The sequence below is a fragment of the Leptidea sinapis genome, chromosome 9 (genome assembly GCF_905404315.1).
Source record: "Leptidea sinapis chromosome 9, ilLepSina1.1, whole genome shotgun sequence".
In the NCBI taxonomy this organism is placed as follows: domain Eukaryota; kingdom Metazoa; phylum Arthropoda; class Insecta; order Lepidoptera; family Pieridae; genus Leptidea; species Leptidea sinapis.
Window position 1 is genome coordinate 358,477 of NC_066273.1, and position 123,157 is coordinate 481,633.

The window sequence follows — 123,157 nt, forward strand, 5'->3', positions numbered from 1 at the left end:
ATTTTACATACATGCGAAAAAGGATTTCGCTTAAATGTGTTAGAGCAATTAGAAATAATAAAACACAAAAACAACATGTTTACATTGTTGAATGAACAAACAAATTTAGTCCCATCACCTTTGTTACGTGTCTCTTCGGGGGGTAATACGTCACAACAGCCGACCAATCACAGCGCGTCATTTCATGGGACGAGGGTATAAAAGAGCGGCTGCCGGCTCATTTGATTCGGAGTTCGATTCAGGCAGGCAACGCGAGCACACGTGCTGCGTTATCTGTCCTCCTTCGAATATTTTTATTACCTGCGTTATCGCACTATCTGCTCAGGCCACCTGGGCTAGCTATTGTTATCGCGCGCTATTGTTCGGGACTCTTTGAGTCTCGCACCTGTTACGTTCCTTCGCGGAACGTAGCTTAGTGATTATAAGTGTTAATTACCCGGTTTTACGATCGTGTTAGTTAGCACCTGTGCTGTGTTTCGCGATTCTGCACGCTAATCGTGTGTGTTGTGAGTGTTGCAGTTCGTGCCGTGTGTGTCTTCTCCGTGGGGGCCTGCACAGCGTACATCGGGGTTCCGGCCCAGCCAGTCTACATCCAGCAAAGCTAAGTCTTAGGCTTAATTATTATTATTAATTTCTTTTAATTTTGCATACTTTATTAATATTAATAGTATTTTATTAATGTGCAAGTGCACAACTAAACTATAGTTGTCCACTTTATTATTACATTCCCCCTCTGCCTGACTCGGGCAGCGGGGGTTGTCACCCGATTAACTTATTAATAACAACCATGGCTTCACCAATGGTTGCCGACGAGGGCCTTCTAAGCGCCCTGCTAGATAAATTATTTACGGAGAAGATCGCTCCGTTAATCAAGGAATCTATAGATGAGTCAGTGGATGCCGCTATTAAAGCGAAATCCAAAAAATATAAATCATCATCCGATGTTTCGAGTTCCGACGGGGAATCCGAAATGGATATAGGTAATGCGTCCGACGCAAGTTCCGTGGCCTCGGTCAAACCGAGGAAAGTGATCACCCGATCAGCCCGTCCGCCTGTCCTTCAGGCGTACTTTGACGCGCAGGCGACCCCTAAGGTCCCCGTGGTCAGTCCTGACCGCACGGTAGCCCCTCAAGCTTCCAGTGCTTCACCGGCCCGGCCGGAATCCGCTCTACCGTCGAGAGCGGAGAGTGTCGCGTCGGATGCTGACGGCTTCATCACCGTCAGTCGCAAGAAGAAGCGCGGTCGTGAATCGCCTTCTCTTGATGGCACACCCGCGAAGAAAGCCGCGGCCACGACTGGCTCCGCTCCCGCGTCCGCGCTCGCGCCCGCTAAAGCCCGCGTACCGCCTCCGACCAAGCGCCCGCCTCCTATTTTTATAGGGGACCGAGGCCGATGGTTATCCATCAAAAACAGGATCCCGAAGACGCTCTCCTTCCAGGCGAGGGCGTACCAATCACTAATCAAACTGGAGACCAGAGAGGTAGCGGACCACCGCGCCCTGACATCTCTTCTTAGAGAGCTAAGTGTGGGTTTCCACACGTACGCCCTGCCTGAGGAGAAGCGCCTGAGGGTCGTTATTAGAAACGTCCCCAAAGAGTTAGACGAGGCCGACATTCTGTCGGACCTCAAAGAGCAGGGTTACCCTGCACACGAGGTGCACCGTATGCGCGGAACCAACAATAAACAACCATTTAACATGGTTCTCGTAGTCCTCGACCTCACGCAAGAGGGAAAGGAAATTTTCAACATCAAATCGGTTTGTTCCCTTCAGGGCATCCGTACCGAAGCTCCTCGCAACCGCGGGGGGCCCGGTCAGTGTCACAGATGCCAATTATACGGGCACTCGGCACGAAATTGCGAACACACCCCGAGGTGTGTGAAGTGCCTCGGGAAACACGGCACGCCAGAGTGCCCTCGACCAGCGCAATGCGCGGAGCCCCCGGCCTGCGTCTTGTGCGGGGAGAAGGGGCACCCCGCGAGCTATCGCGGGTGTCCCAAGGCACCCAAACACAAGCGTCACCCAGGGCGCCGCCAGCCGCAAGGCAGAGCAGAGAAGGTGGAGTTCACTCCAACCTTCAAACCTGCGCCGCCTCCGAAGGTAAACGCCTGGGCGAGGTCTCCTTCGGCTGCCAACGCTGCCACAGAGGCCACTCTCGCGGCCCCCGCGCCCCTCCGGCCTCCGCTAGCGTCCCGCCCGGCGGCGTCGGTCCCGCGACCGAGGCCACCGGCGCCCGCGTCCGCGGCAACAGGTAGCAAAGGCGGCAGCACCTTTGCGTTCATGTTCGAACTGTCAGAGATGTTCGACATTGACGAAATAACAGCCCTGGCCAGCAGGCTCGATGCTGTCCGGGAAGACCCGCCGTCGCTCCTCCAAGTTATGGCAGACAACGGCAAAATATTCCGTGCCCTCACCGATATAGGGCTAAAGTATAAAAACAACATTCGCGATGCCTAATTACGTAAGCGGACGGGTTAAACCACATACGCTCCGTATAGCGTATTTTAACGCCCAAGGCCTTAAGCCTCAACTAGACTTGGTGAAGGAGTTCGCTCACGAACATCAATTAGACCTATTCTTAGTGCAAGAGACATTTTTAAAACCACGTATACGCGATCCGCGTATCGCTAATTATAACTTAGTTAGGAATGATCGCACCACCCGTATGGGCGGCACCCTCATTTATTTTAAAAGGTCTCTACACTGTATACCTATAGATCCTCCGGTCCTCACTAACATCGAGGCCTCTGCCATCCGGGTCAGTATGGCGAATCACCAGCCGATCACTGTTATGTCAGCTTATCTTCCGCCGTCGAAACAAATATTAGACACAGATATAGAAGCATTACTCGGCCACGGGGCCGCAGTCATAGTGGGCGGCGATCTTAACGCCAAACACTCCAGCTGGAACAGTAGAGCCACAAATAGAAACGGAATTTTATTAGACTCTCTCACAGACACGCGGAACTTCTCAGTAATAGCACCCGACGAACCAACACCTTATCCGGATAACGTCGCACACCGACCCGACATTCTAGACGTTGCGTTAATGTAACGCTCAATGTAAATTCAATCGAGGTTTTTCACGAATTAGAGTCAGACCACCGGCCCGTCGTCCTAAATCTAAGCCCACCGGTTAACTTTCAACCACCGACGAAAACAGTGATCGACTGGCAACGGCTGGAAAAGGATCTCGAGTCTATCAAGTCCGACGACCTTGACCGTATACCGGACGTCATCGACTCGGTCGACACGGCTCACAGTGCTATCTCTCATGTGACGTCACATATACAGAATAGGATCAAGGCCTGCTCCAGGCAGGTTCCGACGATGCAACCGCATCGCCTAAGCCTGCCTCCAGAGGTCAGGAACTTACTCACACAGAAGCACAGAGCCACTAGACTTTACGACAGGTATCCGTCGGTCGAGAATAGGCGCCACGTCCGCTACCTACAGCGGGTGGTACGGGAACGTATCGCGGAACTCCGCGGCGAACGTTGGGACCGCTTGCTCGGCAACCTTAAGCCATCACATGTGGCTTTCTGGAAGCTGCCTCGCGCGTTCAAACAGGAGCCGCCCACTGTCATGCCTCCTTTGGACAGACCGGGACTGCAGCCGGCGCTCGATGACGATGAGAAGGCTGAATACCTCGCCGATAGTCTCGAGAGTCAGTGCTCTCCAAATGCAGCAGCCGACCCGACATACGTTGACGAAGTTGAACGTCGCTCCGCTCTGAGCCCTTCAGGCGAGGTAATAAAACCCACCTCTTACGAAGAGGTGAAGCAAATCATTAAGGAGCTTCACTCCAAGAAGGCCCCGGGGCCCGACACTATAAACAATAGGGTTCTTAAAATCCTACCCTCGACCCTTATTACTTTATTGGTTACCATTTTTAATATTCTATTGTCTAATAGCGCGTTCCCCGAACAATGGAAGGATTCCATTGTTATCGGTATCCCAAAACCCAATAAACCTAAAGCTAATACGAGTAGCTATAGGCCTATTAGTTTAATTAACTCGATCGGGAAACTTTACGAAAGATTAATTCTCGCGCGTCTTAATCATTACATCGCGGAGCTTAACCTGATACCCGACATACAGTTCGGATTCAGAACCGCTCACTCGTGTCCCCAGCAGGCTCACCGACTCACCGAGTACATTCTCATACGGCGTCAATTTCACGCTACCACGGCAGCCGTGTTCTTCGATGTCGCGAAGGCCTTCGACAAGGTATGGCACAACGGCTTAGTATTCAAGCTGTATCAACTGGGAGTGCCAGACAGGCTCGTGCGCATCATTCGAGCCTACCTTACCGATCGCTCCTTCCGATATCGAGTAGAGGGCACCCTATCCTCACCCAGACCCATCAGGTCTGGCGTGCCACAGGGCTCGGTCCTCTCTCCCACTCTTTTCTCGCTCTTCACGAGCGACATTCCCAAGTTTCCGAGTGTCCAGCTCGCTCAGTACGCTGACGACACGGCACTCTACTTCGGCTCCAACCGCTCAACCTTGAGCAAGAACATTAAAGTGCTTCAAGCCGCCGTCGATGAACTAGGCAACTGGTTCAGAAAATGGCGGATTGAAGTGAACCCCACCAAAAGTGCAGCGGTACTCTTCGGTAACGCGAATAGCATCCGCGCTAAAAAACAACCGACTGACGTTATTAAACTGTATGAAACACCCATACCGTGGGTGAAGGATTACAAATACTTAGGAGTCACGTTCAACAGCAATATGAACTTCAAGAAACATATTGATACGGTATGCAATAGAGCCCGATTTGTCCTCAGTCGCCTTTATCCACTTGTGTGTGGGCGAATCAAACTTCCGCTCAAACACAAAGTGACGCTGTACAAAACCATCGTACGGCCCATACTGTCATACGCAAGCGTCGTTTTCGCGCACACCCGACCGAGCTACTTACGTCGTTTGCAAGTAGTTCAAAATAAATTCACGCGCATGGCAACCGGAGCCCCGTGGTTCATCCGAAACGTTGACCTTCACCGCGACCTAGAGCTTCCGACAATAGCTCAACACTTTAAAGAGATCTCGCGACGCTTCTTTGACAAGGCGCCTAACCATCCCAACATCTTGGTTAGGAAGGCATGCGGGTACACCCCCCTTCACCATAGTCTCAACCCAATAAGACGTCCCAGACATGTAACGGTAGACCCGGATGACGACATCACCATCGCGAACGCGACACCCACACAAACACCGACACAGACACGCACACACCGCCTTCGCAGGCGTAGGCGCGGTCAACCACCGCAAACCACTGGCACTCGTCACTCGGACGATGGCCAGCGGCCCGCACCCTAGATACACCACACATTGTTTTGATACCCGACGAGACGTTAGTCCTCGTCCTGTAATCGCTTCACTACACTCACTCACACACGGACTGACTGACGGACTGACATACACCACTTACACAATCACAAACACACTCCACAAACAGACACAAACACAAACATACATGCACACAAACATTTACACTACGTACATACATACAAACACACATACTTGCAATCATAAACACATACATACACACTTACATACATTACACAAAACATCACCACACTCGCCGGCGAGTGTGCTCTTATCACCTTTTCATCTTTCATCTTCATTTCATCTTCATTTTCATTCTCTCTCCTTCCCACAAGCACACAGCCGGTCTGAGGTTCGAGTCTCCTTAGGAGACGCCCCGCGACTGTTGTTGCGTAGTCTTTGCGGCCTCCACGGCCCACGTCCTACTTCGCTGTGAAAGCCAGAGCTGCTAACAGCACAGAGGAGGTTTTAGTCGGTATGGGGTGTCCGCTTACGCGGACACTCGAGTCCGACATATTACGCCCCGTTCCGGGGCGTAAATACGTAACAGTATTTCCTCCTCTCAAAAAAAAAAAAAAAAATCATTTGATTCAGTCTCTTGCCAGATTTTGGCGAGACAACACGTCCTGAGGATGCCTTGTGTAGAGGCGAAACACGTGTCGAATTGTTTTAAAAACAAATATTGGCGGAATTAACACCGACGTTTTTCCAGAGAAATTAAGTTAGGAACACATTGATCGATAGCGGAACACTTAGCACTGATAGAGGAACACACACAAATTTTAAATGCTTTAAGAATTTTGTTTGAATTTTCTCTAATTCTTGAATATGGACTTTGTAATGAGGATTCCAAATAACCGAGCCGAATTCAAGTATAGAACGAACAAATGCATTAAATAGAAGAATGTTTTGTTTAATACTTAATGGTAATATCTAATAAAAAATAAATTCTTACGTCATGTCCTTTTTTATAGAAAAAATTCATGTTGACTTTTGCAGACTTCATCATTTGATGCTCTATTGTTGCTTCATAATTGTTGCTTCTATGCTTCATAAGGAAATTATCTCAGTCTTCGCTATAATACGTGGGTAACACTGAAAATGTTTAGAACTAGCCAGTTAGAAACATAGCTAATGAAAACTTTTTTGAATTTCAATTTTAAGAACTCTTTTGAACCTAATATAGTGTATTGCATTCATTTGTCATTTGTTTTTATGAATTGGCGGCAAATCTAAAATCTTGTTAGACGTGGAAATGAATCTAACACGAAAAAATTTTCGGTCAATGATTTATTATGTCTTTCGTTGTGGGCTTACTCACTAACAAAGCTATGATAGGCTGCGATTAGCATTTCATATGAAGCCCCATCTCGTGCCACTATTTACAATTGGTTTAACGAGTTTAAGCGTGGACGTAGCAATCTAAATGATGATCCCCGTGAGGGACGTCCTTTAACAGCGACTACTGAAGAATAGAAAATTGGTATGAGTCAAGTTCAAAAAATATTACACGAACATTTAGGCGTCAGGAAGCTTTGTAACTGATGGATTCCCCATACATTAACCCACGACCAGAAACACCTTCGCATTTACTGGTTTCGCTAAATGTTAGATAAGTTCAACGGCGGTGACTCAAATGCTGTATTTGATCATCACCGGTGATGAAAACTGGATCTATTGCTACGAACCCGAAACCAAAGACAATCAGCTCAGTGGGTGTTTCCTTTCGAGGATCGTCCAACTAAGGGAAAGAAAGGAAGAAGTCAAGGAAAAAAGATGATGGCCTCATGCTTTGGTCGGAAAGGTCAGTTCGCGACAGTTGTGCTAGAAGATGGAAGGACAGTTACTGCAGACTGGTATGTCAATTGCTGTTTGCCTGTTGTCTTGAAAAGAAATCGACAGCAGCGCCCTCGAAGCGGGATCCTCCTTCACGACGACAATGCTTCAGCGCCCTATGCAAAACGGACTGTTGAATATTTGACTATGGCAGGTGTCGAGATAATGAGTCATCCGCTATACAGTCCTGACCTGGCGCCCTGCGACTTTCATTTATTTTCACAAGAACTAAAGATAAAATTCGATGTATTCGCTTTACGAGCCCTGAAAATGCGGTGAAAGCGTACGAAAATGCCATAGCCTTGCTTTCCTCAGTGGTTCAATCGAATGCGACGATGTGTCTCTCTAGGAATAGAGATTTCTTCAAAAACAATAAAAGTATTGGCAATTTTATTTACATTAAGCCGTTTTTCATTTTCTAAACATTTTCAGTGTTACCTAGGTATAAGGATTGAGGAATAATTTGAGGTTGACATTTCTCATTTGTTAAAATAAAACAAACTTATAGATCTTAACAATTAAATACATAGATTTTTTTGCATAGATATGTAAAAAGGATTTTTGCTGCAATCTCCCTTTATGAGACAGAGAAGCCTATCATTGGGACAACTTGACAAAAATTTACTGACTAAATACCATTTCAAAAGTTACTTAATTACAAACCAATATTTTAAGCATATTGTATCAAGTCAAACATAATCTTACTAATACAACATAAAGTTAACTTTTACCAAACGTCCACATAAAGTGCCAAATATTCTTGAATAGTGAAGTTAATATGAAAGAAAATTCTATAACTTATACAAAATTACCTCAATTATTCGACATTATTTTCAATATATAATGCACAAACTTATTAAACACGAGACTAACGTTGATAATAGTTGAGTAAAGTGAAATTATCTCTACTTACAACTATGCTATTACGCCACAGTTTGTTCTACAGTCCGTATGTTTATTTTCCAAGGATTATTTTTATTGATGAACACAACAGCTAACCCCAAAACATTAGGTAAATACAAAAGTTTATGTAGGATAGTCTGTTCTATTTGTTAAAAGTCCACATTACTAATAATAAAAGCTTGTTGTTTTTGTTTATAGAGTGGCATAAAACGAATGTCTGACTATTGACTATTTATTCGTTCGATCACTATTTACATGAAACCCATAAAGTAAAAGTAACGAGTTTGGATCATTACTATGCTTCTTATATTTTTTTGACTCATAATTTCAGTTTTCCTTCCGCGTCCTTGTGTATCTAGGAACCGTCTGTGCGACGACATTCAACCTTCTGGCGTAGCATTCAGATTTGAAAATTTGTAAATTACTAATTGTGATATTTAATATGTATCTTATTGTACAATATAATAAATAAATAATAATAATAATAGAAATAATTATGTGTAATATGAACTTGTCAAAGAACATAATATTGTAACGAGTAGTTCTTATCCGTATATAAATATATTAATAACTGCATTAGTAAGCCTGAGATTCTTTGGAAGCATATTAAATATCACGCAAATATTAAGCCCCATAGGGATATCTATCTATCTTACCACCACAACTGAAAGACCCTAATGTTTTAAATACATTCATACAAAAATTTTTGGATACACCAGGATATGGCACAGTTCCTTCTTCTACGTGTAGTTTTTTTGAATTGAATACATATGATAGTTCCTATCAATTTGAATTTCGTCTTGTCAGCGACAGTGAAGTTTCAAAAGTATTGCAATCGTTTAAATCTCAAGCTTTCGGCATTGATGACATCTCTTTGGACATGATTAAGCTAACTACTGCCGTTACTTTACCTACAATAATTACTCATATAATAAATTCCTTTCTTAGCACTGCCACTTTTGCAGATATATGGAAAAATGCTTTAGTCAGACCTTTGTCAAAAGTAGACAATCTAGATGTTCTAAAAGATCTTCGACCTATAAACATATTGCCATGTCTTTCCAAGATCCTGGAGAAGATAGTTTATAATCAGGTCACATCATACTTCAAAGGGCATGGATTATTACCAGATCTACAGTCTGGCTTGAGGAAGAAAAGAGGTACGTTAACGGCTCTTTCTGATATTGTGGAAAATATTCTGAGTGGTCAAGATTCTGGGAAAAGCACAATACTGGTTTTGCTTGATTACTCCCGTGCGTTCGATTCTCTCAACATCCAGCTGCTTCTAGCCAAATTAACTTATTATGGTTTTACGCCACAAAGTGTGAAATGGTTTGCCAGCTATTTGTACCGTTGTTATAACCGTACACATACCGTTGCTGTGGCATATGAAAATGGCTCAATCGAACTTTCAAGCTGTTGTGCTGTCACTCGCGGAGTGCCTCAGGGCTCGATCCTAGGTCCTTTGTTATTTATATTGTACACATCCGACGTCATTACGACCATTGAACACTGTAACTTCCACATGTATGCAGACGATATACAGCTCTATGTCTTTTTTGACCTTTCAAATACCCTCCATGCTATTTCCAACCTAAATTCAGACCTTTCTCGAATATTAAAATGGTCCTCATGTAACTCTTTGGTGCTCAATGCCACTAAAACTAAATATATGGTCTTAGGTATACCGAAACGTATCAATAAAGTCCTAAATTACAATTTTTATATCATAATAAATAATGTGGTGATTGAACGGGTTCCAGTAGCTCGAAACCTGGGTATTCTCTTTGATGACAACCTCAGGTTTGAGAAACATATCAATGCCATAATATCCAATTGTTTTAATAGAATTAAGGTTTTGTACTCGATTAGACCATATATTACTGAAACATTGCGTCTTAAACTTTGTGAGACTCTGATACTCTCGAAGTTAAACGATAGTGAAAATGTTTACGGACCCAGACTTCTGGGCCGCTTGAGGGATGCAGTACAGCGGGTTCAAAACGCTTGCGCGAGGTATTGTTGAGACATTCCTCTACGAAGTCACATAACTCCGTATCTGATCAAAAATAAAGTTTTAATGATGGAGCATACAAGACGCCTGCATTTCGCAGCTTTACTTTTCAATGTTGTCACCTCTAAGGCTCCTGCATATTTATATAAAAAATTTAACTGGTTGAGCAACACGAATACCTTGTACCACACCAGAGCGGCTCTATACGGTCTTCTATATTTTAATCGGCATCATACTGAGGCCTTCAAAGGTAGTTTTAGTTATAATGCAACTAAGTGCTGGAACAATATACCACCACCTTACAAAGCCTATTATATATATTTATAATTTAATAGTTTTTCTTTCTATAAAATAACTCATTGTTATAAGGTTGGCCGTAAAGCTAAAGAAAACATTTTATTCAACTTCGACAATTGACGCTAATACGAAAACAATCGATTTATAATTTTCTATCGTTTTAATATTATAAAAATGATATTTTCACATATTAAACAAGGCAGTGTATCGAAAATGTAAATATATCCATCTTTATATAAGAAAAATATAATGTCTTTAAAGAGCTTTTTTCGAAGATGTCGTAACGAAAATACAAGAAGGAATGTTGAAATTCTAGAATCCCTTCAAAAGCATTTAAATCAACAATGACCCAGAGAAATGTTACCTGAAGGCTAACAATAGAATGTTTCAAATTATTTCGAGTAAGAGCTCCCACAACAATAACTTGTCTCAAACAGTCACACCCTACCCTGAAATGTTTATAAATGATCTAACAGTTTCATATGTGGTCATAATACTTTAATATAAACTACTTACTGCTATTTTACGTGTTTTTATTTCATAGTTAAGTATAATTTGAGACTTTATTAACATTAATAGTAAGTTTATGTGTAACACACGTTTGGACAAATACAGCTTGTATTTCACAGAAAAGTTGCTAGAGACTAGACTGATGTGGAGCGGCCATGACATGACGTATCGGGAAGTTCCCATACCAAGTGAGTACTTAATATTAACACCGGAACAAGAGGACGAGAAGACCCCGATTATAGGGCAATCATAAACAAAGATCTGCCAACACCCCAAATAGATCCGCAGACGACGCAGGATAGAATGTCTAGGCAAAGAGTTTTAAGTATTCATAAAATTGTTGAATTTATTCACATACCTATTTTAAAATGTTACATACTCGCAGCGTTGTTAACGAGTCACTCATGACTCGTTAACAACAGTGTGTTTTAATTGAAGTGACTAAACGTATAAGAATGTATGTAATATAGATATTCGACTCCCACTTTCTAAGCGTGGCAACATATGACGCCAAGCTTCATAATGACAAATACTATCTTTTTTTTTTTTATAGAATAGGAAGAAAAACGAGCGTACGGGTCACCTGGTGTTAAGTGATCACCGCCGCCCACACTCTCCTGCAACACCAGAGGAATTGCAAGAGCGTTGCCGGCCTTTAAGGTGTACGCGCTTTTCTTGAAGGTGCCCATGTCGTATCGTCCCGGAAACACCGCATAAGGAAGCTCATTCCACAGCTTCGTGGTACGAGGAAGAAAGCTCCTTGAAAACCGCACTGTGGAGGACCGCCACACATCCAGATGGTGGGGATGATATCGTAACTTGTGGCGTGTCGTGCGAAGGTGAAATTCGGCGGCAGGAATCAGGTTGAACAGCTCTTCGGAACACTCCCCGTGATAAATGCGGTAGAAGACACACAATGAAGCGACGTCTCTACGCAACGCCAAGTGATCCAGCCGTTCACAGAGTACTGGGTCCCCGACAATTCGAGCTGCTCTGCGTTGCACGCGGTCAAATGGATCGAGCTGATACTGGGGTGCGCCAGACCAGAGATGACAGCAATACTCCATGTGAGGCCGGACCTGCGCTTTGTAGAGCGCTAGAATGTGGGCCGGCTTGAAGTATTGCCGTGCTCTATTTATGACGCCCAGTTTCTTTGAAGCCAGTTTGGCTTTGCCCTCCAGATGGCCATGGAATTGGCAATTGCTCGAGATTTCGAGACCCAGTATTCCGATACTAGGCGAGGCTTTAAGGGAAGTGTTCTCGAAGAGCGGTGATACGGCAAATGGGGTTTTTTTAGAGGTAAACGCGCAAACTTGAGTCTTCTGGGGGTTAAATTGGATAAGGTTCAACTTAACCCATTCCGCGACCTTCTCGAGAGAGGACTCGATAGAAGACACAAGTTTCTCCCGGCACTGGTCGTCGTTTTCCCGAGAGAGACCTGCATGGCCCGTGTATACGGCATCACCAGTGCTGACTATCTCGACTCCTGTCAACCTCATTCCCCGTGAAAACGTGCTTATGTCATGAAAAATGTAAATTTTAGGCAAACTCTAATGTAAAAATACAGATACTACACGCGTTTTAATCCTTTAAAAAGTGTTTTTTTTCATTAGGATTTATTCTGTTATCTTAGAGTCGAAAGGATTGTGTTATGTAAATTTATATGTTGCCAACTGTTTACTTCTCTTTTATGCATTATGACTGATGAGGCACTCGGGTTTGTAATATATGGCGATCGTATGTTATAAAGAAAATAACAACAACATAAAGGTAATCATTTACGTCACGTTTCACTCACTTATGGCGGAATTAAGAAGCCGAAAAGCGGACGAACCTGTTGGTGCTTGCGCTTATGTAACGAGATGGATGCGCGGTGCGGTGATGTCCACACTTAATTGATTTATGGGAAAAAATTGTTCAAAATTCAACAAATTAAAAGAATTTAAAATTACATCACAATAAATTTAAATTGGCCATTAGCCATAGGGCGCGGTCGATCCATTTCCAATATGTGTGATCAAATTAGAATTATCTGTTGTTTTATTTTATCATTAATTAAACTATTTTTTTTTATCAAAATTAATAGGCATTCACAGTACTAGGTTGGACTTTTTCATTATTTTATTATATAATATTATGTTGTGATAAATATTTATAATTTATTACTCAGCACCGCGACGTGAAGCGTCAAACAGGAGCTACTGAAAATCAGTGCTGTGACCAATTGTCACAGGTAACATCCCTTTTAACACACACCTGCTTGACCACCTTGGGAAATATATTTATTTATTGTAAAATATTTTCTAGGTTAGTTTTAATTATAATATTTCTATTTTTTTCTTATTTTTGTAGCAGCGTAATGTTTCTTGTGTGTGTCAAATAAAAGATATTATTATAAATTTATAATGTTTTATTAATCATACAAATGATCTAGTTGATTATAATATTTAATATTGGAACAAAACTTACCAATCTGTCTAAAACCGAATTAATTGTATTGAACTGAAGTTGAGCAAGCTGTTGCCATGTTTGCTTCAGTATTGAGTCGTTATTACAATCAAGACATTTCAATTTAATTCAAATATTTTCTCAAGTTATCTTTGTTTATAATTGCAATCATGAATGAAGTGATTTATCCTGACCCCTATACTCTAACCCCAGTGGTGAGTGACCCTGCCTACTGAGCTAGAGGTCCCGGGTTCGAATCCCGGTAGATGCAAAAATTTATATGATGAATATGAATGTTTGTTTCCGAGTCATTGATATTTATAAGTATTTATGTATGTATATTGTATTAAATATATTGTTATCTTGTGCCTGTAGTACAGGCGATGCATAGTTTGGGGCACAAAAGGTAGTGTTACAAAATTTGAAAGAGTGTCAAGATGCCACCAGTTGCCGTAATTAAAAAGCTATTGTTCTTAGGTAGTGCGATATCTAGTTGGAGCGCAGCGGAGACCAATCCTTAATCTACGGGTATTTGATATACGTTCGGTTATAAAATTGGAAGTGTATATACTTAATAAAATATTATATATACAGTAATATTCCGTTGTATGTTGAATTTTATTTTAAATGAAGACCAAGTAGTATCAAATTTCTGTCACGTAAACATGAAATATTTAACTACTTAAAATTAAGTATTCCACCCATTATATAATATTATGACTTTGCAAGACTTCCTTTATTCTGTAAATGATTATGCAAATTATTTCAATTCGTGTGTCGCATGTCTCAGGGGTAAATTCAATGTTCTATCGACACAATTGAATGTGGGTCACATTAATCCACTTTATGTCATTTTACTACAGACATAATAATCAAGAAGGTTGAAATTTGCTTGAACATACGCATCCTATGTAACTGTTATAATTTTATTAGAGACTTACAGTCCACCAAATGTCATACAATCTTTTTGTTGCAAATAAAAACTGTTTTCATGATTTTAAAAGAATTATCAGCAAAGTGAGTCATGTGGGTCAATAACGTGACCATTTATTTTGCCAGTGGGACATTTGCAGAATTAAATAATAAAAAAAAAACATTTTAGTGTTTTACAACTTTTTTATTACAGAAGGTACAATAATAAAATATAATCAAAGCACTAAACACAAAATAGTTATTTAGGCATGCACGGCCCCGTAGTGGCGTTACTTCTAAGTCTTTCTTTCTAAATTTTTTTCACAATACCGGGTTAAAATGACAGATTGCCAGAAAGCAGGACTGTCCGGCTCAAAACGGGAAGTATGGTCATATTAGTAATGAATCAATTCTGTCCATGGTATATAATCCGATGTCTATACATTAAATTATAGGTGTATTTTACACAAAGTTGGAACTGTGGCTTTTTAAGGGTCCCGTACTCCAAGGGAAACCATTGGGAACCTCGTCACTAAGACTCCACTGTCCGTCTGTCTGTCTGTCAGCGAACTGTATAATAAATAATCAAAGGTGTCCGTTTGGCTGCGCACTCGGATGCGTTATGACTTTGGTGTCTAGGTGCTCTCAGAAATTGAATTCATTGATTGTGTTGGGATGCTTTGTGAACATCATCATCATAATTCCCTAAAGAAAACTCAACAACAAAAAATAAATAGATTGTAGACAGTAATTATTTAGATTATTATGTTTGTCACAAGTTTTGTATTAAGTTTATCAACAAATCACCACTAATGTATCTTAGATAGCATTAACATTTAGGGCTGTTGATTGATGTCCAACTTAACATAATAATTTATTCATTTACGACGAAATCAGTTAACTTGAGTGGTGTCCTACTGAAACACGAATGTTTGTGAGTAAAATAGTTCAATAAATATAAATAAAGGTAGGTACTACAAATTGATCATTGTGGGATATAGTTGTTCCATCTTAAATTTCTTTTCAATTTATTGCAGGCCAGTTTTCTTCAGGCTATCGAGCTTTAAGTCGTATAATGACGTCTTAAGGTGTTGTGATATCAACACTCCAAAAGTCTAATTAAAACTCGTAATGTAAAGTTACATCTGCTTTATTTTATTATTTGTTCTCCTGTAAAACTATATGTTTTCAATTCATTAACTTTAAATTAAATTAAATGTATTGATCAATGGATCAGCCTAGCTACCTAACGCGGCAATGTTACCAGTATTCTTGGTACGCTTCCACGTAATGATAGCTTAATTTCATGTTATCATAGTAAGTGTAAATCCAATTATAAGCATTGTTTTATTTTGAATATAATATAATGTATGTGTAATATGTATATGTATAATAATATATAATGTAATAATCTTCATTTGCGAAAACTGCCATCAAATTTTGTAACAGATAAAATAGATATGTACATTTAACAGATTAGGTATAATTCTATGAATAAAAGTAAAAATAACAATACAAGTAGAAAAAAACAATTAAAACATGGATTATTTTAGATTGATTATAAACGAGGCAGCAGCGCGATTCTCAAATAGGATAGTTTTCAGCAAACGTTAGGACGTATATATTCCTAACACTGTTAGGTATTATTAATCACATCCTAATTTTTTTTTCCGTGCAAGATATTGTGGCAGTAATGTGTAAAAAAATATTATAATATCTAAACATTTTTCGTATCCTATTTACAACAAAAGTCAAAATTTAATAAATTTATAAATGTTAAATGAAAAGTTAGACTTATCACATATAATTTAATATTTATAATATATATATAACCTATCATATATAATAGTTTGGAAATATTAAGTTTATTTTTCCTTCCGTAACTATCTACAAAGTCATCTGTAATGCACAATTTACTAAGGCACTGATAATATCCCCTTGAAAAGTATGAAGCGAAACTGTCTTAAGAAGATATTTTAGAGCTGACTAATCGGAGTTTCATGTAAAAAATTGTAACGGAGTACCGACATTAAGCTGTAATTCTAAAAAAAGAGATCTTTCAATCGGACCCAGATAAGGCGGGGACTCATACTCTCGCATGCATTCTGACATTCGCTTTGAAAAAAGTATACCGATGCCTTTACTGCCATGTACTATACTGGCAACACCCGACCATATTTCTGCGAACGGGCCACGCGTCAGCATGTCCTTCCTCTTACGTTTTGTCTCAGTCACACACATCTAATTTTCTTTCATTTACTAACTCATAAGCTTCATCCAGTTTCTCATTCATTCCTCCTCTAACATTTAACATCGCAAAACGACATTCTGATGCTCACTTTCCATCCCGGCGAAAACAATTTAATCTTATGTTTCGGCGTGACATATGGCAAATATTATCGCCGCCTACACCTGTTAGGTTGCTGCCCCCAGAATACGAGATGCGGCCTCGTCCTGTAGTTACAGGAGGAGGAGGGGAATCTCCGACTCCGCCGGCCCCTGGGGTAGTTACAGTATTTTTTCCTACAGTAACGTTCCCGTCGGTAATTGTTTATTACTTGGACGTAATGGAAAAAATAATTATGATAATCAGATTAAAAAAAAATTGTTTAAATTAAAGTTCTGAGACTGAGTACATTGTCATTAACTTTTATATTACCTACTGAAAGAAAGACTGGTCATTTAAACTCCGTAGAAAACGCATATTGACGTACAATAAACAAATAGACTCCGAGTCATATTCAAAGTATATTGTATACGCTCATTAGAAGTAGCAACACTACGTCAAGAGGCAAGAACATTTTGCTTTAACAATTGAAATGTAATAATTTAACTAAATGATTAAGAATGTCAAGTTAGTCACACAGTTTTATTAATTTGAAGGGGCAGTTAATGAAATACGGCACTCCATCCTTTTTAAGTTTGGATATGCTATTATTTAGACAGTTTTTGGCTGAACACATTTTTTATGGAAAAGGAGGACAAACAAGCGTACGGGACACCTGGTGTTAAGTGATCACCGTCACCCACATTCTCTTGCAACACCAGAGGAATCCAGGAGCGTTGCCGGCCTTTAAGGTGTACGCGCTTATTTTGAAGGTACCCATGTTCTATCGGTCCGGAAAAACCGCACAAGGAAGCTCATTCCAGCTTTGCAGTACGTGGAAGAACACTCCATGAAAACCGCACTTTGGAGGACCGCCACACACCCAGATGGTGGGGATGATATTAATTTGTGGTGGAATTCGGCGGCAGAAATCAGGTGAAAAAGCTCTATGGAACATTCCTCCATTGGCACTTTGCACTTTGTCATTGCGTGGCGTTATATTCAAAGCGCGGTCGAAACACTATGGAACTATACTCCCCCTAGCTTTCGCGTAGGCAGAGTTTTGCTTCAGATAATTTTAAAGTGTGATTGTGTGTGATGTAAATGGGCACAGTACTTGTAAACTATTGTTTTACGATACAAAAAAGCGCCGCTACTGTATCCATCCGGATAGTAAACTGTGCAAAGAGGCCTTCTACTGGCAAAATAATATTCAGACCTAAATTTTCATCTCTGACTCTCATAGCGTCTTACGTCAAAAATTAAGTAAAATATGTTAACTTAAGTGCTAGTTCCGCTAAGATTTATCTGTCTACATGCAAAAAGCACCTAAGTCCCGCCGGCATGGCTTAGTGTTAGAGGTTAACCTCCAAGCAATAATCGGCAAACGCAAAAAAAAACGCTGAAACCCGGACCGAATGATAAAAGGCATAAAAGGCATTTATTTTCTCAAAATTGATTCCTTTAGAATTCTTTTTGATGTCATTTCTTATACTACTAGATACTACTACCGCTTCGGAAACAAATGGCGCTCTGAGAGAGAAGAAGCGGCGCAAGAAACTCTCCCAGCATTCTTTTTTTTGCGCTCTTTTCAATAAAAATATACAATATTGTACAGTCATTTCTAATAATAATAAGCTCTAGATCGCTTCTACACGAGTCATCCTCAGGAATATAACACATAGCATAGACAATAATGAATTTCTACAAAATAATGCTTAATTCAAAAAATTGCCATATATTACAGTATCATCCACACAGTAAAATGCTTGATGCAGCTAAACAGTTTAGTAGTAGTGATAAAAATTGACTATTCAAAAGTATTTTTAAGAATCTATACATATATATAGAGAGCCTTTTTATTCCTTCGGTTATACTACGAAAACTACTGAATCAATCGGAATAATACTTATACCGTTAGATGCACCGTGTTTCGGACAAGGTTTTAGTGCTTGATCTGGCAAATTTTGGTTAATGTATTTTCAGTTCTATTTTGTTATTTCAGTGGCATCTTAAATACGATGGAAAAGTTATCTGATAAACAATCTCTCTACCATGTATATCATAGGTCTATGAAAACTTTTTTAGTTGTTGGTAATTTTATCGGATTGATTCCTGTGTTCGGACTTTTTGAAAAGGACTCTTATACTTTAAGGTACATTTAAAAATAGATAAGCTAGTCTCTATTCAGGCTCTTTGTGTAAGCATCGTAAAAATATGGAATACCAATACCTCATAAAAATATGATTAAACCCTGTGTTTGGGAAATAAAACTGCAAATTAAGACGGGTTTAGAATAATTTAAAATTTTTCATATAATTAGATTTCAGTGTAAAATTTTTGGTAGTCATTGAAAATTAAATATTATGTTTTTCAGGTTTAAGCTAATCTCATGGAGAACATTGGTTAGTTTAATTATCTGCATTATGCAATTCTTTATAACAGCAATTTGTTTATCCAGCGTCATAAGAAATTCGTTTTCGCTTCCAAGTTTAGGTATTACCATTTTTTGTTTTAAAAGATAATTAGTCTTTATTTTTTACAACATTTACAATTATTATTATTATTTTAATAATTTAAAATTAAACATCCATTTAATGTTTATGATGTTTAATTACCATTTCAGGGTTCTTTGCATTCTATGTGACGACATTGATCAATAGTATATTTTTTCTCTTACTGGCAAGAAAATGGCAATCGTTTAACGAAGCTGTGTTGAATTCTCGTTTGGACGAATATGCAGATGACAGATTAAAGTTTAAGTGTACTGTTGTTACATACATCGTACTAAGTCTTTCATTGGGTATGTATATATAATATGACGATGTAAGTTTGGTTACATGGTGGTGACCCTCGCGCTTCTCCATTGTTGTGAGCGTTTAACACGACAGCAGGCCTGTCTCACTCCCCGTTCGGGTATCGAAATCGTGAGTACGCGCGGCGGTCTCTACAGAGTAGGCCAGTTTGCCAACCAAAAATTGCGATTACATACCTATTTGTATTATAGAAAAACTAAGCTATTTTTATAAGATGACCTTATAAATAGGTACAGGTTTTGTAAAATACGACAACCCTTATGTCGTCAGAAGAGGTAACAGTCACACGATAGAGGGAGAGGCATCTTCTTAGTGAATTAAAATGTAGGTTTAATAGGGCTGTGCAATCTGAATTACATCTTATTGTATAGCCGCAAGAGTCCCTATTACTTTAATTGATTTTATTTATTCTTAGATACACTTGCTATCATTATAATTAGCAACAAACGTTACAATCGTAATGGTAGGTACATTTCAGAAAGCCTTATTTTAATGTGATAAGAAAGTGGTAATTCCAGTATGCGCATGCGCCACAACTCGATAGTTCTTTCCTGACTACCTCCTCGGCGCTCGCCCGCACTCGCACCGAATTATCCTCGTGCTCGCTTCTTGGCTCAACGTTCATGACTGCAATATATATTATATGTATGTTTCCATTTCAGCCGGAAGACGTCCACTGCTGAATAAAGGCCTCACCCAACGATTGCCATGACCCGATGATCGGTCCTGCGCTGACCTCATCCAACTTACTCCGGCGATCAAAACCAGGTCCATCTTGTTGGGCCTAACAACACTACGTCTTCCGTTAAGTGGTCGGCATTCGAGGACATTACTGCCTCAACGGCCATCTGTCCATCGAGCTATGTGCCCTGCCCACTGCCACATCAGTTTCGCAACCATTTGAGCTATGCCGATGACTTTGGTTCTCCTACGACGCATCTCCTCATTTCAGATTCGATCTCGCAGGGAAACTCCGAGCATAGCCCTCTCCATTGCACCCTGAGCGACAATAATTTAACTCATAATCATATATATGTATGTATATTTCAAAATTGAAAGAAAAACAAAAAAAAACAGGTAAAACCGATGCCCCTCACCACGGTACGCATGGTTCAATTCTCACCCGCTACATAATAACATAATTAATATGTTTTCAAATTGCTATTTATGTATACGTTTATTGGAAGCTTTATTAGGTCGGTGTTACAAATGAGTAATCACATATTAAAACGTAATAATTAACTGAAATAAATTGTTCAATAAAATGTCTCATTTGGCAATTGTTAACATAAATTATTCGTCATTAATTTATAATTTATTTCAGTGGCATATTTATTATCTGCTATCGATGGTATTTTAGTAACAATAGATTGCACAAAGGAAGTTGAAGTTATGTTTAAATCCATAATTCAGAGAAATTTTTCTTGGATTTTTGATGTGGGTGTGGATTATAACTTATATCTTGGTATAACGTTGCAGGTAATATTTTGAGGATATTAAAATATTACGAGTAACAAATAAAACTTTTATTAATTATTATTATTACACAAACTATCCTATTACCTATTCAAGTATTCCAATTAGCATAAATCTGATACTCTACGAATATTCGATCACTATTAACCATCTACATAAAAAAAATATGAAGCCCTTTTATCCCTAGCCCATAATGCAATTGGACCAGTAATACTATTCAGATAAGCGATGGAAATCCTGTAAGTCAACGCTGAAAGGTTTTTATAAAAAATTATCCTGGAAGGTAATCTCTCAAAATAGAGAACACTTATAGTACAAGAGCTAGCAACGTCAGGAAAACAAGCATTTCAGGTAGGCCAGTTTTTAGATATCCTATCTCTCTCACTCTTCCGGACGTCATATGGACTATCTGGCTGGCGGTAGTGGTTGCGTTCATCAGTGCGCATCCTACCTGCACACGTAAAATATCGATTTTTTAAATCATTTTAAGAAGTTTTTTTTTAATTATTTTTATTGAACTTTCTACAACGTAAATCTAATATTGCCAGACATTTTTATTGCTGTTTAAACTGTTCCAGACGCTAATTTCGAATAAAAAAAAAATTTACAAAATAATTCAGTATGGCTGTTTTTTTTTATAATATTATTTAAATATCTTTTTAAACTTAAAATTAATTTGCCAAACAATAATTCGGTTGTTAAACCTTCAGCCAGACCGATTTAAAAGTGGAAAGTGATGTGGTATCATTTTACTTGGTCTAAAAATACTCGTAGTTGTCGAATAAATTACAGAGAAAGAATTAAAAATTATTGAATAAATGTGTGGATTAATGTAGTATCAAAATAATTATTTATTGTTGAACAAAATTAAGATAATAATCAATCTCAAGTATGAAAATAAACTAATATTATATTTTTTAATTGATAATTGTATCACAAAAAACGGAGACATCTTGATAATCATAATCATCATCATCTTCATCACTGCTGTCATTTTCATTGTCATCATCGTCTTTTGGGTTGTCATCGTCTTGTAATAAGTTATTATCTGTAAAAGAATGAAAAATTTTATAATCTTTCGGCAAAGAAATTTATTTGTATTTTATTTTTAATTTTTACCTTCAATAATAATGTCGGCAACAAATGATGGCAATTGCTCTCCAACAAATCAGACTAAATCATATTTATCGTCATTAATGGTCCAGCCGGAAGCTTGAGGTGATAGAGATGTCGGGTGTTTTAAATGAGCATTTTCCAAAACTTTGTAACGTAACGAACTCGCAGTAAATGCTGATACAATTCACTTTTGCATGGTGGTAGGCTTGCTGGATCAAAGTTACATAATTTTTTTTTCAAAATTATCTGATTTTTAGACCGATAAGTGTTTGAAAACAGATTGAACCGAACTTCATTGACGTTCCAAGACTCACGAGCTCCGTAAATATGACAAATTAACTTTTTTAAGATCTTAAATGTCTCATTCAGCAATTCTTCATCGTCTGTTATAATATTTTGACAGGTTAATTGATACTCTTCTGATTGCTCTAACAGTTTAAAAGTTCGAAGTTTACCTTTCCGAAAAAGAGCTGGTGTGTAGTAGCATCCTGTGAGTGCATGAAAGCACGGTAAAGCTTTTCGATAAAGAATTCCCTAGAATTTCGTGTACACGATTGAAGCTTATAAATCGCTCATCCCCACACCCAAATTAATCCAGATTTTTAGTGATGCATTCAAATGATCCATGTTACCAAGAAGTATTATTAAAATATCTGTGTCTGAGCAGCGTATCACAACTTCGCCATCGACATTTATTTGGCAAATGTGGTATATTATTCGAGAATCGGCCTCTTCGTGTTCTTCGCAAGACAGTGAGTCTTCAACAGTTTTAATAACTTTATTTTTTCAACCCGGTATGATATTATATATATGTATATTTATAACACTTGTTGAAGTTCAGATAAATTATTTTATTTCCAATAATCGGAGCCAGGTCAATAAAAAAATTAACAGGGCCTTCTTTAAAATATATATTTTTAAGTTGAGCTACAAAATTATGTGGACGAATTTGATTGGGCCCGATTGTAACTTGGCTAATTATTTCATCTCGACGTGAACGCTCAAAATCTTTGATTGACGGTATAAAATACTGATCGAAGACAATATCGACACGGTCAGATTTAAATCGAAGTATCATACTCAAAAATTTTTTAGATAAAACATCAAAGGTTACAGGTACTTCTTTCATTAAGAAACCATCTAAAATAACTGAATTAAAAAACGAAGGTGGCTTATCGACGTTATCACCGATTTTCTTCTCAATCAGTTTAAGTAATTGAGATTTGTCAGTTTTACAAATACTGCCATCTGCGTGGCACATTGATGTTGGCACTGGTGTCAATGGAAAAGTTAAAACTTTTTCGATATCAACTTTATTAGTTAACGAGATCCCTAACATTCTCCCAAATAAATGCAACGCACATCCTCAGCTCGACAACTTTATTTCCAAGAGTTTATTTTTTTTTGAGCCTCGGCGAAGTTAAATATTTTGTTGTTTTTTATCGGTTTGTCAAATCTACATTCATCTACAGCACATTCAGTAATGGACTGTTTCCTTAACTCATCACCATTTCCTTATTTTGAAAACAATTTTTTTTTAATTCGAAATTAGCGTCTGGAACAGTTTAAACAGCAATAAAAATGTCTGGCAATATTAGATTTACGTTGTAGAAAGTTCAATAAAAATAATTAAAAAAAAAACTTCTTAAAATGATTTAAAAAATCGATATTTTACCTGTGCAGGTAGGATGCGCACTGATGAACGCAACCACTACCGCTAGCCAGATAGTCCATATGACGTCCGGAAGAGTGAAAGAGATAGGATATCTAAAAACTGACCTACCTGAAATTCTCTCTCAAAAACGTTGCTAGCTCTTAGACGATTAAGAGGCAGACCATATATGCAGGTCCGAGTGCCTTCAAAAAATTAAATATTAAACCAGACTATTTCTTTAATAGTTTGATAATGTGAATATCCAAATATTTTTTTCGTAAAATATAGTGGAATTTATTTTCAAAACTATGTCTCAGTGATGATCAGGCAAAAACCATTAGGTTGTTATGAAACTTTCACATTCTAAAAGATAATTTGATTGCCAATATTTTAGTTTATCTACACGCCCATGCTTCAAATCCTCTATTTAAGATTCTAAAATAGTTAGCTTATTGCGAACATTAAAACACCCAATGTCCTAATAACCATTACATCATCCAAACGAGTGTTGTAATGAATACAGTACAACATTATATCATCCGTTTTCATAATAACACTCCTTTGGATGATATTATGGTTACTAGGACTGGCTTTTTTAATGTTAGCAGTAAGCTAAATGTTTCACATTCTTTTATAGAGGACTCATACTATGTAGTTATTAGTTTATAAGTCTTGTATGCAACTGTTGATAATTAGGTACACACTCGGCTTCGCCTCTCGTGTATAACCCACGTTCGTGTTTTAATACCCCTTATTATATAATTTAATACCAACAGTTGCATAAATAAATAATATGGCTTTTATTGTATTAGATAAATCATGATGGATTATTACTTCAATAAAAATCGTACGCTTGGGCAAATCACACAGCAAATTCATAAGAGTATCAGTGTTCGAGGTAACGTAGTATGTCCTCTTAGAACAAAATGTTGTCGAAAGAGTAGCACTAGCCACTAAACATTACTTTATTTATTATTGATACTTTTTTGTTGCAGATTTTAAATCTTATTTGTACAATTAACTGGGGCTACTCTTATATACTAATTATGTGTGTCAGTTTATTCTTATCGTCAATATTTAAAAAAATAAATGAAAAGCTCGTCTCTGTGCAAGGACAGGTAATATTACAACATTCTTTTACAATCGCATAAGCCTCATAAAGTTAGATATGATCTCTATTATAACTAAAAACATTTTTTGTAAATTCTTAATGTACGTTTATTCGATGCTTTCTAAGGTCGATAACGCCTTAACGATAGGCCACAGCGATCACAGACCTCCAGGTGACCTGGATGTTTGCTAATTTGTCCTAAAAAAAATTAACAACAACGTCCAGGTTCAATAAAGCTAAAGATAGCCTTTATTGCTAGATATAAAATGTAGTAGCATGTTTTATTATATTTCCTCTATACTATATATATTCCAGCGCTCTCTCTCCCGCGCATCTCTACTCCAAACTGGCCCAGCAACCTTTTTTAATATTATCTTCCCACCTTAGTATCTGTCTGCCTCTCTTTCTATTAGTATCTCTGGTACCCCAAAGACCAAAACCCCCTAAGATCAATTTTCATTCAAAGTTTCAATAACACATAGAAAATTTTCAAACCTTGTAACGCGAATAAATATAGTATCGAGTACCGAGTACTCTGCTTACATATCGCTCTATGTCTCACAATTCGTACTATACTATATTACATTTTCAGTATATGCCTGCAGCGTTCTGGAAAAGTATACGTGAGGATTACAATAATGCGACGCATTTGGTGCGATTGTTTGACGGACATATTAATACAATTACATTTACTGCATTTACAAGTAACTTGTTTATCATGTGCTTGAGGGTGTACAATATCTTGGCGTGAGCTAATTCTTTTTACAAAATATGCTTATATAGTGTTTTTTTTTTGTTGAGGTAGCAACTTCGCTTATATTATCAATGTCTCTTTAGATCTGAGTACCATTAGATCAACTTGCTTTTGAGAACGTAACGAACATAATGAATAATTTGATATTATATCATAGATTTCTTTGGGCATCTTTCTATTAAATAACTTAAATATTGCATGTAGAAATGGATTTCGTTTAGGTAAATTTAGATATGTGTAAAAAGATCTGCTGAGTTTTATTTAATATTGAAGACTTTTTTTAATATGATGTGACTATGCTTTGATAATAAAGAGATATTGTCCTGATCAATTATGAAAATATAAATTTATGCGTTGAATGATTTTAGGTATGGATTACATTTTACTGAACCTATTGATGAATGTTCCAATAATATTACTGGGTTAGTATGATTTTATTGTTCGCTCTCATATTTTTTTTTATGGAATAGGAGGACAAACGAGCGTACGGGTCACCTGTTGTTAAGTGATCACCGCCGCCCACAATCTCTTGCAAGACCAGAGGAATCACAGGAGCGTTTCCGACCTTTACGGAAGGTGTACGCGCTTTTTTTACCACGTCGTATCGTCCCGGAAACACCGCACAAGGAAGTTCATTCCACAGCTTTGTAGTAGTTGGAAGAAAGCTCCTTGAAAACCGCACTTTGGAGGAACACCACACATCCAGATGATGGGGATGATATCCTAACTTGTGGCATGTCGTGCGAAGGAGGAATCATCGCATCAGGTTAAACAGCTCTTCGGAACACTCCCCGTGATAAATGCGGTAGAAGACACACAGTAAAGCGACGTCTCTACGCAACGCCAAGTGATCCAGCCGTTCACAGAGCACTGGGTCCCCGACAATTCGAGCTGCTCTACGTTGCACGCGGTCAAATGGATCGAGCTGATACTGGGGTGTGCGAGACCAGAGATGACAGCAATACTCCATGTGTGGCCGGACATGCGCTTTGTAGAGCGATAGTATGTGGGCCGGCTTGAAGTATTGCCGTACTCTATTAATGACACCCAGTTTCTTTGAAGCCAATTTGGCTTTGCCCTCCAGATGACCACGAAATAGGCAATCGCTCGAGATTTCGAGACCCAGTATTCCGATACTAGGCGAGGCTTTGAGGGAAGTGTTGTCGAAGAGCGGTGATACGACAAATGGGGTTTTTTTAGTGGTAAATGCGCAAACTTGAGTCTTCTGGGGGTTACATTGGACAAGGTTCAATTTTCCCCATTCCGCGACCTTCTCAAGAGAGGACTCGATAGAAGACACAAGTTTCTCCCGGCACTGGTCGACGATTTCCCGAGAGAGACCTGCATGGCCAGTGTATACGGCATCACCAGTGCTGTCGTCTGCACAGCAATGAATGTTGGACGTGTCCAACATATCATTGATATGCAGAAGAAACAGCGTGGGAGACAGCACACAGCCTTGGGGCACTCCAGCATTCACGGGCTTCGGGTTCGAGCAATATCCGTCGACAACGACCTGTATGCTGCGCCCAGTGAGGAAGCTGGAGGTCCACATGCACAAGCTCTCGGGAAGCCCAAATGATGGAAGTTTTGAGAGGAGCGCCTTGTGCCATACACGATCAAAGGCCTTCGCTATATCCAGGCTAACTGCCAGGCCTTCCCCCTTGCTTTCAATATCCGCAGCCCATCTATGTGTTAGGTATACCAGAAGATCACCTGCCGACCGACCATGGCGAAACCCGTATTGTCGGTCGTTGATCAACTGGTGACCATCTAGGTATACCAAGAGCTGACGGCTAATTATGCTCTCCATGATTTTGGAGAGCAGGGAGGTAATAGCAATAGGCCTGTAGTTTGTCGGATCTGAACTGTCTCCTTTTTTTTTTGGATCGGATGGACAAGGGCTGACTTCCATGAGTCAGGGACTACGCCTTTGGAAAAAGAGTGCCGGAATAAACGCGTTAGCACCGGCGTCAACTCAGAGGCACACGTTCTAAGCACGATTGGAGAAATGCAATCCGGCCCGCTCGACTTCCTGACGTCCAACGAAAACAGACCTCGCCTAACAATTTTCTGTCTGAACTGTACTTCAGGCATAGAGCTCTGACACCGCGGGATGGTCGGCGGTGTTTTTCCGTTGTCGTCAAGAGTCGAGTTGGAGGCGAAAAGAGCGCACAAGAGATCGGCCTTCTCTTTTGCCGTATGGGCCAGGGTGTCATTCCTCGTGTGCAACGGCGGCATGGACGGCTGGCTGAAGTTACCAAGAGCAGCTTTCGACAACGACCAGAACTTGCGTGTTCCGGTCGGATAACTGGAAAGCTGCTCGCCGATTTTGACGACGTGTTTTGTGATTTTGCACGGGCGATTTGCCGCTTAAAAAATCTGGAGGCACGGTTGTATTTCCTCTTAAGAACTATGCAGTTCGGATCCTTTGTGCCCAGCACTGTAACCCAAGTTCAATACGCCGGTTTTTTGCAGTCAGATGCTGCTTTAACTGACGCATCGAACCAGGGCTGTGATGTGCCACCGATCGGTACTACAGAGCTTGGTATAAAAATATCCATGCCCTGCAGTATCACATCGGCTACTGCAACGGCGCAGGCACTAGGATGATCCGAAGGGAAACAAACCCTGCCCCAAGGGTAGGATGCAAAAAAGGAACGCATCCTATCCCAATCTGCTGACTTGTAGTGCTAAACGCGGCGGGTCGCTGGTGGTCTGCGACGTTGGCGTCGGATAGGCACTACACTCCTGACCAGGCAATGGTCGGACGTTCCGAGAGGGGCGTCGACAAAGACCTGGTAACCATCGGAATGTGTAGTCAGCAGAAGATCCAATAAGGACGGCATGTGGCTATCCACATCCGGAAGCCGCGTTGGCGACTCAACCAACTGGGACAGACCATACGCCAATGCAAAATTATGCACAGATCGCCCTGCGTAGTCTGTGGTACGTGATCCAAGCCATTCGGCATTCTGCCCGTTGAAATCACCCAAGACTACGATTTCAGCGGAGGGGATCTTTGCAAGCATGTCGTCAATTGCCGCTTGAACGCAGCCCATGAGATGATCGGTTTCTGCTTTACCACTATGGGACCTGTAGACACACGCATAGATGCGGACGCGGTCCTCTAAATCTACGCGGAGCCAGAGAGTGGACAGGTCCCTACCCTCAAAATTGCCGAGACGGCGACAGCAGATATCCTCCCTAAGGTACACACTTACCCCGGCATGAGGCAAAAAATTGTGCTCAATTTTGTACCCGGGGTACGTTAAATATGACGTATCGCTAGGTCGAAATATCTGCGTCTCCGTAAGGAAACACAAGTCCGGCTGCGCCGTCTCAAGGTGGTGGTGGACGGCGTTTAAATTGGAGTGAATTCCCCTGATATTGCAAAAGTCCACGTTGAGTTTGGAGCGGGGTGCCGTGGTGTTACTGCCTCGTCTGTCCTTGGTCATGCGCGGTTCTGTGTCTTCCCCCAGAATACGAAGGGCAACCCGAGCTAGAGTGCTCGGGAAGGGATTCTCCGACTCTGGTAGAGCCGTTACCCTCCTGGGGTAAAATCTTTTTAAGATCCGCTGTCATATTCGGGTGGAGGGGGGGGGGGGAATGGCCACCTGTCCTCGACACTAACCTATGCGAATCATAGCGGCACTAGGCCGCTACTTTACGCCGGTATTCTGTGCGAGTGTGGTAATTAACCCGGACGAGTCTGGCCCGATTGTGCTGACGTCAAAAGACGGCAGCGTGACTCTCCCACTTCTTAAAAGCCCTTAGGCGCCTCTTACGACACCCATGGGCCTGGGACTCCCCTATTCTTTTTACGCCCCGGGAAAAGTACAGGGCATATTCAAAAAGTGGACTGGATATTACATAAAAAATGTTTAATAGTTTGGATGTATATCTATACTTTTTTTTTAAATATATGTCAACTATGTAATATAATTTAAATGGAATTAAAACGTAATAAAATAATCAATAACAGTTGGATTTTATTACTTTCTCAAAATACAATAATACAGTGTATCCATAAAATACATTGGTACAACTTTAAAATTTTTTATAAATTCATTTGGAACTCCTTCGAATTTATAATTTCCCGCAATTTCACATATTTTTGTCTAGGTTAATATAAACTCACAAAAACTAAATGGACTGTTAAAAAAAACAGAATTGCAGTGATTGCCTTGCACAAGGCGGGTATAGAGCCGTCGGTCATTTAATTTTTTTTATTATTTACTGAAAGAAGACTTTATTACAAATCCTCTGTCGGAGTCTATAAAAGATCGGGACGGTTAGAACTAAAAGGACTGCAGAATTCGCCAAAATCATACAAGGGGACTAAAAATTTTAAAGTGAGAAATAAAAATTCCCACTTGGCCAATTTCGCAGACTTGTTAATAAACTGATTTAAAGATTTATATATAACTGTGTAAATGATACAAATTAAATTTGTATCCAAAATTTATGAACGCTGCGGGAATCGCTCTTACCAATTTTGCCAACCGTTCGAGAGACGCATTGATTGTAAATCTTGGTATCTATGCCTTGTTCAACTCTCAGGTTGTCGAACGAAAAAATATTTTTGGTTAAAAATTTAATTTGAATAATTAATCCCAGAAGTGAGTGTTATCACCTTTTAATAACAAATTGGATAAACTATGCATAATTGTATAATTTTTTTATTTTAGAACATCCCACGAATATGAACAGGTGATATCGTATGTTACATCACTCATATTCTTGATAGTTTTGAGCCTGCTGGTGGCATTGCTAGCGTCAAATGTGCACTCCGAGCCATTGTTAGCTGCACCAATATTGTATTCTGTTCCTTCACCAGCTTATTGCATAGAGGTTTGTATAACCAGTGGAAGTATTCTTTCCACAGAAGCAGCCGACTTTATTTAGTGACAACAGGGACGCGACGCCTTTCTCCGGGGTCTAACACTAGTTTTTAGGTTTAGTGTACGTTAATACGCTATGAACATAGCATTGCATAGCGACGGAATGTATTCTCAATCAAAATTTAAAATAAATATTTAAATTACTTTGTATGTCGACGTTCTAGTGACCATAGCCTATTTATTTATTTATTAGCATCGCTAACATAATAATGACTAACTAATTACACTACATATTATTCAAAATAAACCTAAATGTAAGTGTTATTGTACTCACAGGCAACGACCACATGCAAATATTACATACCTAAACATATATTTTAATTGTAAAACAAAGTATCTTTTTTTTATGAAAATAAGGGACAAGACGAGCAGGACGTTTAGCTGATGGTAATTGATACGCCTTGCCCATTACAATGCAGTGCCGCTCAAGATTCTTGAAAATCCCAAAAATTCTGAGCGACACTATAGTTGCGCTCGTCGCCTTGAGATATAAGATGTTAAGTCTCATTTGCCCAGTAATTTCACTAGCTACGGCGCCCTTCAGACTAAGTAATATTTACACATTACTGTTTCACGGCAGAAATAGGCGCCGTTGTGGTACCCATAGTCTTGCCGGCTTCCTTTGCAAAGGAGCCTCCCACTGGTATATAATGGACTATAAAGCAAAGTGAAAATAATTTAAAATGAACAAGACTTATTTTACTAACTAAAGAACTAAAATAATACATAATTTTATTGATCGGCAAATTAAATTCCTGTCTACATATCAATTTTCGAAGTTTATTCCGAAGCGCAAAGAAATTATCATTTAAAATGTCTATACTTCGATCTATTTTCGGAAGGCTATTGTAAGTGAGAACGATTCTATAAGAGTACGCAAGTGACCTAGGTTAGACTTTGCAGTATAAGTTAAAAAAAATCGCATGTGAATATTCTCGGGAGTCTCAGGGGAGCGGATAATTGAAGAGAGAATATCGGGGCAGTGAATTCCATCGTTTACAATTTTATACACAACGATAGAATCCAATATGGAATATATCTTACAAGACAGTGTGTGTATCTTAAAATATCGCAAGCGTTCGAAATAGTTTCCTTATGTATTGCATAGATTGGATTGAGAAAGGGCCAATATAAATAGTTCTTGGATTTTTTCATAATATATAATTGTATATTTGTTGGTGTCTGTATAATAATATGTCTATTATTTTAGGTTCAGCGATTCATCGATCAAATCCACGGTGAAACGGTAGCACTTACTGGAATGAATATGTTTCCTATCACCAGAACACTAGTCATATCTGTGAGTATTAAAATTTTAATCAATATTATATATAACGGTAATGAGTAGTCACTATAAATAATATATACCTTTCCGAAACATACTGCATCTTTTGGTTTAGATCACAAGATGTATCCATAATGATTAATATATTATTATGTATTACTCCGATCGGTTCATTACATATTAGTTTTTGCAGAATAACCAAACGAAAAAACGTCTCTGTATTAATTAGTAAATAGTAGAATGTATGTCGTAGTAATTATATCGTTTCTTACAACTAAGAAGCACTATAACAAGCTAAATGTCAAAGTGTACGCTTATAGCTCCAAAGAAGCTTCACAAGTCAGAAAATTGAATGTTTTTATCATCCTAGCTCCTCGATCTTACATTCTTATATGAGTTGGTGAATGGCGTCATTGATAGTACCTATTTATTACCTCAATTAAATATTCGTTCCCCACTGAAGACAATAAGGCCGTCGTCTTTTATGCCATTCGTAGAAAAAAGCACACGCTCACGTCAAAGACGCTATTCTCCAATTAATAGATTGATGTTGAGTTATAATGCTATATATAAATTATCACATAAGAAATGTATTGGTGTCATAATAACTACTGTTAATAAAGAAAAGGATAAAGAAAAAGAAAAAGAGAAAGAAAAAGAAAAAGAAAAAGAAAAAGAAAAAGAAAAAGAAAAAGAAAAAGAAAAAGAAAAAGAAAAAGAAAAAGAAAAAGAAAAAGAAAAAGAAAAAGAAAAAGAAAAAGAAAAAGAAAAAGAAAAAGAAAAAGAAAAAGAAAAAGAAAAAGAAAAAGAAAAAGAAAAAGAAAAAGAAAAAGAAAAAGAAAAAGAAAAAGAAAAAGAAAAAGAAAAAGAAAAAGAAAAAGAAAAAGAAAAAGAAAAAGAAAAAGAAAAAGAAAAAGAAAAAGAAAAAGAAAAAGAAAAAGAAAAAGAAAAAGAAAAAGAAAAAGAAAAAGAAAAAGGAAAAGGAAAAGGAAAAGGAAAAGCAAAAGAAAAAGAAAAAGAAAAAGAAAAAGAAAAAGAAAAAGAAAAAGAAAAAGAAAAAGAAAAAGAAAAAGAAAAAGAAAAAGAAAAAGAAAAAGAAAAAGAAAAAGAAAAAGAAAAAGAAAAAGAAAAAGAAAAAGAAAAAGAAAAAGAAAAAGAAAAAGAAAAAGAAAAAGAAAAAGAAAAAGAAAAAGAAAAAGAAAAAGAAAAAGAAAAAGAAAAAGAAAAAGAAAAAGAAAAAGAAAAAGAAAAAGAAAAAGAAAAAGAAAAAGAAAAAGAAAAAGAAAAAGAAAAAGAAAAAGAAAAAGAAAAAGAAAAAGAAAAAGAAAAAGAAAAAGAAAAAGAAAAAGAAAAAGAAAAAGAAAAAGAAAAAGAAAAAGAAAAAGAAAAAGAAAAAGAAAAAGAAAAAGAAAAAGAAAAAGAAAAAGAAAAAGAAAAAGAAAAAGAAAAAGAAAAAGAAAAAGAAAAAGAAAAAGAAAAAGAAAAAGAAAAAGAAAAAGAAAAAGAAAAAGAAAAAGAAAAAGAAAAAGAAAAAGAAAAAGAAAAAGAAAAAGAAAAAGAAAAAGAAAAAGAAAAAGAAAAAGAAAAAGAAAAAGAAAAAGAAAAAGAAAAAGAAAAAGAAAAAGAAAAAGAAAAAGAAAAAGAAAAAGAAAAAGAAAAAGAAAAAGAAAAAGAAAAAGAAAAAGAAAAAGAAAAAGAAAAAGAAAAAGAAAAAGATAAAAAAGTTGATATTGATATATTTTCAGACCATATTTCGTCATTTAAACGGAATTTATTTCATTTATATTCATGATTTTTTTTTTTTGTAAATTATAGGCAAAAAGTATATTTTATTCAAATAATTAATAAATACTGATAAGTTTAAGTCTGTTTTATATAATTGTGAAATGATGCATGTTTTAATTATTATATAATATTATTGATCTCTTATTCATTTACGTTTAATTCAATTTGTAATATTCCGATAATGTTTACATTTATTTTAATTAAATATGTTTGTGTCTATGTTTTTGAAATGTGTGTATCACCTATAATTAAGTCAACACTTAGAATTTATTATTCATTGTAATAATGTTATTATACTTTTGTTAGTGTTTGTCTTGTTGGTGTTAAATAAATAAATAAAAAATAAATAAATCTTACATCAGTCCTCGTTTGGGTCTTATCAAGGAGTCACAAACTTTCTGTGAAAATGGAGTAAAGACTTCAATCAAAGTTTATCAAAGGACTGTTATAAAAATGACCCTTCTTACAAATCATGTTGGACTTTCCAGTAAGACTACTCATCACAACGCATGAACTATCCAAGCTGGGCTGGAAGTCAACATTCCGGACTATAAAAGAGCTGAAGACTGTTCCCCATCTAGCCCAAATCTAAGCCCCTTGGACTACAATTTTTTTTTCTATTTAATAATATATTATGACCTGCTCTAAATGACATGTCGATATCCATTTCCTGATATCTCTAGAATAAGCAGGGACTAAATATCCCATGGAAACAGTGGGTATATCCAAGACTCAAGTTTGCGCGCTTACCACAAAAAAAACCCCATTTGTCGTATCACCGCTCTTCACTAACTCCATGCCGGCCCATATTCTAACACTGTACAAAGCGCAGGTCTGGCCACATATTATTAGGAGTATTGCTGTCATCTCTGGTGTGGCGCACCTCAGTATCAGCTATCATACCATATGACCGCGTGCTGCAGCTCAAATTTTCGGAGTTCCAGTTGCCTGTGAACGGCTGGATCACTTGGCGTTGCGTAGAGACGTCACTTCATTGTGTTGATTCCTGCCGCCGAATTCCACCTTTGCATGATAAGTCATAAAATTGGACATCATCCTCACCGGTTTTTAATGGTCTTCCTTTTGGGGTGTTCCCAGGACTTTTTGCTACACCTTATTGAAACTGAAATATTCTTTTATGAAGACTATATGTTGTTATATGAATTTATGTATAATATATGTAGGAGTAACAATATTTTTTTGTATTGTAGGTTGCCGGGACTATAGCGACGTACGAACTCGTGCTTTTGCAGTTTAACGTCGATGTTCATAATAATACAACAGAGATCGTAAATAATTAATGTTGAAACAAGTGAGTTACTTCATGTAGCTTCAGTTATATTTCCAATAAATATTGGTCACTTGATTAGTTTTAGTAAAAACTCCTTAGATAAGTCCAAAACCAATCAACCTTTTAGAGTGGGACCTTGCAATGTAACAAATAATCTCAACCAGATGAACACTAATAATTTTATAGAAGAATTTTATCTAGATAATAATTGCAACAGCAAGATCATCACCGTTGGACTATCAAGGCATCAAGTTCAGTTAACGTAATATTCACTGAACTGTCACAGAAACAAATGAAAGTCTTACAGCATGAATTTTGAATTAATGGAGGATGACTTGTATAGAATAGTCCCCTAACCTGAACTAGGTACGTACTAAACGCACTGAAATAAACTCTTGCAATTAGGGCAGGTATTAACAAATACCTACAGTAGAAACCACAAATTTACAAAGACAAACATTATTTAAATACCACAGAGTAGGGATGGTTACTTACGTATAATATATGTCGCAGGGAAATGATAAAATCAGTGAGTCTCGGAACCTGTTAAAATAACAACACGGTTTTATCATTTCTCGAATCAAATCTAGTGATTTGACCAAATGCCAGAGTTGGTTCCTTGAAATAACAAAAAGTATTTTCTTTGGTATCTATAAGGTTTATTTGGACTTAGACATAATTTGGTAAGGATTTAGTATCGTGTCGCAGGTGGACGGGGGTGAGAGGGGACGGGAGAGGGAGGGAGATGTCCCATGAAAAGGTAACGCACCAGTCTCTTGAAAATCAAATTAATATAACCTAACCTCAAAACAGATAAAAGTTTCTGTGAAGGCCAAGTAGAAGCCCCGCTTCGCGGGGCCCTTATTATTGAACAAAAAACACGAATGGTTTGCCACCTAACCTGTCCGAGTCGGGGTTTGACTCAAGTCTTATGCTCGCTTCGCTCGCTTTTACAACCTTAGTTCTTCTAGTCGCGTCACTCATTGTCATTTCACGGATCCAACCCAGGCATTTGATCAAATCACTAGGTTTGTTTAGAGGAATGATAAAATCGTATTGTTCTTTAATCATTCTCCGTGATTTGATCAAATCATTTAGGGAATTGACCAAATCTCTGATATTATCATTTCCCTGCGACATACATACTAATAATAAAAGATTGTCTCATCTATAAATGTTAGTTGAGTTTAAATAAGTGACCACTTAGTCAGTCCTCCTCACACTATTAGTAATACGACGTTTACTGAAATACTAGTATATTAATCCATACATATCGTGGTTGCTCTAGTTTGTGAACAAACATAAAGTAAATTGGATAACTTTTGATGAAGAAGACATGAAACATATATTCAAATTGTGATAGCGAACATAAGCGATCTACGCTTGCTAAGATGGATATCGTAAAACTAAACCCACTCCGTAAATGTATTACAGCTACTTTAAGTGTAATCACAAGTTCAAAACTATGTTCGGATATTTTTAAAACGATAAATAATTGCTCCCTTATCACAGTTGGTAAAATACTTGTTAAAGAAAATCATTAAAAATATACTACATAATAAAATAAAGGCGAATGTATAATCAGACAGAAAATGAATTTTATATTAATATAGTAATATTTATAATATAGTTTCAAGTAATACGGTTTAATTTAAAAATATTATATTATAATATGATTTATAGTCATCATGAAGAAGCCAAAAAGGTTATGTCAAAAAGGTTTTACTAAAAGTTTGATTCCATTTAAATCAAAATCAGCTCTAATGATGGATTCAATTAGTAAGTAAAAAAGCCTAAAAAGAGAAAACATTATTTTGTATTTGCATACATTATATTAAACATTAGCAAAGGCATTAGCATTATTCCGGCAAGGATTAATCCACTTATTGTAAATTAAGACAACAAATTCGACATATACTTAGACACTGCATAAGAAATAGGACATGTCAATAACATATTGACACAGAAAATAATTTGCCAACAACAGACCTACGAAAGCTTAACCTTATAGTCGATGTATTGCCCTTTGTCGAAAGCTGATAATTAACTTATTAAATAGTAGATACAAGCTCTGTAATAAATATACTATAATGATGACCACGTCCAAATAATATAATACCTAAACAGAATAACTACCACTCAAAGAAAATTTGTGATTAAGCCAATTTATATGGCTGCTACGATAAATATGAAAAATGAGCTTACGTGCCTCTCCATAGCTAAATATCAAAAGGTTACATATTGTCTGTTTCTCTATTATTGTGTAACGTTCCTTGGCTTCCACACAAACGCTATTGCATTTTATACCTAGTGTAAATATTGCAAGTTATTTATTATTTAATTGATATTAAGCAACTATTGTTATGAATATTGGTGATATAAGACGCTAGAGTCATATAATTAAGACGCTTTTGAGTAATGAAATATTTTTAAAAGACTGCTAATAATTCAAAAAGCAGCTTTTGTTGTATATAAAATTCAAGCAAGAACTCAATTTAAAAATAGTTAGTAAATAATAATTGATTACATAAAGTAACGGTCAAAACAAGTACAAACTAACGGATAAGTAAATATATTTTAAGCTTTGAATTTCTTATTAATCGTATTATTCTGTACTCCGGGCAACCTGTGCGCAAAATTTCATGATAACCGGTTGATTAGTTACGATGCGAAAGCGTAGTAATCAAACAAACTCACTTTTGCATTCATAATATTAGTAAGAGTTTTTTTTTATGTTTCCTAAAATTTTCAAAGGTTGGCGGGAAATTTAAAAATGTACAATACTTACACGTATATTGTAACTACGCAGTTAAACTTTATTTCATTAGATCATTAATTATACGTCTAGATAGACTGTGACAGCCGTGAAAACGTCGAAAAAAATTGAGGGTGACAGTTAACCTCTATTTTGAAAGTTCGAAATTGACATAGAAATCACGAATGTACAACGTAGCTTGTCATGCACACTAAAGTAATAAATCTGGCCTGTTTTCATCGGTTGTATAGCAGCAAGCTAGTATATCTAGACGAATAAACTATTTTGGTCTATTTCATTCTAATGTTCATAATATTATGTCACATTACGTAGATACAAGTTTAGGTAAACTATAATCTCAAAAACGGTGTTTTTGTGTAGAAATTGGTCAAGTTTATGTAACATCGTAAGTTATAACGGCTTATGAAACAAAAATGAATAAATAGGCTATAAAGCCAGATTTCCACCGCGAAAGGGTAATTAGTGGAAAATGGTTTGGCCGAAAAGGATAATGAGAGAGAGAAATGCGTGAAGCAAGCTGAACGGAAAATGAGAAATGAAAAATGAACAGTTAATTTCAACAGATAGCGAGTTCAGTTGGTAACTTTGGTTTTGTTTGGTATTCGAGATGTTGTCGAGTGACACGGAATCAAGATAAGACAGTGATCAAGTTCCTACCTATATAGAAAAATAACCTAACGCGCCTTTATCTATTATAAAAAATTGAAAAAAAATAGAAACTTCAATCTTTTATCGCCTATTGACATAGACTATGGTCCGTTTTAAACTAGTTGCCGAGACCTTGTCTTAGTGAACTCGTTAGAACCACTTTTTACTCGTTCGGTCGCCCCTTCTCACCTCTTTCTCTGTGGAAACGCTGCTAGAACTGTGCGAGTTAATTTCAACTCTTTCGGCTCGCTGAGTCCTTTCCGTTCGACTATTTATTGGTGGAAACACAAGTATCATTTTCACTCTTGCAACATGAACGGAGTCCTTATTAGGTCCGCTCCGCTCGCGGTGGAAAAGCGGCTTTAGTTTTAGTAGCCTCACCAGATATTGCGTGTTACGCCTTGAATACTAATCAAGATTGGGTTATTATTTATTTTTATTTCCGCACACTGGACGCACGCTGAGGTTTCGTGGTATTTGCTTCTGTTGAATACAATATATCTTCTTTATCCACGACATAATTGTGCGTATTTTATAACTACTAGTCCGGAACTTATTATTATAATGGAAGAAGGCTTTCTACAGTATAGTAAATTATAAAGAGGACAATGATGCATGATTCTTGTATGGTTCTGCGCAGGCCACCTAAAATTGTATAATCTATAATAATATTATAAAGCTGCAGTGTTTGTTTGTTTGTTTGTTTGAACGCGCTAATCTCTGGTACTACTGATCCGATTTGAATGATTCTTTCAGTGTTGGGTAGTCCATTTATCGAGGAAGGCTATAGGCTATGTTTTTTTTTTCAAAATTAGGGATCCGTAATAAAATTGCTATTTAGTAACACAAGGTGTAAAATAGAAAACCTATTTTTGCGTGCGCTGCAAAAACTATTGACAATAGAACAAAATGATGTATAGGCTATAAAATAGGCTGTATTATAGCCTATACATCATTATAGGATTTTATTACTTATAAAACTATCGCGTGAATTATACTTTATATGGCAAAACAACGTTTGCCGGGTCAGCTAGTATTATTTTAAGTACGCTTAGTTGTTATTTATATGATTAAAAAATTGGGTTGGGAGTTTTTTATCAGTTCTTCTCCCCATATCAAAGGCCCTTTACAAACCGATGTACGATGAAGTGAGCTACATTGTACGTAAGTGTTGTTGCAATATGTTATGTTATTGTCACTCCCTCTGGTAAATTAATTTATTTCTATTCTATTCCTTGATCTGTCTTGCCACCGATCGATGGATTCATGTTCATAGAGATTTTGTTCACGACCTGTTCTAGAGATTTCTTAGTGTGCGTCCACACTGAATGCGCGGTGACGGGGCCCTAAGGCGGGCGCGGCGAGCGAGGCGTGCTGTGTCCACAGTGGGACGCAATCTCTCGTAGCGGTTTATAGTATTTTTACTTGACAGTCCGATTTTGAGATGGGAAGTGTGGAACATTAAAGATGATGTACACGAAATAAATCAAAACAGAGAACAATGTGGTGATTTTTATAATGTGCATGAAGAATTGAGGTTATACCCTAAAAATTACTGTCCTGTGGATGTTTACTTTGCCATATAGGTGGGTTAGATTAATTTGCACGTATAAACAATTCAGTGTTTACCGCCATTTAACAAAAAAACAATATGCAGCCGCGCACACGCCGAGCGGTAAGACCGAACAGGTTTGTTTTCCCCGCCATCCGCGTGCTAGGTCGCTCGCTGACTAGGCTCGTAGTGCGGCCATAACGCGCGAATAGGAACGTTTGAAACCTCCGCACGGTAACTCGCTCGAACCTGTCGCGCTAGGCTTCCTACTTAGGCTTCCTAGGCCTTAGTCACTTCAGTAAGGACGCAAAGGCGCGTTTTATATGTTTAATATTTCGCGCCCGTCGTCGCATTCGCGCTAGGCTCGCAGTATGGACGCACACTTAAGCTACTCGATGTTAGCGTGTTGTTAAGAGAGCGTGAGCCAGTATACAAGTCTTTTAAAATCGAAAGTTGACTTCCAGCCACGCTTGGGTGTTTCGTGCCTCGTGACCAGTTGCAGTCTTGCTGGAATGTCTTAGCTTTTCTTTTAAAAAGCGTATTCTAAGCTAATAGGTTTGACGAAATGATTTAATACAGTCTCTTTGTTCGGTTAGGACATATTCTTCACGCATGAAGCTTTGTGACTCCTTGTTAAGACACAATGACTGACGCAAAATAATGACCCCGTTGCACTCCTCTGACCACTTGTGATTTTGCTTGTTGTAATTATTTACGTGTGTATGTAGAAATAAATTAAAAAATTATAATATACATCTACAAAAAACTACTACAACAATTACTAAAATAATGTCAAATTTAACATAAAAACTTCAATTTTATATTATGCAGTGGTCGCTGTCGTGTGACGGCAATACACACTTCTGAGAACCCAAACACTAAAAGCCATGAGATGTCGCATGCAGACCAACAGTAAAGACCCGTTAGAATATTTCTTACAACAGTTGTATTTTTAAAAATAAAACAGATCTAATAAATACTACAGTGTTTGCTTTTCCATTCTAATTCTCCTTAGTGTAATTTTTCTTAAAACTGTTCCGTCTGTGAAAATGAAAAAAGTTTATTTACCTTTTATGTGGTTGGCGCACTCTATTAACTATTCTCTGTTCGTTTTCTGCGTTCTTTTTAATGAAATATACAATATTGTTCTGTCATTGCTAGTGCTATAAAATAATCTAAATCTAGTCCCAGGCTGTCACTTAGATATTCAGCTGTGGAGTAGTAGGATTTACCATTATTTAATAAAGCCTTTAAATTTATTTAATTATAATGTCTGAACAGTGGGATGGGACTTTATTATAAAAGTGTATACATTTAATCTTACGAAACCTACTAGAATTAGTTACAAGCTATCCCTTATTTCTAGTTTTATAATAATAAAAATCACTATTAATAGCAAAAGGGTGACGATTTTTGTGAAGTACATACAACTATCTGTGAAGTAAGAAGTACAACTAAAAAACTACGTTTAAAAAAAACACTTCAAAAACTAAAAAGTATAAAAAAACTTAATAAATATTAAGTTTAATACACCTCTTCTGCAAACCTTTCACATTTAATATTAATAGAATATTATCATTTGTATGGGGACCTATTGATGGATTTCAAGTCATAAAAAGATATTTAATTTCTCAAAATTGATTCCTTTAGAATTCTTTTTGATGTCTTTTCTACTAGATAATGCTTCGAAAACAAATGGCGCTCTGAGACAGAATAAGCGGCACAAGAAACTCTCATAATGTGAGTCATAATGAGTTATTTGGTGAGATAAACTCTAAAAGGTTACGTTACTCTTAAAGGTTCGCGTTACCATGATCATTTTGAAATGCTTGTATCTACTGTCAGTGAATACAAGTCTCTTCACTGTGAGGCTTATTATGGAGACGTCAGTCTCATTACGTTTCTGTGCATTTTTCCTGTCGCATTGAATGACAAACAGTCTTATAATTAGTTAGTCTTGAGTCAGTTTCTGAATTTCAGTTCTGTCAAATTTGAAAATGCTCTGTTTACTCTCATATAACTTGCAGTTAGGTACCAACTTAACTTTGTAGGGATAATTCGATTATGCACAGTGTGTTATAGTGCGGTTTAAGGCCCTAAGAACGATGTAATAAGGCTCACCTTACGAGCAAGTGTGAAGTGTTGAAAAATATTATTATCATACGATAAATGATTTCACAGTTCGTAGAATACTACGAATATTTACATAAGTTGAATCTATGGTAAATGTAAATTCCGTTAAAAACTACGTCAAAACAAGCAATAAAGAAAACAAGAAGGAGAAAGAAATTAACTGTATTCGACAACCAAAGAGTTCCAATTTCAAATGTTGCAGGTTAATTACTTATAAAATATTTTAAGGATGGCCATAAGTTCCACAGACACACAGCGCTGTGTCTTTACTAAAATTTAACTGTACAACGTTCGAATAGCCTACAGGCAGCTCATTCACCGTCGCCCTAGGCTCCAGATACTTGGCCTCACCTTTACAATGTAATGTACTGTAGCATAGTATTAACTATGCTTTTAGTGCACAGCCGAACAACCTTATTTCATTTGTAATAATAAAATTGCTATGCCGTAGAATTCTGTGATTGTCACTTTACCAAAATCAAAGCTGGCTGTGTTGATCATATTTTAATAAAATTATGGTCTCTCGATAATAAATCCGACGATCTGGTCATGTTCAAATCGTTGCACCTTTGCTCTTCTACCTTGGCTAGATCGTGGGTACTACAACGGCGCCTATTTCTGCCGTGAAGCAATAATGTGTAAGCATTACTGTGTTTCGGTCTGAAGGGCGCCGTCGCTAGTTAAATTACTGGACAAATGAGACTTAACATCTTATGTGTCAAGGTGACGAGCGCAATTGTAGTGCCGCTTATAATTTGTATGTTTTTCAAGAATGCTGAACGGCACTGCATTGTAATAGGCAGGTCGTATACCATCAACTGAACGTCCTGCTCGTCTCGTTCTTAACTTTAATAAAAAAAAAATTAAATAAATATAAATTAATATTTCACATAATCTGCACACCCTTATTTTCATTGGATATATTTTAATGTATTCTTGAGTTAAACCTTTCCACTACAATATAGGATCCCTTTCAGAACTATTATATTATTTGTTTAAAGTATTAAAACGCCAGTATTTTATCAGTCCAAGTTTAGGATACAAACTTCATGTACATTGTCACTTACGTTGTTATATTGCTATCTAAAGTACTTCAAAGTTCTCACATATTCGTAGAGTACAACAGTGATTAATTTAATACGTAAAGTTCACTCCTGAACTGTTGTTCCATACATCTTGTTATATACAATTTGTACAGACATGTGGATTTATATACCCATTTATTATTCATTTTTTCTTTAGGATACGACAACCTTAGTAACAGTTATTGCTATCGGCAACGAGTTGAGGAAGACAGGCTAAGAGATGGGAGGATGATGTTAAGAAAATAGCGGGTTCAACATGGACTCGCACTGCAAAAATGAGAAAAGACTGGAGAGCTTTAGAGGAGGCCTTTGTCGGAAGACAAGTTGTAACCGAACTACCGTTTGCCGATAAGCAATAGATATTAAAATTGTTAGAATATTAGTTAAACTCTAGTTAATAGTCAAAATGTGTTTTTAGATAGTAGTCATAAGTAAATTAATTTTAGGCACACGAAACTACTCTGTGTAAAACTTGTAAACAACAATAAAGGCTTTTTATTTTTATTGTATGTATTAGCCCTTGATGCACAGTACATGGAGATGGGTGTGGTTCATTTTTATAGTAAGTGCCATAATCTCGGTAGTTACAAATATTTATATGATGAATATAGTTGTTTCTTTCTGAGTCATGGGTGTTGCGTATTTATGTATATTTGAGTAAGTATACTGTATTAAATATATCGTTGTCATGTACACATAGAAAAAGCTATGCCTAGATTGAAGATAATTTGTGTAAAAGTGTCCGAATATAAAAAAAAAATCTTGTCTAAAAAAAGTCTAGCAACAATAAGTCTTCGTCTGCGTGATTGCCATTCGATGACTTTACTGCCCCAACGGCCAATCTGTCCGTCGAACTATGTGCCCTGCCCACTGCCACTTGAGTTTTATTTACTTCATGTATAAGAATTGTAAATATAAGAGTATATATAAGTATTGTTTTATTTTCATTACAAATGTGGAGAAAATATAACCAGTTCATGTTGTTCTCGAAAGCCTATCTATCATTCATTCGTTGCGTATATTTGTTGAAGGATTTATGTCTCTACGTTTACAAGTTATGTTATAGAAACACGTAATATTTTGATGAATGTGAACCACATATCAACCCGGTAAATTAATTCACTGTACATTTGACCTCCTATTAATAATTAATAATTTTATTTTAGATTTCTTGATAATACATAAAAATAAAAAGAAACTGAATTACACCATGATTTTGCTTCAATTTTATGAATCTAATAACCAAATACTAATTTGTTGTTTATTTTTTTCCAGTTGAAATATTATAATATTTGTTAAATATTGTTAATAAACTCACATAAGCTAAAAAAAAGACCTCAGGGTAAAGGAACTTCTAACGCGTTTTCGCTTAGTTAAGTAAGTGATCCTCAAAGCCGAATCAAAACATATTTCTTTAATCATATTAGTTCCTGTATTAGGTCGTAATTACTAAATTTAATTAAATCGAGAACAACTCGCAGAATAGTAATTACTAGGCTGGAGTCTGTTATTAGCAATATTAATTAGTCTTATAAATATATTTTGAATTTTAGTAAGGCATCTTATGGGCCAAATGATTTTTTTATATTATATTAAACCGGTATTTACTGGGCGTCGATTCCAGTAGATGAAGCCACAACCTGAGAGTTGACAAAGACATTCCAAGATTTACGAACCATACGTCACTAGAACGGTTGCCTCAGTTGGAAGACTGCCCGGACGGAACCCGACAGGTTGCGTGTTTGAGACCCGCATCGTTCATAAATTTCCTATAAAATTAAATAATTTAAAATTTAAAATGAAACCACGATTCAAGTGAAACTTATTTTTACCAAATAACATACTAATAAGCATAATAGTTGAAAGAAAAAAAAATTAAGTGTGTAACCTTTACGCGCGATTGAAGTAAAACTTTATAATAATTAACTTTAGGAATAATTAACAGATACATAAATATATTAAAATATATATATTTTAAACGAAGCCGTGTTACCAACTATGGTTATGGTTTGTAAAGTGGCTTTGATCCAGTTCATTTCAACCCTGTTACACTGCGACCAATGTGATCTATTGTGATAGCCACTGTTAAACTATAGCTCACTGCAAACATTGATTCTTTTCATGAATCTTATTATGTCTTTTGCAGTGAGCTGACGTATCTTAAATGGTTGAAGGATTGGACTTCCCAAAGAGATGCTACGTTTATGCATTAAAGGACCACATTCAGAGAGAATGTGTAGCAGGGTTTCATCTGCACTATTACAGAATCTACACGCTCTCAGTAAGGATTGCTCAAATAGCCGCAGCGAGTTTGAGAGCCAATTAGTCCGCATATGGGTCATTACTCTATGCATGCTGGCCCTCGCCTCCTTTTGTAGCTATAGGTTTAGGGGAGGCAGGTTCAGAAGTGCATTTAGGGCTGCTCCCGGCGTGTACGTCATGGCTCCTGTTGTTATCGCGCATGCAGTTCTTTGAAGGCTTCCTAATTTGGCAATAACGGTCTTTTGGGCAATTTTTCTGCACCAGACCACAGAGCCATATGATATAAGTGGTCTTACAATGGCTGTGTACAGCCAAAGGGCCATGTTGGGCTTTAGACCCCATTTTCGGCCGACAAGACGACTACAACTACTTAAGGAAATTTTTGCCTTTTGCACAATACCGTCCACTTGACTATTCCAGGTAAGTTTCTGGTCTAAAGTAAGTCCCAGATATTTTACCTTGTCGGAAAACGGTATAGATCTATTATTCAGTCGCGGAGATATGAGGCCTTCCAACTTCCGCTTCCTTGTGAAAGGAACCAGGACAGTTTTGTCAGCATTAACCGCCAGTTCATTTTCTAGGCACCATTTGGATATTATGTTAAGCGCTTTTTGTATAAGGTACGAGATGGTACTTTGGCTGTCGCCTCGAATCATTATCACTAGATCATCAGCATAACCTTGAGTGTCAATTCGAAGTTCTTCCATCTTATAGAGAAGCCCATCAATGACAAGGGTCCATAGTAGAGGCGAAATGACGCCTCCTTGTGGACATCCTTTTGTGGTCATTACATCAAGAGAGACACCATGTAGCCTCAATCTAACAATCCTACTTGAGAGCATCGACTCAACCCATTTGACCGTGGTAGAGTCGGCCAGTTTATCGGCTAAAGCCTTAACTAAGGCCTTTATGGGTGTTTTATCAAAAGCTCCTTCAATGTCTAGGAAGGCGCAAAGCGCAATTTGTTTGTCCTCAAGTGCCCTTTCTACCCTGTCTACGAGTTGTAATAGGGCGGTTTCAGTAGATCTACCTCTACAATAGGCATGTTGAGTACGGTGGATGGGGTTATTAGGTAAAACCTTATCTTTGATGTACCTGTCTATCACCTTCTCCATACCTTTCAATAAGGATGAGGTAGGGCTGATTGGTCTGAAGGATTTTGGAATTGAGTAGTCCTTTCTGCCAGCCTTTGGAATAAACAGTACCTTGACCCTAGTCCACTGTTCTGGGATGTGTCCACATGCAAAACTCGCTGTGTAGATCCTGAGTAAATGTGGAAGGAGAATGTCAATTCCTTTCTGCAGCAAGATAGGAAGGATGCCATCCTACCCACTTGCTTTATAGGGTTGGAACGATTTAATTGCCCATTTCACCTGTGCCGGTCTTATTACTTTGGCGGACATACACCAGTCCTCCCTACGAGTTCTATATGGTGTACTCGCCTTAAGTTCTTCAACCTCAAGATTGAGCGCTCCGGGGAAATGGGTTGAGACTAGAAGTTCCAAGATTTCCTTCTCATCGGATGTGAAAGTCCCATCTGGTCTTTTCAGAAGTCCCAGTTGGTTCGGGCGTGTTTTCGAGAGCATTTTATGAAGTCTTGCACCTTGAGTCGTACTCATGACGTCCTCACATAGCTTCCTCCATGATGCTCTGCGGGCCCTTCTTATTTCTTTATTGTATTCCGTCAAGGCTTTTGTGTAAACTGACCAGTTTTTGGTGTTTTTAGCCTTGTTGAATAATATTCGGGTTTTCTTTCTAAGGTTTTCAAGCTTAGAGTTCCACCACGGTACTTCTCGATTCGAGGTCTTTGTTTCTAGTGGACAGCTCGTTTCATAGGCATCTATAATACCTTGCGTCAGAGCCGACACGGCTAGATCAAGGCTCTCTACGGACTTGATACTCTTCGGAATTGATTCTAGGTTCCGCCTTAGGTTTACCTGGTAGGTGTCCCAGGTAGTCCGTCTCGGATTCCTAAAGGTTATGGTTCGGCAGTCAAGAGTGGCTGCTAAAGAAAAAGTTATATGTATGTATATGTATATGTATGTATATGTATATTTATGTGTTTGTGGTCGGACATGGAGTTTTCATTACTTACCTGCCAGTTTAGGATATGTCTGGCAAGATTTTCCGTAGCGAAGGTTATGTCCAAAACTTCCTGCCTTGCTCTGGTTACAAAGGTAGGAGTACAACCTATGTTAAGAAGATCAAGATGGTTAGAGTTAAGGAAATCATTTAGAATCTCACCTCTATTATTGATGTTAGTGCTCCCTCATGCGGAGTGGTGAGCGTTGGCATCGCACCCAACCAGTAGTTCGGCCTTGTGTTTCCGCGCATATTCCACCACAGGCCTGATGATGTTGGTAGGGTCACTGTGTTCTCCGATGATTACTCTAGACCCAGTCCACCCTTTGAAATTTACATAAGCCGCCACTGAGTCGTCACACACACAGGCGTAAAATAAGGTCTTACCAGCAGTATTTAGTCCTAGGATGGAAGTGCCAGCAACCCAAGGTTCTTGAATGATGGCAAGGTCTGCTGTTCCTTCTCCAAGACAGCGCTCCATTATTGCAGTGACAGCTACAGCATGGTGGAGGTTAGCTTGAAGAATCCTCGCCGGTTGACCCTTTGGTGCCATTTTTAGGGCTTTTTGTCTTTTGCAGGTCTAATCGTCCTTTTGTGCGGTTTTTCACCGCGAGGACGTCCGGCCTGCGATTTGCCCTTAGTTGGACCTTTAGTTATAGGTCCAGCTCTGACAGAGGAAACCGAGGCTCCAATTCCAGTTGTACTTGGAGCCTCTGTCAGTGCTGGAATAGATATAGTTGTGGTACCAACTCTGGAGGTGCCCGGAGCGTTCTGTACCCCTACCTGGGCCAGAGCCGACCCTTGTGGGACTGTTGGGTCCGTAGAGGTTGCAAGAGTGTTGGTAGTTCCACTCTTAAATTTGAAGCTGACCCTCTTGAATCCAATGATCGCTTTGGACTCCACAGCTTTCAGGGCTTAAGCAGACGGGTCGTCAACGTTGAAGGTCGTAACTCAACCTCCTGTCTCGACCCTGTCATATAGCACCTTCCAGAGCTCTGTGTTGAGTCCTTCGTTCTGTACCCGCAGTAGGGAGAGCGCTTCATCTACGCTAGATGCTTCGCTCTCCGGAATAAAACTTGTGGCCGTTTGAGGTTTTGGCAGTTCTTTCTCGTCCATAATGGAGAGCTGCGCCTCGGGCCACGGTTTTAAATTGGGAACTTCTCCCACTAGCCAGTCTTGACTTTTTTGATTAGCGCACGTGATCAAAATCCAGCCTGGCCTGTGTGAGAAGCCCAGAAACTTAGGTCCCGTGCCCTTTGTGGTCATTTTAGAAATGGCCAGGATTAGGGCTCAGTGGACAAGTTTCATATGTTCCTCACTCATAGCGTCCGAATTACGGATCCCTAATCGTGTGGAACCTACTGTGTCCTTATAGCTGGGTTAAATGACACCAGCTTGCTTGGTTTGAGGAATCAACCTACTCGTTTTGCGAGGTTGCAACTTGGGAGAGTCTTCTTCAGAGCGTGCGCGCTTTAGCGTTTTCAGCTCAGGGGTAGGCCTCTCCTTTAGGATTTGGTCCCAAGGCTTCCTGCATAGGGCGAGGGCCTCTTCGGCTCCTACCCCAGTGATCAGCTTCTTGTACCTCTTCCTAGCGGCACCTCCCAAGCGGTTTCGAACCCTCTTGGGAGCCTCATCAGTCTGGGCCGTCGGTTGGGGCAATTCGGAAGCGCTTGATGCACTTTCCTCTACCACTAGTCTCGGCTCCTCGACATTCGAGTGTGACGCGGGTGGAGAGGACAGCAAAGCCCTCTCCAAAGCGTCTACTATTCCATCCTGGGAATATTCTTCCCAGGAGCAGACTAATGGGTTTAAGTTTTTTTGTTTGTTTTGGTCCACATAAGTCCCACGAGTAGCTAGGGAAAGGAAAGTCACGGACAGCAGAGCCCCGCATGCCGACCGAAGGGCTGGGTACTACTCCGATTCGCCCCGGTGCCGGAGAGACACCGTTTAAGACTGAGCAACCCCTCAGCCACGCATCCATCGGCACGGTATGTATGACAACTTGGATTGGGTTTTTGAGAGATTCTTAGTCATCAGCCAGCAACAGACCATATTTCTACAGAAAGTCACTAACAGATACCCAGGATGCACCGGCCAGTAGTCTTCATTCCGGGAGAATAGAACATTCCACCTCGGACTGAAGGCCCTTTAGCACACGTGGAGGTAATCTCTCGTAGCACCCCAAGTGTTACCAACTAAGCACACACGTATTACTGAAGACCTAGGAGTTGGAAATAAAGTTGGAATTTTCTCTACCTAAAATAAAAAAATGCCTGTATTAATATTTACTAATATTATTTTATAAAGTGAGATTTTATATATTTTACTAAGAATGCTATAACGTAATGTTTTGATATTATTATTCATCAGAAAATAAATACTTAGTTTACAGGTCAAGATGAAAGAATAAAATGTTCATGGGATATCGCCATTTTATTTGACAGATTATTATATTCCATTTATAATTTAATACTACTATTCGCACATTTTAAAATTATCACTCATTAAATAAAATAAGCAACTTTGTTCCAATAATTGATAATAAGAAATTGAAGGTTAATGTTATTGAATATTAACAAATACTTATGGCTGTATAGGCTCGAACCGTTTACCTGTCCTAATAATGGGGGAAGAAACCAAAAACAAATTAGCGAATGTCGAAAATGTTTCTGAAAACTTATATATGAATGCAATAGTAGTAATAAATAAACTAATTATACATCTGGAGATTTAAAAAAAATATTTCTGAACAATTTGATATATTTTTTAAAACCATTAAATTGTAATGACTTAAAAAATATTTCAATTGACTTAACGTTACTGTAACTGACTTAACTTTAATAGTAATAATATAACATTACCACATAAACGTCTTTTATCAATTCTTTTGGGATCACTTTGTAAAATCATATATTATACATTGCCCCACAAAGATTTACTTACTCGACTTAGCAGAGTAGTAGGTCTATTAACTTTATGTTTGTTCCTGGTATCAACATCAAAGGGCTCACCCATATTACAAAGTTCCCTACATCAAAAGGTGTAATACAATACACATAGTGTTTACATTTCAGTTATCTTACATATTATTTGTATTGTATTTGTAGCCTTAGACTAAGGATTTATCACGGGCAGTTTTATCGAATAGCTGTTTCACCTGATTCCTGCCGCCGAATTCCACATTTGCCAAGCAACAAATTAGGATATCATCCCCACCATAAGCTTTCTTCCACGTACGTACAAAGATGTGAAATGAGCTTGCTTGGGAGGTGTTTCCGGGACGATACAACATTGGAATCTTCAAAAAAAGATAAAAAGCACCTTCCATAAAGGCCGGCAACGCTCCTGTGATTCATATGTTGTTGCAAGAGAATATGGGCGGCCGCGGCGGTGATCACTTACAGCCAGGTGACCCGCACGCTCATTCGTCCATCTTTTCCATTTTGATAGAGTTTTTGAATGGATTTTCTGATAATTGATTATAATCAAAGCACAACTCATTAAATGTGAAATTTCTGGATCACTTAACCTTACAAATATTTAGTAGAGCTATTGATTAAACCCTAAAGCCTCTTTTACATTAATATTGATTATTAATAAAATATAAATATCATTCATATTGATTATTATTAAAATATTGATTTACATTAATGAATTTTTTAAGAAAAAAAACATTCGTTCATTTATTTACAGTAAACTAGCTGACCCGACAGACGTTGTTCTGTACATCTATAACTACATATAAATAAAATTGGAGTATCTGTTTGTAATATTGAAATAACTGTTTTTTACTACATGTACCTATATGAATATACATGCGGTACATACACCAAAATAAAATTTCTTACAATTTTTGTCTGGCTGTCTGTCTGTTTGCTCCGGATTATCTTTGAAATGGCTTGACCGATTTTGACGGGACTTTTATTGGCAAGTAGCTGATGTACTTAGGCTACGTTCATTTCAGAAAAAATCTTTTATTTTAGAAAAATAAAGTAATGTTGCAATGTCCAAGAAACGGTATAACTCTAAAAATAATTAATATGGCAAAACAACGTTTGCCGGGTCAGCTAGTAAAAAATAAATGCTGTTCTTTATGAATTTGTCAATAAAATTTGATGACATCAAGAACTATTTTGTAAAATATGCTCCCTGTTGTTATAATAAAATCGTTTCATAGCAGAACTGTCATACCGTGCGTTAATAAATTCTCTCTTATCCATATAAAACAAATCGAAACAAAAACTATCCTATCTCTCAAGTTGGACTAAACTGCACTCCACGAAGTTATCCTCATTAAAATCCGTTAAACATCGGGACACTGGATTTATATATATTAAGATTCTAAAACAGTTCTCAGAGTCATTTTACAAACATATTACATTGGTGAGATGAAAAGAATTGTGCAGAAGTTCTTACAAAGTAGAATATTTGTGTGATAATTTTGATAAAGCACCGCAACAAAGAAAATAAGATAAAGAGAAATAAATTGAATGTTACGTCGCGTCCTTGGTTTGTTAAAAACATTTTTTCTGTCGACGTTTGCAGACTTCATTGTTTGCAACTTTAGGCATTTGATAAACTCTTCTCTCCCTTTGCTTGAATATGAATTCTTATCTTATCTCACTAACTGATTTAATAATAAAAAAAACGTGATTTGAACTCCAATTTAAAGTTTTGAACAAACATGCTAAGCTTAGGTTAAGGATTGGTCACCGCCGCGCTCCAATTAGATACGGCAGGTGTAGTCGCAAAGTGCGGCAACTAATACTACGCCCATTTGGGCTTCCTCGAGCCAGTCTCGAACACAGTGTGACGTTGACGTGCCACATGTTCTGTTAAACTTTGCTAATAATTGAATTTAAGTGCCGGATTGCGTAGTAAAAGTTTGTAAAAATAATACTAGAAGAAATAAGAAAGACACTGAGATCACATATCATCAGTAAGTATTTTTTATTTTATTAATTTCAATGTAAAATAATACGAAGCATATGTTACATACAAAATTTTAAAGATGCCATTGAGTGTCAAGATGCCACGCATACAAGTATCTAATCGTGCCAGTCTAACAATGGTGCTAACGATATAATTTATAAATATTTAGTTAGGCTTTTAAGTATTCTGGTGCCTTATTATAAATTTTAATTGACATTGAGTAAGGACCTGATGTGTTATTTAATTTTAGATTAATTTTACGAAATACTATTTTTATAACGAGGTATGTTACGCCGGTGTGCGTCTATAGTTTGGTGCAAAAATTTGGGTGTTTTCTTACAAACTTACATATTTCTAGTTTAGAGATATAGAGTATTTTACAATGGTTGTAATTTTGCACTATTTTAAAATACTCTATTAATTGAAAAGAGTGGCTGTTAAGTTTCTTGTATGTTCTTCCTACTAGCTCTACTTTTCCGAACATATAGTAATTTAAGTAACTTAAATACTTTTAATGACGATTCAAATGCGCTTCGTTTCAGTATAATTGAATAACTTTTACTTCACTTTGGCTTTTAAGGAGCTTATGTATTTATTAATATTTGGTTCGGCTTATAAATATTCTGATAAATTATTATAAAATTTAATTGACCATGGGTAAGGAATGTGTAATTTTATTTTAGAATTTGTTTGAAAAACATTCTTTTCTATAGGGTCCATATGTTACGCCAGGTGCGTCTACAGTTTTGGCGAAGAAGTTTGGGTGTTTTCCTACAAACTTATATATTACTAGCTGACCCCACAGACACTGTTCTATGAATAGAAAAAAAATGACGTAAGTATTCGGGAATAATGATATATAAGCCCTCGGAAATGTGGAATCAAAGTAAATTAATTAAAAATATAACAAAAACGTATTTGTGTGATGATTTTAAAATATAATGTAGCAATAAAATAATAAGGATTCATTTCCTATTTGTGTAAACTAATTTACACTACCTCTTTATAATTGTCAATTTTTTTAAATATAAAAATTGATATAGTATGTTATCCTTAAGAGATAGACATATGCCATCCAGATTATTTCTGTAGATCTATATAAGATACACAATTCCACCATACATTATTTTGTTATATATCAATGGGTTTTTGTTGGAAACTCCCAGACTGCTTTTTTTTTCGACACCTCCAACAAATATCGTTAATATATACAAGTATGTACACAAAAACTTAACAAATTATATACTTAAACACTCCTCCAAAACCATGCTATCCTTTGGTGACAAACAGCATAAAAATTGGTCCAGTAGATTTTGAGATTTTCGCGAACTGACAGACGCGGCGGAGGACTTTGTTTTATAATATGTAATGATTTGTTATATATATTACTTTGTTTTATAATATGTAGTGATTTGTTATATATATATTACTTTGTTTTATAATATGTAATGATTTGTTATATATATTACTTTGTTTTATAATATGTAATGATTTGTTATATATATATTACTTTGTTTTATAATATGTAATGATTTGTTATATATATATTACTTTGTTTTATAATATGTAATGATTTGTTATATATATATTACTTTGTTTTATAATATGTAATGATTTGTTATACATATTACTTTGTTTTATAATATGTAGTGATTTGTTATATATATTACTTTGTTTTATAATATGTAGTGATTTGTTATATATATATTACTTTGTTTTATAATATGTAATGATTTGTTATATATATATTACTTTGTTTTATAATATGTAGTGATTTGTTATATATATATTACTTTGTTTTATAATATGTAGTGATTTGTTATATATATTACTTTGTTTTATAATATGTAGTGATTTGTTATATATATTACTTTGTTTTATAATATGTAGTGATTTGTTATATATATATTACTTTGTTTTATAATATGTAATGATTTGTTATATATATATTACTTTGTTTTATAATATGTAGTGATTTGTTATATATATTACTTTGTTTTATAATATGTAGTGATTTGTTATATATATTACTTTGTTTTATAATATGTAGTGATTTGTTATATATATATTACTTTGTTTTATAATATGTAATGATTTGTTATATATATATTACTTTGTTTTATAATATGTAATGATTTGTTATATATATATTACTTTGTTTTATAATATGTAGTGATTTGTTATATATATTACTTTGTTTTATAATATGTAATGATTTGTTATATATATATTACTTTGTTTTATAATATGTAATGATTTGTTATATATATATTACTTTGTTTTATAATATGTAATGATTTGTTATATATATATTACTTTGTTTTATAATATGTAATGATTTGTTATATATATATTACTTTGTTTTATAATATGTAGTGATTTGTTATATATATTACTTTGTTTTATAATATGTAGTGATTTGTTATATATATTACTTTGTTTTATAATATGTAGTGATTTGTTGTATATATTAGCACGGTAATGTTTGCATTTTGAGGTTTGCAGCTTACTCTTTGAATAATAAAAAAAATTGATGAATAGATAATAGAAAGTTAACGTGTTCATGTATTGAAACAGTATAGATGCTACACAGTTACTCCATAGTATAACACCGTAGTTTAACCACGCTTGTTCGTAGAAGTGGTAGACTGTCAGTGCCTCTAATCAGTATTGTATTGAAAACTGGTTCAGACGTATGAAACTTGTATAGATTTTTTTTAATATTGTCACACTAATACACAAATTATTTTTCCCCAAACTAGGCATATCCTGTCTATGGCTTCAATGACGTTCATTGTATGGCTTAGATAATGATGAAAATATGATAAACCGATGAAAAGCTTTATTACTATAGTGTGCGTTACAAGCTACATCTTACACTCGCGATTTGTATGTCACTTTGTGTTAGTATGCGTGCATTGCTCTGCCAAAGAAGTCTTTTCGAAATCACTCTAAGAAAGATGCCGTGGCACTCAATATTTTACGTGCTTCTATAAGTACCAATTAACTTATATTAATTATAATATTTTGGTTTAGTACTTCACATCCATATATAATTTTTATCTCTTTACAGCGTCACTCGAACGGTTAGCTCAGGTGGTTAGAGCACCGGCACTGTATGCCGGAGGTCGTGGATTCGAGTCCCGTATCGTTCATAAAATTTTGTTGTTTTGCAAATTTTATTTGTGTAACAATGAAAATGTTAAGTGTGGTTAACTGTGGAATAATCTATTGTATGGATAATAATAATATATGGGAAAAATCATTATAACACCGTAACTATTACAGATATCAAAAAACTTTAAACTGATATCGAAAGTACTTTACCTAATCAGTAAAATGACAATAATAACTTTTTAAAAATAAAACGAGAAATATCCAAAAATTTTACATTAAACACTCCCGTACATTTTATTTCTTAGTAAGTACAATAATTATGTATTCAAAGCAGATGTTTGAGGTGACGTCCTCGTTGTGCAATACAATGACGAGCTCTATTTACAGTTTCTAAATGAACTTTCCTTAAAATTTGCGCAGAAATTAGAGAATTCGTTATTTTCGGAGATAACACCACAAACTTTGTATTTAGGCACTTGATAAGTAGTAATTTATAAACATTGGTTCGAGCATTTTTGAAACTTTGACCTACATGGGGATGAAATAAGATCTAAAAGTTCGTAGGGAAATACTATGAAAGAGACGGTCAACAATGACAAGCGATATCCGCTCAATCATAGTAGAGTGCCACCAGCAGCGGAAAGAGCAGTTTGTAATGTGTAGTATTTGCAAAATATCCTAAAAATGAAAATGCTGCCCAAAGTAACTATTCCACGTGGACGAAGTCGCGAGTAAAAGCTGGTCTATAATAAAATCAAACACTTATTCAAATAACTTACCAGCGTTCAGAAATAAAATCGTTGGGGTTTCGTCTGAGAAAACGCTGACACTAGCGATTTAAAACAACTGATACGGCGAGAATAATCAAGATGGCGTCTACACTAACGTTGCCACTAGGAAAATATTGTTACAAACGGTAGATTTATTTAAATGTCGGAATATAACCATTTTCGGTCATCACCATTTGAAATATAATGATAAAGTAATAACGTTAATTTCACGATCATTACCTTACCCATTTGAAATATAATGATAAAGTAATAACGTTAAAAATGTTTTATGACCCTCTCTAACAAGGTATCGAAATAAAATAAAAATTGTAATTCAAAAATAAATTTATTTCTATAAATACACCTTAAAATGTTGACACAGATTTATATGTAATTAAAAGCTCTAGATTTTACAACCTCCGATGTAATAGTAATTATACATACTTTTCTTATGAGAATTTGACGAGATGTATGACCCTGCTCATCACAATGCAGTGTCGCTCAGGATTCTTCAGGAGCGAGATTGCAATTGCGCTGATCACTTTGATACATAAGATGTTAAAGGCCGGAACCCATTACAGCGGCGCTGCGCAGTACTGCACACAGCGGTACAAATCATCGAAATATTATTGCAATCATTTCGTATGGTGCATATCGCACTGGAGCGGTGCTGCACTGTGCGTTGATGAGCGTCGCGGCAGAGTTACTTCTGAGAGAATATTTTAAAGTGCAGCGCCGCGACCCGCTGCTCAGTGCGTCATAGAAAACAGTGCTTTGCTTTAGTATGCGTATTTGTAAGTGTTAAGTAATTGTATTTGTAATTGTTAAGTTTAAAGAATTTTGTCTCCGACATTCTGAAGTAAGTGTGAAATCGTGCAGAGTCCTTAAGAAGGCGAGGAAACAAATATTGATATTCGCCTTCAAAGTGTGACCCTGGCAATCTATTTCTTCATAATTTGTTATTTTTCTGCACACAACAAAGAAATAATTACTTTGGATTTGAAGGATTTATCCTCGTCACTATTGCTACTCTTGTAACGTTGCAACAATTAACTGTTCGATTCAATTGACGACCTAAAATGAACTGCTTTGCTATTTTACACCACGATGTCATTACAGCTATACAATTTAGGTTGACGTCAAATCAATTTGGAAATTGAATCGCAAATTGTTTTAGATCGTTGCTACTTTCTTAGCGGAAAGTGTATCATGTTGTTTATTTTTACAAATCAGCTAAGCAAACCTTTAATTTGTAATTCAAATATATATAATATCATTATAGGTTTCGAAACGCAACGCATACGATTCGAGTAAAAGAGACAGACTTATGCAACGACTGTATATCGTCATCTCTATAAGTTATAGGCACTTCATGGTACGAACGATTCACTTTAGGTAGCTTAACTGAACTGCATCGGAATTGAATCGCTAATTTAAATTTGATGCTAGGCCTTCTGGTATAGAAATGGCACAAGATGCCAGTAATTGCAGTTGTAAGCGAAAAGTGCTGTCGAGCAACGTGAATTGATTCGCCGCTCTAATGCGGTCCGACCTTTAGTTTCATTAGCCCGAAATTCACTAGCTACGGTGCCCTTCAAACGGACACACTATAATGCTTGCACATTACTACTTCACACGATATACTACAAATAAAATTATAACCACATTGATACTTCAATACGTTACTACAGTGACTTTAAGGGGATAGTACATACTACTAGAATCACAACTTCGCGCGCTAGTTATATTACATACATTGATAAACATATATAGTAAATATAAATACTTTATTTTAAGTAATTCACACAAATATAAATATATCACTTCTTTTTCATTACCAAAAAGAAGTTCGGACTATGTGGAACAGTTAACAAATCGTAAATATGTAGTTAGTTAGTAGTTTAAATTTGTCTCAAACCTTCCTAAAACTATGGAAAATATACTTTAAAATGTATCAATTAAGGAATACTACTGGTGGCAGGGTACGCGAAGCACGTGGTAATAGTGATTTATAAATAAAAGTAATTGTGATTTAAATAAAAAATTTCAACGAATTGTATTTTTTCCTTATGAATGCGTTCAGTACGTTATACCTAATGGTATCTGATAAACCAGTTCTTTTTTAGTGGGTAGGTAGTTAAATAACGTTGTTTACCCCCCACCACTCTCTCTATTTGGAAAATGATGGCAGCCTTGTCATTATCTGTCTGCGTACTTTTATGACGTTCTTATGATGTCTGAAGCTGCCTATCCCTTTCTCAAGCTGCGGGGATTATAAAATATTATAAAAGAATCATAGACGTATAACAAACAAGACACAAACACACTTAAAATTTTTCAGAAGCAAAACTCAGACTACACGTCTATTAGGCAGAGTTTTCGTACAGTCGTGTTTTGACCGCACTTTGAATACGAAGCCTCGCAATGACAAACTGTTCAGTGAAAAACTATTCAAATAACAGCATATCCAAATTTAAAAAGGATGGAGTGTCGTTTTAATCACTTTGCTTAATATTGTTTGATGCAGATGGCGTGGAATAATAATTCTCGAACGTGCTGAGATCACTTTACTGTAAAATTGTATTTTAAAACTTATTACTAAATTTTTAAAATGTTTGAGTAATTACATAACTGATATAATTTCATCTCATTGTATATGATAATTAGTTAATTTAATAGTAATAATGCTATGTACAACATTTATATTTTTGGTTTACAATGATCTTAAATTTACAGGTACTGAGAAAACATTTAAAATCTAGTATCGATTGTTGAAATCTCGTAGCGGTGTATCAATGAGTTCGGTTTCGGCAGTTTCGTGCGTGGCCGTCGCCGCTAGCATGCCGGACGGGCGCAGTGAGATGGCGAGGGGCAAAGCTGACCTGGCGCACAGCTGTGAAGCTCCTCGTGCCGACCCGACCGAGTGGTAGCGCGTACATTTACCTCGCCTGCAGAAAATAGAAGACATATTTATCAAATATTAATGTGCACGGTATAATTACGGTTACAAGAAATATAAAATTTTACGTTTCAGGGTAGAAAGGAACAGTTCAATGAAATTTAGAGTTTTTTATTTTATATATTTATTTAAAAGATTTAATAACAAAACAATCTTATATAAAAATTTTCGTATCCCGGTGTTTGTTGCCAAACTCCTCCAAAAAGGCTTAACCGATGTGTATGAGATTTTGTGTGCACATCGGGTAGCTCTGAGAATCGGCCAACATTTATTTATATGGGAACACAAAGTTACTAGGTTAGCTAGTACCATATAAAGTAATAGCAAACCCTAAGCCACTAGAGTTTTAATGGAGTGCCGTGCGTTCTACATTGTGCTTTACAATCATCATACAATTTTAATACGTATAACTCCGTCAACTTAACTTGGGACCTGGCTTGAATGACAGTTCTACGAAGTACGGTCAGCACGAAAAACTCAACAAAAGCGTTAAAACGCTTAAATCAAGGAGGCCATTAAAAAAAGAATTTAACCTCGCACTAAATTCAGATCATAATGATCCAAATGTTCCAAATGTTCCAATCCAGTTTACACATACACGCGTTTTAATCCGTTTTATTCAAATTTATAACACTCGCGTTAATAAAAGAATTTGATTGTAATGCAATTTAATTAAATGAAAGAAGCCCGCTGAGTTTATTACCTGTTCTTCTCAAATTTGAAGCATACGAGTATCTTTTCTAATGGATAAAATATTTGAATTTGAATTTCAACAAGCTGGCTTGCTTCAGTTAAATGGACAAATCGCGTGGCATGAATGGATTCTGTGCAATCTATCTAAAGCCTTCACCCCTTGCGAAAATTACGTGAATGTATTAATGTATGAACGTTGATAGACGGATCAAGTTCTCTGTTTCAAATTGTTAGCATTGAAGGACTTTTAAATAAAATATTTTAAGGTTCTTTATTTTTAATATGGAATGAGCTTCCTTGTGCGGTGTTTCCAGGACGATACGACAAGGGTACCTTCAAAAAAACGCGTATACCTTCCTTAAAGACCGGCAACGCTCCTGTGATTCCTCTTGTGTTGCAAAAGAATGTGGGCGGGGGTGATCACTTAGCATCAGGTGAACCGTAGGCTTGTATTCAAATTCAAATTCAAATATTTTTATTCAAAATAGGATTTAAAATCACTTATTGAACGTCAAAATCTACCACCCATTCAAAAGAGACTGCCTCAGACCTGAGAAGAATGGGCGCAAGAAACTCAGCGGGCTTTTTTTTAATATAAAATATGGATCACAATGTAATATCGTACAATAAAAATTTTTAGTTAAAGAGCCTGAGGGTGTTCGCTTTATTCCCAGTCCGTGGTGTCATTAAGAAAATCGTTTATGCTATAATAACCTTTCCCACACAAACGTTTTTTAACAATTCTTTTAAATTTCGTAACACATTTGTTTTGTACATTTTCTGGGATCATATTGTAGAAGCATATACATCGCCCAACAAAAGACTTACTAACTCGACCCAACCGAGTAGTAGGCACAACAAGTTTATGTTTGTTCCTCGTGTTAACATTATGAATATCACAGTTTCTAGAAAATTCCTCAATGTGCTTATGAACATACAAAACATTATCAAAAATGTATTGAGAAGCAACAGTCAAAATGTTTATTTCTTTAAATTTTTCTCTTAATGATTCTTTAGGACCTAGGTTATAAATCGCGCGAATAGCCCTCTTCTGCAGCACAAATATAGTATTAATATCGGCCGCACTGCCCCATAACAATATACCATAGGACATAATACTATGAAAATAACTAAAGTATACTAATCTCGCCGTATCTATGTCAGTTAACCGTCTAATTTTCTTAACCGCATATGCTGCAGAAGTAAGCCTATTCGCCAATCCTTCAATATGGGGGCCCCACTGCAATTTGGAATCAAGAGTAATGCCAAGAAATATAGCAGATTCGACTGGTTTTACCACCTCTCCATTTAATAAAATATTCGCATCTACATTTTTGACATTTGGCGCGGTGAATTTAATATATTTGGATTTATGATTATTTAACAATAAGTTATTGGCGCTAAACCCGTACACGATGTCAGATAGAGCATTGTTTACTTCGTCATACAAAACTTGGCTTCGTTTCACTTTGAATATAAGTGAAGTGTCATCTGAAAACAATACCACCTTGTGTTTTTTTTCTACAAGGTTAGGTAGATCATTTATATAAATTAGGAAGAGGAATGGTCCAAGAATAGACCCTTGTGGTACCCCCTCTTCCATACAAAAAAATATTTATAAGGGTTCTTGGAAAGCGCATAGGATGAAAGTCTTACAAGTGCCATTCTTGATGAAAAGATTTTCCGATTGTCAGGATATGCCAGGAAATTGACAAATAATCAACCATCGCGCTTATAATCCTGCGTATTAGTATCGCATACCGCTCAGTCAATAAATGTACCAGATTGCTGATACCTATTCTAACGTAAGTATAATAAAGAGTATAAAATTTATCGATCTACTGAAATTCTTTTAAAATATTTCTATATTCGTGGCTTACCACGAAACTCACTTTTTTAACTTGGCTCTAGTTCTCAAGAGTACCAAAAACCATTTATATTGTGAAGTTAAATTACTTAAGGCAACTGCCAACCAAAGTGACATCTCAAAAGTTATCTTACTTTTAACAGACAAGTCACTTAAATTTAAATTATATTTGTTTGGAGCAACTTTAACTGCAGAGGGCCTACTATGAACTGTTATTGCGATTCAATTGACGACCTAAAATGAACTGCTTTGCTATTCCATAGCATGACGTAATTTAAGCTATCGAGTTTAGGTTGACGTCAAATCAAGTCTGAAGTTGAATCGCAAATGTTGGTACATTTATTCGTACCATGAGGTAATATTTCAACCTAAATTGGATAGCTTATGTGTAAAGTCAGCGCTTAAAAAAAGTTGCTACTTTCTTAGCGGGAAGTGAATCGTAATATTAATAACTTTTAAAAAAAATAGTGTTAACTTACAATTAAGCATTTGAAACGACATACACTGTACATCGTCATTTCTCACACCGCGCACAACATACAAATTTCTTTCGTTCATTCTTCCATAAGCGATTCTAACTTCATTCAGTTATATGCACTTCATGGTACGCATTTTAGCGATTCAGCTTACGTACCGAGACTGAACTGCATCGAAATTGAATGGCTAATTAAAAGTTAATCGTAGGCCTCCTGGCGTGTTTTTATTTTATTTTATTACAGCAAGAGGCTCTATCAAGACGTATAAATTATCTAAACATTGTCTTGTAACAGGACAGGCTATACTTATTTTGGGGCAAGATAATTTGTGTAATAAAGAGTGTCACTATATTTTATATGTACCTACCTATATAATATAAAAAAAATCAATAAGGTTATACATAAAAAATAATACCAAAAGACGTAACATCCGCTATATATTGAACAAATTTGATACCACTAAAATTCAACAAATTACATAAGGTATTAATTATAGTACCTAATTGAATTTAACATAAAAGTAATACTACTAGAACATTCACTAATTTTATCGGTCAACTAATTAATGTAATTGATGTAGGTCAATTTGAAAATGTATTGTGGTCTCTAAATAATACTTAATGCTACTGATTATGCTATATGATACTTATCGCAAATTTTCTGACTACATTTGATAGATTTTGAATTGGTGAAATATATAATTCCTTGCTTTATCAACATTGAAATGTAACTAACCAACATTAACTACAATGATTTACCTAATTTACAAAATTTACATAATTTTAATTTAGGTACATTTAAAAACGTATGGTGCACTGTGAGAGAAAAAGCGGCGCAGGAAACTCTCACAGCATTATTTAAAACAAAATTGATGAACGATGGGGGTCTCGTACTCGCGACCTCTCACGATCCGTGCGAGCGCTCTTCCAAATAAGCCAACCGTTCGAGTGACGTATCCTTGATAAATTTTGTATGCTTTGTTCAACTCTCAGGTTGTGGCTTCGAACGGTTGGATGAGTTGGAAGAGCGTTCGCACGGAAGGCGAGAGGTTGCGGGTTCGAGACCCCCATCGTTCATAAATTATGTTTACAAATTTTGCATGTGTATTTAATCCCTGAAGTGAGAGTTATCACCTTAAAACATTACAAATTATTAAATTAAATTACACATATAAGAGTTACTTGTGACTTAAATTTCGAATAGGTAATAATAAATTTGATAAATTTGTTGATAAACTTACCGACTACAACGACATCTCAGCAGACGTAAGAAAGCTGCCCGAAATGTTCTATTGAAGATAGTATAAATGATTGGGTTGATGGTGGATGACATATATCCCAGCCACAAACAAACGTCGACTACGTGCTCTAAAACAATATACAATTAAAAGATAATATAAGAATAGGGTCAAAGTGAAAAGTTAAGATGAGGATAAGATCTGACTTAATAGTTACGATGAGAATAAGATCTGAGTTAATAGTTACGATGAGAATAAGATCTGAGTTAATAGTTACGATGAGAATAAGATCTGAGTTAATAGTTACGATGATAATAAGATCTGAGTTAATAGTTACGATGAGAATAAGATCTGAGTTAATAGTTACGATGAGAATAAGATCTGAGTTAATAGTTACGATGATAATAAGATCTGAGTTAATAGTTACGATGAGAATAAGATCTGAGTTAATAGTTACGATGATAATAAGATCTGAGTTAATAGTTACGATGATAATAAGATCTGAGTTAATAGTTACGATGAGAATAAGATCTGAGTTAATAGTTACGATGAGAATAAGATCTGAGTTAATAGTTACGATGATAATAAGATCTGAGTTAATAGTTACGATGATAATAAGATCTGAGTTAATAGTTACGATGATAATAAGATCTGAGTTAATAGTTACGATGAGAATAAGATCTGAGTTAATAGTTACGATGATAATAAGATCTGAGTTAATAGTTACGATGATAATAAGATCTGACTTAATAGTTACGATGATAATAAGATCTGAGTTAATAGTTACGATGATAATAAGATCTGACTTAATAGTTACGATGATAATAAGATCTGAGTTAATAGTTACGATGATAATAAGATCTGACTTAATAGTTACGATGAGAATAAGATCTGAGTTAATAGTTACGATGATAATAAGATCTGAGTTAATAGTTACGATGATAATAAGATCTGAGTTAATAGTTACGATGAGAATAAGATCTGAGTTAATAGTTACGATGAGAATAAGATCTGAGTTAATAGTTACGATGATAATAAGATCTGAGTTAATAGTTACGATGATAATAAGATCTGAGTTAATAGTTACGATGATAATAAGATCTGAGTTAATAGTTACGATGATAATAAGATCTGACTTAATAGTTACGATGAGAATAAGATCTGAGTTAATAGTTACGATGATAATAAGATCTGAGTTAATAGTTACGATGAGAATAAGATCTGAGTTAATAGTTACGATGAGAATAAGATCTGAGTTAATAGTTACGATGATAATAAGATCTGAGTTAATAGTTACGATGAGAATAAGATCTGAGTTAATAGTTACGATGAGAATAAGATCTGAGTTAATAGTTACGATGATAATAAGATCTGAGTTAATAGTTACGATGAGAATAAGATCTGAGTTAATAGTTACGATGAGAATAAGATCTGAGTTAATAGTTACGATGATAATAAGATCTGTGTTAATAGTTACGATGATAATAAGATCTGAGTTAATAGTTACGATGAGGATAATATCAAATTTAAAAGTTAAGATGAGGATAAAGATCCAGTACAATTACAAAAGGAAATTTCATTAAGGCTCGATTTCAACAACACTGAATTTACACCAGACTAGCTATCCCCGTACAACTTTACTCTGTCGATTTTCTCGATGGTTAACTTCAATTTATAGATAATATAGAATAATTTATAGAAATACATATCGTACACCCGCATAGCTACTCTATGACGTTGAAGCAATTAAAGTAAAATAGCCCAAGTAAAATAAGGAAGTTTGACGCATACTTGCGCAATAGTGCTACGTTCTACGTTCTTTTATTTGGTCGGATAATACGTTAACTTGACATTTGAATTAACAGTGAGCCTGTGCCTCTGTACATTATGATGTTCTCTGTGCGTACAGCGTGCGTGACAGATACATTAATTCTAGTATAGAGGTTTAATACCTAGATTAAATATTGATGAAACGTAAAATGGTTTTACTCGCGAGTTACTACCAACTTATTCCAGTAATAAGATTTATACAACGTTGGTGAAATCGGCCCTACGACTGTTGTTAATATTTTATTTAATAATAAGTAATGCATACCTGGTACAATACAGGCCGGGCATGAAGCAAACAATATATTGAGTAGAAAAAATGGCGCCCAGCACAGCACGAAGGTGAAGAAGACAAGTCCTAGAACTTTGGTGGCTTTCTGTTCGTTAGCAACCGCGTTCGCAGATAAAGATCTTCCTTTCTTGCGATTCTTAAGAAACCTGTTTAATATGAAAAAATATTGTATTAACTTGAAAATATTTAAGTTAAACCTTTTTAAAATTTAAAGCCTGGCCTGTTTTTATCCGTTGCCTAGCAGCAAGGCCCTATATATGTACGAATACATAACGTATCTACAGTTAAAATATGCTTTTATCATAGAAAATACTGTTTGTAACTTAAAAATATAAGCTTGGCAATTTACACAACTCTGAAATGTAAATCGTTATTTTTGAATTTACAAAATTTTATTTTCTAAAATGAAAACCTTAAAAAAATCTCTCGAGACTCTCTGAATGGGTATCATAATTTTTTTTTGTGATGAATGATACGCCTTGCTCATTACAATTCGTTGTGGATTCTAGAATAACTCGAAAGTTTGAGCGGGTTCGTAATTGCGCTCAGCACTTTTAGACAAAAGATAAATAGTCGGACAATATCGTGCGCGACTGTCCCACGAGGTGACAGTCGTTGGTGGATTACGGCAGTCTCACGAGTTGCCCTTCCCCGCACCACCACCCGCTACCCGCTGACATCTTTACCCCGACCCCGACACCGTCTGTCACCCCGTGAGACGGTCGCGCACGAAGTTGTCGGAATATAGCTGTGGCGCCTTTCAAACCGCAATACAAATCGTGCTTGTAAATTACTGCTTACGTACTCGTACTGCTTAACAGTAGAAAAGGAGTAAGTTATCTATCTAACTAACGGCATTATGAGTTCTTGGGTCCCCATTGGTATACAGGGTGGTTTTTGAGAAAGGCGGTGATGGCCAAGTCGGAAACTACGAGACTTGAGAAAAGTCATGAAAGGAGTCATGCCCTGGATTTATAAGAAACCAACAATTGCATATTTAGTTTTTCAACATTTCTTGAACTTTTGATGATAAATATTTTGAGCAACTTACTTACGAGGGCGGCACTGAAAATTTCGGGAATCAAGAAAGTGACACAACATTACTATTTAAAAATGTATTTATTGCTTTTCAAAGTATTCTCCGCGAAATTTGACACATTTTTCCATACGATGGAACCAATCATTGAAGCAACCATTCCATTCGGAAGTTGGGGTCTCTAAAATGGCCGTTTTATAGGCGTCCACAGCTTCTTCAGGTGATGAAAAACTCTGACCACGCAATTTGTTCTTTATTTTAGGGAAAGTATAGAAATCATTAGGGCTTAGGTCAGGGCTGTACGGCGTATGGTCTAATAATTCTATGTTTTCTTGCTCTAAAAACTCTTTTGTTCTATGCGCGGTGTGAGAACTGGCATTGTCGTGATGGAGGATGATGCGGCGGTTGCAGTTATCTTTACGGAGTTGTGAAAACAGAAACAGAAACGACTTGTGGCAAACAAATGCTAGCATAACATTCTGCATTAACCGTTATTTGGCCCTCAAGAGGAATAGTCGCAACATGGCCGGTTTTGGAGACAAACGTGGCCACCATTTTTTTGCAGCACTCTGTGAACGAACAATTTTTGTTGGCTTTAACTCATTTTCGAACACCCAAACTCGTGACTGGTTTTTTGTTTCGGGTTCGTACGCGTATATCCAGGATTCGTCACCTGATACGATGTTGTATACAGCATTTGAGGATCCTGCGTGGAATCTTTCGAGAGTTCTGACGCACCAAGTAACGCGAGCCGTTTTTTGCTCTTCACAGAGTAAATCGGGAAAACAACTTTTTTACACCTAATTGTTCATGCAAGATTATTTGTATTTGACTCATACCAATGTCTAGAGTTGCCTTAATTATACTTAATTTTATTTATTTTGTATTAAACACAGCATCAATACAACTTATTGTTGAGTTCGAGTTCTTATATTGTATATTATGTCATTTTTTTTTATTCTGGTCAGGCTAAAGGTCAACGTAAAAATATTGGATTGCCGTCAGATCTGGAAACAAAATAATAAAAAATATATCAGGAGTGTCTGAGTGTGAGATTTGCAGTAGTCGTAAGCTTAAAATTAATCTTACTTCTAAGAGAACAAGTGACTCACTGTTAAACGATAGCTCAGTTTGAACTTTCACGAGAATCACCAACGTTAACTATTGTTAAATGAAACTTCACGTTAACACTTTATGATAAAACATAAGTGTTATGGTAATTTGAAGTTCCAATTAGTACCAACATTTAGTAATGATAATTAATATTAATAGGATAATTTGTAACCTGTTAACATTATATTGTTTTAGTATTCAGTATATTTTTAGTAATTGTAATATTATATAATCACATGCAAAATCTTAGTGATGTCACTTTATTATGAAGTTGGTAGTTTCGTATTATTATGATTGGTAGTAGGGTACTCGTATCAGTTACGAATTGCTGTCAAGCCTCAGCTATTGGCCAGTTCTTGTTTGGGGCAGTCCAAGGTATCGGACGTGCTGGCTGCTGGTCATCCGACTGCCCTATTGTTATAAATAATTTAGTATTACATGTATATAGTCGTGATTATAGTGAAATAATTGAATATAATATATTCTATTCAAGTGGTTCGTAAAAATGTTTTTTTATATAAGTTATAAGCTATCGTTTATACATGTAAATATATATAATTCGGATATTGGTTATGCGCAATCTATCTCGAACACTCACCTCAAAGTTAATGCATTTGGCGCTGCAAGACTTATCTTTAGAGGGTTCATCTTGGCTCTTCTCGTCTCTGCAGATATGTTGTCTGGTGTCTGAGTTCCGACGTCGTGGCTCTTCATTGTACCAGAATTCATGCCGTTGCCACATCCATTCATGTAGCTTAGTTGTGGGTGGGACACGCTCATGCCAATCTTGTTACGTTGTGACCTTTATTAAATATCTGATCAATATTAATGAAAGAAAGAAAGAAAAATTATTTACGTCAAAATGACATATATGAATGTCATATATTTTTCCAGCACTTCGAAAAGTTGAGATTTAGGGCTATTATTCACTGCGACACCATAGTGACGCAACCAGCTACCGTTACCAACAAAATATATACAGCTCTAAAGGCCTTTACTCATCTGGTGTCCGTTTGGTTGCGCAACAAATTAAGTGGCGAGAACGCGTCATGACTCTGGTGTCTAGTTTGGTAGCTTACGGACACCATGGCGGCTCAACCAGTCGCGCAGTGTCCCGGTGAAATATAGCCCCTAATGAGATGAGGTCTCATTACCTGGTGACTGATGTTACACGCCATGTCATTTGTCTGCCAACAGTCGACCCCGGTGAGAGGTCTGGTGAGCTTCTGGTATTCAGACGTCGTACTGTCGATGTTGAATTATTATCGAATGCGCCGCATTGCCTGCAGCGAAAATATCATTAAAGTACGAAATTATTAGTCCCAATGTAAAACAGAAAAGTAAAAAAGAAATAAGAGTTTTATGAATTAATATGCAAGATCATGTATTGACCGTTAAATATTAGAACATATTATAAATTATCATCTTTCGTGTTCCCAAATCTCTAATGGATACGTGTTTCGCATCATAATATCTAAAGCTAATCAGACGTCAAGCTGTCCCAACATAATCGTACATGAACTGTACACGTAAACAGGAGGACCTTACACTAAACACTTTGATAAATCAGGCCCATTAGATCTTAATTGAGTAAATTAATTTATCGTGAGTTGGTGCCAAATAAAAATCGCTAAGTTATGAGATAACAAACGTAAAAAATACACTCTAATTACCTCCACTTTTTTTCAAATGGGTTGAGAACAACCATTGTTAGAAATAATATACCAGAATATACATATGCCTAATCGAAACTAGAGATATGATATAATGTATGTTGGCTTCATTGCCTTTTTAGAGAAGGATAATCCTTAAAAGCCACGTACTTATCACCCAATTTACTCTATCTCTCTCATATCCATTCGCTATTCGACTTCCATTTACCGCATCCATTTTAATAAATCAGTAATTATACGGGCAAATTTATATGACTTTACTATAATAATTGAAATCTAATAGTTTATTTATTAGGAAAAAAATATGAACTGAAAAAAACACTCGAGTTTTGAATGAACCCCTAAATGGAAGACTCATTATGGTTTCAATAACAGTTATATCACGAGAAGATTTGGCTCATTGCCAATGGACCGATACGGACACAATTATTTTAATACATATTGTTATTGCATGAATCTTCGTTATCAAATTCTAAAGAATCAACTAACGATTTATCAGATATATTATCAGTATATATTAATGATGGTTTGATCATTCATAAAATTGCTAGGTGTTTAAGTCAAATTTGGAAAAATAATCACTTGGAATGTATTGTTCTGATTTGATGATTTTTTTCTTTTGTTTAAACGCTTTTCCGAAATCAATATTAGGGTTATGGTAGATAAACTGGCTTAAATACATTTTAAATTCAGACTGGCTTTGTTTTACTACAATCAATGCGATGCATTGTGTAGTCACTTAAATAGTGTCTTATAGATCACTGTTTTGTATTGAACCGACGTATATCTCAAGTGGTTGAAGAACTGGTCTTCCAAAAAGATAAGTTTGTGCACTAAATGTCTTGTGCGCTAACTTCATAACAGCGTACTACACGGTGGCCTCATGCAGTTGCCATATGGCAATGTGAGCAAACACAACTTGAAGTTTAGAATCCATTTATGCGTAAATTTTCTCTATGTGGCGCTACTGCTTCATGCGCAGCTTTTTTATTGAAGGCTTAGATTAGGATTAGCTTTTGGAATGGGTTAAGCCCGGAGTGTTGCTCTTGCGAACATTAGGTGTTAAAGATTGATTTGTTTAGACTCCTTGAAACTTGGGGTATTGCAAACTCAACAACCATGAAGTTTATTGAAGACCCAAGTATCAAAGTTGATCTTTATCAATAATTAGTAAATTCTGCTGATTTATCCGACTTACCTTTTGTTTACTTTTATAATAGACATGAAAAAATCATAAAATAGATATTTTTAGTGTTTATGGCATTATTCGATCATAATGTCATGTGTATGAGTGTTTTTTGTTGCACCCGATTCGGATAACCTTATCCTTCTGCAACGATGCAATAGTTGCTTTACGTGACGCTTCTTATAACACTTTAATTTATCTCATTAATTAGTAATTTGTGGTGTAGCTTACCTAGTTTAATAATAAACACAAAATTTTGCAACAACTTCGTGCGTTTTAATTACTTTAAAAAAGTATTGTATTTAATTGTGTCGTTTTTAAAAACAATCAAATAAACTTAAATCAGACTTATTTATAAAAAACAACAAATTCTTCAACTTCTTCAACATATCTATCATGACTGCAGTGCAGGCATGAATCCACGCCCGCCATCGATTCCATCAGTAAAAACTCGGGAAGGTTCTTCGCCTTTATGTAGGTCATCGTGGAGTATCGCCACGTGTTCTTTTTACCTTCAGAATAACGTTTCCAAAATTTTGTTTTCTTCCTCATTTTATAAAGGAAATAAATAGCTTAAGAAATATCGATCGCAAATTGTGGCCAGTCGTGTCTTTATTCAAAATAAAACAAGCTCCGAAAGTATTGACTTGGCATACATCTCCGGCACTATACCTCAATATCATCAATTTGCTGGTTCTATCCTATTTGTTAAGTCCTGTATTTGCAATATTTGTCTTTATCATATTCAAACTTTATAGTTTTCGCGTATTTTAATGCGATAGTAAATTTGAATGTGTTCCTCTATTATCACAGATTCTGCGCTGATATTAACGCCATTATTAACCATAAATCTATTAGTTTCGCTTTAAGCTTTTACAGCACAAAGAGAAAACAAAAATTATATTAGTGATTTTATGAACCATGTGATATTATGATTTAACCTTCGATTTTATGACCGATTTTTATTACCAGATTCCAATGTTTGTTTGCAAGGAATTATATTGGTATTTGTCTGAATAGTGTTATCAAATATAGAGGCACATTTACATGTTTAACATGAATATAATGCCTCTATTTATTTTCCAATAAATTTTAGAAGTTTTAATATGCAAATGTAATGAAATATTTTGTTATTACTTGTGTGATGTGAAATAAAAATATGTCTATATCTTTGATTAAGTGAAAAACCTCCAAACTTATATTCTATAAAATTAGTATTGATATCGTTACCTTCTCTGAGTACCTCCCGGTACAGGCGTAGCAGCCAATATAGCTTGTCGCTTGAGCAGTTGAACAGTTAAAGCAAATGACACCACCATCGTCAACATCGGAATATAAAAGGCCACCAATGAACCAAATATCCAAAACAATCTGTTGTTTATGACACACAGCTCGGGGGTTGGCATGATGTTCCCTTTGTTTATGAGACCTGAGAAAATTACGAAATGCTAATGCTTATAACTAAAACCACATTGAACGCATAGACATATGGTATTATTCATAATGCCTTATCGGAGGTTTTGAACATCGCTAATAGATAGGTAAGATAAAATGGTATTCAAAATCATAGTAGAGCTAAATCGCTCATTATCTCTTCGATAAAGCTGACGTGATTAATAGTAGCTAGGACCCTTCTATAACCCTACTTTAAGACCTCTATAGCAGAAAACGTGGCCGACATCGATGAGCTGTTTTGTATTTTACGTTTCTTTTTCGAAGTCAGTCAGTTCATAGCTGTTATTAGAATCTAATAACAATGTAATCACATTACCAACCTACAGACACGGTAGACACATCAAAACAGACTAGGCTCACTGCTCAAAACATTGATTTTTGAAGTTTGAACTTATTTCTACATCGACTTTAGACAACTGTCAATCTATTGACATTGAAAATATATCTGTTTCCATATCCTCGTGAAATCAGTTAAAAGCATGCATTTTTGTATGAAATGGCAACATGGCAACATTACTATAGAGACGTATTAGTTGTCTGAGGTTTATCAAACTATTACTTTTCAATAAATAAATTATGAATAAGGAATTTTATTGAACGTTCGATAGGCTTAAAACACGTTCTAACTAATATAGGTTTATACCTTCGATAAGCATTTTATTATGAATAAGGCGGTTAGAATTAACGTATCGACGAGCTGTCATTTTGTTTCGTCAGTGTTGAATACCAAAACACAAGTTAACGCACGTTAACTTGTGTTTTGGTATTCAAAATACTAATGAGCTAATGCCAAGCGACTAATGACTGTTTACAACTTATCAAACAAAATCGGTTACAGTAAGAACAGCCATACCTTTTCTATTTTGGTGTATCTCCGGTACAGATGTTCTACTCTCTTTGGTTCACCTGTACGCTAGTAGTTTCAACTCATTTATTGTTTTCTTCCTCCAATAATATTATTGTAAATACTTGGAGATGGGAAAAACATTATTATTCTTTGTTGAACTTGATATTGACAACATTTCCTTGAAATTATTACTTTATCCAGTTCAATCTTGAGAATGCTCGAATATTCTACTAAGAAAATTGGGTGTTATCTGAACATCCGGACGGCGACTCTTCAAACCCACAAAAATACAGTCTTATGTTGCACATGGTTCTTCGGGCCGGCTCCGACGAGTGACGAGACAGTATGAGGACCATCACTCTCTACGTCATGATTGAATTGGATCAATCTTACTTCTTGACCTTTTACAGAATGTAGCTTTTATCGCAAAATCCTAATAAAACTATTTCGCTACAGTCTACCCGGAGACTAAACAAACAAATAAAAATTAAGAATACACGAAGCAAAGGCTCTATGTCGTCTCTTAGCCCTCATCTGATTAAAAGAATATTCTTTGAAGTGTTTTTACTTACGTAACTCATTACGAGTATCGAGTTTCTAAACAATTTCACACGGTTGCATTTATTATGTCAAAGGATTAATTGGGTCAATGACTTCACATTCTATACCTTTATCTTTTTTATGAAAATAAGGGACGGAGAAGCAGGACGTTCAGCTGATGGTAATTGATACGCCCTGCCCATTTCAATGAAGTGCCACTCAGGATTATTGAAAAACCCAAATATTCTGAGTGGCACTACAACTGCGCTCGTCACCTTGAGACATAAGGTGTCAAGTCCCATTTGCCCAGTAATTTCACTAGCAACGGCGCACTTCATACCGAAACACAGTAATGCTTACACATTACTGCTTCACGGCAGTTATAGGTGCCGTTATGGTACCCATGATCTAGCCGGCGTCCGGTGCAAAGGAGCCTGCCACTGGTAAAACTGATGGCTTTTAGTTTTACCAAAGCTATTACACAAAAATTTTCAATTTGTTATTGATCTGCTGATTACATCAATTATTAATAAATAAAACAGCACCATTATGAGTTGAAGGTAAGTCTTTAATGGTAAGCATCGTCGCAATGACCATGACTATAATCAAAAGAGACTCATACATTTCCGAGTGAAATACACAGAATTGTTATCTCAGATGTTGATTTGAAAACATTTTGAACAGTGATTGGAATTCTATATAATAATATATCTATCTCTAATAACAATGTATTAATGATGGAACTCAAAATTCTCAGCACCATCGCATTTCTTATCAGTCTTATTAGCCTTGTTATTTAAATAGCTACGGGATCACTTGCTTTGTGGTGCTTGCAAAAGAGGCTTTGCTCTACATTATAAAGGAACACATCTCAAGGTAAAACCAAACAAAGGAATTATATGCCTTGAGTATTGTACCCAATTCGATGTGACATGGGTAGCATCAAAAAAACATTCTAAATCGCTGAAATTATTACTGTGGCTACCAAAAGAGCACACGTAAGCACAGTGGTCTTTCAAAAAAAAAATTGGATATGAATCCATCACTTGCGTATCGGAATTAAAACATATGCTTGAGATGCAGGAAATTCTTACGATGCTGTAACGTTTTATGTGGCTATAAAGGCTTTCATGCGGAACATTATACACAACAGCAGTTAGTTGTATTAAATTTTTTATCAAATATAATATGAGTATTATAATTTAGTATTTAAAAAAATTCTAGAAAGCACATAACAATTAAATTGTTTATAATATAATAAAAAATATTAATTTCCAAAGGAAACCAATGTATCGATGAAGTATTTTTTTATGTTTTTTAAAGTAATAACCCTCACTTCTGGGATTATTAAATAATAAAATTTGAAAACAAATTAAAATTTGATCGGGATTCGAACCCTCGCGACCTCTCGCGTTCCCTGCGGGCGCTTCTTCCAACTCAGCCAACCGTTCGAATGACGTATCGTTGATAAACTTTGTTTGCTATGTTAAACTCTCAAATTTCCAATTTTTATTTGTGAAGAATAAATGAAGTAATCAAAGCATTCTAAAAGTAACAAATAATTTATAATTCTTACCCAATACAGTAATAGAACTAGAGACTACCATACTGAGAAGCCACACCAGAGCGATCTTGATCACAACTACTCTCTTTGTGGAATGATGGCGGCTTTTCAAAGGGTTTCTTATACCCAAGTATCTGAAAATAATTAACACACTGCTTCATACAAATTGATACAAATTTAGATATAATATTAACTAGGTGATGCCCGCGACATCATCCGCTTGGACGCTACAAAGGAGCAAAACTAGTTTTGAGAAATATACTTAATATTTAAGGTTTCCAATTTAAAACTATTATTTGTATATAGACTAAGCCTTAGGTAATTTATACGTCCGGATAGAGCCTCGTGTTTTTAGGCACCGCATGAAAACAGGCCAGGCTTATTTCTTTAGTGTGAATGACAAGCTACGTATAACACTCGCGATACGTATGTCACTTTGTTTTAGTTTGCGTGCCTGCTGAAAATAGAGGTTAACAGTTCGCCGCTATTTTCTTCGTCGTTTCAACACCACTGTCACAGTCTAACAGGCATAAATGACATTTATTTTCTCAAAATTGATTCCTTTCGAATTCTTTTGCCAGAGCCATTTTTCAATAAAACTTTTTAATTTATTTACAGATAATGCCTAAACAGTGGCTGAGACTTTATTATAAAACTGTATACATTTACCCTTAAATCTATTATGTATCTTATGAAACCTACTAAAATTAGTTACAAGCAATCCCTTATTTCTAGTGTTATTATAATGAAAATCATTACTTAGAGCAAAAAGTGGACGTAATTTTATTACAATCATTATATTTATTTCCTTAAATTTTTCTGTCTATCAATATGTAATAATTATCTCAGGACTAAACGTAGGACAGTCTGTTCAAACCGTGACATTTATCTTACTTAAAGAGTTTTATATCCGTTATAACTTCAAAACGAAAAGCCCGATCTGAATGAATTAAACATTAAAACCTTCCTCTTAAATCACTCTATCTATTTTAGAAACTGCATTAAAATCCGACGAATAGTTTCAGTAAGTGTATCTATCCATTACTCTAAAAACTCATATAAAATATGAACAGAAATAATTTTGGCTACAAAATTAAATCTTCGCGTGGAAAAAGTCTTTTCGCATAGTATGTGTAATCTTATAATAAAATCTCTTTAGCTGTCCTTTCGTGTCTGCCTGGTTTTGAAGACATTAGAAAGGTTACATTTCTAAAAATAAATTACTAGTAAAATGTTGTATTCAGCTATTTTTCGATTGATTTTTTTTCTATCAAAAGGAGTGTATTTAAATAATTTACACAAAAGGTCCTAATTTTTTTTGGCCATAAACCTCACCATAAATCATTTATTGTGTTTAAGTATGAGCTGATGGTCTTCTTACTAATGCTCTAAATAAATAAAACAAACAAAAAAGGAACGAGTGAATTTAATTAAAAAAGTCGATAGGTATGAAATTTCAAAGAAATAGTGCAACACAATCTGCGGGAAAAATATGTGTCATTTATGAACCTAATAAATGTCAGAATTTTCATTTATTCCGCCCTTAGATAATTTAGACGTAGAGCCTCTTGCTGCTAGACAACTATTAAAAACAGGCCGGGAATATTAGTTTAGTGTACGTGACAAGTTACGTCTTACACTCGCGATTCTTATGTCACTTTGTGTTAGGGCTTTTGCTTTCCTCAAAATAGAGGTTGACTATCAACCTGATTTTTTTTCGATGTTTTCACAACTTTCACAGTCTATCTGGACGTATAAATGATCTAAGATTCCAAGATAGCTGATGAAGCACAAAGCAATTTTACTCTTATGAATAAAGCTTGGTTCTGAAGAAAACTCAATATTTGGATATCCTTCCAAAAAAAAAAACTTTAATCGTAACTAGAATAAGATTAATTAATTAGATTGTATAAAAATACGCAATTATTTTTATACTTTTTAGTGCATATTATATCCATTGTTTTGGAAAAGTGTTTTTGAAGTCGGTTGTTTTTTTGTTAAAATATTTTTTTATATCTACATAAAAAAAAATTTTCAAAATAGCCAGCGTCACAAGTTAAATTTCAGAACTAAGGGTAACCTCGAAGTGCCGAGAACTGAGAAGCTTGAAAATAAGTAATTTATTTGTAGATAGATATATCGCTTTTAACAATTATCTGGCAAATGATATTCAAAAGTACTACAGTAATATAATTATAAAATATAAGTATTTAAAAAAAATTGAGTTGTAAGGCCAATTATCCACAGTTTAAAAACTTTATTCAATTGGCAGCTTGGCAGTGAGTCATCATTGTGAGTCCCGTAGATAGAAGAGGAACAATAGATGCGTCCCTAAAATAACAATAATAATTTGATAGAGACAATTACATTGGTATTGAGAGTAAGTGAGATACACTACAATATGTACTATCACTTTCGCGTATGCGTTTTTTTGTTCGGATCCAGTTCATCGGCACCCAACAAACAATGGCTGCCGTGGAGGAATACTATTTAATATAAGCTCTATTGAATAATATCTGATTGTTGTCTATGACGTTGTACAAATCGTCCAGAACGAAAACATGAAAACATAACACACGTCACAGACTATTGCTATCTCAATTACATACGCTGACAGCGAATCTAGTGTCCATCTTCTATAATTTATATCTAATGAATCAAATTTACATTGATCTTAATGAATTTGTTTCTATAGACAGCACAGCGTTCCAAAGGCGACATTAAATGAACGCACAAGTAAAAGTAATGGAGTCGATCATCAACCGCCAGCTCTTCGGATACCTAGAGGGGCACCAGCTGATCAGCGACTGCCAGTACGGTTTCCGTCAGGGTCGCTCAGCTGGTGATCTTCTTGCGTACCTCACCCATAAATGGGCGCAAGCGGTTGAGTCGAAGGGAGAGGCGTTGGCGGTGAGTTTGGACATAGCGAAGGCCTTTGATCGGGTGTGGCATAAAGCGCTTATAGCGAAACTGCCACCCTATGGGCTTCCCGAGAAGTTGTGCAAATGGGTCACTAGCTTTTTGGCTGATCGGAGCATCAAGGTTGTTATCAACGGTGCATGCTCCGACTTAAAACCTATAAACTCTGGTGTCCCGCAAGGCTGTGTGCTATCTCCTACGCTGTTTCTTCTGCATATAAATGATATGCTGCAAATCAGCAATATTCATTGCTATGCGGACGACAGCACGGGGTATGCTTCCTACACCGGCCGTGCCAACACGATAGCGTCGACGAGAACCGGATCAAACTTGTGTCTGAAATCGAGACTATGCTTTGCAAAGTCTCGGAATGGGGCCGACAAAATTTAGTCCAATTCAACCCCAAGAAGACACAAGTTTGTGCGTTCACCACTAAAAAGTCTCCCTTTGTCGTATCCCCTCGATTCAAGATCACTCCTCTAACTGCCACAGCCTGTATTGGTATACTTGGCGTTGATATATCGGGCGACGTTCAGTTCCGTGGTCACTTGGAAGAGAAGGCCAAACTGGCCTCTAAAAAGCTTGGTGTACTCAGTAAGGCGAGACAGTACTTCACTAAAAGCCACCGCCTGCAACTTTATAAGGCGCAAATTCGGCCTCACATGGAGTACTGTTCTCACCTCTGGGCGGGTGCTCCCCAGTACCAGCTTCTTCCATTTGACCGCATACAACGAAGAGCGGCTCGAATCATCGACGATCAAGTCATCTCCGATCGGCTTGATTCTCTAGCATTGCGTAGAGATGGGTTCTCTCTGCATCTTCTACCGCATTTATCACGGGGAGTGCTCAGAGGAGCTGTTCGGGTTGATTCCAGCGGCCTAATTCCACCATCGGACATTACGTGCAAAGTACCATCCGCATCACGTAGACGTCTGGCATTCTACAACCGCGCGTTTTCTTCGAAATTTCTGGCCTCGCACAGCCACTTTGTGGAATCAACTACCGGCAGCGGTCTTCCCGAACGGATACGACTTAGGGACCTTCAAGAAAAAAGCATACTCCCACCTTAAAGGCCGGCAACGCATTTCTTGACACACCTGTTGTTGCGGATGTCCATGGGCGGTTGCCTCACCTCTCCCCATCCCGTGAGCCTCTTACCCGTTTGCCCCCTCTCATATAAAAAAAAAAAAACACTTAACCGTAATCATCAAAAATATATCTAAAAATTATAGTTATAATAAAAATTTCGAAATTATAATCATTCTAATGCTGCTACATTCGTAACTCTATATGGTAGCAATTAATCTGTTCCAACTCATTTGCACAGATCTATCGTGTGTATGATAAATTGTTGCAGATCTAATGTCCGTGGAGGCAGTTGCAATTTCTATTAGATAAATCGTTGTCGACTGCTTTATTGACAGTTTTATCATCTCGTATGGATGTTCGTCAGTTTGTGGCGCGGCCTACTTGGATAATCATCCTCAAGTAATCAATAAATGACAAGTTTCTTGGGCAATATTCTTCCTGGTTCCTTCCGCCGAATTCCACTTACGCACGACACGCCGCAAATTAGGATATTGTCCCCGCCGTCTGGATGTGTGGCGTTGCTCCCCAATGCGGTTTTAAGGAGCTTTCTTCCGCGTACTACAACGCCGTGGGATGAGCTTTCTTGTGCAGAATTTTTCGGGACGATACGGCACCTTCAAAAAAAGCGCTTACACCTTCCTTTAAGGCCAGTAAAGCTCATATGATCCCTCTGGTGTTGCACGAGAATGCGGGCGATGGTGATCACTTAACACCAGGTGACTGTTTGTCCCCTTTTCCATTAAAAAAAAATCTTCTGCGGAGAACTGACGAGTGACGCACACTCGGTGGTGTGTGTATCGCTACGAATATAGCGGGTATTACGTAGGGGCCACGCAGCTACGAGTTCTGAATGGCTATGCCGCAGACAAAAAATATATAATACTAGCTGACACGACAGACGTTGTTCTGTATATAATAAATAAAATAAAGTTTTTTATTAATTTGTCAATAATATATTTACGATATTATCAATCTACATATACCTAGTTGGTTGTCAAACGTCAAATATTATGGTTGCGTTCAGAAATTTAATTTATGATAAAATTTAAGATTTATCAATCTACATAAAAATAATCTGATAGATAGTTAACAACTGTAGTTAATCTACCAAGTATTAAGTAAGTTACCTAAAATGATGTTTCTTTTTTACCTCCTGAGAGAGTTAGAAAGATTTAAAAATTCTAATTAGTTATTCATTTTAAATTATTCTTTCAATTTGATTTTTGAATAACGGGGGACACATTAAAGGTAAAACAAAATTATTGTTTTCATTTCATTACATTTTCATATTTTTTCACCTTTTAAACCTTCCCTGGACTTCCAAAAATAATTGAAGACCAAAATTAGCCAAATCGGTCCAGCCGTTCTTGAGTTTTAGCGAGACTAATGAACAGCAATTCATTTTTATATATTTAGATTACAAGTACAGAAGGCTTACACCGCAAAATCATTTAAGGCGACACTAAATGTCAGCGTCCTTGAGCGACATGAGTTCACCGCTGCCGGCCCGCCATACAAAGCCAATATTTTCAAAATTCTTGCGTGGAAAACAGTTTATATGCTTACAATCCTCGTTATTCACTACTAATCTGAATAAATGAACCTACACAAAAAAGTACAAGCTATAAGAATAACTTTTATGAAAGAAGTACCAAAAAAATGCGTCACGCCATGCCAAAAAACTTGTTTAACTTCAAAGAAATGTAATAGTTCAAAAAGGCTCGGCAGTGTTAACTATAACCAACAGCAAGCATTAGCAACCTACAAATAAGACTTAAGGATATGTATTACAGGATTAAGTAGTGTTCATAGCTCGAAATGCTATAGTTTCACCACAAAACTTGTCTAAAAACACCATGTTTGCGTGTTTTCTGCTTACTCTTCGCCTTAAAGGAATAGGGACTCTTGGAGTGATACAATAAGGTGCAATTCAGATCGGGCAGCGCTAATAATCTACATTTAATAAATACAATTACAATAAGTTACGACACCAATTTAGAGGTCGATATATTCGGTAGTGGGCTGGTCAGGTTTAAAGAAAGTATTGTTAGGCACTGATATGGTACTCAATCTACATAGGCAAATAAATAGTGTTCCTTTTTTCTCTATTTTATTTCAATTAATAGGTTAAGTTTATTATTTGTACTTGTATTTCTCTTTTTGTTTTTTGTATTGTAGCAATATTATTAGTTCTTTTTTTAAATTAATAGGGGAGTATTTTTTGTAATTTTATTGTTCACCATAATGGTCCTATACTTTAGAACAACAAATTTATTTTATTTCATTTTATTTAATTATTTTATATATTAAATAAATAAATAAACCTACACGTTGCCTCTGTCTCTCGCCGCTGTATCTTGATCACGTGACTCCTTCCCCTGCTGACGACGTTAGGGTTGTTTTCTTTTAAAAAATAATTTTATCTGAATATTAATTTATTTAATACTCACACATTAAGTACCTACATACCAAAGTAAAATCTGACCCAGCAAATCGTAGTGTCTACATTAAAATAAAATTTGTATTGTTGGTACCTAAAGAGATATTTATTATGACAAAATAAAACATATCACTTGCGCGTTTACCACTAAAAAAACCCCATTTGTCGCATCACCGTTCTTCGACAACACTTCCCTTAAAGCCTCGCCTAGTATCGGAATACTGGGTCTCGAAATCTCGAGCGATTGCCAATTCCGTGGCCATCTGGAGGGCAAAGCCAAATTGGCTTCAAAGAAACTGGGCGTCATTAATAGAGCACGGCAATACTTCAAGCCGGCCCACATTCTAGCGCTGTACAAAGCGCAGGTCCGGCCACACATGGAGTATTGCTGTCATCTCTGGTCTGGCGCACCCCAGTATCAGCTCGATCCATTTGACCGCGTGCAACGCAGAGCAGCGCGAATTGTCGGGGACCCAGTACTCTGTGAACGGCTGGATCACTTGGCGTTGCGTAGAGACGTCGCTTCATTGTGTGTCTTCTACCGCATTTATCACGGGGAGTGTTCCGAAGAGCTGTTTTACCTAATTCCTGCCGCCGAATTCCACCTTCGCACGACACGCCACAAGTTAGGATATTATCCTCACCATCTGGATGTGTGGCGGTCCTCCACAGTGCGGTTTACAAGGAGCTTTCTTCCACGTACTACAAAGCTGTGGAATGAACTTCCTTGTGCGGTGTTTCCGGGACGATACGACATGGGTACCTTCAAAAAAAGCGCGTACACCTTCCTTAAAGGCCGGCAACGCTCCTGTGATTCCTCTGGTGTTGCAAGAGAGTATGGGCGGCGGTGATCACTTAACAACAGGTGACCCGTACGCTCGTTTGTCCTCCTATTCCATAAAAAAAAAATCATACCCGTAGTAGACGTAAATAAATATCCACTTTGACATAGGTATAACTACTAATACCTACTCAACTGTGAAGTAAAAGGAAGAAAAGTAACTGTAACTAACCAGCTAGTATAAGGTCATCTTGTAAGAATAGCTCAAATGTTGGTCTACAATATAAATAGGTATAATATTGTTGTAATTTAAGATTAATACATATCGCTGCCAAACTTACATTTTTTTATGAAATATGGGACGACACGAGCAGCTGATGGTAATTGATACGCCCTACCCATTAGAATGCAGTTCCGCTATGTATTCTTGAAAAACACAAAAATTCTGAGCGGCACTACAATTGCGCTCGTCACCTTGAAACATAATATGCTAAGTCTCATTTGCCCAGTAATTTCACTAGCTACGGCGCCCTTCAGACCGAAACACAATAATGTTTACACATTACTACTTCATGGCAGAAATTGCAGTTTATAATAATATATGCGTTGAAACCCACGACATAGTCAAAAAAGTTAATTTTACCCATAAAAATGTAGGAACTATTTAGAAAGCAAGACTTGCACACGTCCTCTTAGGCATTATAATAACAATAACTAACAACTTTACTGCGATTGGATCTTGATCTAAGCACAACAAAACGAAACACAACCATTAAACCTACTTATCATATTAGGTAGGTTGCGCTGCATTTGTTTATTCTCTTTGTTGTATTTTTTTGTTATGGTAAACTATAGAGCAGATACTTCTCGTAGAGATAATAGAGAGATAACTATCATGGACAACATACGCACTAGTATCTGATTGGCTAATGGGCTCTAGCCCCGTCACAAAAATTGTCACCGAGCACCGAACAGTTCGCACGCAATACGCATAATATTAAAATAATACTTAACTTTTATCTGTGGTCAACGACCTAATAACATTGCATCAAATTACTCGGTAAGCTAATCACATTTTCATTCTACAAGCGCCGAGAGGACAGTTACACCCACTTTAGCACCAGGAGTTCCTAGAGATTTAGTGGGGGCCCCCATCTGCAGACCATCTATTCCTCGAACCTCAGGTATGTCATTTTTAATATCACATGTTTACCTACGCACTAATACAGTAACAATCATGAATAGTAATTTCACAATAATAATAACTATTTTATAAGAGTTTTAGTTTTTTATGTTTCTCAATTTTGAAAATATCAGTCAGATAGAACAAAATTCGCGCCTGCATCAATACATCGTTGTCTGGTTACCTATAGTACAGGCTATGCCTTGATTGGTGCAAGATAATTTGTGTAAAAGTTTGTCAATATTATTATATTATATTATTATGTTTACGGTTAAGTAACCAGCCGTGCGTTTATTTTATTTATTTATTTATTTTATTGGAAAAACACAAACAGAAATACAAATACATGTGTAGACAATAAGTTATAAGAATTATAATACATGTATTCTAAATCACGTGTTCCGCTGATTTTTAACAATATTGCGTTATCTACGCTTAATACTACTAATGCTTAAAAATTAAGATTTAAAATAATATTTATAAGTAATAGTAATAGTGACATATATACATATAAAATATTTAAAAAATAAAATAATCAAAGATATATAATAATATAAACCTATACATATTATAGTAATACACTAAAATATATATTATACCTAATATCTATATTATAAACATTTACCTATATATATATATATATATATATATATAAAATATGTGTCTAAAATGTGTATATATATATATACACATTTTAGGAGCCTGTATTCTATGTATAGTTCATATTTAAATTTTGTATTCGTCTTCTTGCTTCTTTCTTAATATACTTATAACCTGGGATTTAAATGTGGACTGCTTGTCATGAAAAATATCTAAATTAGTGAAGTATTCATTATATCTATAACACATTCTACGGATGGGTGATCGTATTCCAGCATTTGTACGCGATGGTGGTATATAGAAGAGTCTTTTAGTCGTGTCACGTGCGCGCTTCGTGGTTTTGTAATGTACTTTATTAACTAAGTCAGTGCAATTTATGTTATTATGAATGATTTTGTATAAATAGAGTGATTCCAGTTGTATTATACGGTGATGAAGTGATGTCATATTAAGTTGTTTTAGAATGCTTCTGTAATCAAAAGCATTTTTCAGGCATCTAAAATTAATTATTTTTCCAAAGTTTCTGTGTAAATATTATACACAGGATCCCAAACTATGACTGCGTATTCAATAGTTGACCTTATGAGAGTACAATAAAGATATATATAACTTTTAAAATATTATGTTGTCATTGTACCTCTACGCTGTATTATGAAACAGCGATTAAAGGTAACAGAGCTCAGTAATAGCCATTATAGCTTCAGTTTCCTGAATATACTGTCGCCGTAGCTGTTAAAAAGATTATATCATTATTATTACGAACTCCAACTCGCTGGATTAAGTGTTACGTTTGTTTTGACGATGTTCATGAAAGTAATTATCGTAAAAGCAAATGTTATGTCCAATAACATTCTACACACATATATGGATGGACACATCATTCGCAGTCTGGCAGAAGGGCAAAAGTGTGCTTAAAGACAATGTAAGCACACTCTTCTCCTTAGTTGTTTGTCAATTGTCACTGACCGAATCAATCCTCAACTGAATAAATGATCTACATTGCTGCTTATTGAGCAAGAATATTTTAAACAGTTGGCGTAAATGCGGCATAGATATAGCAGTCGAATCTTATTATGGTGTCATTTGTGGCATGTGCCATATTTCGACTTTGTTTTTATACGAAGTGATTTGTCTATATGTATAGAAAGTCATTGATTATAAAACATATTATTTCAAACCACAGAGTTAGAATACACTAGCGTATAATTGATCTGACAGCTCGTCATTGTGAGACCAATTTCGATTTGTCAACGGGTTAGCTAGTTTTATATTCAAAATCAGCAAATTCTAAGCGTGGTTAACTGTTTACGACTTATCAATCAAAATCGACATTGAAATATTAACAAATCAAATCAAATCAAAATGACTTTATTCATGTAGAACAAGGAAATGACACTTATGAATGTCAAAAGTTTTCTATGAAAATCGGTGCAGTAGTTTTTTTGTTGATCGCGAACAGATAGGCAGACGTTGCGGTAGACTTCTTTTTAAATGCAATTATATGTAGTGATATACGAGTAATAACTTAATATAATAAACAACAAGAGATTCGCTTCACCGTTACAGATGATTTTATTTCTTTCACGCTTTGTTTGTCTCTACGCTAGTATATATTATGTATATTTTTAAGTTTCAAACGTAACGTAAGTAAAATAATATCTATGATAATATACTCGGGCATGTATTAACTATAAAAACATCTTTATTATACTCGCTCGTGATCGGGACATGTGGATCGACACCATCGTAAAGATAAAGACCCAATCTTCTCTGTTAGAGGGGCTGTGTTATGAAAATATATATTTTCTATTTTCTCTAGCATTACCTACATGAATAAGGCTGATTTTCGGTTTGCGTGAAAAAATGGCGGTAAAAATAAATTCAATTCGCATTGATGCTTTCCAGAAGCTTCCTGAAAAGATAGATTATATTTTTATTTAAAAAAAAGCCCGCTAAGTTTCGTGCCCCCCGTTTTTCTCGGGTCAGAGGCAGTCTATTTTGAATGGGTGGTAGTTTTTGACGTTGAATAAGTGATTTTGAGTCCTACTTTGAATAAAAATATTTGAATTTAATATGATATGTACTGTTCTTCTACCATAAAAAGTGGTGAGATCCATGTAATACCAAGTCTATCAATTTATTTAGTCTCTAATTAAGAGTCCTTCTGTCTTGTTACATAATTAGCTAAACTAACAACTTCTTATAGTGACAATATCAATGTTGAAAATATTTTATATTTTAGATAAATAGATCAACTTGGCCATCGCGTGAAAACACAGTGTACGTTTTTAATTTTTTTTAATCATTATGTTGGCCCAGAGGCGCGGAGAATGTTCAAAATAATATCTTCGCGCCTCAACAAGGCTACTGGAAACCCAAGCGATGGCAGCTATTTCGGTCAACGGATCAGCCTTGCTATCCAACGCGGTAATGCTGCCAGTATTCTTGGTACGCTTCCACGTAATGATAGTATTAATTTTATGTAGTCATAGTATTGTGAATATAGTTGTATAGTTTTGTTTTATTTACGATTCAATACTTATTAAAAGGGTTATTATCTATTATATTATTATTATTATAATTAGATTGCTTAGTGCGATAGCCAAGTCAATCTATTTATATAGAACATAAAATATTTTCAATCAGGCTTCTTATTTTATCCACAACGAAGTTATAAGGGGTCGAAAATGGCTTAACTTGCGTCGAGAAAGGACGGTAAGGCCGTGTTTTACCGCTTACCTTTTAAGAGATCGCTGATTTATAAGTCAGTAATTCTATAAGTGAACTAACTCAAGTATAATAAGTAATATAACACTACACTAATGCAAAACGCTCCAATAATGTGTAACATTTAATTAACGAACCTAAAAATAACAAATTCCACTATAAAAGAAATATTTTAACAAAAAAACAACCGACTTCAAAAACATTATTCCACAATAATATCAGATTCTTCAGATTCTTCAGATTGGCCAAACTCTCACCAAACTATCTTTGAAGTATATTTCCAATAAAAAAAGAATCTTTGAAATCGGTTGGCCCGATTTTGAGTAATTCGTAAATTTCATCATCCAATTTGCTTTACGTAGTACAGCAAAGTTAAGACTTTTATAGTTTTCTCATGGATGACATTGTCAGATCTGGACCAAATTACAATAAGAAATGAAAATTCATTTGACTGCAAAATAAATCTAGGTAATAATATAAGTAAAAAAGCCGTTTATTTCTAATTATGTGGTATCTGTTAGATAGTAAAAGTAGCTTTAGATAAATCTCGTTACCAAACAGTAATCAACAAATCCACACTAGTATTTTACACAGTAGTTTATTCATCTCAACAACCTACGATGCCAGCGCCATTCTTTGTTGCTCTAGACCTCATTAATTTGATATGTACTCAGGACAATTGGCCCTGAAGATGCCTGATGCTTGCGTTGTGTGTCGAATCGTCTTCTTCACTCAAATATGTACGAAGAGAACGATGGTTGGTTCATGCGTCAACTCGTGGGTGCTGCTTGTGGTGCCAGGTTATTATGGTAAATAAATCATTGCATTTGTTGGATGCGATTACTAAAAATGACAGTAATCACGACCATCATGTTCACGATCCTTACACAGACAATGAATTCAAGCTCTAAAGGATGATGCATCCAATATACGATAATTTATATTTATACAGTTTGTTATTTATTACTTTTAATTAACTTATAAACTTTTTATGTATATTACAGCCTTTGTAAAATACTTTATTTGATTGAAAGGAGTAACAGTTGAGTTTCTTGTATGTTCTTCTCACGAGCTTTTACCTAATGTATTATCGTACATTCAGTAGTTAAAATAACTTCAATATTTTAGTGATGATTCAAAAGCACTTAGTTTATGCTTATTTAATAAAGTATTTTAAACTGACAAATTAATTGTTACTTTGCAGCGCAAGTAACGTTTTTAGGCGTTTTAACTAGTTTTGATCGTCTTAGTTAGGATATTCTTGTTGAATCTTTAGTTGAAGAACCTTTGATACGACGTTTTAACTAAGTTTAAGCCTCATTTTACCCAAAGAAGGTACATCATCTTACTTTACATGACGGCACGGAGGTGTACAGGCGACTAGCGGGGACATGTTGATGATAGTCTGAAAAATAGGTACGGCGGCAGTAAGGGACGTAGGTGGAGGGAGCAGGCACCTATAAACAGGTACATGTCGTATTCTGTACCGTGCTGTGAATAAATGGCGTGGAAAGTGTTTATACAGTGCCTTTCTTCATCATCATTATCATCGGCCGGAAGATGTCCACTGCTGGACAAAGGCCTCCACCTAAAATCTACACAGCGGCGATTGATCCTGCGCTGCCCTCGTCCAATGTATTCCGGCAATCTTGACCACATCGTCGGTCCATCTTGTCGGCCTACCAACACTGCGTCTTCCGGTACGTGGTTGCCATTCAAGGACGTTTTTCACCGGCCAACTGTCACTTTAGTATCGCAATCATTTGGGCTATGTCGGTAACTTTGGCCTTTCTTAGGCACCGATATTTAGGCAACTGGAAAAAGTCTTTGTCTCTCTGGGTTGCTAGATAAACAAGCTTGGTTATTGTAAATAAAAAACGTGACTTACGATAGATTCGTGCTGTGAATGAAGCCGCTCTTTCAAAGTTGTACGTGAAATTGACCATTTTGCTAAACGCGGCAAAATTAAATTATTGCAATTGTATTGTTTGTATTACTTTTACTTTAGTGGACACGTTATAATATAATGTTATGATTTCTTTAAAAAATAGTTTGGCAATTTTTTAAAAACCATATATTTTTTTAAAAAATTCACAAGATAGTGTCCCCGTTGTATGCTAAACAAAAATGGCCGCCACCAGCAAAAGCCAAATAAATACTAATATATTTTGTCTTCAAAAGCATTGCGCTTTGTTTTATGGCTCTTAGAATCAAAAGCAATTAATAATACATCCGGTGAAAATTCTCTCTGGTGTTTTTGTTTAGGGATACGTAGATATTGGCAGTTTTTGACGACTGTCTTGCCGTGTCCACGGTAGCATAGGACCATAGAACCGCTTGCCGTGTTCACTTGTGCTTGCTTATGCCTAAGTAATGTTAATTTATATTTCGCAGTTATGAATAAAAGGTATTCAGTTGAAGTGTGCTCACCTGCCGATACTGATGAAACACATATGCATGATGCTCGCTGAGCATGCGAGTACATCGCACGTAACATACACATTGCACCACATTACACCCAGGGGCCAGTACCCTAAGAGTAAACATTATTAATTAGTTCTAAAAAAACTATTCGATATATCCAATGACGTTCTATACTTAAAAAAAATTACGTTGCATAAAGCCAAAACCGAAGGAACATGCCACAGATTACGCCATAATAAGATGCGACTGCTACATACATATATTGCCGCATTTATTCCAGCTGTTTAAAATATTATTGGTTACTAAGCAGCAATGTAAAACATTTAATCAGTTCAGGTTAAGTATGTTAAATTTAGAGGTCGATTCGGACAGTGACAGTGACAGACACGATTAAGAAGTAAAGTGTGCTTACATTGTCTTTAAGCACACTTTTGCCCTTCCGCTATCAGACTGCGAATGATATGTGTATAGAACGTCATTGACTATATCCTACATATTAAAATTAACAAAACATATCTACATGTAACATACGTGTTAAATTAAATTTAACTTAAAATTAACTTTGTACGTTTAGTTGACCAAAATATTTCAAAATATTATAATATAATAGATTAGTTAGATAAAACTGACAGACAGATAAAAATAATAAAAAACCGTATAAATATAATAAGCATATGCACTTAGTGAAAGCATTTTTATAATAACTGATACACCTATAATTTTTTTTATTAAAAGGTATGTATATAGAAATAAAATTACCTAAAAATCCAGGGATAGCGCCCATCGGCATCACAAACAAGCTAACTAATAGATCCGCGATCGCCAGAGACAACAGAAAGTAATTAGTGACATTCTGTAGTCTCTTGTCCAAACACACTGCCAAGCACACTAAAATATTGCCCACTCCACCCGCTACTATAAACAATATCACAAACAAGAAACTCCAATCATAGTTTTTCCTAGCACTAGTTATATTACTTGTCCCATAGCCACTATTCCATTTACATTGAAAACTATCATTAACACTAACACCGCTTGTTTCATTAAAAACGTCAACAAGAAACGTCCTCGAGAAATCTTGAAAGCAGTTCAAGTCCCATTCACAAACACTGTCCTCTGGCAATTTTAACCAAATACTTTTCAGCGCATTTTCAAACACTGCATGCACTAAATTCAGTTTGAAGCTAAAATCACATGAAGAATAGTTGCCATCATAATCCAGGGTATAATTATGACATTTAGTACAAGTGTACGAAGTTTCATTTTGTATATCCAAGTTGAGGTTACAAGTGTAAAGGGTGCTTGCATTTCTTGAGCATTCAAATCCCGATATTATTTCGTTTGAACAGCTGTTTCCGTTGACGATGCTACATTTGAGATCTTGGAACGGTGGCGATGAGATATTATTCATATCAGTAGATTTATTACATCGTTTCAGTGCTGAATGGCCCAACTTTGTATGCTGATTTAGAACATTGCATTTTAAACTAGGTTAGATCTTGGATGAAGTTCATGGTCGATGTTTCTGAAACAAAGGAAAGTAATTATTTTAATTATAATGTGACGTTTGATTTTAAAGTTGATTTCAAATCTCATATAAAAAAATACAAGAATGTATTTAAAGTTACGTTAAAAATTAGTTTATCTTGCCGCGTTTGGTATTTTTAAACTTGGAACAACAAGTAATTGCATCCAACAAATTATTATTTGGATACATTTAATTCAAAAAGAAAGAATAAACTGTACGTGCCATTTAAGATGTTAGCTAGAGTTAAGGGCTCCTTCACAGGTCTTGATATTCAATTTAACAGTAAAATACCAGACAGTATACTAGGACTAACAAATTCAAGAAATATATTAAAGCTTCTTTGACAACGAAGTATAGTATAGTAGATTATAGAAAAGAAAATAATGATGCATGTTTCTTGTCTGGTTCTGCGCAGGCTACCTAATATTGTATAATATTATATTAAATAGTCAATGTTGTTAGGATAGTTATAGGATTTAAAAGATCTCCTTTACGAGCTGATGTAGCTTCATGACGTTTACCAAGTGTTGTTGTAATATGTTTGTTATGTTACTGTCACTCTCTACGGTTATTAAATATATTTTCATTTCTCATACTCGGAAAGTAATGTTGTCTTGAGAGGGAAAAACTCATATGTATTACTTCCCACCTAAGGACCGGAATGAACTTCAAAGATAGAACTGCTTTCAGCTGTGAAGAGTTTTATGTAAAAAACTACTGATTAAAAAAAAATCTGTGGCCATATGACTTTTTAAACAGCCAGTGTGAACTTAGCACAAACTTCTTCGAGCGGAATAAGCCGCAACTATTACGCGGTGAGTTCCATATTTAAAATTTAAAAAGTCGACATAAATTGTCTTAATTTGACAATTAATTTTAAATAGGTACTACTAGGTAATATTATGATATATTATCAATAAATATTTTAGATAAACAACTAGTTTTATTTTCCTCATATTTGAAATGAAAAGTAAACTATTTAACACGGGTAAAATAAGCAATTCCTACTCGGACTATAGCCGCCCTTGCTGCGCTCGGGCGTCCAAATAACTCGGAAATTGATTCTTTCGACCCTTGGTTAACAATCTACTATTCTATTATCTGTTCTTTATCCGTACTGAATAACCAGTTGAATTTTTTATGGAACAGGAAGACAAACGAGCTTACATACAGGTCATCTGATTATATGTGTTCACCGCAACCTATTTGTTGCATCACTTTACATATTATGTTGAAATTGAAATGATTTGTAAAACGATGATAATGTAAATGTTGATTTAAAAGAGTAGCAATGAGTTTCTTGCTACTTCTTCTCATTAGCTCAACCCTATACGAAGTAGCGCTAAATTCAATAACAATAGTTTTTTTTTACTTTCATAAGTGTTATTTCCGTTACCTACATGCATACATACTTTCAGTGTGTAGACATATGAGTAACAAGAGGCTTGGTAGCTGAATTATGATACAACTGGTCTAGTTGACCAGGTAACGTCTGGGTGTCGAATTTGCATGACGGTGTGCGCACGCTTCAAAAACTTTTCTGATAAATTTTCCCTAACGCGCTAAAAGAAACTTAACTCCAAAAACTTAAATGTAATAATAACATCACTGTTACTTCCTTTTTTGGTTATACAACAATAACATTAACATAGTAATAATGTAATTTTAACTTAGACCTAGTTGTACAACGTATCGCATACATTATTTTATTACGACAAGATAATTTTAAATACAATAAAAATTAAACAAACAAATATCACTAATTTTCGAGTTTCCGCTTCAAAGGGGCGGGAAATGTATTGTATATGCTGATCTCTGGTGAATGGTTTCATTTTTTCCTCAAGGAATGGTAAAAGTACACCTAAACAGCCAACGCGGGATACTTGAAATGTTTAGTCTAATGATTTGAAATTGAAAAGTACAGAATATACCTAGGAGCATCAAAGGAAATTATATAAACAAGTTCTTTTCTTCAATTGATATTAAAATGTTTATTCTAATGAGTTAAACATCAAAATATTATGTATGTAATATAGTATGTACTGCGTATTAACTAATATTTATATGAACCTACCATATCCAACCTAGATTTAGTTGTCTGTGGCTCCAAAGAAGTACAGTCGCTTTTTAATATGGAGACTAGAGGTAAGGAGAATCATTTGTGTGAATCAATGAAAAAGTGTCCGTCAAAATGAATTAAATTACGGTAGCGCCACAGTAGCATGAAGGTAAATGTTATAATTATACTATTATACTAGGTATATACTACATAAACTAATCATTCTAGGTCCTAGTGTCTCTATAATAACTCTTTAAGGTTATATTTACTACATTATTTTGTGCAACCTAAGTTGTTGAAATTTCAAAAAGTAACTACACAAAATTATACACAATAATATTAATTTTTTTAACTTTGCATACTTCAATTCGAATACAGTTGCTACATTAACCATGCTTCATAGTTCATACCGTACCCTGTGCCTAAACCAGCGGCATGGTGGAAGGTTTTTGAACTGTTATTTAGAGCATAAGCTTGACACTTTGTCAACTTTTCAGCCCAAATCAAAATACAATAAAAGAAGAATATTTAAATTATTTTTCAATATAGGTAGGTAATCGATTACAAGAAAAACCACCGTTAGGTTTCTTTGATGTTTAATTATTTGTTTTCCTTTTTCAAAGACCCAATAAAGTATGCACTTATATTACTAATCGTGGTTACTAATTACACATGAATATTAACGTTGTGAAGTTTTAATATTTTACCATAGTTAGGGAATAATTTCGCACAAATAGTTTTATTTATATAAAAGTACTAGCATTTATGTGGTTAAATTAAATAAATACAATATTCATTTATTGCGCTATCGTACACAAAAATGACAATTTATATTACATAAAAAAATTAACACTTCAGAAAGATTACAATTATTTTACATTTAAAAGTGTATCTCTCAGAAAAATCAACTTTCATCCATAATTCCAACGACTGTCTTACGAATTTTCGATCAGGTCACGTGTCCTGGTGCGAGTTAAAAATTTTATACCCATCCCAAGAAAAGAGCTCAACGCCGCTAAAGAAGTTTTCACTTCAAAAATAGTTAATACAGTGCTCGATAAATAATAAAGCTTTTTATGAACAAATTATTCATGGTTTAAATAGTGCATAGTCGTCGTAAAACCGCGTATTAATTATAAACCTTGAGCGTCTGGAAGCGGAAAGCAGCAGATTGAAATGAAAATTATATCCTTCGTTTCAAGATATAAAATGATCGTTAACTGCTTGCTATTGAAATCGTGACTTGTAATTTATAATACTAATTTCAATTATAATGTGTCTATGCATGGCTATTTACTGTGATAATACCTACGATGATTTAAAGTACTTAAATCCCACTAGTATGCCTGTATCGGGTGTAAATTAAATTTTCAAATAATTATATCTCCAATAATTTAAATGAAAATATTTTTTTTGAAAATAGTATTTAAATACACATATTGAACGTAGAAAACTACCATCCATTCGAAAATTTATGCCTCAGTCCTGAGAAGAACGGGCGCAGGAAACGCCCAAAATCAAAATGTAATAATTAATGTATAACAACAGACTGCAGACAAACTTTCCAAACAGTTTTGCGGGACTATGTTAGCTTTTAAGATTCTTTCTGTAAATGATTAATAGTATAAATAAATAATAATAAAACTGTTCATAAGATTTTGTTAACTGATTAAAATAAGTTGAAACGTTTCCGTTTTTTCGGAGGCATCACATTGCAGAGATTGTATTAAGCTTCTCATGAAAGCTCAAATTTTACAATGTAATCTATAAGTTTTATATTTTAGTACAACGTTTGATACTTCTTGTTTTTTTTTTTTTTCAAAAAATAATAGATACAATTACGAGTAATCCAATTATTTTAAAATAAGCTTTCACATGCATGACATACTACATGTTATGCTGAGAGTAATGATGTTTATAATTACAATACGAGAGGCAAGGAATTACTGATTACTAGTTAATCGATGGTTAGATTAAAAAAATATATTTAATCAGCGTTATTTTGTGGGAATCCATAGTTATCCAAACTTTGTGACAAGGCAAACCTTAGCGGAATTTACACTCAAGAAAACTCACAAAGTTTGGGTTAGTTTTAAAGTCAAATGTTATAACATTATATACTACACTCCCAGCCCATGTCCAGACACTGACTCTCAATAAATTTATAAGTTGTATTCAATAACTTCTGCAGTAACTCTTATTAATCAACTCCAGATTATGTAAACGATGAGGTAGCCTGAATCTTGGCATTGCGTAGAGACGTCGCTTCATTGTGTGTCTTCCAACGCATTTAGCAGAGGGAGTGTTCCGAAGTGCTGTTTCAATTGATTTCTGCCGCCGAATCGCACCTTCGCACGACGCGCCACTAATTAGGACATCATCCTCACCACCTGGATATGTGGCGATCCTCCACAGTGCGGTTTTCAAGGAGCTTCTTTCCACGTACTACAAAGCTGAAAGTGGAGTGACGGGGACGATACGATATGAGTACCTTACAAAAAAGCGCTTACAGCTTAAAGGTCGGCAACGCTCCTGTTATCCTCTGTTGCTATGTTGTCCTCAGGTGTTTTTTATTATTATTTTTATGATTTGGCGATTAAAATGTGCTTAAATCATAGGATCTATTGTGCCCCCTGCTTGGCTGCAAGGAAGAGAATCGAGGCTACTAACTAGGGAACGTGTTACTGTGCCGAGATTTAAACTATATCCTCGAGACCTATTACTTTTAAAAGGCGTAGGATCCTCAGAGGGTCCAGGTGGAGCCCGTTCTCTGCTGCACGTAAAGGTATTTTAAGACACCCCAGCCTGATTCTGCCAATGGTTTCGCATTCCAAAATGATGTGTATGGGGTCTTCAGCGACTACACAGCAGAATCTGCACAGGTTTGATTCACTGAGACCCATTCTGGCTAGGTGCCCATTCAGTATGCAATGGCCGGATAGGAACCCCCTGACGGCTCTCAGTTGTCTCCTGTATCTAGTCTCATGCTCTTATCTTCTGCTTATCCTCTGGTGTTGCAAGAGATGGTGATCACTTAACACCAGGTGACCCGTGCATTCGTTTGGCCTCGTTTTCCGTAAAAAAAAAAATCTTATAATTTGAGCATACCACAGAAATATATTAGTTGTAGCCTTAGGATTTCCAAGTCAATCAGATCTTATAAAACTCCATGGTTATAAGATCCAGTATTCAAAAATTTCTTCATATGGTGGATTACCACTTTATAACTTTCACTATAAACTTACATTGAATTTAATATTATGCCGTTTTATGCCATGAAATACAACAATGTTATACCTTTATTTAAATCGGGCAGTTCTTTTGACCCTGCAAATTTCAGACCTATTTCAGTGCTGCCTGTTTTTAGTAAAATAATTGAAAAACCTTTGCTTCAACAGCTACAAATGCATTTTTGTAAATTAATGAACAAAAATCAATTTGGATTCACTAGGGGCTTATCAACAATTAATGCGGGTACTAGACTCATTAAGCACATCTTTGACGCCTGGGAAGAGTCACAGGATGCATTGGGCATTTTTTGTGATTTGACCAAAGCATTGGACTGCGTCCACCATGAAACTTTACTCCTAAAACTAAAGCATTATCGAGTGAAAAATAGAGCCCTAAATCTGTTAAAATCATATTTAAGCGAAAGAGTTCAGATAGTCGATGTAAATGGCAAACGGTCTTTCCATTACATATGACAATTCTTACAACGAGTGGGCGCGTGGTACTTAATTTTTAACTGTAATTACTACTGTTTCAAACTTTGTATTGCTTATTACACAGAAAGAAAAACATCAGTATATGCCTGTTTTCTTGATTTAAGCAAAGCTTTTAACCGTGTGGAGTACGATAAGTTATGGGGTAAGTTAGAAATGGCTGGCGTGCCAGACGGACGTACGCATTTTATACGCATTTTGAGGTATTGGTATCAAAATCAACAAAATGTAGTAAAATGGCAAAGTTCATATTCAGATCCTTACGTTCTAAACTGTGGAGTAAGACAGGGTGGTTTAACTTCTCCATTGTTGTTTAATCTGTATGTTAATGACTTGATTGATGAACTGAGTGAGACTCATGTTGGATGTCATATAGGAGGATTTAATGTTAATAACCTGAGCTACGCAGATGACATGGTTCTCCTCAGTCCCTCAATCAGAGGACTCAGAGTGATGGTGGGAATCTGTGAAAAATATGCAAGTAAACATGGTTTACTTTATAATGAAAAAAAAGTAATGTTTTAGTGTTTCGGTCGGGGCGCGGTCCTGACTGCGTCCCTCCAATATATCTTAATGGAAAAGAGTTAGTAAATGTAAATCAATTTAAATATTTAGGCCATTTGCTACCAGCACTCTGAGTGATGATGATGGTATAGATAGAGAGACGAAATTTGTCAGTTAGGGCGAACATGATAATTAGAAGATTTCAGAAGTGCAGTAGGAATGTCAAAAAGCTACTGTTCACCACCTACTGTCAGTCCTTTTATACAAGTAACTTGTGCATACACGTAAAACTATGAAAATTTTTAGAGTTCAATATAATAATGCTTTTAGGATGTCCTTGGGATTACCACGTTTTTGTAGTGCATCTCATATGTTTGCCTTATACAGAGTAGATGATTTTTATGCTATTCTGAGGAAAAAGATTTTTTCAATTAGGGATAGAAGTAATAAAAATGAAAATAGTATATTAAGAGTCTTAAATAATGTACATAATTTTATTAATAGAAAATGGAATATTATTCTTAAATCTAAAAATAAATCTTTGTAATATTACTAAACCTAGAATAAGTTAATACTAACAATATATGGGCAATGCTGCCTGAAATAAATAAATTTATTATTGTTATTATTATTATGTCAAAACGCTGCACGATCACACTAAACTAAATTTCAATTTTTACTTAGGCTGTCCCCTCAGGCAGTACCTCTTATTACGTAGTATTTACATTTTCTTTGGGCAAAACAACGTCAGCCCGTTCAGCATTTGTGTATTAATAAATAAGACTAGAACAATACATTAAGGAAAACGGGTTTCACGGTATTTTTATTTTGACCCACATCTTAATTATCTTTATGAATTCAATTGTCTCAAGTAACAAGCTAGCTGGGTTTATAATTGAGCTGTCGGCGACATCCCATTGTTTTGTTTTGTTTTATAAAAGTTTTAAGTGAATACTTTTATTTAATTGTTTGGGAAAAATGGTGAATATTTTTTTTCTATTAGTATAAAATGTCATTGTGGAAATTAGAAAAAGAAAGCAAATTTGTGCGACTGGCTAGAAACAGGAAAAATATAATAAATTACTATTTTCTTTCTTCTCGGTCGATAATTCAATAATGTAATACGCCTCACAATTGTGTGCCATCTCTCTCAGTTAGAAGTCATTCGAGTGCACTCATGCACGTAGTCGCCCACAGCAGGCTTGATCTGGTCGGTCCAAGGCATAGGTCACCTTCCACGCAGTCCACGCGACCAATCTCAAATTCTTACATTTTTTATCGAGCCTCAGGTTTTAGTATCGCTTAAATCAAAATCTGCTATCATTTCGAAAATATATATGCCGCAGACCTTAGAAACAAACTGAAACTGCAAAAAAAACTCCGCGAACCTTCTTAATATATAGCATAGCATAGAACCACGGCTATAGCAAGCGGAAATTCAAGTATCGAGGCTGGAAAACCGTTTACTGATGGAACTTGTATTGTGTAACTATAGTACTAATAGACATCTTTTGATTTATCATGAAAACTAAAATAGAAGTGAGAATTTTTTACAAATGGCTACAATACTACAATCTACAACTTTTGAAACAAATTTGAATGTAAGATTAATTTAACGGTGACTTTATTGGTTTTTGGCGACTTTGGTGAACATGTTATTCCTAAGTCTGAGATATTGTGATTGTAGTAAGCTTATCTATGCGCCATCGTTTGCAAACGAACGCGGAACTGAAATTTCTAGGATAACTGTGGAAGAACGCCACACATTAAGATGGTGGGGATGATATTTAGTGGCGTGTGGCGTGTGATGCGAAGGTAGAATTGGACGGCAAGTATCATTTCAAACAGACTGCGCTAAGGCAATTTGGCTTTGCCTTAGTTGAGTTTTAACGAGAGGAAGTGGCAAGAAACTCAATGCCACACTTTTAAGTAAACATTAACCAATTACAATGTAAATATAATGTGCTGTAATAAAAATACTCCAACGTAGAGTACCTACTCAATGCCTTTTACGGGTATTAAAAATATATACGATTATAAAGATATAATAACTAAAATTAAAAAAAAAAACATGAAGCATTGTTTCTCGTACCAGTATCATCCCGCCACTATACAAGCAGCGCCACGAGCATGACGCATGGACCAGTCTCTCAACCATATTTTAGGGAGGGAACGACCCGTCCCACGTCGTTGTCACAAGTAGTGGCATTTAAGCGAGTATGACGAAGCCTGTCACGAGAACTCAACCAAATAACAAAAACAATGTTCATAGGTACCTGTTTGCACATACAATCACAAAAAGGTACCTGATTTATACATAGAACCGTTTGAATTCGGTGACTTTTGAATAAAGTTTCTTATAATTTTCAGTAAGTACTAAACCATGTCATAAGAGTTTAGTGTCCAGATCTATAACGAAACCCGATCTGGTGTCGTGACCTATTAAAACCTGCATTGCACATAAAACCAGTTATAATGCGCAGTAATGCATGCTCTAATACATTCACTAAAACTCAGTTCACCACATATTTAATAGCTTTATTTATAATTTTGTGGTTTTGCAGACAAAAATGGTCATTTCATTAACCACAGTTAAGCGTAAAATACATTATTCATGGATTAATTATTAGCGGCAACACGCTACATCACTCGCATTGGTTTAATTTTCGTAGCAAATATCCTTGACTACTTGTCAAGGCTAAGATATGTAGTGTCCTTAAAATAATTTTCCACGAGCTTTACTTACGAATTAATAATAATATCCTTAAATTATATGTTATGCACGGTGAATGGTGCTGGTGTACGACGCACCTCACGTCGACACTCTGGCTCCTTCTCATGTCCAAGTTACTTCAGTTGGTGCTGGGGCTGCTGCTTCGACTGCCGAAGACAGCAAACGTCGCAAGAACGTCGGTTGTGCCGTTTGATATGAAGACACTTGGCCCGTGGGGCCCGGAGGCGCGGAGATTATAAAAAGTAGCTTGTATAGCTACCTCAATAGGTCTACTGGAAATCCTGGAAACTATTTCGGTAAACGGATCATCCTAGCTATCCAACACATAAATGATGCCGGAATTATAGGTAAAAATATACCCCAGGGAAGACCCCTTAGAGATAGTTTTAATTTAACGTAATCACAGTATTGTAAATATTGTTGTAAGATTTGTTTTGTTTGAATAAATAATATAAATTAATATGTTAATTGGTGATTTGGTCACGAAGGGAAGATTGGTCAAAGAAGATTTACTTAACGAACGTAAATAGTGAATTTGGCTGGAACACTAGTTCACAACGCAGTAGACGCCTAATACAAATAAAGAATTCATAATTTTCGCTGGGCATTGAATGCTTATTAGTCAGGTAATAATAATACAACGAATATAACATAATATCGTAATTGGATAGTGTAATAATGAAAATATATTATCGTAGGTAACTAATCGCAACTGATCGCTGTAGATTTAATTAAAATTCTCCCAATGTCCAATCATATAATATACGTTTTACTATTAGTATGAAGAACGAGGCTAGCTCGATATTACTAAGAATTAAAGAACAAACCGCTAGTTCAAGAAAGCATATTTTTTTTTTCTTTATATACTATGCTAACTTGACTGTCAAAATGAAAAGAAAAAGTGACGGTATTATAAGTATAGATGAAACATTAACTTTAAAGATGCTTTCTGCAACTATCGGTATGATATATTTGATGTTTGAGTATTTAAGTTGGATCATTTTACATACAGTGTAATTGAAATGATCTGTAAAACGATGAAGGTGTAAATACTTTGATTTAAAAAGGTGGCAGTTGTCACCTCTTTTCATTAAAACTCAACCTTTTACGAAATGGTGGTAAATGTAAAAAGAAAAGGAAACTTTGGACATTCATAGATGTCATTTCCTTGACCTACATGAATAAAATAATTTTGATTTCATTTGATTGAGAACTTTTACTGGATTGATTTGTCTGGTAGAAAATAGAAAAGTTATTATTACAAAAACCTACATTCAAAAATTTTGATGTCGCTTTTGCAAATCTAAACAATTTGTTATTTTCAACTCTCAGGTAGTGAAGTTTCAGTTGTTCAACTGAAACTGAGACATACCAACTTTTACGAACTATGCGTCATTAGAGCGGATGGCTCAGTTGCTAAGAGCGCTCGGATGGAACCCGAGAGGTTGCGGGTTCGAGTCCCGCATCGACAAATTTAATTTGTATAATTAATCCCAGAAGTGAGAGATATCACTTTAGTAATAACAAATTATTTTGGGTTGGCGTGCCTACGTTTGCTTAGGCAAGGATTCATGAAAGAAAGCCTGATGTCTTGTTGGACATCTGAGATAAATTCCATTAATAGTTTGATGCACTTCAAGTAGCTGTCAACTGGAAATAAGAAGCAAACAAAACCGTTAGATCTTACGTATAAACGTTCGATATTGAAATCAATGACCTATATTGTGTCAGGTAGGTTCGTATTCAGCGTAGTAACAAAAAAAGCAAACTTTTGCACTTTTACTAGCGCTAAACAAGAGGAATTGTCGTTACTGGGTACAATTTTGAGAAAATAAGTATATACCTAAAAAAAATGCCATGGATATTGTTTCACCGCCATTATTAAATTTTTCGCTTCACACATTTTGTTACCTAAGACGAGTCTACAGACGTCCACTCGCTACAAAGCTCGCGCGAATCTGAATTGAAATTTCCGTGCGTCTGCGGCGGTTGAGCCGAAATGTACGTGAGAGCTGCTTTCGGGATGACGTCATTGAGTTTTTTCTGTTCTTACAAACCGAACGCAATGAAACGAACATTAGTTTTTTTTTTCCATTCGGAAACAATAAGAATAATGTACGCCTTGTTGAATATTTTTTATGTAATTAGAGCATTCAGGTTTCCGAATCTGAATTCCTGATCAGGAAACCTAATTCGGTTTCCGAACCTAAGGGTGCGGTTCGAACCCACGCTACCTCTCGGAAAGTAGATCTAAAAACTGGTGAAATAGAATGAAATAGTAGAAATTAATGAATTGACCCCTACACAGAGTTCGTCTGTAATGCGTCATGCGATAGATAGACGAAAAAGTTTGAGGCTATGTAGTAAAAGTTTCTTTAAAATAAGAATAGCTGCTATCGCAAATGAACGTCCTCAACACCAATGGTCAAGAGATGCGTTGCTGGCCTTTAAGTTTGGAGTATGCTTAAAGGAAAGCTTAAAGGACCCTAAGTTGTATGGGTTCGGGAAAACAGCAGATTAATTCACAGAGTGTATACGCGACGCAAGAAATGTGTTTACCATGATGCTGATTTTATATTATTATAGCTGTTAATTTCTAATATTTATTTATGCAGCTGTTGTGTAATAAGGGGTATTAAAACACGAATGTCCAGGCGAAGCCGAGTGGAATAATAGTATCACATGAGTGTTTTAATACCTAATTATCAACAGTTGCATACAAGACTTTATCTACACCCCTAATATGAATCCTAACTATTTTAGAATCTTTAATAGAGGATTTAAATGTAGTGGGTGTAGATAAACAATAATAATATAATAACAAAATTGAAATGGAAGTAACTTAGATAATTTACACTTCTACATAGAGCTTCTTGCTGTAAGGCAACGAATGACAAAAGGCCAGCTTTATTATTTTAGTGTGCGTGCGTTGCTGAAAATTGAAAATAGAGGCTACAATTAAGTAGAATTAACAGTTCGCCGCAATTTTTTCCGACATGTTCTCACCGTTCACAGTCTATCTATTGTCGGGGATCCAATGCTCTGTGAACGGCCAGATCACTTGGCGTTGCGTAGATAATATGTCGCTCGATTGTGTGTCTTCTACCGTATTTATCACTGGGCGAGTTCCGAAGAGCTGTTTCACCTGATTCTTGCCACCGAATTCCACCTTCACACGACACGCCACTAATTAGGATATCATCCCCACCATCTGGATGTGTGGCGCTCCGCAGTGTGGTTTTCAAGGAACTTTCTTCCACGTACAACAAAGATGTGGAATGAGCTTCCTAGTGCTGTGTTTCCGGGATGATATGACATGGGTACCTTCAAAAAAGGCGCTTACGTATAAATCATCTCAGAGAAAAAATATAATATGAGCGTGCCGACAACTAAGTCAGGTTGGCAATTGGCTACCTTTATTGATTGAGAATAAGCTAGATGATTGAGTGGGTCAGAGTGATTGGATAAACGAATATTGCGAAATTAATTTCCAAATATCGTTTTTCAATGAGGACACAACGTATTTTTTCCAGTGCTTCTTTATTTCTCGAAGATCTTTACAGATTTGTTTTATAATTTTAATATTTATAGATAAATTACAGTATTTTTATATAATAGTACAAATGTCAGCTAAACTAATGAAGACATACGAATAAAGATACTACTATTCAGTGAGTTTCCTGTTTTTTAGGTTAGATAATTTAAATATCATAACTTACTTATTTTCAGAACATAGTTTGGACTGTTACTATAAACAGTAAAATCAATATTGCTTACTTCTCAAAGTAAAACATAAATTGCTCTTCAACGCATGATAAAGTTCATCCTAACAAACCATTCGAAATCTTATATGAAAACTAGATGGTGACCGGATCGATTCACATAAACAATTGCATATATTATATACGAAATTTCATATCAGAACGTAAAATCTTTTTTTGTTAATTACAAAATTTTGTAGAAATATAACCACTACTTTGAGTGAGAGTAGCGCAGGACCAATCGTAATGGAAATCTTTGGGGGAGGCCTTTGTGAAGCAGTGGACGTCATCCGGCTGATGATGATAATGATAAAAACTATTACAATAATTATTTCGTTTTTCCCTGTTCTTGTTATGATTATTTATTTGGCCGAGTCACAGCAGAACCGTCAAACCGTACCTATGTCACAAATTTATTTCCTAAAATTTAAATTAAAAAATATTAAGGATCACGAATCGAAATAAAAACTCCTATCTCTCAATTTGGGTCAAACTGCACAAAGTGTGCAAAATTTGATTAAAATCGGTTCGGTAGTTTAGGAGTTCATTGCGGACAAAACACGTAACACGAAACTTCAATTGAATCCTGCAGTTTTTTGAGTTTTTGACAAAAATTACACAACAGGAAACATTACGATAAGTGATAAAGTTCAACCTATCAAAACGACCTTTTCTGCAGAATGAAATAGTCGCTCGTTTGACAGTCACAACGTTTATAAGCGGTACCAATCAAAGTCACAAACAGACAAAGCGTGGACCCAGTGAATCAGAACTAATAGGTTATTGATTGCCAGAACTTGTCGATACTTTCCGTGTTCATTTTATCAGCTCCTTTTTACATAACAATAGAAGAGATAAAACATAAATCAATCTTGTGTAATTTTCGCAGAAAGATGAAAAACTTACGTAGCAATCTAACTGTACTCTGTAGTAAATACCTATATATAACTTAGAACTTACTTTTATATATATAGATCTACCAGTGGAGGAGATCTACTAGGGAGGCTCCTTTGCACAGGATGACGGCTAGATTATGGGTACCCAACGGGGCCATGAAGCAGAAATGTGTAAGCATTACTGTGTTTCGGTCTGAATGGCGCCGTAGCTAGTGAATTTCCCGGGAAAATTAGACTTAACATCTTACGTCTCAACGGTGACGAACGCAGTAGTGGTGCCGCTCAGATTTTTTGGGTTTTTTAAGAATCCTGAGCGGCACTGCATTGTAATGGAATGTGAAATCACTTATTGGAAGGCAAAAAATCTACCACCCATTCCAAAATGAATGCCTCAGGCCTGAGAAGAATGGGCGCAACAAACTCAGCGGGCTTTTTTTCCATCAAAAATATGTTTTACAATTAAAGTAACATTTACAAAGTAACATTGTACAATTAAACTTTTTATTTAATAGCCTGACGGCGGTCGCTCCATTCCCAATCTGTGGTATCATTAAGAAAGTCATTTATGTTATAGTAACCTTTACCACACAAACGTTTTTTAACAATTCTTTTGAATAACGTAATACTTTTGTTTTGAACATTTTCTGGGTTCTTGTTGTAAATGCATATACATCGCCCCACAAAAGACTTACTTACTCGACTTAGCCGAGTAGTAGGCATCATCAGTTTATGTCTGTTCCTGGTGTTAACATTATGGTTATGACAGTTTCTGGCAAATTCACTTATGTGCCTATGAACATACATTACATTATCAAGAATATATTGAGAAGCAACAGTCAAGATGTTAATTTCTTTGAATTATGCTCTCAATGATTCTCTAGGACCTAGGTTATAAATAGCGCGAATAGCCCTCTTCTGCAGCACAAATATTGTATTAATATCGGCAGCGTTGCCCCATAGCAATATACCATAGGACATAATACTATGGAAATAACTAAAGTATACTAGTCGCGCCGTATCTATGTCAGTTAATTGTCTAATCTTTTTTACCGCGTATGCTGCAGAACTAAGTCTGTTCGCCAATCCTTCAATATGGAGGCCCCATTGTAATTTGGAATCTAGAGTTATGCCAAGACAATATTCACAGCAGTAACTGTGAATGTTGTGTACATCTGTTATTGTTACTCGCATCAGTAATTCAATTTCTTAGATAGTGTTATGTACTTGTTACTCGTATATGTGTAATTAGGACTGTTGATGCATAATAAAAAAATAAATCTATGTTCAATTCAATGCGTAGAAAACTGTACTTTCAAATGTTTTTACTAAAAATGCGTAGAAAACTGTACTTTCAAATGTTTTTGCTAAAAAGGAAACAATTTAATTAGAAATCTTTTTCAAGAACTTAGGAAGCCTCGCAACTTGAGTTAAAGAATGCGTTAAGGAATTTTTATTAAACATTTCAGATCGCATGAGCAATTGCTAATTAGACGATTATAGGATCGTTATTTGGATTTTTTTTTACCTAAACTTTGATTATTCGTTTATTCACTTCTATGCTAATTCTTTAGCAGATATTTGTATGATATTATATAGTTATTTAATCATTCTTAAATTTAATGCGTCAGTTGTATTTTATGGGCTTAGTAGTTGACAACTCGTAGTTTAGACTCCTGTTGTCAATATTCGTAATCAGCTATATATTATTTTATAGGTTAATTGATTCTAAGTTGTTTTGTAAAAGCTTCTAACCGAGTTCAAAAGGTTTAACGTATTATATTATACTGTTACCATATATTCTTTATATATGCAAATAGGGATTAAATGGACATATATAAAAATATGTTTATATAGAAGCCTTTTCAAAACCTAAATTTTGCAAACGTATCGCTCGTATCACACATGCACCCTTATCAATTGCTAAAGGAGATTACAGCTTCGAACAAAAATAGATTGTAATTGATATATCGTATTATTTACACAAATAAAATGAAAAATAAGATAACATCAACACAAAGAGCAGTGAAAAGAAGCATCATTAATCTAAACAAAATACAAAAAATTAGAAGCATAAATATAAGGAAAAAGCTAAGCATTTAGATGCTCTTGAATATTATGCTTTAAAGCAAAAATAGTAGTGGGCTGGACATAATATGTACAGAGTAAAAGACAAAAGATGAACGCTGAAGGTGACAAAATGGAAAGGTCCGATAAAAAAGACAAGTCGAAAGACCCAAGAGATATGGATCGATTGCATTATAGGGATAGCGGGAAGGGAATGGATTAAAACAGGCCAGGACTGAGAAAGTTGGAGGAGGCTTTGACCCAAAAGGGGTCCGTATTAAACCAATTAGAATTAACTGTACGTACCTAATTTGTTTATTTTAGAATTAACTGTTTTTATTCAGTTTAAAATCATATTTATAGAAAACTAAATTCAAAAACTGATTCTGAGTAAATAAAGATTTGTTGAAACAAAAATCTAAGAGTTTATAATAAAAAACACCAGTCAAAAATTTCAAAACTATGGCACACTTGAAAAACAAACAAAAGTGTTTTTTACAATTAATTTCAAATACAGAAGTAACCAAAATAATTTGTTAAATCTTATATAAAGAACTTTTATTATGAGTCTACGCTCACCTTACTTCTAATTAATACTGACGGCGACAAAATAAGTCTTCTGGCAATTGGAGACGGTAACAGTATGATTGCGGAAAACTATCAAGAATTCCGAGCCAAATAAAATTTGGCATTATTGAAAAAGTTGGCATTGAAAGTTAAGTGAGGTGATCGAATCTGCATTGCAGGTGATGCAGAACTAAACACATTTGTTGGAATTGACGTGGAGTGATTGGCTTACATATAGAACTCCTTGTGATCTTTGATCGTTTAACCGTAATACTGAAGATCTGAAAAGCTTAAGAATTGCAGAGACATTCCAAATTGAATAGTTCCGGAGGACAATTCTTCCCTTCGGTTTATTAGATATATTTCATCGACGAACATGAAACTTAAGACCGCTATTCAAAGGAATTGCCAAAATAACGCGCAAGTGAAACTATTACTATACAGTTTTTATAAAGTCTTCTATTTAAATAATGAAAATGGTCTTTGTTTGAGGCTCAATCACGCCTAAACCACTGATCGTATCGACATCAAACTACCACCATTCGATGCGAAATTTATTCTACATACATCTGCTACATATTTTTTTTATTGCATTAGTAATAAGCTGAATAAAATATTATTAATTTCTTTTTAAAGTTCGCCCAGCGAAGCGGGCGGGAATGGCTAGTTATTTATAAAATGATTATAAATCTATAGAATATAAGATTTTTTTGTATATTAATACATTGCCAAAAATAATCCAAAATACCCGTAACTTTTACAGTTAGAGACATGTTAACAACAAGTCTAGTCGAGTTTATTTAGCGAAAAAATATACGAAAATTTAATAACTCTTAAAGCCAGCCAGTAAAAATTGCTGTTAGTTTGAATAATGTTGGAGACGCAATTTTGACTCCAGTATCAACTTAACGAAGTGTAATATTCAACTGTGGATAATTTAGCTACAACAAAATCAATACGAATCAAATAACAAAATTCACACTTTGAGGTCAAAAGTCAAATATTTTACCATAATTACCACTACTTTGGAAAAGGGTGAGCTTTAATGAGAAGAAGTGGCAAAAAGCTCATTGCCACTCTTTTAAGCCAATATTAACAGCTTCATTATTTTACGAATTATTAATGTTACAATTTATTGTATCGATGAAACAAAAACACTCCAAGGTCATGTTCACGTCTAAATAAAAAAATATAAATTGCTTACGAGATTGGTCTCCGCTGCGCTCCAACTAGATACCGCAGGGTTAATCGCAACGTGCGGCAAATAATACTACGCCCAAGTGGGCGTACTTGAGCCAGTCTCGAACAATGTGTGACATTGACGTGCCAGATGTTCTGATAAACTTTGCCAAATATTTAAACTAAAATGCCGGGTTGCGTCGTAAAACTTTGTAAAAATAATACTACAAGAAATAAGAAAGACACTGGGATCACATATCATCAGTAAGAATTTTATATTTTACTAATTTCAATGTAAGATAACGCGTAGTGTATGTTACAAAATTTGAAAGACACCATCAAGTGTCAAGATGCCACGCACACAAGTATCTAATAGTTGTCGTAATAATCTATTGTTCGTAGGTAGTCAGGTATCTAGTTGGAGAGCAGCTGAAACCAATCTTTAATCTAAGATTGTAGCATTCAAAGTCCAAATATGTCATAAGCTCTAAATATCAAATTCAAGATTTCCTAGATTCAAATAAAAACTAGGTTCACTTCAATGTGATTCTGTTGTAGATTTCGCTTCAGAAAATGTCCTGTATTTTAATAAAATAATTTTCCTCGTAAATTTTAGACAAGGCAGGGTTTATCATGAATAACATTAATTAAGAGACTTAATTACAGAGCCGTGTATCACCGCTCTATATAATGAAGTACTGTTTATTTAAGTAATTTAGTATAATTACTTAGAATTAAAATAAAATTACTATATTACTTACGTGACTTGCCCGGCTAGAAGTTATATGACGTTAATAAATCTTAATTTTTTTCTTTAATATCTGTAAAAAAAATTAACCGTATTGGCTGTACACTGCACTAGAATTTTGTAAACTGATATACACACACGGTATTGTCAAATTTAAGATATCGGATTGACTATTTGTTATTATTTAAAGTCATAACCCTCACTTCTGAGATTAATTGCACTAATTAAATTTAAAAAAAAATCGTTCATTCCGTCCGAGCGCTCTTCCACAGAGCCAAACGTTCGAGTGACGTATCGTTGATAAATCTTGTATGTATTGTTCAACTCAGGCTGTGGCTTCATCTAAAGGATCTAATTTACAGTTGATAACTTGCTCAACCCCAATATTTGCATATTAGTAAATTGACTTGAGAGGTCACTCGTTCGAATCTAATCAATTTGCTATCGGTAACGTTTGGCTCAGTAGAAGAGCGCTAGCACAAAACGCGAGATGTCGCGGGTTCGAGTACCGCATCGTTCATAACTTTTGTTTTCAAATTTAATTTGTGTAGATAGGATAGACTTTATTTTTATTTTTTTAGATAAATTATACGTCTAGATAGACCGTGATAGCTGTGAACACGTCGAAAAAATAGCAACGAACTATTAGTCTCTATTTTCAGTAACGCACGCACACTTAAACAAAGTGACGTACGTATCGCAAGTGTAACACGTAGCTTGTCATGCACAATACAGTTATTAACCAGGCACCAAGATATTATTCTCTCTAGACATATAAATAATCTTAGATTATTTCATATGAACATTTCTATAATAAACTTTTTTTAAGACATAAGAGACGAGCAGGACGTTTAGCTGATCGTAATTGATACGCCCTGCTAATTACAAGATAGTGCCGCTTCTTGATAAACACAAAAATTCTGACTGAATTCGACGTACCTTGTTTGGCAGTTTGGTAGTAGTTCTGCTGTGACATTAATTTACTACAACAGTTAAGAATAATAACAAAATATTTAAGAAAGTACAACAGATATAGATGCGCTAATAATAGAGTCGTTCTCCTATTTGATTGCTCACTATTCACACCATAGACTTATGATATACTAGCGTGTAAACTACCTGACAGCCCGATAATGTGTATTTGTCAGTGTATGCGTAAGCTAGTGGCTTAACAAAAGGAAATACTAAATAGCTAATGGCAGGCGTGGTAAACTGTTTACGACTTGTTAATGAAAAACGGTTACAGTAACAAATATATTAGCTTTTCTTTTTTTATCTTGCTGTGCCCCCTTCAGAGATTCCCATGCTATTTAGGTAGCTGTTTGTTTAATAAGATAAATAAAGTTCTAAAACTACATACAGTAACTATCAAAAAAGTAAAAAACATCTATTTGAATGACTGAAACATTTGAACTACTCTGAAACTGACAACTTAATATTGTAAGGTAAAAATTTTGTACAACACACACTACGTGTGTAGTGTGTGTTACACATACACATAACCATCACCCACACTAACGCCAATTACTTTCTTTATCTAATTTTGTTTATTATACTATATTTATTTTTTATATATCCTTTACATCAGTATAACCATGTGCTTTGGGGGCCCAGTGACTTGTAGCACAGGTATTTGTTATTAATTTCAAGCACTAGTCTCTCACAATTAAAACAATGTCTAGATATAGATATTAATAAAATGTATTTACTATGTGATTGTGAGAGCAAATAAATATATTTTGAATATGAATTTGAAAAAGAGACAGCTCGAATTGTTGGGGACCCAGTGCTCAGTGAAAGGCTGGATCACTTGGCGTTGCGTAGAGACGTCGCTTCATTGTGTGTCTTCTACCGCATTTATCACGGGGAGGGTAACGAAGAGCTGTTTCACCTGATTCCTGCTGCCAAACTCCACCTTTTTTTTATATAAGTGGGGGCAAACAGGCAAGAGGCTCACGGGATGGGGAGAGGTGAGGCAACCGCCCATGGACATCCGCAACAACAGGTGTGTCAAGAAATGCGTTTAAGGTTCGCACAACACGCCACAAATTAGGATATCACCCCCACCATCTCGATATGTGGCGGTCCTCCACAGTGCGGATTTCAAGGAGCTTTCATTAACGTACTACAAAGCTGTGGAATGACTTCGACGACTACGACATATTACGAGAATGTGGGCGGCGGTAATCACTAACACCGGGTACGCTCGTTTGTCCTCCTCAACCATAAAAAATTGGTTACCTTTAATCAATATTCATCAATCAATCAGTTAGTAATATATATTTTACCTTCACATATAATATCATTATAGTCACGCTGTATAATATCATTATAGTAACATTGTACTTCTAATAATCTTGATGACATGAAGTGAAGCAACTCATAATGGATGCAGATAGAACATAATTAGTAACGTAGTAATTGTATTGATCGTATAAGAGACTTCGTAATTAGTCGAGAACAAATACAGACTTTATGACGTCACGCTACAACATGATGGCTCTTCAAAGGGATTTCAGCAGCCTTTTTACTTAAGAGATTTTAGTAGCACGTCTTTGTTGTCCATATTAATACTGTTTTAATATTAATTGTATTAATATATACTTTTATCAAAAAGTTGTAGCGAAATTTTTATGAATAATTATCATTATTATTAAAGTTTTCCTTAAAGTAACTAATAAATGTCTAATTCACCAAAAGAAATCAATTTTACATAACATCATTTCGGAACATCCTGAATGTAATATACACTGGCCTTCAAAAGTAAGTATCACACTTTTAAAATTATTGGGATAACGTTTTAAGTTCACAAGATATACTTTCGAAATAAAAAGGACTCCAAAGAGAATTTAATTATGTACATAAAAACTTTATAGTCGGTAAGCTTCTTTTAAGAATTGGCTGAAAAAAAACTTCAAAACAAAACCATTCCTTTTTCAAAGTGGACGTTTCCGAATTACAATTTTACCATTCACATTTTTCTTTCTGTTTTAAATTTTTTTCAAGATCGTTGGGTTTTAAAAATTTATGCTAAAAAGCACATAACATTTATTTATCATGCCTCTTTCAGTTGAAGAATGTGCTAGGATCATGGCTTTTCTGGAACTAGGCATCAGTCAGTTTATAAGCACATTGAGGAATTTTCTTTCATAAGCACATTGAGGAATTTTCTAGAAACTGTGACATTCATAATGTTAATACGAGGAACAAACATGTAATGCTTACAGATTACTGTGTTTCAGTCTGAAAGTCAGATCTGCTTCACGGCAGAAATAGGCGCCGTTGTGGTACCCATAATCTAGCCGGCATCCGGTGCAAAGGAGCCTCGCACTGGTATAACTTTTTCCTAATTTTCATACGTTTTAAAAAAAAGTTATACGGTTCTGAACAATATGATATGTGTAACGATTCAAAGCGATAAAAGGTTATTTGTTGAGCGTGTCTCAAGCGCCTACTCAAATATTTGAGGTTCATTCACCTCTGTGAAGAGATTGCTCATTGAATCCTATACCCTCGGACTGGTGTGTGGGCGTTCTTTCAGTATGCGTCCGGCTTTATTTATTTTTCTCTTTACCAGTTAATTGGAACGTACTCCAAAGCTTTAATTTTTATTTAGTTTAACGTTTAAATTAAATAAATAGTATTTTGCTCCTGGCGTTGAATTTAATAAATCCAGTATTTAACTTACTTTATGTAGTAATCTGAGTACGCTGCTTTTGAGTGAATTGTATTATGTTTAATATGTATGTGTACTTGAGCAATATATACGTGGCAATTTTATTCATGCCCATTTTATATATTCATATTATAATTTAATATTGGATGCAATTTATTTTATGTAGAAATCTTATCTGTAAATGTTATAAGCACTTATAAACCAAAATAATTGCATGAATTTATTAAAATTTTTGTTGATATGTAGCTAATTTTAAATTAATAGATGGATATTTGTGTAGCGGAGAGCTTAGATAATAATTAATATAGTATTATTATAATTAATATAAATTAGATTAGATAGACTCAGATAGCTGTGAACACGTTGAAAAAAACGGCGAATAGTTAGCCTCTATTTTCAGGAACACACGTACGCTGATTCAAAATGACTGGCGTAACGCAAGTGTAAGACGTAGCTGTCCTGCTACTGTCAAGCACACTAAATTAAAACCTGGCCTGTTGTTATGTGATGCCTAGTAACAAGAGGTACTATCTAGACGTATAAATTATCCAAGATTATATCATTGACCATTTTCCTACTTGGAATGTAGTAATAAATGATTCCTGCCGCCGAATTCCACCTTCGCACGACACACCACAAGTTAGGATATCATCCTCACCATCTGGATGTGTGGCGGTCGTCCACAGTGGGGTTTTCAAGGAGCTTTCTTCCACTTCCACTAAGCTGTGGAATGAGCTTCCTTGTGCGGTGTTTCCGGGACGATACGACATGGGTACCTTCAAAAAAAAGCGCGTACACCTTCCTTAAAGGCCGGCAACGCTCCTGTGATTCCTCTGGTGTTGCAAGAGATTGTGGGCGGCGGTGATCACTTAACAACAGGTGACCCGTACGCTCGTTTGTCCTCCTATTCCATAAAAAAAAAATTGCATTTTATAATAGGGTCCGAGAGCTAGCTATAACGTTTGATGCCTTAAAGTTGTAGAAATAATTTGAAAGATGGAAACTAAATTATAACATCATAAATATTCATGTTTCAAATATTCATTAGTGATGAAATAAGTTACCTCTGATTTAAATCACGTTGAACATTTTTCACATTACAGATTTTTAATTAATTAATTTTAGCATTACCCATATAATTAATATCAATTCAATTATGCACTGAAACAAGTCACCTTCGTTGATTATTGAAACCTTTCTATTAGTTCAATGTCGTTGGCGTTTTAATTATGTTTCAGTCTGAAGGGCGCCGTAGCTAGTGAAAAATTCCTGGGCAAATGAGACTTGACATCTCATGTCTCAAGGTGACGAGCGCAATTGTAATGCCTCTCAGAATTTTTGGGTTTTTTAATAATCCTGAGTGGCACTGCATTGTAATGGGCAGGATGTATCAGTAACCACCAGCTGAACGTTCTGCTCATCTCGTCCCTTATTTTACAATTATTAGTATTAAAAATACCAGCAACACAAAAACTGGTTCAGGGTACAAGATATAACATTTTCAATTCTTTTAACCGACTTCAAAAAACGAGGAGGTTCTCAATTCGTCGGTACGTTTTTTAAACACTTTTGTATTTATTTATTTTTTCCATAACGTGGACTTTATTTTCGAAATTGGTTCAAATTACTTATTATTAAACACTTATTACACAACTACAATTATAAAAGTATCTAGACTAAGATTAACGATTGGTCTCCGCTGCGCTCCAACTAGATACACAGGCGGAGTCGCAAAGTGCGACAACTAATACAAGCGGGCGTACTTGAGTACATCGTTTCCAACAATGTTAGACTGTGGCTGTTAAATTTTGCTAATAATTGAAACTAAAATGCCGGGTTACGTAGAAAAAGTTAAAAAAAAAAACTACAAGAAATAAGAAAGACACTGGGATAACATATCATCAGTAAGTATTTTGTATTTTATTAATTACAATGTAAAATAACACGAAGCGTATGTTACAAAATTTGAAAGATGCCATTGTGTGTCAAAAACTGCCACGCAAACAAGCAACTATTAGTAACGTAATAAAAAAGCGAAGAAAAAAGCGAATAAAAAAGCGTAGCGAAGACCAATCTTTAATCTAAGTATCTAGAGTATGTATAAACTTTGTGAAAATATCAGATGTGTGACTTATGCGTCTGGATTTTCGGTTAAGCACCCGTCAACCAAATTGACTGTATGAATTTCAAGCTGTTCCTCAGTTTCTCTAATTAATTATTAATTCAGTACACAAACCGAAACTATAGCAATAAGCGCTCTCAATTTACATAATAATAAATTGATCACATTGACGTACAATAAACAGTTACTAGATTTACTATCACGATCAAAAACTGTCTGAAGCAAAACTCTGCCTACGCGTCTATTAAGTACAGACAATAGAGTTTGAACATTACTGCCACGAAGTAACACTAAATTATTTATAACAATAGGGTAGTCGGGTGACCAGCAGCTAACACGTCCGACACTTTCGACTGCCTCAACAAGAAGTGTACCCAATAGCTGAGAGCAATTCGTAACAGTTACCCTACTACCAATCTAATTAATACGAAACTACCAACTTCATTATAAAGTGGCATCACTAAGATTTTGCATGTGATTATATAATATTACAATTACTAAAAATATAATAACTAAAATAATACAATATTAACAGGTTACAAATTAGTCAATTAATATTATCATACCTGTATAGCCGAGTGGTTAGCAATCCTACCTAAGCTAGAGGTCCCGGGTTCGAATCCCGGTAGGTGCAAGCATTTATTTATATGATGAATATGGATGTTTGTTTCCGAGTCATGGATGTTTATATGTATTTATGTATGTTTATATGTATTTTTATAAGAATTTATGTATGTTTAAGTAAGTATATTGTATTAAATATATCATTGTCTTGTAACCCCATAACACAGGCTATATTTGCTTAACTTGGGGCAAGATAATTTGTGTAAAAAGTGTGTCAATATTATGATAACTGAATGTTGGTCCTAATTGGAATGTCAAATAACCATAACATTATTGTACACAATGACGTTCTAGAGAACGTAGAGAACGTTCTAGAGAACGTAGAGAACGTTCTAGAGAACGTCATTGATTGTACATCAATGATTGATCAACAATTTTGGCAAATGTCAATTATCTCAACAAAATACAGAGTTAAACTATTGAATAAAATTAAACGGATGAATCCAAGTCGATCTTCATTCGCTCGCCCAACATTACATTCAGTTCATGTTAAGTTTTCCTACTAAAGATATTACCCTCAAATAATCGCATCATAAATCATTGGATATTTTCATTTACATGTCATCTACGTTCTTAAAGAGCAATTTGCTATAAGCATACTTATGCTGAGTCATTTCGTTATTTTTATTCGGAATAGACAAGTACTTTCGCCGACAGCTTATATTGTAGTTCCTTTTCTGGCAAAACTATAGCTTTACATCTTCAAACACCCAACGAATATAGCACTTTCAGCTCAGTGGTTAGTGACCTTGCCCACTGAGTTAGAAATCCCGGGTTCCAATCCCGGTTGGTGTCAACGATGAATATGATGAGTCTGGATGTTTGTTTCCGAGTCATGGATATTTATAAGTATTTGTGTATTTTTAGTAATTATATCGTATTCAATATATCGTTGTCTTGTACCCATTGTACAAGCCATGCCTAGTCATGCATCAAACAACGTAATGTGTGTTCTTTATGATACCAAATATTGGGAATGGAGCGACCTCCCTCAGGCTATTACTAATATTATTTTACGATATTACATTATAACGATATTTTTATGAAAAAAAAGAAGGTCGCCCGTTTTTCTAATGTCTGAGGCATACTTTTTGGTGGGGTTTTTACCTTCTATTAAATGATATTTTGAATAAAATAATTACGTGTTACTTATTTCCCATTTCGCTTCTGCAATGGCAACTAGTCGCTAGTTGCGCTCTTTTTATTAGTAAAAATGACGAGGCGAACAGTTCACCTGTTGGTTAGTGACAATTTCAGTGCCGTCGATAATTATTGACAAAACCAATAATCTGAGTGGTCTTGTTATTACGCTCGTCACATTCGACATGAGATATTTAACCTTGTTACACCAGTTTTTTTGGAAGAGGAGAAAAACGAGCGTAAAGGTCATCTGATGTTAACCCTCAATGGCCACATTCTCTTGACCGACACCAGGGGAATTTGTGCTTTTTTGAAGGTACATATATCGTATGGTCCTGGAAACATCGCATAAGGAAGCTCATTCCGCAGCTTGTACGAGAAAGAAAGTTAAATCTAACCGGCACCCCCTGGCCCTAAATTACTTTCCAAATAAAATGGGCAATTACAAAAACCAAGTAAAACCGAGTATAGAATAATTTCATAAATATAATCGGATGTAAGAATTATCTGAAATTAAATTATTGGGTTAACTACCGGAACGCTCCGAGCTTTTTTCGCTGAAAAATCGTTGATGATTTCGATGAAATCCAGTTCCCCAAGTAAACCATTTTTAATTCTGGAGAGAGCAGGCTTCAATTGATGCTCGAGGGTGCTCGATCGTTGTTGGAGGCTTCTTATTTTTTTTAATTATCTTTTGAAATCTGAATTTGAATCTGTTTTTCCGAAGTCTTTTGGGAGGGCGCCTCTTTTGTGGATTCGCTGGGCTCTAACCCCTGTTGCCCTCCCCTAAATCCGTCTATGCTCCCACTGATGAAACGCTACTTTTTCTAAGGCAATAGACAACACTAAAGGATCTAAAAGTAACACTAAAATGTTATCAAATATATCGTACATGAAACAATAGACTATTTATGTTTTTATTTATTTATTAGGTTTATTTACAATAAAACACACAAATATAAAAAGTAGAACTAAGAACTAGGAACGAAATGTATTGATTACTTACAAATAAAAAAAACACAGCATGCACAGAAATAATAAATTTTAGGTATTATATAGTATAAGTTAAGAATAAAACAATTGTTTTTTTAAATTTATAAATGAGTATGTTACACAGTTACATTAATTTTCCAATTATAACATTTTTAAAGATTACCAATGTTTCAAATGAATCAGCAAATATGTCAATATCAGCTACGCCATAAGAATTTTAAATTTAACATAACCTATTTGTGTTTGTTCTTGTTTTACCGAAGTTATTGCCACAAGAAGCTTAGAACACTTTTTAGGGTTCCGTAGCCAAATGGTATAAAACGGAACCGTTAAAGATTCGTCATGTCTGTCTGTCTGTCCATCCGTATGTCACAGCCACTTTTTTATTTATAGTTTACGCGAGAGACACTAATTCCAAAGTGGTACAATGTGTCCTACTCCCCTGTAACTTCTAACATAAGAGAATGATAAAACTAAAAAAAATATATGATGTACATTATCATACAATCTTCTACCGAAAATTGGTTTGAACGAGATCTAGAAAGTAGTTTTTTTTTAATACGTCATTATTCGTATTATCAATAACTTCAATCACAAATACACTATTATTAAAACTTTTATAATCTGTAACTTGCTGCTACGGAACCCTTCATGGGCAAGTCCGACTCGCACATCGGGGCTTTTTTATATTACAATTATTTTGTGACGTCATAGTTCGACTGACATCGCCCGCGCGTCACCCGCAACTACTGAATTGAATTATTATCATGCCGTGAATGTTGGAAGGGCATGGGCATGAGCAAATATTACTAAGAATATTTAACGTGAGATTTACACTACAGCGCTCGAGTTTATTTATCGAGTCGTAGTTGACCATCATGTTCACGAAGCATCCTTACACAAACAATAAACGCAAGTTTTAAAGGTTCATCCAATATGCGATAATTTATATTTATACAGTTTTTTCTTTATTACTTTTTAAGAAATGATTTAAATTATTAAAACACGATTCATATATTGGATGCAGCACCTTGAAAAATAATTTGTTGTGTACATCACAGCCATTAGAAGATAATCTATTTGATTGAAAAGAGTGTCCGTTGAGTTTCTTGTATGTGATTCTCATGAGCTCTTCTTTTTCCGAACATGTAGCAGATTCAGTAATTCATATTACTGAAATATTTTTACTGACGATTCAAAAGCGCTTCGTTTAAGACTAGTTTGAATAAAGTTTATATCACTTTGACTTAGACTAATGCGTAACGAAGAGCTTGCAACCTGAGAGTTGATTTGTTCAAAATCAACAACATCATCAACAGCATACTAGATTTTATGACGATACGTCACTCGAACGATTAGTTCAGTTGGTTAGAGCACTGGCACGGAACGCCAGAGGTCGTGGGTTCGAGTCCCGCATTGTTCATAAAATTTTGTTTCTCAAATTTTATTTGTGAAGTGAGGGTTATCACTTTAAAAAACATAACAAATTGCCGCATTAGAAACGTAAAGAATTAAAAATATATTCTAAAAACTTTGGTTCTTGTTTAAAGTTTCTTTATTTATATACAAATAAAATAATCTTTTTTTATTAAATGAAGCGACTCCACAGTTTTAAGCGTTTTATGCACATTGCTGTTTCATTATTTGTGTCATGTTATTGGAAATCCGTAGTGTGTAATTTCTATGAAAAATATTAAAATTAATTAATAAATTTAAATGAATGTTATATTAATAATTATATAATATATAATATGTTATATTAATAATTTAAAATTAAACAACACTTACAGAACGTGTTTGACATCAATTAATTAACAAAAAAAGTGTTTATTGTAATAATTTTAACATTTAAATTGATAGGTTACCTCATAATATATTAAGGGGTAGACCATTATACGGTAGACGTAAACGAAAGATAGTGCATGACTTAATTATTTAGCAATTGTTTTTATAACGAAATTTGTGCAACAAATACAAATATGATAACTAACTGTTAAATACTCACAGAAGTTAATGAAAATATTGTTCTTTATCTCTCTTTCTATGTAGAACATAAAACTGGCAAACTAATTTGTAACTAAAATTTAAGTTTCACATCACTTCACAAAAACTTTTAAAACGTATTAAAGTTGTTTCGTCCTACAAATCAAGGTTGTTCTTAATTTCAAACTAAAAACGGTAGTAGTTGTATATTTTTACTTTTTCAAGCGAAATGAAAAGGCCGCGAAAATTTGCAGGCTGTATTTAGACAAACGTCCACAGCATCTGCAGTCTCGTCATATACTAGCGGGACATCTCGCTGCTAAGCGCGGGAAATCAACTCAGAACAGTAATTCTGAAATACAGAGTGTATTTCAGAATCCCTTCAAAATACTTTTGTATTCAAATGTATAACATAGTACCTTCATACAGTGTGATACTGTTCTTCACATTAGTAGTAATAGGTGATTATGTAAATCTGCCGAATGTGGATTTTACGGCAAATAGTATGGCTACATTCTGATTATGCCGCCAATATACCTACCGCATAAAATAAATTACTTAATTAAATTTATATATAACATGAACATATATTCAAACAAAACAAATCTTATAGTTACATGTACAATACTATGATTACATTAAATTAAAACTATCTCGGTAGGCTTATCCGTTGCCAGCGCTTGGATATCCAGTAGCTCTGTTGAGGTGTATATATAGTACTTTGCACATTCCTCGCGACTCTGGGTCCACAGGGCCAAGAGTCTCGACACCAAACGTAACACAGATGTAAGAGACCGACATATTTGCGAAAAATATATTATATATCGCATATATATAGTAAGTACTACAATGAGATCAAATCAAATCAATATTACCATATTCATATAAATACCATATTAGCTGTAATAGTTCAGGTTTAGGTCAAATTTAACGTGACGTAAAAGTAACACTAACTATAAGATAGACTGCGGAATGTGTTGCACCATCGTAGAGAAACATTAACTGACACTAAAAAGTAAAAAATATAAAAAAAAACTACGTTTAAAAAAAACCGACTTCAAAACTTTAATTTAATATACCTTTACCTTTAACATTAATAAAAAAATTACACTTACTATTTTTTTACAGTTTTTAATACTGCTTGCTACTCTTAATTTCTATTGAAATATCTACTTGCAACGCATGTAAAAAATCAGTGCGCCAATCTGAGAAAATCATCTGCTGTCGTCTTAATTGTACGAGATCTTATCACTACCAATGCGTCGGATTGAGTTTAGACAATGCTAAGAAAATACCTTCGTGGATATGTCCATTATGTGTGAGCAAACTGCCCAGAGCTGGTGACAACACAGATACCCCGGTAAAATGTCTCGAGGATGTATCGTATATACCACCAGGAAGGCTAATCCATCAACTGCTCAGTCCACGGAATACACTTTGGGCAGCCCGAGTACGCTAAAAGACGAGTTACCTTTATTAATTTCTAATGCTATAAAAAGTGTACTGTAGTCGGTTAAAAGCCAAATTTCATCTATAGAATCAACTCTCACATAAGTAATCAATATTATGATTTGATAAAAAATCTGAGCACCACTGCTGCCGAATTAAAACGCCTGAGAGAAGAGAACGAACGGCTACGAGCAGACGTCGACACGCAAACCGTGTGCAAAGTGGAGTCGTTTGCAGAATATTGAGGTGGTGGGTGTACCAGAATCGAAAGATGAAGATACTACTGACATAGTGCTTAAACTGGCTGAAAAGATAGCATTCAGAGTGATGATGTGGAATTTGCGCACCGAGTCCAGGCCCGTCGAACAAGTAGTGCCGCTAAGGGTCACACCATCATTGCTCGTTTCCGTCATCGTCGTACTAAGGACGCGATTATAGCAGCATCCCGTAAAAACCGGAATGTTAAACCGTCCGATGTTGGAATACGTGGCGAGGTTAGTACATTAGATAATACCAAAATTTACACAAATGAACATCTTACTAAGAATAACCGTACACTGTTCAGAGAATGCAAACAAAAATGTAAAGATATGAATTTTAAATTTATTTGGACAAAAAACTGCCGAATTTTTGTACGTCGCAACGAAACCTCGCCACCTATCTCTATTATAACCTCGGGGGATTTAATCAAAATATGCTAATTATTTTATATGTACAGTTGTTTAGTTTTAATTTGTTACTCGTATTTATAACTTGTTGTAATTTAATATGCATCGCACCATACACTTTACACAACAACAACACATACAATAATTATACGAAAGAATATCTACACAACTTAGTAATAACTCACATTCACACTAAAAAACTGTTTTACACACATAATACATCACAACTCTCTCACAAAACAATTTCTTTTACAGTAATTTCAAAAATAATAGTGTATTTCCAAACACTTGCAAAAAGTTTTGTATATATATTTTTTATACTTATTTTGCTGATAGTAGATACTGTATATAGATATTCCCGTCACATATTAGTTAGTGCTGATAACTCTTGGTTACAATCAACTAATAATTACATAAAATTACAAATAAAATTTAAATCGGTACTTTCTATTCAATTTATCATTAACTTTTACGTGACAATGCTTAAAATTATTACTTATTTATTTATTCATTATGTCTTCCACACTGAATAGGCAAAATATAGGATTAAACTTAATCTATCAAAATGTAAGAGGACTGCGGACAAAGACAAACATATTTTTTAATAACCTATCAATATCACAAATAGATATAGCACTTATTACTGAGTCGTGGTTATGTCCTAGTATTTTAGACTCGGAATTGTGCGATTCTGTGCGATTCGACGTATTTCGTCGTGACCGTACCACGAGTGGTGATGCGTTTGGTGGGGGAGTATTAATTGCTTGTGCGAAGCGATTCGGTGCTCGCCGGCGCTTTGACCTTGAACACGATGATCTGGAATATATGTGCATATCTATACCTGCCCGCACTCTAGGCTCACTATGTGACTTAAGTATTATTTGTGTTATTATATATATAGTATTCCTCCTAACCAAATACTTCCATCACGGATACAGAAACTCTGCGAGATATTATCGAAATTATTTAATTCTCACCCTGATGATCATTTTATTCTGGCAGGGGATTTTAATTTGCCATGTATTGATTGGAAACAGGGGCATCCTATTGTACTAAAAAAAGGAAGCATCGTTATCCAGAATACTGCCACGGAGTTATTAAACTTAACAGCATTTCTTGGGTTAATTCAATATAATTTCTTTTTTAATACTCATAACAACCTACTAGACTTAATTTATTCCAATACATCTTTAATTATCAATAAATCAAAATCACCTTTAGTTAAAGAGGATATTTTCCACCCTGCAATTGATATTTGTGTTATTGATATCGTATTACCGTCAGTAAAACGTACTAATACGAAATGTTATTTATATAATAAGGTAGATTATAATGCTGTAAACTACTATTTTTCTAATTAGGATTGGACTTCGCTTGAATGCTTACCACTGCATGACGCGATCGATAAATTTTACTCCATATTGTATGAACCGATATCGCAATTTGTACCTCATAAAACTGTTTCGCACACTTACACATATCGTATGTGGTACACTAAGGCTCTCATAAACATAATAAAAGAGAAAGCAAAATATCATCATCTATGGAAAAAATACAATAATCCGAACGACTATGCTTCCTTTTCTAAATTACGTCGGCGTGTTAAAAACGTTGAAAAAAGTTGCTATTCAGAATATATTAGTAACCCTGAGGATAAAAAAAAATCTACACCTAAATTAATCTGGACT

At 35.6% G+C, this 123,157-nt stretch overlaps 1 protein-coding gene and 1 long non-coding RNA gene across 3 annotated transcripts; one reads left to right on the forward strand and one right to left on the reverse strand.

The window, feature by feature from the left end:
• The first annotated feature begins 24,635 nt into the window (after positions 1–24,635).
• On the forward strand, positions 24,636–30,287 carry LOC126965894 (uncharacterized). Its single transcript, XR_007729625.1, has 4 exons — positions 24,636–24,755; positions 25,341–25,495; positions 25,871–25,924; positions 30,194–30,287. It is a non-coding gene; the product is annotated as an uncharacterized LOC126965894 (long non-coding RNA).
• A 26,214-nt stretch (positions 30,288–56,501) lies between these two features.
• On the reverse strand, positions 56,502–119,617 carry LOC126965847 (5-hydroxytryptamine receptor 2A-like). Of its 2 annotated transcripts, XM_050809609.1 has the most exons (10): positions 119,375–119,617; positions 89,812–90,577; positions 89,059–89,161; positions 74,902–75,023; positions 71,714–71,912; positions 68,779–68,907; positions 68,223–68,426; positions 65,452–65,621; positions 63,360–63,486; positions 56,502–59,072 (listed from the first exon to the last, which is right to left on the reverse strand). In XM_050809609.1, the coding sequence occupies exons 2-10, from the start codon at positions 90,461–90,463 to the stop codon at positions 58,883–58,885; spliced, it is 1,896 nt and encodes a 631-aa protein (XP_050665566.1). In that variant the 5' UTR covers positions 90,464–90,577; positions 119,375–119,617; the 3' UTR covers positions 56,502–58,882. The 2 variants fall into 2 exon arrangements, with proteins under 2 accessions (XP_050665566.1, XP_050665567.1); XM_050809610.1 differs by lacking the exons at positions 56,502–59,072; positions 63,360–63,486; positions 65,452–65,621 and adding an exon at positions 68,012–68,035.
• Positions 119,618–123,157: the final 3,540 nt, after the last annotated feature.

What these genes read in the sequence shown, in the direction of transcription:
- LOC126965847 (XM_050809609.1), bottom strand. Translation starts at nt 90,463, where the DNA reads ATGAATAATATCTCATCGCCACCGTTCCAAGATCTCAAATGTAGCATC. An exon ending in TGTTTCATCAGTATCGGCAG is followed by an intron (nt 75,024 to 89,058) that starts GTGAGCACACTT and finishes AATTATTTTCAG; the next exon opens with ATACTTGGGTATAAGAAACC. An exon ending in CGTGTAACATCAGTCACCAG is followed by an intron (nt 68,427 to 68,778) that starts GTAATGAGACCT and finishes TATTTAATAAAG; the next exon opens with GTCACAACGTAACAAGATTG.